This window comes from Nycticebus coucang, chromosome 19 (genome assembly GCF_027406575.1).
Source record: "Nycticebus coucang isolate mNycCou1 chromosome 19, mNycCou1.pri, whole genome shotgun sequence".
NCBI lineage: Eukaryota > Metazoa > Chordata > Mammalia > Primates > Lorisidae > Nycticebus > Nycticebus coucang.
Genome location: NC_069798.1, coordinates 67755012 through 67899190, shown reverse-complemented (window position 1 = coordinate 67899190; position 144179 = coordinate 67755012). Strand labels below are relative to the sequence as shown.

Here is a 144179-nt window from a genome sequence, read left to right as displayed (position 1 = left end):
ATGACAATTCTGAGCAAAGCAGAAAGTGGAAAAATTCAACGCCATTAAAAGCAGCCACCAATGCTATGCCATTTGAGAAAGGTTGTTTTATTTTCAATGAACTAATCACAATGAAACCAGCTCATACAACTAAAGACATTATAATGAATTTTCTTTACAGCTTCAGAGAAATGGGATTTGCTGTTTTACATCAAATAGAATAGGCTATATAAATTCTTCCTCCTATTTATTGTAAAATATAATTTCATCTATAAAATCAGTCATGAAATATTAAAACTGAAACAACAGAATTTATATCCTTCACTTAATTTAGTTTAAACGGTCTATTCACTAAAAAGGGGAGGGGTTACACGTGATAAGAGCCCCTCCTTTCTCATTAAGTGTTTCCATTAGACCCTTTATTTTTAAGAATTTATAAAGCAGTCATAAAAAAGGCATTCCATGATAAAAGTTAGTACATGTTCCTTAAATTTTCCCTTCATCTTTTTCAAAAGGCAAGAGAATAAAGCACATAAAGTATGAACACTGAGGAAAGTGGAGAGAATTGGGAGAATAAAACTAAAGAAATGCATAATATATTTACACTGAAATTTTTAAACACTAGTGAAAAAGGACATGAAGCTACTAGTAAGGAGGCCTTAGCTTTAATCCCAAGCTGTAGGACATATTGCAAGTCAAAGTACTTTTCTGAGCCTCTGTCCCCTTGTTTGTAAAGCCAGAGACCAGGATTCCTAAATTCAATGATAAAATCTCTCTACTAATATTAAGGAGCATTTGAACATGCAAACAGTAAAAAGAAGTTCTCTCTCTTTTTTTTTTTGGAGACAGAGCCTCAAGCTGTCACCCTGGGTAGAGTACCCTGGCATCACAGCTCACAACAACCTCCAACTCCTGGGCTCAAGCGATTCTCCTGCCTCCGCCTCCCAAGTAGCTGGGACTACAGGCGCCCGCCATAACGCCTGACTATTTTTTGGTTGCAGCCATCATTGTTGTTTGGCGGGCCAGGGCTGGATTCAAACCGGCCATCTCAGGTCTATGTGGCTGGCACCTTAGCCACTTGAGCCATAGGCACCGAGCCAAAAGAAGGAGTTCTTAATAATAAAGTTGTTTTTCACTCCAGCAATAGATATAAGAAAAAGAGAACTTCCAAAATATAAATATGGGGAAAATAAAACTTAAAAAAAAACTAAAGACACGTTCCACACTGGTCTTGCTTAGCCAGATCCTCAGGTGCAGGGGAAAGACTAACAAACATTACTACTACTTTGGGATGAAATCTGCAAATTCTAAATGCCAATAAGCTGACAGAAAACTACAGACTCTCAAGACATTTGGAATATAAATGATTAGGTATCAAAGAAGTGTTAAGTATATTTAGAAGGGAGAAAAACTTCAGTTTAAAATTTTTAAATGGCTATAGTTCTACCCAAGTCCATTTATATAATAAGGTTAATAGTTTTTTTCCTCTGGGTGGTAAAATTAGAGATAATTTTTTTCTCTTCTCCTGGCATTTTTCTATACTTTCCAAAATATATTACTTTGAGGGGAGAGGTGACTGAAGAGGAAGCTTAAAAATAATCTCAACACATTATTGAAGTAATGGAAAATGGTGACAACTCTCAATTTTAAAAAAAAAGAGAGAGAGAGGCCTTTACTTGGAAATATATCTATGATTGAGGTCCTTGGACTAAACTCAGAATTGAAATGAAAGTCAGGAGGTGACTTATTACACTCAGAGATACTTGAGGTCTAATTTTGGTCAACCACTCAGGGACGCCAAAAAAGTGACTTGTGGCTCATCAGACCTCACATTAAATACTCAAGAATGGGTGTTGGAGAAAGGGTGACCAATGACAAAGAGCACCCCTGTCATGTTGACCCCGGTCTGTGACGCACATGCCATTCCCCACTACAAGCCCACTGGGCTCCTTGAGAAATGGCTGACTCCAGGGCTGGAGCAAGGTAGGTACAAGAGGATCCTGGAACATCTTAATGTCAGAAAGCAGGGAAATACTTTTTAAAAAATAAAGTCATAAAGACACAGGAGCCAGCTTGAAGGGACTCTCACTGGCCAAATATGGACAAATCTGAGCACTAAAATAATTCAGTGCCAGTTGACTGTTAAAAGTAGGAGTGAATAAGACCATGGGAGGGGGGAGGGAGGAAAGGGATAGCTCTCTTTATAGTAGAATGCTGGGGGCCAACTGGTAATGTATAAGGAGTGCTGACAGAGCAGCATACCGGCAAAGGTTGTACTAGGCAGGAATCGTCAGGGGCTGCTAACCCTAAGTGGATGTTTTTGACTTGTAGCAGAATGTTTGCATGGTGTTAAAAGCATCTCCCCGCAAACTGCTAATTAGTCACAAGAGAAAAAGAAAAAACAATTCATGGATAAACTGACAACACCCTGTCTGGATGATCAAAACCAACTTCCTCAATGATGGGTAGACAGACATGGTGTGTCCCCACATGTGGCACCCTGAAAGGTACACTACTCCATCCATGCATTAGTGAAGCGAAGAAAGCAAAATCTCCAGCTAATCAAGAGGAAAAAGTAGACAAACACAACAAAAAGAATGTCTTATTTTTTTATTTTTTTGTAGAGACAGAGTCTCACTCTATCGCCCTCGGTAGAGTGCCATGGCGTCACACAGCTCACAGCAACCTCCAACTCCTGGGCTTAGGCCATTCTCTTGCCTCAGCCTCCTGAGTAGCTGGGACTACAGGCGCCAGCCCGGCTATTTTTTTGTTTTTGCAGTTCACTAGGGCCACGTTTGAACCCGCCGCCCTCGGTATATGGGGCCAGTGCCCTACTGGCTGAGCCACAGGCGCCGCCCACAAGGAATGTCTTATTTAAAGAAAGAAGTACAAAGGTGGGAGAACTGCATTCTTCAAAAGTACCAAATGTCATAAAAGGCTAAGAAAGGCTGTGGATACATTCCAGATTAAAGGAGGCTAAAGAGATTTGACAATGAATGCAGAACCTGCTCTCAGACTGGACTCTGTGCCAGCAGGGGAAGAAGAAATGCTCTTGGGAAGTTTTAGTTCAATTGACAAAAAGTACCAGTGTAAATTTATAAAACTGCAGACAGTATAATGATCAGGTAAGAGAAAAATCCCCATTCTTAGTATACATAAACTGAGTGTTTATGGGTAAAAGGTCACAGTGTATTTAATTTACTCTCAAATGATTCAGGTAAATTGCAAAGTGGATGTGGGGGTGCAGACGTCTGGGGGGGTGTGTGTGTAGAAGTGTATAGGGGGTATATAGGCGTGTGGGGCCTGTGTGTTTAACAGGTGTGTATAGGAGAAAGCAAGAGAGAAAACTCACAATGGATGAATCAGGCTGAAGATTATACAGATGTTCTAGAAAAATTCCTGGGTTTGTTTACAAATAGTTTAATATAATTGAAATTATTTCCAAATTGTAAAAAGGACTTTACCTAACAAATGCAATCAGTGTAACCTGGCTTCATGTATCCTCAATGAATCCCCAACAATAAAAAATAAAAATAAAATTATTTTCAAATAAAAAGTAAAGGAAATAAAGGAAAAGAAGCAGCAGAAGAGGTGGGTTGATTTTGTACATATCCTTACAAAGACCTTTACAACATCTCTACTATCAGAAGGACCAAAGAATATAAAGCTCCCCAACAATGATAAAGGTTCTCTTAGACCTGACAAAGCCCTACTCCACGTAACAGTTATTAGTCCCAGTCTAGACTGCCAGGGACCCAAAAAGCTTTATCTCCAGCTGAGGTTCTACTGAAAATTCTGTCTTTTCTAGTAGAGCTGTGTCCTATGTGGCTATACTAGGAAGTTTCAAACTCCTTCGCCACTTAAAAATGCCTGTTGGATTATACCTACAGTGCATCATATAAGGGTACTTGTGAAACTTAGTAAATGTAGAATATAAATGTCTTAACACAATAACTAAGAAAATGCCAGGAAGGCTATGTTAACCAGTGTGATGAAAATATGTCAAATGGTCTCCAGTGTATGGTGCCCCATGATCGCATTAATGTACACAGCTATGATTTAATAATAAAAATAAATAAATTAAATAAATGCCTGATGGAATCTTTTCTGTCAAATCCTGTCCACGATAGTTTCCACACCAGCCTTAAAACAGAGTCCAGGGTGACACCAACGAAAAAGAACATCACACACGAAAGGACTGTGTGGGGTTTTTTCCTATTACTGGCAAAGCTGGTTAAAGTATGCTGAAATATAGAAACTCAACGGTATCAATCAGCCATCTACAAAAGATAAATGTTTTTCCTGTCCAAAGAAGATGGTAGGTAGGCTGTAAATGCCTAGCAAAGACACAGATGATAAAATGTCAGCAGGACATGCTTTGTCACAACTCTTGCTAAGTCCCTATCAGCACTGGTCCCACCTTCTCTACTCCTGACACCTGAACTTTGCTGAAGACTGTCAGCATCTAGTTGAATTCTCTACTACTAAAAGCAGTTTTACAATCTGACACATCTCTATAAATACCGTGCCACTCACTAGATAATACTACCATTTTTCTACATTAACTGTTCCTAGTCCCCTTCCCTTAATGTGGACCTAGCAAAGCTACATAGCCATTTTCAAGTTTGTCCTCTGAATTTTCCTTCTGAATTCCATTTCCCTGCTTTTTACTAAGCCTGTCAGTGTTTCTCACACCTCCCAATGGTTAAAAATGAGAAAAGGATAGATAATCTTCAGACCTTACTTACGTCAACATTCTTTGACTATTTAACATACTTCTATTTTACCTTATCTGGTAAAATGACAGGAAAACTCATCTGAAAGTCTACCATCTACTGCCTTTCCTTTATTTAACTCACCTGATTTTAAATCCTGCCAGATGGTATAGGGTATTAATGAACTTTTTAAAATAATAAAATATGGGTAAAAACAGAAGAAGAAACAGGATGAAATATAAACTCCAAAAAGAAAATCAAAAATCCTAAATTTTAATGTACTCAATGTCTACAGTATATAAGACTCTCCTACAAAATTCTGTAACACTTGAAATAAGAACGTCCCTTTTCAGCTTAAAAAACAAAACAAATATAAAGGATCAATTTATACATTAAGAGGCAAACTTACCAAAATGATGGAAGAGATTGAAACCAAAATTATATACAAGTCCAATGTCTGATGTACATTCTAGAACTTTAAAACTACTTGAGAAGGAAAAAGCGCTTGTACACCTCTCAGCTATCAAGGATTGCTCTGACTTCCCTCCATCACAGCTCTTCTGCTGACACTGACAAAGAATGCCCCCTATATAGCATCTTCTGTATTCTTTTCCTTTTTTTCTTTTTTGAGACAGAGTCTCACTTTGTCACCCTCAGTAGAGTGCCATAGTGTCACAGCTCACAGCAACCTCCAACTCTAGGGCTCAAGCGATTCTCTTGCCTCAGCCTCTCAAGTAGCTGGGACTACAGGCGCCCTCTACAATGCCCAGATATTTTTAGAGACAGGGTCTCGCTCTTGCTCAGGTTGGTCTCAAACATGTGACCTCAGGGCAATCCACCCACCTCGGCCTCCCAACTGCTGGGATTAGAAGCATGAGTCACTGCGCCAGGCCCATTTTGGGGATTAAGAGACAAGGTCTTTCTCTTAGCCCAAGCTAACAGGGCAGTAGCAAGATCATAAGCTGACTACAGCCTCAAGCTCCAGGGTGCAAGTGATCCTGGTCTTGGCTAGGATAGCTAGGACTACAGGTGCAAGCCATCATGCTCAGCTAACTTTATTTTTTGTAGAGATGGGGGCAGGGGAATCTCACTATATTCCCCAGCCTGGTCTTGAACTCCTGGCCTCATGTGATCTTCCCCCTCAGCCTCCTAAAGGGCTGGGATTACAGGCATGAGACAACATGTCCTGCTTATCGTCCATATTCCTAAGTGACAAAAGAATAGAAATAACTGGAAAAAAGTGGTAGATGTATCTACTGAATCTTCTCTCCTCAAAAACAAATCTAAATCAGTAAACTAGCAGTGTGTTCTGCTCCTTTCAAGCCTGGCTGTCTTCCCCCAGGGTTATCATCACCAAGCTCTATTTCTACCTCCAACATTAGTATTTACCAAGATTTTTATTTTCAATTTCATTTCATGTCACGTTCTTAGCACATTTTTAGGCCCAATATTCATTAAATTTAGAAAAAGATCCTGCTTAACAGAGTTTGGTAATTTTTTAGATATGCTATTTGTGCTGTCCCTCACAACAAGCAAATGCAGACATTAACCTACCAAGAGAATACCAAGAGAAATGCAGACATTAACCTACCAAGAGAATACCTACCAATCACTGCAACAGGAGAGGCCATAGCCAATGCCCCATTAGACAGAGTCAGTCTGCCAAGTTTCCAGGTGACTGTATTTATTTCTATTAAAATTTTATAGCTTAAGCTCTAAAGATACTGTTCACATGAAGAATACAAGTTTTTAGTCTTTCCCAAAGTTTGACAGAAATACCACTAGCACCACTTAAAGTTATTACAAGTAAGGAGTTTTAAATAACTATATATTATTCAAGCGTACATTTTTAAAAAACTCACCAATATCTGTGAGTTCACAGATATTATTATAACCAGGCTAAGTTAGAAAAAAAATATGGTGGTATGGAATAAAAACAGAAAGGAGGGGAATGACTAAAGTCTGGGTTTGGAAAACCACATCACCTTATAGGTTATCCATCTATTAATTTTTAAATCATTTATAAATTCTTAAAAATCAATAAGAATAATTCTCAGTTCTAAGTTCATTACCCAATAAGAGCGTTCTGAAAACCTGTCCTTTCTTCACTGCTGGGATCCTTTCATACATGGTACCACAAGTCTGATTTACTTATTTTCACACATGCATAGTGGCCACCTGCGGGTTATACCTCTAAGACAGCAGTTCTTAGCCTGTGGATCTAGACCCTTTGTTCCATTGGTAATTAGGAAGGTTGAGAACCACTGCTCTAAGCAAACACTGCGGTCTAATAAAATGAGGCAATTAGGAAGGTTGAGAACCACTGCTCTAAGCAAACACTGCAGTCTAATAAAATGTCCTGACTCCGTAATATTTCTCTTCTACACAAAAACAAAAATTTTATATGGGTAGACAGAAAAAAAGACTGCAGAATTCTAATTTTCCACATAATCTGCCACAGCATTTAGATTTACATACAGTGGCTATAAAAGCAACCTAAAAAAATGAATGCCCTTATTATAACTGCTATGATAAAGTAACTTAAAAATGGTTCAAACACAATACTAGCTTATATTCTACTCTTGTAAACTTCCAAAGCAGGTCAGCAAGTGTTCTGCTCCAGGCTGTGATTCAGGGATCCTGACTCCTTCCACTCTGAGGCTCTGCCTTTGAGCCTCCTCATTCCCTGAATCTAGCTGACAGAAAAAAGTGTGCATGAAAAGGGAAGCTGGTTCACTGCCTCTTTTTAATCACTATTACAATATTTCTGTGTATTCTGGGGATACATACGGAGTTTTGTCACATGGATATACTGTATGGTAGTATTTCATCCATCACATAGTCCCATCCTTCCCCTTTTTGAGTCTCCAATGTCCAGTATTTTATTCTGTATGAGTATACCCATAGCTTAGCTTAGCTTGTAAGTGAGAACAAACATACAGTATTTGGTTTTCTATTCTTGGTTACTTTACTTAGGACAATGGCCTTCAGTTCCATCCAAGTTGCTGTAAAAGATATCTCATTCTTGTTATGGTTGAGTAGTATTCCACGGGGTGGGGGTGGGGGACTGTGCAGGTGCATATCACATTTTCTTTATCCACTCATTAATTGATAGGCACCTAGGTTGATACCATACCTTTGCAACTATGAATTGTGTTGCTATAATGACAAAAGTATAAATATCTTTTTAACATACAAATTTCTTTTCCTTTGGCTGGATACCCAGTAGTGGAACTGCTGGATTGAATGGTAGAATTACTTTTAGTTCTTTGCAAAGCCTCCATGCTGTTTCCCACAGAGGGTGTACTAATTTACATTCCCACCAACACTGAGCATTCCCTTTTCACCTCATCAGCATCAATACCTACTATTTTTTGACTTTTTAGTAATGGACATTCTGACTGGGATAAGATAGTATCTCACAGTGGTTTCAATTTGTATTTCTCTGATGATTAGTGATATTGAACATTTTTTCATGTTTCTTGATCATTTGTCAACTTCCTTTGAAAAATGCCTGTTCATGCCATTTGCCCACTTTTTAATGGGGTTATCTGTTTTCCTTCTTGCAGATTTGAGTTCCTTGTAGATCCTGGATATTAGTGCTTTGTCAAATGAACAGTTCGCAAATACGTCCTCCCATTTTTGAGGTTGTCTATATACTCTGTTGATTATTTCTTTTTCTTTGCAAAAGCTTGAATTACATCTCATTTGTTTATTCTTGGTTTTATCCCATTTGCTTTTGGGATCTTAGTCACAATTCTTTGCCTTGGCCAATGTCCATAAGAGTCTTCCCTAAGTTTTCTTCCAGAATTTTTATGGTTTCAGGTGGTACACTTAAGTCTTTAATCTACTTTGAGTTAATTTTTATATATGGTGAGTATATGGTCATTCTTCTGCATATAGTTATTTGTCTTGACTCACAGGTGGTATCTCTCACTTCCACCCATACCTGCTTAGCTGCAAGGGAGCCTAAAAAATGTAAATGAAGTTGTGCAAGAACTGATATGGGTGAACGGTGAGCCATATCTGTCATACAACAACCCAAAAATCATCATGTTGCTTGTATTCTGCCATGGAAGGCTTTTAGACTTTATAAGATTTACACAAACTATTTTTCAGTATAGTTTTCTGAACTACTGCAACTGTAAAAGCATCTCTGAAGTTATTACTTTCATATTTATAAACATGAGAATTACAGACAGTACCGATCAGTTACAAATTTAGCTAATGGGGTGGTGCCTCTGGCTCAGTGGGCAAGGCAGGGTGCCAGCCCCATATACCAAGGGCAGCAGGTTCAAACCCAGCCCTGGCCAAACTGCAACAAAAAAATAGCCAGGCGTTGTGGCCGGCGCCTTAGTCCCAGCTACTCGGGAGGCTGAGGCAAGAGAATCACATAAGTCCAGGAATTGGAGGTTGCTGTGAGCTGTGTGACACCACGGCACTCTACTGTGGGCGATAAAGTAAAACCGTCTCTACAAAATAAATAAATAAATAAACAAATTTAGCTAATCATCAAAAACATGAATCCCTCAGTCTTACCTATACAAGTATTCTAATTAGGCCAGGCACGGTGGCTCATGCCTATAGTTCTAGCACTCTGGAAGGCCAAGGCAAGTAGATTACTTGAGCTCAGGAGTTTAAGACCCAACCTGAGCAAGAGTAAGACCCCATCTCTATTGAACATAGAAAAACTAGCTGGACGTGGTGGTGTATGCCTGTAGTCCCAGCTACTTAGGGGGTTGAAGCAAGAGGATTGCTCAAGCCTAAGGGTTTGAGGTTGCTGTGAGCTATGATGCCATGGCACTCTACCCAGGGAGACAGAAACAGACTCTGTAAAAACAAGAAAGGAAAGGTGGAAAGAAGAGAGGGAGGGAAGGAGGAAGAGACGATTCTGATTAAGAAAGTCTGAGGTAGGTACAAAAATCTACACTTTTTTTTTTTATTAAATCATAGCTGTGTACATTAATGCAATCATAGGGTACAATGTGCTGGTTTTATACACAATTTGAAATGTTTTCATCAAATTGGTTAACATAGCCTTCACAGCATTTTCTTAGTTATTGTGTTAAGACATTTATATTCTACACCTAGTACAATAGGCGATGATGCACCGTAGGTGTGGTCCCACCGATTACTCTCCCTCCACTCCCTCTCCCCTTTCCCCTTAAAGAGTTCCCTAGGTGATTCTGATAAGCCAGATTTGGGAACCACTGGATTAGAATCCATTCTTACCATTCAAACAATTAGTATACAGTTTGTATATTTACCAAAGAACTGAGATGCAGAAGAGAAGAGTGGGGGGAAAAACATGTGTGTGTGTTTGTGAGGGTAGAGGGGACAATGAGTGACTTGGGAGGAATAATGTACCATACCAAATAGGAGTCCAAGGACATATGCCTACATCACAATTTGTCACAAAAAATTACTCTGAATGTCAATGCCCTAATCTACATCTTGAAATCCTAGTGTTACAGTGAAATATAAAACATTACCACCCTCTCAGATTTTATACCCAGAAAATTAATGAAAACCATTTGATCACCTTTTTGTAAGACTATAATTTCTGCTTCCTTTCCTTCAATGATCTAAATTTTCTAAGCTATTTTTAAAACTACATTACCACCTTAGTTTAAATTATAATGGTTTTAAAATTATATTTTAAGTTAACATGCACTCCTATAACTGCTATTTCTCATTTTATAATGACTGATATAATTATATATCAAATTCCGATCCATAATTCACCATCAATAGAAATTACAAGTGAATTGTACACTTCCAAAGAAGTATTCCATTGTTTATTCTAGGTTTAAAACACATAGTTTCTATTATATTTAATAACTGAAATATTATTGGTTACATTTGATGATTAGAAGGGTATTTCTCGGCTCGGCGCCTATAACTCAGCGGTTAGGGTGCTGGCCACATACACCAGGGCTGGGGAGTTTGAACCCGGCCCAGGCCTGCCAAACAACAATGACAACTACAAAAAAAAAAAAAAAAATAGCCAGGCATTGTGGCAGAGCCTGTAGTCCCAGCTATTTGGGAGACTGAGGCAAGAGAACTGCTTAAGCCCAAGAGTTGGAGATTGTTGTGAGCTGTGATGCCACAGCACTCTACCGAGGGTGACATAATGAGACTCTGTCTCAAAAAAAAGAAAGAAAGAAAGAAAAGAAAGGTATTACTCCAACTGTATTAATGTCTTTTCCCTGTCAGGCTTCTTTTTATACCTTGTTTTATTTAAAATAAGTTTTTAATGGAAGAGAAAAGCACAGCATACCTGTATACGAGGCACTAAGTTAAAACTGAGGTTCTCTAGCTTTAACAAAACATAGCTAAAACTAGAAGAGCTAATGTACCTGAAATCTCTTCTAAGAAGCCTGTGTTCTACATTTGTCCTTAAGGATCTCCTACAATTACTACATGTGTGGAAATGCAGGCCTCCTTGTCACAGAAGGTCCCTCATGGGCTATCAACTTCTTGGTAAGGGCTGATTCTGCTAGAAAGTATGACATTACACAATTACAAATACTTGAGAGTACTTATGGTTTACACAATTTTAGCACTCAATATCAAATAAAAATAGTAATAGGACATGTAATATGACTTCTAAAAATCATGTTTATTTTTCCTATACTTGTTAATTTCAAGGAATGACTATAATAACATGATGGCTTAAGATGAGTTTACATATAAGCAGTGTTGATTTAAGAAAATGCTCCCATAAATATGGGATAAATATGACAAAAAAAAAAACTATCAAAGGTTAGAAAAAATAAGCGAACGCCAACTTCCCAAAAGTGTCTTTTTTTTTTAGCAACAAATTATCTGAGCAAAGAAGTATGATCTCCTCAATCTTAATTCTTAATGATGCCACTTTTTTTTTTTTTTTTGAGACAGTCTCACGTTATCGCCCTGGGTAGAGTGCCATGGCATCATCATAGCTCACAGCAACCTCCAACTCTTAGGTTCAAGTGATCCTCTTACCTCAGTTTTTCTATTTTTAATAGAGATGGGGTTTCGCTCGTGCTCAGGCTGGTCTCAAATTCATGAGTTCAAGCCATTCACCCACCTCGGCCTCTCAGAGCACTAGGATTACAGGCCTGAGCCACTGCGCCCAGCCAACACTACTATTTTCTAACAAATTAGAAGACACAATCCTTAGAAGTCACTTCAACTCAACCTTTAAGAACTAAAATTAAAAAATAATTAATTACTTCTGCTTTAAGGACTTGTTAGCTGCTAGAATATAAGCCATGCATGCTGGCTTGAAAACAAACCTAGTAAGACAAAGAGTAACTTCAAAAAAGGGTATGAGTACACCTTTTCGCAGGCTTCCTCTACTCCCATTCCCATCACGACTTTTCTTTTTCTCCCCTCCAGCTCTCTCAAGCTATGCCTGTCTTCCTCTGACCCTGCATGACAATCATTAAGTCACACCAACTTTACCTCCTCTATCTGTATTGTACAACAAACAGGGACAGTAAGAATGCCTGCAGAGTCACCCTGAAGCCCAGTCCTCATTTCCTTAATGCGGGATAAACTCAGCCTGTAATGTGCTCAGATCAATGCTGGCACACAGTAAGCTCTCAGTTTTTTTTGTTTTTTTTTTTCTTTTTGAGATACAGCCTTAAGCTATCACCCTGGGTAGAGTGCCGTGGCATCACAGCTCACAGCAACTCCCAACTCCTGGGCTCAAGCGATTGTCCTGCCTCCGCCTCCCAAGTAGCTGGGACTACAGGCGCCCTACAGCAACACCTGGTTATTTTTTGGTTGTAGTTGTCACTGTTGTTTGGCAGGCCCGGTCTGAATTCGAACCTACCAGCTCTGGTGTATATGGCTGGCGCTTTAGCCGCTTGAGCTACAGGCGCCAAGCCAGTCTCTCAGTATTAACAAACATTATCACAATCTTCTTTCTGGTATCTCTACTCCTGAAAGTATGTATAAGAGGGTTGATATAGGAATAATTTCTACCATACACCTCCAATAATATATCATCACCTCATCATTCACCTCATCAAATCTTTTTCATATAAATTGAACAGTCCTTATACAGACAGACTGCAAAATAAAAAAACAAACACAAATGATTGCTTTTAGAATATTTGGTAGATATGAAAAATAACTTTTAACCTATGTAACGTTTTAGCAATAATATAACAAAACCCTAAGTGCAGATAACAGTTTAAGAAAAATAAACTATCTCTGAGTTGCTCTATGTGCCCCCATCACCAACTTGAACCTTGTGTTCGTAATTTCCCACCTTCATTAATTTACCACATCCATATTCCTAACACTATGCAATTTTGTTTTGGACATTTCTAAACTTAAAAAAAAAAGGAAAAATACCATATGCTTTCTTCTACGAGTGGCTTTGTTCCCCCTCGAGATTATATTCCTAACGCTCATTATCCCCAGTGATAAACACAGCTAGCACTCACGCAGTCTCAGTGCTGAAAGGTGCTTCATCACAGGAATATGATACAACAGATTCATCCATTCTCCTGCAATGGCATTGCTTCCAGTCTTTCCTTCTATAAAGAGGGTGACTATAAGTATCTCCTGCACGCGTCTCAGGACATTTACGTAAGTGAGTTTCTCTAGGGCAGTGGTTTTCTTACCTGTAAGCCTTACTAAGTTAGAAACCTGGCCCATCCCCAAAGTTAGTGATTCAGTATATCTATCCAATATATCTAGAGCCAGGGCAAAAGTTATGTATTTTGAACAAGTTCCCAGGGGATGCTGGGAAACAATTTAGAACACTGCTCTAAGATAAAGACTGAGTGTAATTAATGGGTCAAAAGGTACACACAGATCAACTGTATTACATTACTCCCAAAGTTACTGTACCAATTTACACTCCCACCAGCTGTATATAAGCATTCCATCTGTTCCCTGTCCTCCCAACACTAATAGAAGACTTTTCACATTGTTGCCAGACTAATGTGCATGAAACTATATACCATTTTGGTCCTAATTTGCACTTCCCTAATTACTAATAAAGCTGGGCATTTTTGCATTCAGGTTTCCTCTTCTGTAAGATGCCTACCAGGTCATTGGTCCATTTTTCTACGTTATTTTTGATTTATAGTTGCTTACTTCCAGATACATCTTTTATCAGTACTACGTACTGAATGTATCTACTCTCCCTTGCGACCTGTCCATTTTCTTGATGGTTTTTATTAATATATACAAGTTGTTAATATTAATGTATTGATCTTTTCCCTTTTTGGTTTATAGTTTCTGTGATTTTTTTAAGAACCTCTTCCCTATACCATATTCATACAAGTACTGTCCTAGATGGTCTTCTAAAAATTTCCAAGTTGTGCCTTCTTATATTTAAGTTTTTACTTGACCTCTACTTGATTTTTGTGAGCGATGGTGAATAAAAAACACATTTCACCCTTAGGGAGTTTCCTGTTTGGTAAGGACCATATCCATAACCAACTAGAACTTTAAGTAGAATATACAAAGTATACCAAATGAAATGCTGCTTCAGTGTTAACCATTACTTTATTGAGGTCTAGTCTATTGGGAGACTGAGGCAAGAGAATCGCCTATGCCCAGGAGTTGGAGGATGCTGTGAGCTGTCACACCATGGCACTCTACTGAGGGTGACATAATGAGACTCTGTCTCAAAAAAAAAAGACAGAAAGAAAAGGGCTAGTATGCCCTGTCATTGCAGCAAACAAAAAATAGAAAATTGCAATATGAAAATTTTGAAAGTTATAGCAAACTATAGTCAGACTATGATACCCACCCCATCACACTTCACAAATAATCACTGAAAATGCCCCCCCCACAAACAAAAAATCTCATTTAAGGGTTCTTCTAAAAAAAAGTAAAGAGTTAATTAAGGATTGGGGATGGGAAAGTGGGCATCTTCAAATATTACTAGTTGAGAAATTACCCTTTCTGGGGGGTAATTCTACAATAAAGCCTTACAATATCTATGTTCATTAACTCATCAGTTACTCTTTGCAGACTGTATCTTAAGGAAATAACTGGACAAAATATGTGTTCATGTGAAAGGATGTTTTTAATATTCTGGTAACTTACAAATGCAAGTGACAAAAAGCATGTATATATTCATTTATTCATCAAAGTATTTGTAAATGCCTTGCATGCTGCAGATACCACGCCTAGTTTCTAATAAATAAAAACAGATTAATTCCCTGCCTCCAGCAAGCTTATAAGTTCTCGAAGGAGACAGCCAGATATTCTTCTTCCAATGTGCTCTGATTAGAACAAAGTTATGTGCATTTTGAGACCAGAGGTGATTTACATGCACATATACATGATGTACACAGCAATGTCATCCACACGGTCCTCACAGATGACTGCCCAGCTCTGTGAACCACCAAATGCATAAGAACAGATGCTCAGAGCAGCTACCTTGTGATGAAGGGAAGTACAGCCATGCAAAGCACAATGTCTCAGTCACAGATGATGAATGGCATAGGTGATGATAATAGAGCTGGAAAATTCCCATCCCTAGTGATGTCGTAGCTGTTGTTAACACCAAAACTACTGCAATGTCATGTATTTGTGGTGATACTGGTGTAAACAAACCTCCCACAATGCCAGTTGTTTCAAAGTGCATAGTAATGTCCAAGGCCTTCACATTCACTCACTTCTCACCCACAGACTCAGCCAGAGCACTTTCCAGCTCTGCAAGTTTCATTCACAGTAAGTGGTTCTAAACAGGTGTACCATTTTTTATCTTTGATACTATATTTTTACTGTTCCTTTTCTATGTTTAGATAGAATGAGACAGATACTTACCATTTTGTTACAACTGCCCACAGTATTCAGTAAGTAGCATGATGCACGGGTTTTCAGGCTAGGTACAGCAGGCTTTATCACGAGCCTAGGAGTGCAGTAGGCTATACTGTATAGGTCTGTATTCTATGATGTTCCCAGGATGACAAAATCACCTAAAAGATTTCAAATGTGATCCAATCCTCATTGTTAAGTGACGTGCGACTACAGACCCACCCATTTTCTAAATAAATGACTGAGACTTCTAAGAAACACAACACAGGGTGGCGCCTGTGGCTCAGTGAGTAGGGCACCAGCCCCACATACTGAGGGTGGCGGGTTCAAACCTGGCCCCGGCCAAACTACAACAACAAAAAATAGCCGGACGTTGTGGTGGGCGCCTGTAGTCCCAGGTACTCGGGAGGCTGAGGCAAGAGAATCGCCTAAGCCCAAGAGCTGGAGGTTGCTGTGAGCTGTGAAGCCAAAGCACTCTACCGAGGGCAACAAAGTGAGACTCTGTCTCTTAAAGGAAAAAAAAGAAAGAAAGGCAGCACAGTTATACACATAGAAAGTCATATAGTGAAAGACAGATGTGAGACCAATTGCAGAACCACAGCAAAAGAATTGGGCCAAACTGTTTCCACAGGTGCCAATTCCATGTCAATGATGTACTGACATCATGGACAAGTTTTGGAAGAAATAGTTACTCTTCCAACACAGCCTATACCAGGGGTATCCAACCTTTTGGTTTCTCAGGGTCACAGTGGAAGAAGAGTTGTCTTGGCCCACACATTAAACACACAAACCCTAACAACAACAACAAAAGTCTGTGCATAATTTTTGTGATTTCCACCACCACAGATTAACAAAAAACTCCTCGCATAATAATTCCTAATCATGCAGCAGCCCAGAGAGTTTTTTAAAATTGTTGAGCAGGTCCCAAGTTTGCAAACACAAATATAGAAAATGTACATATCTAAGTAATAAAACGTCTTTTCTTTGATATTTATTACAAAAACAAAAGAAAAGTGGGCAGCATTAAGCCAGTGGGAGTTGACTTTGTATCTGAGAAGCTAATGCATCAGTATCTGGTTCGATAGAAGCAGTTCCAATTCTCAGTGAGTTCTCACAGTGCTTATCAGATATTTTGGTTCTAATTTTACCTTTAATGAGCTTCATTCTTGAGAACAATTGCTTGCAAATGTAAATACTGCCAAACACAAGACATGAACAAAGCATGTTCGTAAAGCTAGGGATATTTGTCTCTAGGAAGACAGAACCTATGAAAGTACAGTAAAGGGACACGATCAAATTTTTCTTTAAGTTGAAGGTCAGGTTGCAACTCTCTGCATTCCATTTGAAAATTGGGAGGTAACGTGTTTATGTCAACTGAAAATGGAGTCGCAATGGACCAAAATATTATTTTCCCAGAAATCTTAAAATTGGTTTTCAAATTCTTGTACAAAATCAAAATATGCATGGCTGCATATTTTTCAGGACTGTGTTTAGGCAATGTATCAAAATGTATAAAATTGTTTGCCTTAATTGAGCTCACCATCATTTCATTTGGAACACTGTTACGGTTTCAAGCACTATATGGCTAAGCTGGTTTTCACCTTGTAGACACATTTAACTCATTTACACTAGCATTTAAATCCACTAAAAATGCTAACTCTGTAAGCCAGGTTTCATCATCAAGTTCTGGCACAAATTTGGTTTTTGATACCATAGACGCTTGATAACACATCGCAAATCACAAAGTCTTTTCATCATTTTGTCTCAACTCGGCCATTTTCTGAAAAGTAAATAATGTCACCAAAGTCAGCATCTAAGGAATTCCTGGAATTGGCAATGATTCAATTCCTTAGCCCTTATGAAATTCACAGTCTTGATGATGATTTGCCAACAAACATAACCCAGTTTTAAAGCTTTTGCGCATGAATGTTTTTGATATAGTATGCAATGATATTTCATCAAACATGAGTTTGGGGCGGCAACTGCATCATCTTCTATTAATTTTACAAGTCCCTCTCTTTGACCTGCCATCACCAGGGCACTGTCAGTAACTATACCAGATATGTTGACAATGTACAAAGAAAATCACATTAACATATTTTTTTACTGCTTTGTAGAAATCTCTTGACTTAGATATCTTTTAAAGGCACTAAAGAAGCCATTTCTTAATGACAGTATATTAGTCATTATATCCCTACTAAAAATGGCAAATTGAGCTATGTTTGTAGCATCAGTGTTGTCATTCATCTCCAAAGCACAAAATAAAATTAGCAGCTTTACTCTCCAATCTTTTTATAGAATTTCTAATTTCTTCAATTCGCTGGCCATCGTCTGGTGAGATCAACTAATTTTAGAAATATCCCCCTTTTTGTTCAGCATAAATTATATCTGCCATGTTTTCCATACATTGCTTGATAAACTCACCATATGCAAATAGTTTTGATTTTTTTGCTATTAAATGTGCTACCACATAACTAAATTTTACAATGGAATCTGAGTGGTAACTTTTTAAAAAAGATTTGTTGAGAAGAATTTTTTCAGTTCCACTGTTTTGTCCTTACAACACAATTCCTCATATGCATCAAATATGGCAGCATTTTTTTCATATAATGCCTTTTCAAATTATAAACTTCAGAAATTTGCACAACTTCCCTACAAATTAAGCAGAGTACCTTACTATTTGCCTTAACAAACCAGTGTCATCTATTTTTCATTGAACAATCTTCCTTCATCTGTTATTTTTCTTTTTTGAGATGTTGGAGAAGCCATTCTGTGATTAAAAACATAGTAACAGATAAGGGACTATATTTACTTATTATGAAAATTAACTGACAGAAAAATAGAAAGCAAGGTTTGGGCACTTCCACATCTCGGCTGCCAATACAGGGCAAAGCAAAGGGCCAACTGTAAAGTGTGGTGTGTGAGGCACTGCCAACGTGCGGAAGTACCTTAATAATCAAATAAGAATGGTTATCTGACCCTAAATAACACTGAACACCTAACGTTATAATGGCAAGCTGAAATATTTTTGATAATCGCTGCCTCGCCAAGTCACCACTAGCAAATGTAATGTCTAATGGTGTCAGTTCAACTGTCTGCAATTGGGAGTAACACACTGGAAGGAGCACCCTGCTGAAAAACTGAAGCCACATGTGTTCAAATAGCAAAAGTCCATGTGTTCATTTTATGTGTTCATTATATTGCGACATGATGTCGTCTACAAAATCCACACTCAAGACATGTGCAATGGAGTTCTAACCAAAAAAAGCACAAAAAAAATCTCAAAATGTTTTAAGTAAGTGGACAATTTTTTTGTTGGGCCATATCAATAGCCATCCAGGGCTATACCCAGCCTGCAGGCCACAGATTGGACACCCCTCAGCCTACACCATTGCTCCCTTTGGTTCTAACAAATAATAAAGAAACTTCCCATGAGATAAGAAATGTCTCACAGTTAAGGTCAGTCTCAAAAGATTTTGATGTTGAGGCAGCACATGTGGCTCAGTGGGTAGTGTGTCCGGCCCATATACCAAGGGTGGCAGGTTCAAACCTTCAGCCAAACTGTAAAAACAACAACAAAATAGTGAGGCTTTGTGGCAGGTGCCTATAGTCCCAGCTACTTGGGAGGCTGAGGCAGGGAATCGCCTAAGCCAAAGAGCTGGAGGTTGCTGTGAGCTGTGACGCTACAGCACTCTATCAAGGGCAATAAAGTGAGACTCTGTCTCTTAAAAAAAAAAAAGATTTTGATGTTATGTTCTTTTAAACGTTTGTACCAAAATGAGTTGTAAGAATCATTAATTACAAAGGGAAAGTTTTTCACTTTAGACAGAATATAAAAACCTGACACACGGCCGGTGCCTGTGGCTCAAAGAGTAGGGTGTTGTCCCCACATGCCAGAGATGGCGGGTTCAAACCCAGCCCCAGCCAAAAACTGCAAAAAAAAAACCTAAAAAATCTGACACACTATCTCAACCAAAAGATCAAAGTTTTTTGGTTTTTTTTTTTTTTTTTGCAATTTTTGGCCAGGGCTGGGTTTGAACCTACCGCCTCTGGCATATGGGGCCAGTGCCCTACTCCTTTGAGCCACAGGCACCACCCTATCTCAACCAAGAGATCAAAGTTCACATTCATCAGTAATACGATACATCTCTATCATGTACCCCCAGGTGTGATGTACTCTGAGATGAGTGTGATTTCACCTCTGTGATATTCTTAACAAAGGTGCTTCACTCTCAATTAACCAATAAAGAACATCAGACAAATCCAGACTGAGGGACATTATACAAAATAATTGGCCAGTGTTCTTCAAAAGTATTAAGGCAATGAAAGACAAAAATCTAAAAGGAACTACCCTGTTTCCCTGAAAATAAGACCTACTTACAGGAAAGATAAGACATCCCCTGAAAATAAGACCTAGCACATCTTTGGGAGTACACCTTAAAATAAGACACTGTCTTATTTTTGGGGAAAACAGGGTATCACAGATTGGAAGGAAAAGACTGAGGGGATGTGATGAATGCAACACGATACTGGATTGGATCCTGGACCCACAGAAAGGACACAAATGGAACAATTGGTGAAATAGGAATAAAGTCTTTATTCATATAGACTTCATATGAATATAAACTGTCTGCTTTCACAACTGCCTTATGGATCCAGAAGATAGTAACAAAAGGGGATGCTGGCTAACTGTATATACATAGGAACTCTGTATTATTAATGCACTTTTTTAAATTCTGAAATTATTTCAAAGTAAAAAGTTTTTACAAGTCATTTTAGACTTTTTTTACTCAGGTAAAAAAACAGGGGAAAGACCATTCATTGACTCTAACAGAAAAACATACTACCTCCTCTGACAATTATGCTAAGAAACTCAATAATTTAAAGAATTAAATAAATAAAAATAAAAATAATAGCAAATAAGGATTAAACCAGAATAAAAAAAGATAACTGTCCAGTAAGAGCCTGTGTGTGAGAAACTCTAGAGAATAATTCTCTAAGGCACTGAAGTCACTCCAGATCAATGATTTATCTTCCCCTTGCTCATTTTTAATTGTCTCAACTTACACTTATTTAACATCTACATTTTGACATGTAAGAAGGAAACACTTAAGTACACTAAATAAGAGAGGAAACCACAGAGAAACAAAACTGGAAGTTTTGACTCCTATACACTTCAGCTATCACTCTAGAATAAATGAGCGTAAGACTCAAGCTCATGCCCTTCAGTGGTTCTGACGAACAGAATTAGCTCCAAAATTATAGTTGAAAACTCAAACATGACTCTATGAAATTATTCTATTTCTTCTCTTTTTTCCTCCACCTTTTTTTAAAAAAACAAAATTGAAGAACTTGATTCTCTGAGTGCCAGGGAAAAGCAGGGGCTGCTATAAACCCATAGAGATTTGCTTAATCTCCTTATAGGAGATAAGAGATCAAAGCCTGTGAACTTTCAGGCGTCCTCAAACTGCAGCCCTCAGGCCACATGAAGTAGTGTGAATTGTATTTGTTCCCGTTTTGTTTTTCACTTCAAAATAAGATATGTGCAGTGTGCATAGGAATTTGTTCATAGTTGTTTTTTTTTAAACTATAGTCCGGCCCTCCAACAGTCTGAGGGACAGTGAATTGGCCCCCTGTTTAAAAAGTTTGAGGATGTCTGACTTAGACCATCAGCTTCAACATCACCTGGGAACTTCTCAGATATGCAAATTCTTGAGCCCTACTCTGACCTACTGAAGCAGGGTCTCTAATGATGCCCAGCAAGCTGGTTTCACAAACTCTCCAGGTGACTCCAATGCACATTAAGTTTGAGAAACACTGAGGGAAGAGCAAATGAGTGGCCTGTAAATCAAAAAGCCTGAGTTCCAATTATCCTGCCACTAATCTCTGAGACTGACTGATTACTTGCCTTGTGTCAGAATCAGCTTCCTTATTAGGCAAGAGCTGCAACAGATAACTGCCACAATCCTCATATCCTCTAAAAGTTGATAACTGACACAAAGAAGCAGGCACAGTAAGAGATTTTTCAGTGGCAGGAAAGAATCAACAGCCCAACAACAAAAGTTGCAGTTTCTCCAGAGGCAATGTCACCAGCAGCAAAATGCTGACCAGATTATTTATGTGACATGACCTTGGCCATGGCCTCAGCCACTCAGCCTCTTTTGGTTCTGTCTTGCTTTTTAAACCCAGTTCTCCAGCTTTCCCATCAATTCTGAAACCTCTCCATAGTCCCAATAAATCCTTTCATTTCACTTTAGTGCAACGGCTTGCATAAAACAAGTGTGCAATAAATGTTTCCTGAATGAATTAATTCCAGTAATAATCAGACTTGGAAAGCAAGGAAAACTAAAAGAGGGACACGCTGAATTCCTAAAAAAAAGTCAACTATGCTCAAAAGTGGCACAATTACCACTTAGAATGATACAGCTTAATTTATTCTCCTACTCATGAATCTATAAATTAGGCTTCTTCTCACCACCTGGGATTCAAACTGCCTCCTTAAAGGAGATGAGAGAGAATTAAATTCAGAGGCTATTTTATTAAGACTGGAGAGAGTTCTACTCTAACAAAACTAATTATAACAAATGTTGAAAAAAAAGTCCTCTCAACCAAGCGAATACCCACTAGTCCTTGAGACATAACTCAAATACTATATCCTGTAAGCTTTCACCACTCCCTGCCAGTCAGCCATAACGTCCTCTGTGCTCCCATATTTCTATTTTAGCACTTTAGAAAAGGTTATATTTATTTATGTAACCTCCTCAACCAGATCTCAAAATCCTCTAGAGAACCTAGACTGATGTTGGGCATAAAGCAGGAGCCAATGTCTCTGAAGTGGTGTCACTTTGCTATACTTAAAAGATACCACTGGCTTTCACTAATGCAAAGGTCTACAAAAAAAAAACCAAAAACACAAAATACTGAAAATGGGTACCAGTGGAACTGTTTGTCCTATCTTGCAACTTTTCTGTAAATCTGAACTTACTCCAAAATTAACAGTAAAGCGGGGGCGGGGGGGACACATCAGTAGCAACTGTGCTATCTGCAATTACCACACCTGCCTTCCAGGCCATTCAAGAAGGCAGCTACTGGAGAGCTGTGCCTTGTGCCGGGAGCAGTCAGTAATTTCACGTATTGCAAACGTGAAAAAGAACGAATAACAAATGAACAAACACTTGAGACCTGAATGCTTTCATTAATTTTGATCGAGTTATTAAATCTTAGTCTCAATTTTTAAAAAGGGGAGTAATAATGTCTGTAAAACGTTCCTATACCAAATGAAGTATATACAAAGTATGTCAAATGACCTATGAGCTGTTCTAATGACATTATAATCAAGATCTCAGTGAGCCTCCCTACAGTATTCCAGCTGGACTAACACCTCATCACAAAACATACTGTAACTAGTTCCACCAGGCCAACACTGCACAGTTAAATCACTATCAAAACTATAACTACCTATAAAATAAAGAAATTCTACATGTGGGTCCACGGATGCCAACCCTGTCAAGTCTTATTCCAGAAGTCCCCAGTGAAATAAACGGAACCCAGCCGACAGGGGTCTGCAGATACTGCCACCCACTTCCACCAACTTAAACTCCAGAGAGAAGGCAAGCGCACTCAGGGGTGCCGGCTTCCTATCTACAGAGACAAAAGCCCGCTGCAGCAAACTGCGGTGCCAGGAGGCCCAGGGTCTCCCTCCAGTCGCGCAGAACCGGCTGAAATCCCGAGCGGCTAAGACCCTTCGCTGGCAAGCGCGGTGCCGTCGGTCACCAGGCTAGCGTGGCCGCCCGCCCGCCCGCCCACAGCAGCGTCGCTTAACGGAAGGAGGCGCGAGTGGCAGCGGCGCAGTCGGGGCATCTCGGGGGGTGACTCGAGAGTGGGCAGGCAGCCGCGAAAGCTACTGCTGGAGAGAAGGGCTGCGAACTAAAACCTCGGCAGGTCTGCAGTTGGGGAAGCCTTTGCTTTTCATTGGGGAGAACCCCGGGGCAGGCAAGACCGGCCCCGTTTCCGGTGCAGGGAGCGTGCGGAGGCAGCCGGGGCGGTCTCTGCGCTGACGGGCCGGCCCGGCAGGCGAAGCCCAGGGCCCGCTGGCTCCGCAACCCCTGGGGGCCACCAGAGCCCCAGCCAGCTGGACGGCGGGCGCGCGCCTGCCGGCGGGACCGGCTGCACAGGGAGCGGTGACAGGGCAGCGGGAGGGCGGGCGGCGAGACAGCGCGCGCGAGCGAGCGCGGGTGTGTGTCCGGGCGTGAGGCTGGGCGGGCGTCGGGAGCGAAAGGCGAGCAGGGAGGGGCGGAGGCGGGGGGAGGGGGGAGGAGAAAGAGCGAAGGGCCCTGACGGGGCTCGGGGCGCGGATCCTCCCGGCCCTGGGCCCTCAAGCCACCGCCCCCAGGCACAGCGCTGACGCCGGACGGTCCCCGCCTCCAAAGCCCCCGCCCCAGCCAGAGAATAACTTACCTGTTTGCCGACGGAATCGCTCCTGCTCGCCCCTCTGACTGACTCCTCCGGCTCACCGTCTTCCCTTTGGGAGGAAGAGGAGGGACTTCCTGTCTCTCCTCTGAGTGACTTCCGGCTGTGCCCAGGGCGACTGACTGTCGTGGATGGAGCGCCAGGCACTAAAACCAAAAACTAAGATCGTGGAACTTGTTTGGTAAAATCACGTGGTGTTCTATCTTCTTGACCTTAGCGGCTGGCGGTCTTGTATACCGTCTTACTTTTCATCCATCAACTCATACCGGAAGTCACTGGGAGATAAAACCGGAAGTCCCGTCCCTGCACAAAATAAGGAAACGGAAAGCCAGAGGAGTCAATCTAAATGAGCGGTCGCGTCGGTCTTGAGGGTGGGTGGTGTCAGCTCCAGCGGCTCTCCGGGATGGCTGCCTGGGACTTCTAGGGGATCCGGGAGTGGGTTCCTCCCGGGACGATCCCGCCTCCTTCCGGCCCAGCCCTCCTCTCCACTCTCGGCCGCTCTACAAAAAGGATTTCGAGGGCGGCTCCGGAAACCCGGAGAGGGCCTTGGGCTGGTGCGGGGGTGGCCGAAGCCAGTGCAGGGTGGACGGTCCCAGACCGGCGTCGGCGGACCGCTGCCCTCGGCCCCAAGCGACTCCAGTCGTTTCTGGGGCTCTGACTTAAAGAAACGAGATTTTTTTAGTTGTGCAAAGAACCTTTGCTCCTCCAGGTTATAAGAAAAAAAGCCTCAAATGACCCCATTTTGGTTCAGAGGCCCTAGGAAGCCACCGGCCAAATGCAAATATTAACGAGGAGGTTAACAAGCTGAGTGTGGTTTGTTGACCAGTTTGGCAATAAAAGTTGAAACGCCTTGGTCATTTAAAACGTTCTGTGTGGACCTTTTTTTATGAACGTTAACGGCACAGCACAAGGGATTGTTAGGAAGAAAAGGCGCAACTCCAGTCTACAGCAGTTAACAACCCCTCCCGTCCCCATGCAAGTCCATTCATGAATTCCAAGTTTAGAGCCCTTTCTTCTGAAACTCAGAATCTAGCAGGAAAAAACGTGGGTAGACGAATACATCACGACTTGATAGGTGCTGTGACAAAGGCATGTGTAGAAATAGGCAGTGCTATCCTACTTGAAGCTGAGATTATGCCTTGTTTAGGAGTTTTGACTTTGTTGTTGGCATAGGGAAACAGACTCTGTTATGGGATGTTATCAAATTTATATTTTAGATAATAGTATTAATTGTAAAAGAAATTAAAGATAATTGTAAGTAAATGGAATTTTAAATGTCCTGCTGGAGATAGGATTCCTAGATCTATCTTCTAGGTCTCAAGGATAATTCCAGCATGATTGAATTCAAGTTAGAATACTTTCAGTTGATAATCCCTTACCTTTTAAAATACCGCTTATGCAGAACTTTACATAGACATCCTGTTGAATTCTCATTTTAATCCACATGAATTCTCATATCAGCCACAATAGGGAACTGCAGTTCAGAAGAAATTAACTTCAAGATCACACAGTAAAAGTGTAACTCCAAACTCCAGAGCCACTCTACCATGCTGACTCAGTTTAGTGATAATTAATTAAAAGTTCTAGAGAGGATGTGGAAAACAACTTCCTAGGAACAGGCAACCAGCCTGTCAATGTTATATAAAAGATAAGTAAAACTAGATTTTGTCTTCCAAGAGTTCACTTGAAATGTACTTAAAATTTTTTTGAAAATGTCATACTTTATACACAGTCTTTTTTTTTTTTTTTTTATAGAGACAGAGTTTCACTTTATTGCCCTCGGTAGAGTGCCGGGGCGTCACATAGCTCACAGCAACCTCCAACTCCTGGGCTTAGGCGATTCTCCTGCCTCAGCCTCCGGAGTAGCTGGGACTACAGGCCCCCTCCACAACGCCCGGCTATTTTTTTGTTGCAGTTTGGCCGGGGCGGGGTTTGAATCCGCCACCCTCAGTATATGGGGCCGGCGCCCTGCTCACTGAGCCACAGGCGCTACCCTATACACAGTCTTTTAATAGCTATTTCAACAGTGTTATTCTCATATGTCAAAGTGATAAATTTCTAGACAATAACAATAGCTACCGCAATTGTCCATAGAGATTAGGCATTTTGTTGGTCTTTGGGAAATTTATCTTGCTTCATTTCTTACCTTGGAGGTTTACTTAATATTTCGTCTTCTTCCTTTAAGCAGTGAAGTAAAATCTGGATTTATTTTTCAGTTCCATTTTGAGATTTTTGAGTTGAGTTATGTATCTTAGAGTTGCCAAGACAGGACCTTCACATCATACATAATGTTGCTGCCCAACCAAGTCTCTTGCCTACCACCTAGATAAAGACCAATATACTGACACAGCAAGAGTTGTAGTAGAGAAAAGGTTTACTGCTACAAGGTGCCAGGTGAGGAGATGAGAATAATTTCTCAAATCCATCTCCCGGAGGACTTGGGTGCTAAGATATTTAAAGGTGGTTTGACAAACAAAGGACTAGGAAATTGGATCTGCCAATTGGCTGAGGATGAACTCAGGCATTAGTGAATGTCTCTACAGAAAAACAAAAACAGACTAGGGAATTAAATAGACATGATTTTCAGTTTCATTATTTTATTATTTTTTTTCTTTTTTTGTACAGACAGTCTCACCTTGTGGCCCTTGGTAGAGTGCTGTGGCGTCACAGCTCACAGCAACCTCCAATTCCTGGGCTCAGGCAACTCTCCTGCCTCAGCCTCCTGAGTAGATGGGACTACAGGCGCCAGCCACAGCGCCCGGCTATTTTTTTGTGCAGCTTGGCCTGGGCCAGGCTTAAACCTGCCACCTCCGGCATATGGGGCCGGCGCCCTACCCACTGAGCCACAGGCACCGCCCCAAGTTTCATTATTTAGTAGTATGTTGCCTAACCTTTCTGAGCCTGTGTTTCTTCTTAGTAAACTGGAAATGATGATGATGATGATGGTGATACCCACTTCAAAGCCTTCATGAATGTTAATAGGATTACTAGTGTAAAAACAGTGTTTAAAAGAACTGTAGAAAGTTATACAATTTAGAAACATGAAGGGAAGTCACTGTTGCCAGAGTCAGTGATAACCAGGTCCCCAAGCTATATCATTGAGAAGACTGTCCAGCAGCCCCACACTTTAGAGCAAAGAGCAGAAAATGTCCAGATGTCCTGCATATGCAAGAGTAGCATCCTGGTGATAAGAGAACAATAGAAGGCTGAGAGGCAGCGTCCTGTCCTGGATAACACCTAGTTACTTGTACCTGACCACATCAACATGAGTGAGTTCATCCAGGTAATTAGAAGTCACTTACTAGTCAATGCTAATCAAGCCTTCCTCCTACTGGTGAAGGGAAATAGCATTGTGAACATCTCCACATCGACCCTGAAGGTGTATGAAAGTGAAAAGAACGAAGACAGATTTGGATGTATATATATATATATATATACACACACACACGATATACGCCTCCCAGAAGATGTTTGGAACGAAATTGTCATTATAGACTAGAAAAATGCATCTGTTCAGATTTTTTAAGCTCTTACTAAGACAAAAAAGGGATATTACCAACTGAGACTGATCAGTTTATATAATCACAAATGATGTAACTTTCTTGTAACTACTATGTGATCAGTAAGATTGCTATAAGAAATATTTCTTTAGGGTGGTGCCTGTGGCTCAGTGGGCTGGGTGCCGGCCCCATATATTGAGGGTGGCAGGTTCAAACCTGGCTCCAGCCAAACTGCAACAAAAAAATATAGCCAGGCGTTGTGGTGGGTGCCTGTAGTCCCAGCTGCTTGGGAGGCTGAGGCAAAGGAATCGTTTAAGCCCAGGAGTTGGAGGTTGCTGTGAGCCGTGTGATGCCACAGCACTCTACCATGGGTGATAAAGTGAAACTCTGTCTCTACAAAAAAAAAAAAAGAAAGAAAGAAATATTGCTTTAAAAAAAAATACCATTCTGGGGTGAGGAAGCCACAGCAGACCACTATAGTCCAGTCAGTGGTGGGGGGTCACTTTATTTATAAGATCTTTAAAACAAGCACGTTACAAGGAAGGTAAAGGGAGGGGGGAGGTTGGGGGGAGGGAGGGTAATGGGTGGGGCCACATCTGTGGTGCATCTTAGAATGGGTACAGGCAAAACTTACTAAATGCGGAATACAAATGCCTACATACAGTAACTAAGAAAATGCCATGAAGGCTACGTTGAACAGTTTGATGAGAATATTTCATCAAATATTGTATATGAAACCAGCACCTTGTACCCCTTGATTGCACTAATGTACACAGCTATGATTTAACAATAAAAATAAATTAATTTAAAAAAAGCACGTTATTAGTGAACTAAGGCAAATAAAGGCACAATTTTAAGAGGTCCAAAGAAAGTATCGCAACTTTGAAAATGATGGTGAAATACAGAATACTTTAAAAGATAACTCAGAACACTTCTACTAGGAGGCTTTCAGCTGCAGAGACTAGAAATGAAACTCCACTGCTTAAATCAATAGAACAGTGTGTTAGCTCACAAAATATATAGTCCAGAGGTAAAGGAGCCTTCAGATTTGGCTGATTCAGGATCTGAATGTTGGTATCGGGGACCTAGATTTTTCCTTCTCTCTGTTCTTCACTTCTCAATGTCAGATTCAACTTCAGGCTAATAGTAAAATCCCAGGATGTCAGGGATCATATCTGGAGAGAAAAAGATCCCAATAAGAAAAGAGGAATCCTTTTTTAATTATTTTGTTCTTAAGAGAGAAAGAAAACTTGCCCAAAGCCCACAGCAGGCGTGCCCTCCCACCTCCTGGCCAGAATCAGCTCATATGTGCATCCAAAACTGGGAACAGGGAGAGGATCGCCTGCAGAATCCAGAGGCTCACCTGGACTTGGAGAAGGCAGCATCTTTGCCTATGGCACTCACGAGGAGGAGGAATGGATGCTGGGTAGGAAGCCAATAGCTTAATTATCTCAACAGAGCATAATTGGTTTTATCTTTATAAATTTGATTACAGGCAGAGTATCTCTTATGAACGAGATATGTTCTCTAGGTTTGTTCTCAAGTTGAATTTGCATGTAACTTGGAACAGGTACATTTACCTATAACCAGCAGTAGCCTCCATTCATAAGTGCGAGTTGTCCGTAAGTCAGATGTTTGTAACTCAGCAACTGCCTGTACCAAATTTTAATTCATTCAATCCATGAGATAAAAGAAAATCAGGGACAACATGACATCTGGCACTCTCTGTGCAAATGTAAGATGTGATAGTACCAACCTAGGACACATTATGACCTCTGTCCTCTCTGGCAGGAGATTTCATAACTGAACATTTCCTAGGAAGAGACGCCAACTTCAAAACACAGAGGACCCCCGACTTGCAGCTGTGTTGTATATACCTCAGCAGCACAAATGCATTGATTTCTAATTATTCTTCTTAAAGAAACAATTTGTAGAATATTTCTCTCCTATTTATAAATAGTTATAAAACTAAAATATCAGAAATCAGTTCTACTATATACTGTTTCCTGTGTGCTAGGCTCTGTGCTGCCAACAACCCTGCAGTAGAGAAGTCCTCACTCCTACTTTACAGCTGAGGAACTAATTCTGAGAGAGATGTTATCTTTGCCCAAGATCATTTAACCAGTAAGACCCGGCATCTGAATTTGAACCAGGGTCCATTTGACACGCCACAAATCTCCACCAGTGCTCTCCAAGTTTGCTCCACATCAGAATCATCTCAGGAACTTGGAAAAAATCCCAACGCCCGGGTTATAAACATACCAAGTACTTTAGAAAGTTGGGGGGATAAAAAAAAGAGAAGGTTGGGGGTGGGCCAGAAAGAAACCAAGGCATCAGTACTTTGTAAAGACCCCCAGGTGACTCCAATGTGGAGGGCAGTTTGGGAATCACTGGGCTATGTCATGTTGCCTCTTCAAGCAGAAAGTGAAACCAGAATCTTCTCCCCCAAGGCAAGATATTTTGTGGTGTATACGCTCATTGCCGGGTGATCACCTTCTATAAGAGTTCACATCAATGATGTGTTTCTTCTAAATAGGAACAAATGCTAGAAGAATATTAGCATTTAATTTCTGATCTCACTTATCTTTGTTTTATAATATTTTATTTATTTTTTATTTTATTTCTTTTTTTGAGAGACAGAGTCTCACTTTATCACCCTGGGTAGAGTGCTGTGGCGTCACAGCTCACAGCAACCTCCAGCTCTTGGGCTGAGGCCATACTCTTGCTGAGTAGCTGGGACCACAGGTTCCCACCACAATGCCCGGCTATATTTTTTTGTTGCAGTTTGGCCAGGGCCAGGTTTGAACCCACCACCCTCAGTATATGGGGCCGGCGCCCTACTCACTGAGCCACAGGCGCCACCCAATAATATTTTATTTTAAAATAATTTCAGACTTACAATAAAATTTAGAGATACAAAAAATTCCCATATATCCTGCACCCAGATTTTGTCATTGTCTGCATTTTACCACATTTAAGTTATGGTTTTATACATATTTTTTCTGAATCCATTAAAAATACTCTGCAGACATGATGCCGTTTTACTCTTACATATGTCAATGTCCATCTTGGGGTTTTCATTGATTATCTCTTTTCTTTTGAATATGACTCATGTTTTCTTATTTCTTAAATGTCTATTGCTGGGAGAATGGGGACTAAAGACTCCATTCTTGGTAAAGGAAAGCACCCCCAGAAAAAGAGGAAAGCTAAAAAGTAAGCTGAGTGAGTCAGAACAAAGAAAAGTCAGCTGGTTTATGTTTCAGCCAGCCATTGTTAGCAAGCTTCTTGCCTTTTCTGAAATTCTAGCCTGTTGGGCATACAGCTTACAAACATCCTGCTGGGTCTGTGAGCACTCTGAGGAGAATAGTGGTCATAGAAGAGGCTATGACAAGTCCTAAGAAAAGATGCATCTTCTGGGGTGTTTCCTGCCCATTGAACAAGCAAAGCAGACACCCCTTGTGGAGATTTGCATTTGCCTGGGGCAGAGACCAAGGGGGTAGCTCGAGCTCTGAGATATGAGCAGAAGAGCTTATATCCCTTAGAGCAGAGGAAGATCCTCTGTGGTGGTGATGGGAGGAGTATGCCTCCCTCCCACCCATCCCTCAGAGGAGATTAACGCTCGTGGTGGTTTTTCTCCACAGAGAACTAGCGGAGCTTAACACCTCCCTAGAAATCTGTGTGTGTGACCTCCAGCAGGGGGCTCTCCCAATCCAAGGCTCAGATTTCAGATTACTAAAGGCAATAGAAGCTGATATGATCAATCTGAGAAACTGCTGATGTCTTTGTTCCCTCCCTCATCTTATTTATCTTAAATAGACTTCAATGAAATCAGAGTGGAGCAAACACTCTGGGCCATTGCCAGAATCCCACAATAGGCAATGGACCCCTGAGCTCCCACTTTTAATTCTGCTCTATGCCTCTGTCTTTCTTTACCGTTGCTTCTAACTCTATATTTCTTCAGTTGATGGTCACCAGTTTCCACGGGTCTCAGCAGACGCTGCTCTTGGGGCAGGACCCAACACTAGTAACTTTAGATTGTATCCTAGACATTTGAGAAATACAATGTAGACATTCCCAATTCTGTTCAATTCATCTGGCAAGCATTGAGGTTTTCCTGTTCCTTTGTTTTGTTTTAACAAGCAGTTTTTTTGGCTGAATTCATACGCCAACTTCGTCTCTCAGGTCACGGGCAGCAACCAAAATCTTGCTTAGTTTCTTTAGTCTTAGGCTGGGAGGATTGACCCCTCGTCACACTTGTGTAACTCGAAGGTCACCCAGTGATTTGAGCAGAGCAGGCAGAATTCAATGCCTCCCTTCTGTGGCTCTCTCCTTTCCAAAGCCGCCTCCCCCTTACTTTTACCTGCTGTAAAGTATCCCCTGAAATCTGCATTCTGGTTCTGCAAATGGTGTTTTTAAATAAACTTTAGATTGCTTCCTTTACTTGATTATAATTATTTAAACTTTGAAAGGAAGCATTGGTCATTTTTGGTGACTAGTTATTTTTGATGACTAATTTAACAGTGTCATTTTAAACATCTAATTTCCTTTAAATTAACATTTTTTTTGTCATTCCATTCAAATGTCTACCTACAGTAACAGTGATAATGTGCTATGAACACTTAGCCACCCACACTAGAATTTTAAATCTATGTTCTTTTCGAATGCTGTTTTGGCGAGTTTCAGTGTGGGAGGTGAGATGACTTAAAACTTCAAATTTTCTATTATAGTCAAAGGCATAATTTCTCTGACATCTTTTTTCATTCTGAATAAGGAATTATACTAGAATAATGTTTTTAAATAAAATTTGTCCACATAATGACAATTTTTTCCATTTCAATTCTAACCAAACTAAAATAACTCAGAAGCATTTATTTACTTATCTTAACTGTTGAGAAATTACAGTCATTACACCTACCCGCACTTCTCTCCCACATTATGCTGGAAGGAAAGAATGCACTGTTTTCTTGCTCCAGAAAATCTTCTGTAGTCCTGTTTTTGTACTCCATCGATTGATTGAACCTTTGGACAGTTGAGCAAAGCACAGGACATCCCAACCTGATCTCTCTGCTTCCAAGATCTTACTTCCTAAAGAAGAACTTTTTTTTTCCCTTGGCACAGTAAAGAGGAAGATTATCTCTCTTACTTGTTGATGCTTCCGTGTGGATGTTATAGAGCTGGTCTGTGGAAGAGCAGGATGAATTTGTGCTAGCATAAGGCCTTCGCTTAGTTTTCCTTCTTGCATGGAAGGTAAGTGTATTACAGATAGAAAACATGGACATGCTGCATCCAACCAATGTGCATTGTCACAGAAATGTCAGGGTCCATTCGCGGATGCCACTTATCAGGGCCCGGGACTGGCCAGGTCTCCGGCCTCCTGCTTGTCCAGGTTCTGGATGCAGACTGCTATGCTACCTTGCTCAGGAACAGGTGCTCTTAGGTGCCCGAGGACTATTTACTTTAGCAGAAAGAGAGAGAGAGAGTCTTTGAGGGTGAAGTAGTCTTAGAAGAATAGAGCTTTAGCAGTCTATAACAGAGCTTAGTAATCTTTAGCAGAGCGACGCCATGCTGGTGTTCTGCAAGCGGGAGAGGAGACAGAGTCAGAGTAAGCAGGCCGATGATAGAATGAGCTCACACTCCCGACTGTCTTCTCCTCCAGCCTAATATAAGGCTGATCTCTTGCCGCTCAACACCGCAGGTGCAGAGACGGCCAATTCACCAATGCTCTCATCTCACGAGCTCTCTCACGCTTCTTAGGAGAGCTAAATCCCTCTCCATGCCCTTTCCACCAAGGTGTTCCATTGTTGAGCTACAAGTGTTTCTTATAACTCTCACTCCTCCTAGCCATAGGCTGTAGAGGCTGCTACACTGAAACAAGTATTTTATTTTGTCCTGTATCATCAAATCGTGATTTAATTCATTAGTCATTACATGTTCTATTAATATTCAAACACGATTTGAAAAATAGCATTAAAAAAAAGCTAACATGGAATTCCCTTAAAATTAGACATTTAAAATAGCATGGTATGCTTTCAAACTAAAACAGTGTTTAAAGTCATTTGGCCCCATCATAAAACAGAGTGTGAAGGTTGATGTTTAAGTGAAAGTATCTGTCAGTGGAAGCGAGATGCCAGATAGAATAGCATTTTTTTTCTTTTGTGAGCTTTCTTCTTATTCCACTTCTTCTAAGGAATTTGTCAAGCCTGTGCTCTGGGTCAGGCACTACAGGAGGTAAGCTCTCCTCAGTTCACTGTCACCGTGCAGGAGGACCAGGTCAGGGTTACCCAGTCTTCTGACTGCTCAAGAGAAATCTTTTTGTGTGTGTGAAATTGGCCAATTTTGCTACCCTGTATACAATAATATATGTATGTTACGTGTGTAATGTATTTATGTAATGGAGTAGAACCTCTGTAAGTTGACCACTCAAGAGACTATAACAAAGTGCATAGTGAGGGGGTCAACATAGGCACCAGGCCTGCTGTACTGACATGCACATTGGTATGCGGGCAGTCTATGAAAGTTAGGTCAAATTGAGGAGGTGGTCAACTATGGAGGTTCTACTATATATAGGGTGGCTATATTATATTTAGAACTGGAGAGAAGACATTCATTTTTAAAGTTGAGATCACACTGTATGTATTATTTTGTATCTTTGTTACCTTTAATGGTATAATACAAATAAGTATACTATATTATTTTTCCATAAGGTTAAGCATCCCTAATCTGAATATCCAAAATCTAAAATGCTCCAAAATCTGAAACGTTTTGAGCACTGACATGATGCCATAAATGGAAAATTCACTTCCTCACGATGTGTCAGGTCAAAGCCAAACTCAGTCAAAACTTTGTTTTATGTACGCAATTTTTAAAAATGTGGTATAAAATTACCTTTAGGTTATGTAAATGAGGTAGATGTGAAGTACTTATGAATTTCATGTTTAGACTTGGTCACATGTTCCAAAATCTTAAAAAACAATCCAAAATCTCAAATACTTTTGATCCCAAGCATTTCAGATAAGGGATACTCAATGTGAAATTAGTCTTCAAACTATGGGTGTCATATGGCTATATCATATGTCTGTGTTAGACAGACTTTTATTTTGTGCCGAATTTATAAATTATTTAATTTTTATTTAAAATAAAACTATACTAAATATCATGTAGATAAAAAAAAAAGAAATTGGCCAATTTTGAAATATTGCCATACATTCAAAAGTGTCTAGGTCATTGTGACGGCCACATCCAAGATGGGACAGGGACTGAAAGCTATTGGCTCCCAGCCTCTGAATGATGCTTGCCCGAGACTCAAGCACTGCCTGGGGGGACAGTTCACCGAGCAGCTGGTAGTCGCGGACACCTCAGGGAGGCTTGTCTGATGCACTTGTCCCAGTCTTAGCTGCTCCGAAGGTTTCCAACTAGAAACAGCGTGACGTGGCAAGGATAATGATAGAAGCCCAGGAAGACCGCAGTAGGCCTGTGGGGAAGGCTGCACAAGTTGCAGATGCAGGCTGGGTGTGATGGTTCACACCTGTAATCCCAGCACTCTAGGAGGCTGAGGCCAGTAGATTGCTTGAGCTCAGGAGTTCAAGATCAGCTTGAACCAGAGTGAGACCTTGTTTCTAAAAATAGCCAGGTGTTGTGGTGGGCACCTGTGGTCTCTGTTACTTGGGAGGCTGAGGCAGGTAGATTGCTTGAGCTCAGGAGTTCAAGACCAGCTTGAACCAGAGTGAGACCTTGTTTCAAAAAATAGCTGGGTGTTGTGGTGGGCACCTGTGGTCTCTGTTACTTGGGAGGCTGAGGCAGGTAGATTGCTTGAGCTCAGGAGTTCAAGACCAGCCTGAACCAGAGTGAGACCTTGTTTCTAAAAATAGCCAGGCATTGTGGTGGGCACCTGTGGTCTCAGCTACTTGAGAGGCTGAGGCAAGAGAATCACTTGAGCCCAAGAGTTTGAGGTTGCTGGGAGCTGTGACAGCACAGCGCTCTACAGAGGGTGAAGTGCAAACAAAACATAACCAATTGCAGCTGTAAATTAACAATAAATACTGAGCACCTACTGTACGCAGCATGCCCTGCGGGATGCTTGAAGCACAGAGATTAGTCAGGCATGGTCTCTGGTGTTGCAGAGCTTACAGGTTAGCAGGGGAGAGGCAGATTACTGATCATGAGCCTGGTGGCAGTAGGAGGAGAGATCACACAAGAGCTAAAACCCCCATTTGTTTCCACACATAAATATTTCCCAGAGACTTACAATCTGCCTGGAAGTTTAGGGACACTACAGTAAACAAAGCAGACATGGTCCGTGACCTCAAAGGTTTCACCGTCTAGCAAGAGAGGTGACAGGTTTTTAATTGTATAAATATAGTCACGCTAACGACGGGGATACTGTTCTGAGATATGTGTCCATAGGCGTCTTTGCCATCATGTCAACATCCTAACAGACCTGGATGATGTAGCCAGCTACACGCCCAGGCTATGTGGCACAACCCAGGGCTGCTGGGCTGCAAACCTGTACAGCACGTGGCCCTACTGAAAATGGTATCTGCACATCTAAACACAGCAAAGGTGCGGTGAAACCGTGCAATCACAGTCTGACGAGCCCACTGTCATCTATGTGGTTTATTGTTGACTGAAACATCACACAAGGCACGATCGTGTGTCCTCACCTACAATGATCATAGTGCCACAAAGGAACTAGGGAGGCTGGGAGCCCATAATTACTCAGGGGGGAGCAGGAAAAGCTTCCCTGAAAAACTATAGCTATGCTGAAATTTGAAGAAGAATGTGGAGGGTGGGTGTGAGGAATGAGTCAGATGGAGGGGGAAGTAAGAGTTCTGTAGGAAGGAGAGAGAACGCTGGAAGGCTCCGAGGCAGGCAAGCTCCTGGTTGCTGGACACTTGGGAGGACTGGAAGGACGGGGCTACTGGGGTGACCTAGTAGGGACACAGCAAGGCCAGAGAGTGAGCAGAGAGCAGGCCTTGCAGGACTTGTAGGCCTGTGATGTCAGCCGTCTTCCTAAGCAGGGTGAGGGACATACTGGCTGCAATGTCTTACAGTAGAGAGGGGCCATTGTGTAAGCAAAAAGACCTCTTAGGAGCTTTTGCAACAACCCAGCAAAAGTTGTAGAGGTTTTGGGTGATGAGCTATGGCAAGTGCCCGTGGAAATAAAAGGACGTGGTAGCTCACGAGAAATGGAGTGGACTGGTCTTGACACTGAGTTGGATTTGAAAGAGAGGGAATGTTGAAGGAGACTCAGGGATCTGCTCTCGACCAGCCAATGACTCATTCACGAGGTGAGGACCACTGGTGGCGAAGCCTGTTTGGAGGATGCACGGATGTCCTCATGTGGATGAGTAGAATTTTCCATGTGAAACAGGTGGGGCTGGGCTGGGAGTCGTGGCCATCTGGCAACCAAAACCATGGATGTTCCCAAGGTGGGTGTGGGCGGTGAGAAGGAACGACCCTCCTGTCTTGTGAGTCCCTCTTCTTGAACACCAACAAAAAGAAATGGTGTCACTGTCCAAGGCTCTCGTACCGTCCAGAGTACTCTCGTGCTATCTCCAAGCCAGTACAGTTTATGAACACACAACCGGGAACATTCCCAGCCCTTACTAATGATGTTCATAACCCCCAATCTTCATCACGGCAACTGCAATTCCACAGGCCACGTCCACTAATGACTGATAATTTGGCAGATTTCTCTTACCCCTCTTGGGGTAAGACCTTGGAAGGTTCTCCTCTGGACCCCTCATCATGCAGAATCTGGGTAAGCACAGGGCTCAGAGCCAGGAGACCTGACCTGACCCTGCAGGACAGAGACATGTGGACTCTATACTCTGATATTCCGGGACTGGAATCTCTCAGGTTCAACAACCTCAACTACCCCCTCCTTGTCTCCCAGTGGCAGTTGAATAATTAACCGAGACAATGTTGCGCTTAGAGAGATTCATCAGGAATGAAGCTCAATGAGTGCAACTTATTGTTTAGCAACATCTTTAAACATTACCTTACTCGGAAATGGTCACAATATATTTTATAAAAAATACTTAATTGATGAATAGAAAGACTCTTTTCAACATATAAAATGACATCAGCGTCGATTGCAGTGGGAATAATGCCATGTACCCCAGGCAGGTCCAGCAGAATTTTAAAATGCTACAAAGTCCTGCATGACCCAGTGAACACGACTGTGCTTTAGAGAAAATAATGCCAACGTTCAGTAACAAGGACTTGATATTCTTGCAGCGTCAGGAAGAACGTGCTGGCTTGACGTCTCCTGTTTCCAAAGCAAACACCAAATAGAACCTGTTACAAATGCCCATAACTAGGCCAATTCCTCCGTTGGGCCCATTTCTGTGACTTGAATCAGGGTAAACTGAGTCACCCACTGCAGGGTCCAATCATTCAAATGTGGTGCAGCAAGCTGTTAAAACTGACTTTTCAGGCTTGGCGCCTGTGGCTTAAGCGGCTAAGGCGCCAGCCACATACACCTGAGCTGGCAGGTTCGAATCCAGCCCAGGCCTGCCAAACAACAATGACGGCTACAACCAAAAAAAAAAAAAAATAGCTGGGCATTGTGGCGGGCGCCTGTAGTCCCAGATACTTGGGAGGCAGAGAGAGGAGAATTGAGCCCAGGAGTTGGAGGTTGCTGTGAGCTGTGATGTCACAGCACTCTACCCAGGGTGATAGCTTGAGGCTCTGTCTCAAAAAAACAACCCTGACATTTCAAGAACCAAGAAAGAGATGGGAAAAAAGTGAACGCAAATATGCTTTGTTTTTATTTGGAAACATAGGAGGAACATTTTTAATAAACCCTCAAATACTTCTCTATTAATGTGATTTAAATAATGAATTTATAAAGATTGGATTGATTTGTTTACATACACCCAACTGTAGAAAAATGACTTTTTTTTGTTTACACCATCAAATCCAATCAAGGCAAACAAGATGTTTAACTAAAATGATTAATGAATGCAGCATTAGCTGATGGCTTTAAATTTAGAATGTGTTACTAATGTCAGGGTTGATTAGTTCTCTATCTAAAACTGATGCTATTAAAAGCTTTGAGCAATTTAGATGTTGTCATTGAGTAAAATTCCAAAGGGGTGAGAGAAATTCCATCAGGATTGATTCTGCTGTGGTGCACATGAGCACAGAAGTTGCAGAGAGAGAAAGGGGGCCTTCCTGCTGGGAGAGGAGAAAAAAACTTGAGACTGTGAGTGGGCTGATTGGGCGGCATCCATCATAACAGAGGTGAAGAAGCTTGGAATGAAAAAAAAATACTCATCATTGCACATGGAATCCCAAATGGCATAAGAGTATGAATATTGATCATTTCAGCTTCAGAACTTTTTAAGAAGTGAGAGAAAATAAATGAATGGGAGACAAGAGTTTTACACAGTACTGTGCTTTAGTAACCCCTCTGAAAATGAAGCCACAGGGAAATCATTGTAGTCGGTGGTGGAGACCAACGTTTTTATTAATCAGATAAAAGGAAAGAGTGGTAAAGCAAAGGTGATCATCGGATGGAATGATTAGGTGTCAGGGACCAAGAAAGCAAACTGGAATGAGGATGTCAATCAAATTGCAAGGTCAGAGTCTAAACTAATTGAAGAATCACCCTACTCATGCTTAAAGGCTAGGATGAGCCCCATCCTGGGGGCCATTGCACAGGACTTGGGGAACTCAAGTTGCTGCAGGTAGCTGTGACTTTCGGACGGTGTACAATAGGAGGCTGCAAGCCATTTCCAATGTCTGTGCCTTTGAAATATTTTATTATTAGTCCAAATGTCCCAAGACATTTTAAATGGAAGAGAAAATGCACTTCTCTGGACCCCAATTGTCCGGCTATTTAGATTCCATCACTGTCTGGGGCCCAGGGAACGGAACCTGTCAGGGAGGCAGAGGAAGGCCCCGCAGTCACCCGTGTAGCTTGGCTATCTCTAGGAAAAAGGCCGCAAATAATTTGGACCCCTGTATGTAGTTCCACCTAACAAAGGAAAAGCAAAGGAAGACTTTGTTATAATTCCCATTCAAATGAAGGAGGAAAAATGTTCTCACATTTTTGCAGTAAGATTGATGTTATAAATTCAATCTAAAGTACTTAAAATACTTCTGAGATCCCAGTATAGAACTGTCTCACCCTTGCTATGACAGGGACATCAAACATTTTATTGTTTCTCACTAGTCTGGGAGGCATAGGAGGCTTATACAATCTGTCAACAGCATCTACATCAAATATTCCTAAATATCCTTTGTTATGGACTGAATTTTTCCCCCATATCCATATGTTGAAGCTCTAATCCCCAATGTGCCTGTATTTGGAGTTGGGTCTGGAGGAGATGGAAAGATTAAATAGGGGCAGAATGGTGGGACAAAATCCAATAAGGCCCAATAAATGTCTGCTGTTCACAAACCCAGTCTGCAGTATTTTCCATTCTGACATAAAGTGAATGGGAAACCCACAGGTAGCCCCCGGATTTGTGCAGTGAGGACCCCACCCCAGGCAGCCGTCAGCTGACCTGTTGATCTTCTCTTTCTGAGAGTGCTCTCCATCATCAACAGCTCCTAGCGGAAGCATCATCACACTCTTACAGATAATCTCCTGGAATAGTCTGGCAATCGGAATGGTTGATCCATCCCGGATCATATCTGGTTCTGTTCCAAACACTGAAACACAGGGAAAGAAGACATTTGTAATGAGACGGCTTCCCCCAGCAATGTCCTCCAATGCAGTGCTTGCTTTATCTTTATCTTCATTTTTCTTCCTTCTTGGTTTTCTTCTTTAGATTTGGTGCCTGGGATAAGTAAGCTCCTTGATATTGTGCAATTTATATTCTAAAATACTCAATAGAGTCCAGAAGGAAACTGTGGATGGCTTCTTTATAATTACCTACCTTAAAAACATTATTTAAAATACAGTTTTATTTTTAACTAACTTTAGAAAAGTTTAGAACTTAGGAAAGTTGCAAAAATAGTACAGAAAAAGTTCCCAGGTATCCCTGACTCTACTTCCCTCTTGTTAACATCTTACATAACTGTGGTACGATGAGAGAGAAGAGAAAATTCACACTGGTACAATATTATTAGCTACACTCCAGACTTTGTTTGGATTTCACCAATCTTTCCCTTTTTCAATTCCAAGATCCAGTACAGCCACCTGCTCTGCCTACGAGGATTGCTTCTTAGTGCAGTGGTTCTCAACCTTCCTAATGCCATGGCCCTTTAATTCAGTTCCTGTGGGTGGCGACCCCCAGGTTGAGAACGGCTGCCTTAGTGTTTTCTATTCTGTGACAGCTGAGTATCTCCTTGTCTTTCATGGCCCTGAGCATCTTGATCATTTGTTCTGTAAAATGTCCCTCGTTTGGGGTTTATCTGAGGTTTTCTTCTGATTGGAAGTGGTTGTGCAATTTTGGCAAGACAACGTACCTACTTTTATGGTTTACTCATGCCATGAAATATTGTAGAAATGGGCCTTTTGGGTAAAAAATACACAAACAAGTAGTGTACTATCCAAGAATGTCACAACATTTCTCTCAACTGTCAAGTATCCAATAATATAGTTTTAACGGTTATCCTAGGTTCTAGAAAGAGATGAGCTCAAGCCTAGCTTCGAGGACAAGTTGCCAGGGATGGAGCAGGAATGAAAAATAAAACAAGGACATGGGAGAACATTCCACCTCTCTTGGTTCACAAAGCAAGCTGTAAATTTGAATATAGGGGATGTACCTCATTAACAGAAGAGTTCAGCGTGCAAACAGACAGAAAGGGCTCTGATGTATCCCTGGGAACGCATTTCAGACCCCTTCATTGTTGGTAGCCTTGACATTTCCAACATACCTCTCTATCAAAAGGCATTATATTTACCTTCTCAACTCCTCTCCTCCTTCCTTCACTCCCAATGTTACTCGTAAAATACCTGCTAAAATTGAGGGGTGATGATGTAGGAAGCTCTCTAATTTTTCGTGTCCAGGACCTTTGTACTGATAACCTAACAGAGTCAGTGCTTCCGATCCCAGCCCTTCCTCTACTGCAGTGTGGGCTCAGGCCTCGGCTGGGATGTGCTGCTTAGGTCCACACAAGCACATGGCACCTGGGCCCACCTAGATGTAGGGAAGACATTTTGCTGTTGTTGGCAGGGTCCCCCTCTTGTTGCAGAAGCTAGAGAGACTGGATGTTCCTGCCTCACAGCCAGTGCCCAAACACATGCCCTCTGCCCGGCTCAGCCCGGAGTCTGCCAGACTTTAAATTTCCAAGTAAAACACTTCCTTCTGGACAAGCGATGTGGCATTATGGAAAAACCACTGGTTTTAGGGTTGGATAGGTCAGAATTGAGTTCCTCATGTGTTTTGTAATTTCATACAGTAAGCTCCTCTCCAGGAATCTCGTTCTGTGGCAATCTTCTGTGGCCCAGCTGAGGTCCATGCCCTCCTGGGCAGTTTGCATCAGCCAAGCAGTTCAGCCACAGATTTGAGGAGAAGTGGGACACACAAAGTAAAACTGAGACCCAAACCCAAGTGAGGATGGTCCATGGTTAAAAATCCTCCAGACAGACGTTGTCTTCATGCAAAGCTCAAGCAAAAACAGTCAAGCTTACACACACACACACACACACACACACACACACACACACACACACACACACACAGAGATGAGCTGGCTGTTCAGGACACCCTGCCTGCAGGTCCTGCATGCCCTGGCCTCTTTGAGACTAGGAAGAGTGGATCCCAGCAGAGCAGCCCAGTGTCTGACTATGCCTCTGGATTTTAGCTTCTCCTCCATTTTTACCCAAGGGATTTTCTTTACTTTCATACAAGTTAATCTCTATTTTGAGGATGCCTGTATATGTTGACCAACATTTCCATGAATTTTGCTTCAAGAGGGCTTGAAGGTTTTCTAGTCCATGATTTCCTCCCGAATTCAGTTTGGACACTGCCTTTGCCACTCATGGTTGGGTGCCCGTCAGCAAATTGCTTCATTTCTTTAAAGCCTTAGATTTTTGCTCTACATGGGGAAGAATGTTGGGAAGATTCCATGAGATGGCAGGTATGAAGTGCCCTGCACACGATGTGGATTCAAAATACGCCCTTTATAAAGGTTGATATTTGAGTTTTTAAAGGATCTGCTTTACCAAGTATCCCACAGGCCTCAGTGCAAACTGGAAAATCAAAATATCTTAAGATCCCACCTGTTCTGATCGCTCTTCTTGCTGCAAGATACTGACTATCATTAATATTTGCAATCCACGGGTGCAGTCCTAGTACCATAGAAACAGTCATCTGGTTGGAGCTATTTCTTTTGGAGAAAACATCTTCAAGATGGTGCTTCACCTAAAAGAAGACATTTCAACATTAAGAGAGATTTTTATGTCATCATGTCCAGTGGTTAATACAACCTTTTATCAAGAAAATGATTGAAATCTGAGTGTTAGAGCTTATTTGTTTTGCCAGAGGGCTTGACATAGAGCAAGAGCCCTCTTCCAGCTCAGTAAAGGAAGCCCCTGGCTTTGCCCCATGGAAGAAACCTTCTCTTACCTGCCCTCTGCCCTCTGCCCTCTGCCCTGCAATCCCCAATCCCACCCCCAGCCCTTCTCACTAGTGTCTCACAGATGGAGCTGTTTGTGTAATGTTTGCTGAAAATTATGACTCAAAATTACAAGGAGGACATCTCAATTGGAATACATTAGGGTAATGGATATTTTGGGAACATGAAGCATTTGGGAAATTTCCAGGAAGTAGGAGCAATTCTAAGCTACGCTGTGGAGGAGATTTGTTTTAGCATCATCCCCTATACATTTTTCCTTCCCAATTGCTACTGTAGAAACCCTCTAGGGGAAGGCTCCATACTCAACTATTTCTCCCATTCATTTCTCCAACCAGCATTTATGGAACATCTGTCATATTCCAGGGACTGTGCTAGGAGCTCCAGATACAGCCGTAAATAAGGCAAAGAAGTTATTGCCTTTATGGAATGGATATGATGTGGGGAAGAGGGGTAACACGTTGAAAAAGAAGGAAAGATGGAAGGAATGAAGGAAAGAAGGAAGGCAGGAAGGAAGGAAAGAAGGAAGGAAGGGAAGAAGGATAGAAGGGAGAGGAGGAGGGAGGGAGGGAAGGAGGGAAGGAAGAAAGGAAGGAAGGAGGGAGGGAGGGAGAAAGATTATTTTAGGGCGAAATCAATGAAAGGGGATGTTGGAATCAGAAATGACTGTTGGAATGAGGTGTGTCTTAGATAATTTATTCAAGAGTCTACTTTCTGTTAAACTAACTGGAGATGCATTGATGACAGGTTGGCAATTTAGACATACAAACTCATTCCAGATTAACACTTTCATTAAAAATGACTGCTTTCAAAGTGCTATCTGGAAAAACTATCGGGGCCTGAGATTTCCTGGCTCCACCCAAGTGTGGGCTATCCCCTCTCCATCTACACATAAACCTACCTTGCTTTCTCTCTACCACCTAATTTTTAAAAATTTCGTATCCACTCCAGCTCCAAATGTTTATTTACCTGACTATGGTAATGGCACCTAATTGGGGAAAGAGATTTTTACTGCACAAAAACAATATTGCTTTTTGACATTGTCCCAATCTTTTTGTATTAGAAGAAAAGACCCTTCAATAGCTGCTGAACTGTGATGTGTGGAGCTCAGAAAATGTGCTGCCAGGAAGGAGGGTGAGGGACATTTGTTACCTGTTCTTCCACCACAGACATATTCATGTGAGGGACGAGCCGGATTGAAAATTTTCCTGTAACTCGGCCAGGTATGACTGTCTTAGTTCCAGACTCATGAAATGCACCCTCGATCCCATGAATGGAAAGAGATGGGTACCCCCACAGGTGCATTAGAATTTCTTCCTGAATTAAAATAAAATTGTCCAAAGAATCTGTAATTAAAACTGGGTTGAATTGTTCAACTTGTATTAACCAGCTTCTGTCCATCTGATTCACTGTCATGACAAGTTAATTATCACCTTCCTTAGCTATATCTGGACAGAGGGGAGCAGGTGGACTTTTCCCCAGGATGAGAATGTTCCCTGGTCCACCTACACTGGCGCCCACCCACACTGCTCCCCACTCAGAAGCTCCCTCTTTGTCTGAGCTGCAGAATTTGAAGTCTTCTACTAACTGAATTTTATTATTCAGAAATCTTCAAAGAACTCTTTGGATATTTGAGGAGGTTTTCTTCCTTCTTACTTCACAGGCCTAGTCTGAGGGAAGAGATACTCCTCATAATAATAAACTCTGCCAGTTCCTGTCAGCACGAGTTTCCCTCTCCCGCAGCTCCTGCAGAAATCAGCCAGAGCTGCCAACTGCCTTGATATCAGGCAATCATTTTATAGAGAAGGAAGAGGAGGAAAGAAAAAAAAAATCTAAATTTTCCAGTAAGAAATGCTTTGGCTTTGTGTTTACTTGGCACGGTGAAGCAACAGTGTACCAATTTACAGATGGGTCCTGAGAGGGGTCTTGATTTTGTCTGGAAAAGGCAATAGGTGGAGATTTTGGAGCTGGAACAATCTCATTCTCCTCCGTCTGTGAACAGGTCACTGGCTGAAGAATGGCATGGGACTTCAGTTAACCAACTGCTTTGGAAAAGCACAGCTATGAAATTGCCATGCTTAGACCCCTGAAGCCATGAACTGGACCCCAGAAAAGGGACTGGTTGATCTAGCCGATAGGGAGGAGCTGTGAAGCGACCATATCTGCCTAGGAATTAGGTGACATCTGCTTTGGCTTCTAAGACATGCAGATTAGCACCAGACAATAAATGAGACATTTATTATCATCTTTCCTCTGATTATCCATCAATTTGCAACCATACCTTTGTATCAAACAGAAATTTCTTAACCTGGCTGCTATTCTTGTATTCTTCTAGGTCCAGATCGATGGATTTGTATATATTTCTTTCCTTTTCTGTAAGAGGAGCCACGTGGTCATAGATTCCAGGGATCAGGATACGACCAGAAGAGTCTACAAGGCTACCTACAGAACACACATGGGACACAAAGCCAGGCAGCAGCTGCCCGGGTGCTGACGTCATGGGCCCAGGGACAGCCCTTGGGTGACTCTTCTGGGTCACAGCAGGCCCTAGTCCCCTGGGTTCAGACTTACTTTGTACTCACCTTTTCAAGGAAGAGCTGAAAACACATGAGGCTGAAATAAATGAAGTCAGAGTGACTAACCTGGACCACGTACCAGGTACAACTCTGTATTATGGACAAGGTTTGTTTTGCAGATTTATCTTATGCTGAGTTAAAAGGTAATATGTATTCATTATAAAAAAATTTTAAATATGTATGTAATATGGGGCAGCACCTGTGGCTCACAGGAGTAGGGCGCTGGCCCCATATACTGAAGGTGGCGGGTTCAAACCCAGCCCCGGCCAAAAGAAAAAAAAAAAAGAAAAGGGAAAATATGCCATGATTATATCAATGTACATAGCTATGATTTAATAAAACAAAAGGGAAAATATGTATGTATAAGTATATATGTGTGTATATATACATACATGCATACCTGGAAAACTAAAACTTTCCATCACCCTTCCCAACTGCTTTCCCCTTATAAAAACACCCGACAATAATATAACAAATACTCATTTTTCATCAAAAGCATAATATCCTTGAGGTTTCATCTATAGGATCCCATCATGACTACAAAAATCTTTTATAGTGAGAGGTGGAGCAAGATGGCGGCCGAGTAACAGCTTCCCTGCAACTGGGCATGGTGAGTCTGGGGATATAAGACTCCAGGCATCTCTGGCTGGTGGGATCTGGCTATAATCATCCCTTTGAGGATACAGGGAGTCAGCAAGGGACTTCTGGACCCCAAGAGGAGGACAAAAACAGTGGAAAACTGGCAAGTGGTTGCGTGTGTCTGATCGACCTAATCCTGCCGGCAGCCATAAGTACAAGCAGCACTGAGACTGCAAACTGGAAAGGCCTTAACCTGTGAACTGTTTCGGTGTTTTTGGACTTGGCACTCAGTTGAACTGCCTTGGGAAGAGCTTGAGCAGGACTGCAGAGAACTTTGGGCATTGTCTAGGGCCCCAGACTGAGTCGCTGAGCAGGATGGAGCTAATAGTCTTCAGCTGTGGGCCGCAAGGAGCCATTGTGAGAGAACTGCCCCCACAAGCTCCGCCCTCAGGGTCGCAGAGCAAGGATGGGGCAGGAGCTAATAACCTAGTGACTGAGCAGACTAAAGGTGGGAACTGAGATGCCTTACAGCCTTAACCCTCTGGGGCAGAGTGAGACCAGTTTTGGCACACTGGAGCCTCAGGCTGTTGCCCTGGGTAGAATGCCATGGTGTCACAGCTCATAGCAACCCCAAACTCCTGAGCTTGGCACCACCTGGACCTCCATAAGAGCTGCACCGCAACCCCTGAACCGTGACCCCGGGCCTCCACATGCCCTGACCAGGAACTGCAGGAGCCGCACAACCTGCGTCCTCCCTCCTCTACCCTTCCTGCCTCCACACTGGCCCGCTTGTCTGGCCAGGAAGCCGCAGGCCCTCCGGAGCCCTCTCTACCTCTGCACAGAGCCCTTCTCCTGGCTAGAGACTGCTGGAGCCTTGGGCTTTCTGTGCCAAAGTCACTGGGTGTCAGGTACTCCCAGAACCGTGCGCACCACCTCCCACCCTGTTGCTGGATCTGGGTGTGTCACACTCCGGAGCTGCTACCACAACCAGAACTCCCTGGCTGGGGAAGCCCCAGAGGAACTACACAGGGTCACTCTCTACAAAGATCCAGCAACAATAGAGTGATCCCGCTAGGATCTAATCTCGGAGAGACACCTTCCCAACTCTGAGGATGGCCAGAGGCAATAGTGGAAAACAATCAAGAGGTGAAATCAACAGAAAAACTCTGGCAATATGAATAATCAGAGTAGATCAACTCCCCCAAGGATCAATGGGGCAGACCCAGCACAAGATCCCATGCACAAACAAATAGCTGAGATGTCAGAAATCGAATTCAAAACCTGGATAGCAAATAAGATCGAATTAGAATTCCAAGCAGTGGCTTGGCGCCTGTGGCTCAAGAGGCTAAGGCACCAGACACATACACCTGAGTTGGCGGGTTCGAATCCAGCCCAGGCCCACCAACAACAATGATGGCTGCAACCAAAACAAAAAAAAAAAGAATTCCAAGCAGTAACCCAAAAGATATCTCAAGAATTCAATGAATTCAAAGACCAAATGACCAAAGATTTTGACACATTGAGACAAGAAGTTGCAGCCCTCAAAGATCTGAGAAACACAGTAGAATCCCTCAGTAACAGAATGGAACAAGCAGAAGTAAGGATTTCTGACATTGAAGACAAAGCTTTAGAACGCTCCAAAACTCATAAAGGGGAAGAGAAATGGAGGACAAAAACAGATTACTCTCTCAGAGAGCTCTGGGATAATTCAAAGAAAATCAATATTCGTCTTATAGCGATCCCTGAAAGCGACAAAGTGGCTTCACAAGGCACAGAGTCTCCTCTCCATGAGATTATGAAGGAGAACATTCCAGACATGCCAAGAGATCCTGAACTTCAGATATCAGACAGTTTCAGAACTCCAGCATGACTCAAAAAGACATCCCCCAGACATATCATAATCAATTTCACTAAAGTTAATATGAAGGAGGAAATTCTGAAAGCAGCCAGACGAAAGAAAACCATCACCTACAAGGGGAAAAATACTAGAATAAATGCAGATCTCTCTGATGAAACCTTTCAAGCTAGAAGAGGATGGTCATTGACTTTTAATCTCCTAAAACAAAATAACTTTCAACTCAGAATCCTGTACCCAGCAAAACTGAGATTCATTTATAAAGGAGAAATTAAATACTTCTATGACATTCACATGTTGAAGTAATTTGCCATAACTAAACCAGCTCTCCAGGATAATCTCAGACCTATCCTCCATAAAGACCAGCATAATCCTCCACCACAAAAGTAAACCCACCCAGAAAATTTTGATCAAATTCTAACTTCCACAGTCGCAAAAGGATTAAAAATGTCCACCAGACTCTCGAAAGGCTTATCAATTTCTCAATTAATGTGAATGGTCTAAATTGTCCTCTAAAGAGGCACAGATTGGCTGACTGGATACAAAAACTCAAGCCAGATATCTGCTGCATACAAGAATCGCATCTTATATTAAAAGACAAATACAGACTCAAGGTGAAGGGATAGTCATCTATACTCCAGGCAAATGGAGAGCAGAAAAAAGCAGGTGTTGCAATCCTATTCGCAGACACAATAGGCTTTAAACCAACTGAAATAAGGAAGGACAAGGATGGACACTTCATATTTGTTAAAGGTAATACTCAATATGATGAGATTTCAATAATTAATATTTATGCACCCAACCAGAACACATCTCAGTTTATAAGAGAAACTCTAACAGACATGAGCAACTTGATTTCCAGTAGTTGGAGATTTTAACACCCCTTTAGCAGTGCTGGATAGATCCTCCAAAACAAAGCTAAGCAAAGAAATTTTAGATTTAAACTTAACCATTCAAGATCTGGACTTAACAGACATCTACAGAACATTTCATCCCAACAAAACTGAATACACATTCTTCTCATCAGCCCACGGAACATACTTCAAAATCGATCACATCTTAGGCCACAAATCTAACCTCAGCAAACTTAATAAAATAGAAATGATTCGTTGCATCTTCTCAGACCTTCATGGAATAAAAGTTGAACTCAATAACAACATGAACCTGCATACCCATACAAAAACATGGAAGCTAGACAACCTTATCTGAAGGATAGATGGGTTATAGACGAGATTAAGAAGGAAATCACCAAATTTTTGGAACAAAACAACAATCAAGACATGAATTATCAGAACCTCTGGGATATTACAAAGGCAGTCCTAAGAGGGAAATTTATAGCACTGGAAGCCTTCCTCAAGAAAATGGAAAGTGAGGAAGTTAATAACTTAATGGGACATCTCAAGGAACTGGAGAAGGAAGAACACTCTAACGCCAAACACAGCAGAAGAAAAGAAATAACCAAAATCAGAGCAGAACTAAATGAAATTGAAAAAAAAAAGAATTATACAACAGATCAATAAATCCAAAAGTTGGTTTTTTAAAAGATCGATAAAATAGATAAATCTTTGGCCAACCTAACCAGGAAAAAAATGAGTAAAATCTCTAATTGCATCAATCAGAAATGGTAATGATGAAATAACAACAGACCCCTCAGAAATTCAAAAAATCCTTAACAAATACTACAAGAAACTCTACTCTCAGAAATATGAAAAGCTGAAAGAAATCGACCAATACCTGGAAGTACGCCACCTACCAAGACTTAGCCAGAACGAAGTGGAAATGTTGAACAGGCCTATATCACGTTCTGAAATAGCATCAACTATACAAAATCTCCCTAAAAAGAAAAGCCCAGGACCAGATGGCTTTACATCAGAATTCTACCAAACCTTTAAAGAAGAACTAGTACCTATATTACTAAACCTCTTCCAAAACATAGAAAAAGAAGGAATACTACCCAACACATTCTACAAAGCAAACATCACCTTGATCCCTAAACCAGGGAAAGACCCAACAAGAAAAGAAAATTATAGACCAATATCACTAATGAATATTGATGCAAAAATACTCAATAAGATCCTAATGAACCGAATCCAACAACACATCAAAAAAATTATACACCATGACCAAGTCGGATTTTTCCCAGGTTCTCAAGGCTGGTTCAATATACATAAATCTACAAATGTAATTCAGCACATAAAAAAACTAAAAAATAAAGACCACATGATTCTCTCAATTGATGCAGAAAAAGCTTTTGATAATATACAGCATCCCTTCATGATCAGAACACTTCAGAAAATTGGAATAGAAGAGACATTTCTTAAACTAATAGAGGTCATCTACAGCAAACCCACAGCCAATATCGTGTTGAATGGAGATAAATTGAAATCATTTCCACTTAGATCAGGAACCAGGCAAGGTTGCCCATTGTCTCCATTGCTCTTTAACATTGGGTAATGGAAGTGTTAGCCATTGCAATTAGGGAAGAAAAGGCAATCAAGGGTATCCACATAGGGTCAGAAGAGATCAAACTTTTACTGTTCACAGATGATATGATCGTATATCTGGAAAACACTAGGGATTCTACTACAAAACTTTTAGAAGTGATCAAGGAATACAGCAATGTCTCAGGCTACAAAATCAACACCCATAAATTTGTAGCCTTTATATATACCAACAATAACCAAGCCGAAAAACAGTCAAGAACTCTATTCCTTTCACATTAGTGCAAAGAAGATGAAATATTTGGGAGTATATCTGAAAGGATGTGAAACATCTCTACAAAGAGAACTATGAAACTTTAAGAAAAGAAATAGCTGAAGACATTACCAAATGGAAAAACATACCATGCTCATGGCTGGGAAGAATCAACATTGTTAAAATGTCTATACTACCCAAAGCAATATATAATTTTAATGCAATTCCTATTAAAGCTCCATTGTCATATTTTAAAGATCTTGAAAAAATAATACTTGGTTTTATATGGAATCAGAAAAAACCTTGAATAGCCAAAACATTACTCAGCAATAAAAACACAGCAGGAGGAATCATGCTACCAGACCTGAGACTGTACTAGAAATCCATAATGATCAAAACAGCATGGTATTGGCACAAAAACAGAGAAGTAGATGTCTGGAACAGAATAGAGAACCAAGAGATGAATCCAGCTACTTACCGTTATCTGATCTTTGACAAGCCAATTAAAAGCATTCAGTGGGGAAAAGATTCCCTATTTAACAAATGGTGCTGGGTGAACTGGCTGGCGGTCTGTAAAAGACTGAAACTGGACCCACACTTTTCACCATTAACTAAGATAGACTCTCACTGGATAAAAGATTCAAACTTAAGACACAAAACTATAAAAATACTAGAAGAATGTGCAGGGAAAACTCTTGAAGGAATCGGCCTGGATGAATATTTTATGAGGAGGACTCCCCAGGCAATTGAAGTAGTATCAAAAATACACTACTGGGACCTGATCAAACTAAAAAGCTTCTGCACAGCCAAGAACACAGTAGGTAAAGCAAGCAGACAGCCCTCAGAATGGGAGAAAATATTTGCAGGTTATACCTCCGATAAAGGTCTAATAACCAGAATCCACAGAGAACTCAAATGTATTAGCAAGAAAAGAACACGTGATTGCATCTCAGGGTGGGCAAGGGACTTGACAAGAAACTTCTCTAAAGAAGACAGATGTGGGCGGTGCTTGTGGCTCAGTCACTAAGGTGCCGGCCCCATATACCGAGGGTGGCAGGTTCAAACCCGGCCCCGGCTGAACTGCAACCAAAAAAAATAGCCGGGTGTTGTGGCAGGCGCCTGTAGTCCCAGCTACTCGGGAGGCTGAGGCAAGAGAATTGCTTAAGCCCAGGAGTTGGAGGTTACTGTGAGCTGTGTGATGCCATGGCACTCTACCAAGGGCCATAAAGTGAGACTCTGTCTCTACCAAAAAAAAAAAAGAAGAAGACAGATGCACGATCTACAAACACATGGAAAAAAGCTCATCATCCTTAATCATCAGAGAAATGCAAATCAGAACTACTTTGAGATATCACCTAACCCCAGTGAGAGTAGCCCACAGAACAAAATTCCAAATCCAGAGATGTTGGAGTGGATGTGGAGAAAGGGTACACTTCTACACTGCTGGTGGGAATGCACACTAATACGTTCCTTCTGGAAGGATGTTTGGAGAATACTTAGAGATCTAAAAATAGACCTGCCATTTGATCCTATAATTCCTTCACTAGGTTTATACCCAGAAGACCAAAAATCACAATATAACAAAGACATCTGTACCAGAATGTTTATTGCAGCCCAATTCATAATTGCTAAGTCATGGAAGAAGTCCAAGTGCCCATCGACCCATGAATGGACTAGCAAATTGTGGTACATGTATACCATGGAATATTATGCAGCCTTAAAGAAAGATGGAGACTTTACCTCTTTCATGTTTACATGGATGGAGCTGGAACATACTCTTCTTAGCAAAGTATCTCAGGAATGGAAGAAAAAGTATCCAATGTACTCAGCCCTACTATGAAGCTAATTTATAGCTTTCATATGAAGGCTATAACCCAACTTTAGCACAAGACTATGGGGAAAGGGCCAAGGAAGGGGAAGGGAGTGGGGAAGTTTGAGTGGAGGGAGGATAATGGGTGGGGCCACACCTATGGTGCATCTTAGAATAGGTACAGGCGAAACTTACTAAAGGCAGAATACAAATGTCTACATACAATAACTAAGAAAATGCCAAGAAGGCTGCGTTGAACAGTTTGATGAGAATATTTCAGATTGTATATGAAACCAGCACATTGTACCCCTTGATTGCACTAATATACACAGCTATGATTTAACAATAAAAAAGTCCTTTATAGTGAATAAATATATACGCAAGTCTGCTCTTCACAAAAGGACTTGAGGATCAATAGGAAAGGGGAAAAAGTCATCAATGAACATATAGTTTATAAAATAAACAGATGTTGAGATTTAGCAAATACTGCTCACTATCTGGAGAAAATACTTAGCAAAGACAAAACGCAACCAGGAAATCAGCTCATGCAAATGACACAAAAATGTCTCCAGGGCCGATCAATTAATCCTCATCAATATCACAGTCATGAAATCTTCCCTGCAGTCCCTGAGCTTTCGCTGACAGTCTTCTATGAACAGACAAGAGGAGGACATACTCATAACGGCTGGAAAGACATGTGCAGAGAAACACCACGGGCCAGCAGGAGAACCCTCAGGGGCCTCGGGAGGCAGGTGGGCCCGAGAGGTCGTAGGGACCATGAGGTTAGAATAGTTATATAATTCAGTAAGACAATTAGTTTTTTTCACAAATAGATTTGAGCAACACAGCCACCAAAATCAGAGTGCCCATGGCAGCCAAGAGGAAACCGGACGGTGACATTTTGGCTGGTGCTGCCAGAGCTGCCGATTGTGGGCAGTGGTGATCTCCCGTCAGCAGGAAGGGGACCTGCTGGGCACTCAGCGGACTTTCCTAGTGAGACAGCCCAGGCCTTGATTCTCGGGTCATTTGAAATTATGATCTCATCTTCTCAGGGTGCAGGGTGGGAAAATGCCAGGGTACACACATCCTGACAGAAGAGAAAGTGGACTTGCTCATTTTCCCCTCCTGTGAATTCACTCTCAGAGGAGCCCGGTTAGACAGAGAGGGCTGAGGAGTATGGCTCCGTCATTGGCTCTGCAGGAATTGGGAACAGGAAAGTGGATGTCGGAGCTCTTCAGGAATTATTCTGCTGTCTATAGCCTATGTTCCATATTCTTTCACTCTGGTTCTGTCATACTGAGAGCATTTGCATGAAAGCTGGATGTGTAAGTCCCCACCCCTCCCTTCCTGGTCATTTTCAGTTTGAAATCTTTATCCTCTAAATGTGACCTCTTTTTAAGAAAGAACATCAAATTAAGAATATGAAACTCTGAGTGTCCCTGCCAGGACAGAAGGTGCTCCTATAAGTGAGCCTTCCTTAGATACCCAGGGAAGCCTTCCTTAGATGCCCAGACAGAAGGTGCTCCTATAAGTGAGCCTTCCTTAGATACCCTGGGCAGCCCTGATGCAGAGAAGAGGTGAGTCAAGCCCGGGTTATGGGCTAAGAAGCACTCAACCCTCCCCCTGCACACCAGGCAGTGCTCAGGACATCAGGACCAGTGATGTGGCATTGGCTCCCTCAGGGGACTCACTGGGGTCTCTGGGCTCCTCAGGGCCATAGCTACCTTGAGAAATGAAGCCAAGTGGAGCTGACACATTGGACACCATCTCTGGACATTCTGGTAAGAGCTTCCCTCTCAGTCTGGAGGGACTGTGAGTTGTGATAGGCACACAGTGTTCCAGCTGCCATGGGAAGTTCGATGCTTATCCTCGGACTGCGTCCTACAGGGCGGGGCTCTGAGAAAACTGAGAACTAGAGAACTTGGGCAACTTGCCCAAGGTCTTGCAGCTGGTCTGTGGCAGAGCAAGGACAACCCGAGTCACTGTCACCCAGAGCCCACGTGCTGGGAGACACAGCCTCTGTGTGCCAGGACAGGTCTGCGGAAGGGCCTGTCTATCGAGTAACACGAGGGGCCCTTGTAGGCAGAGGGCCTCACTTGGGGTGTGTTTTGTTCCTCTCCCTTTCGGGGATCCCTTGGTTGATTTATCTGGGTCTGCTGAAGCTGTGGTCCAGCTGGCTTGCAAATGCGTTCTAGGAGCACCAGTGAGGCAGCCTGAGGTGGCCTCTCGGTCCTGTGTGTCCTGCGGGTCCCTTCCTCTTGTCCTTGTGTACAGCGGATGTGTCACAATCGCCAATAAGAGAAAAGGGTGGACTGAAGAAGAGTCTTGTCCAGGAAGGGGAATGAGGGGGACTGAACCGCAAGTCCAGGGACAGTTAGCAGAGGCGAGGGAGAGCTAAGAAGGTGGTTTTTCTTCTACGACATCCTATTCAGAGCTGACTCACAAGCTGAAGGAGGCGAGACAGAGTGCCACACAGGACCATCCTTAGTAGAACCCAGGATGGTTAAAAAGTGAAATAAAATGAGGCCTTACCAAGAAGAGCAACCAAATCCGCCATTGGCTCATTCAGGATGCCACCAAAGGTCCCTGAATGGAAGTCCTGGTCTCTGCATTTCACCTGTGAAGCAGGTAAAAGGGAAGAGACACACTTACTGTCTCAGTTCCCTCGGGGTGGCGATTTGCACAGTGGAAGACTTGCCCGCTGCGTCCCCTAGACCTCGGGCCTGACTTCCCCTCCTGTGTTTCTCAAATGCAGGACTCGGGGCCTCGACCCCTCTCTACGCCCTCACTCCCTCTGTGCCCCGAATCCCCTGAAACCCACCGTATTCTCCAGCTATTTCGCCACAATACCCCACCCGAGAGCGCCAGGCCCTCCTTGGCGAAGGGGTTGGCATTTACATTGTGGCCTTCCCTTGGTTCTGTCACCCCTCTTTCTGGAACAATTGCCTTCCTTTGCTTTCTGAGAAATCTCCTTTCTTCTTCTCTTGCCTGCAGGGGGTTCTCTTCTGTCTCCTCTGACAACATCTTTCCTTCCTCCCTCCTCTACAGTTTCATCCCCCATCTGCGTGCGGAGCTTCTGGAACTCACGATGTCCTTCACTATCTCCACGCCCCTCAGAGTTTACCCCTGTCACCTGGACCCTAAAACTGCAGGGTGCCAACCGTGTGCTCCACGAGAGCGCCTGTCCAGTTTCTGAAGTCAGTAGATCTAGAGCTGAACTTGACCTGGTCTCCTGAAATTCCTTCCCTACCAGCCCGATCTCTCCCACATAAACTACATTCAACCAGTTACCAATTTCCAATCAACTGAGTTATTTTAAAATTTGTCTCTGCAGTTCATTCCCTCCCGTCTTTCCTTCCCAATGTACCTCCAAGTGGATCTTGTGTTTGGCCACCTGAGCTTGAGGCCTTTATTTTATTAGGCCATCACACCATCTAAGCACGTCAGTGTGTAGGTTCTCCCTTTGGGACCTTAAGCCACCGGTCTCGTCTTCTGATCACCATCCTCTCCTCCTCCTCTCTGGTCACTTTTCTACCCCACCTGCCCTTGGTCCTCATCAAGATGTGTCCCCCGCTTGATCCTTCCAAAATGTCCACCCCTTGATCCTCTATGATCAACACCTTCACTTGCTCCCTTCTTGATCCATCATCCCACCAACAATGACCTCAATCCTGGCTCAACCCTCTCCTGGGGGCCTTTGCTGCCCCTGACTGCTGAGCACAGTGGCACAGTTACCTGTCATGTGGACAGGTGGTGCCACAGCCTTGAGACTGCCTGGCCCCTCTTCATCCTCTAGTCCGTTCCCTTCCCCATTCCCTGTGGTCACCACTTCAGAGCGTCACCTCTCCACAGATGAATTCTCTTAATACTCATCAGGAAAAACAGAGGCCAACAGGAGGGAAGAAGCGCCATCCATGACTTTTCTCTCTCTTCCTACCCAATGCCTTTGCAGAGAGATTGATTCCTCCCCTGGCTGAGGACCTCATCCCTCCACCTCCTCAGCACCTTCCTGCCCCCTGTTTCTCCTCCCCCATCTTTACCCTTCCCCCGGCCCCTCCCATCCCGGGCTCTGCCTTTTCACAGCCAGGTTTCTCTAGAGCAGTTTCTACATGCTTGTATCATTTCTCTGTATCTCACTAGGAGTAAACTTCTTTTTCTTTCTTTTTTTTTTTTTTTTTTGAGACAGAGTCTCACTTTCTTGCCCTCGGTAGAGTGCTATGGCATCACAGCTCACAGCAACCTCCAGCTCTTGGGCTTAGGCGATTCTCTTGCCTCAGTCTCCCGAGTAGCTGGGATTACAGGTGCCTGCCTCAATACCCGGCTGTTTGGTTTTTGTTGTTGTTGTTGTTGCAGTTTGGCTGGGGCAGGGTTTGAACCTGCCATGCTTGGTATATGGTTCCGGTGCCCTATTCACCAAGCCACAGGCGTGCCACCCAAGTAGACTTCTTTTTTTTTTTAAGACAGAGTCTCACTATGTCATCCTCAATAGAATGCCATGCTGTCACAGCTCACAGCAACCTCAAACTCTTAGGCTTAAGCAATTCTCTTGCCTCAGCCTCCCAAGGAGCTGGGACTACAGGCGCCCGCCACAATGCCCAGCTATTTGTTGTTGTAGTTGTAGTTGTAATTACTGTTTGGCAGGCCCAGGCTGGGTTTGAACCTACCAGCTCCGGTGTATATGGCTGGCACCCTAGCCACTGAGCTATAGGCACTGAGCCAGGAGTAAACTTCTTGGTGGCAGAGACCGTCATATTCAGTCCTGCACCCACCCCTGGGATGGAGTGCTGTCATATGTGGCAAATAAAAGGTACACACTATTTCCCAAATGCGTAAGAGCATACGAGTGCTTTCAGCTCGTTCATCATGTTGGAGTCTCAAGACTGCCCAGTGACTGAACAGCACATGGACTATTAGCCTATATCCTTGTCACACAAGGGAACAGACTGAAGAGGCTAAACCCTAATTATTTATTAGAGAGGGAATTTCTAGGCAGTTTGCTGCTATCACAGGTTGCCTGTATTACTAGAAACAGAAAGAGAGAAGGAAACTGACTAAGCTTCACACCTGAACACCACGTACTCACGGCAGCTGTAGGGTGGGCGTTACTGGGCCAGCTTTCCAGACAGGAAGCTAAGGCCTGAGGATAATGTGCCTACACAAGGCTGTGCAGAACCCAGACTGGCCCCTTGAGAAGCCAGTGCCCCTCCATTTGTGCTGGACCATGTCACCTGGGCTCCTGCTCCTCCACTCACAGGCACCGCCCTGTATCTGATCGGCCAGTCTCCTTTCCTGCCTGGGTGGGCGGCCACTCCCCCTCCACAGTCCAGAGCCAGAGTTTCTACGCCTTTTGCTTTGTGACTCACAAACCCAATGAATAGTGTTTCCAGAAACATGCCTAAAATACAACCACTCCAAGTTTTGGAGGGTTCCTGGTCTCCCCACGCCCCGAGGCCTCCGTGTCCCCGATAAGGACTCTGCTCTCAGAAGAGCTTTTTTTTTTTTTTTTTTTGAGACAGAGCCTCAAGCTGTCGCCCTGGGTAGAGTGCTGTCGCATCCCAGCTCACAGCAACCTCCAACTCCTGGGCTCAAGCAATTCTCCTGCCTCTGCCTCACAAGTAGCTGGGACTACAGGCACCCGCCACAATGCCTGGCTATTTTTTGGTTGCAGCCGTCGTTGTTTGGTGGGCCAGGGCTGGATTCGAACCCGCCAGCTCAGGTGTATGTGGCTGGCACCTTAGCCGCTTGAGCCACAGGCACTGAGCCATCAGAAGAGCTTTCTCTCCTCCTCTCCAAGGTCCCGGATGGGGACCTCACTCTGTCCACAGCCCCAGCTTCCCCCAGCACGCCCTGCTGTTTGCAGATACCTCCACTGTGAAGTAGCTGTTCCCTCGGGTCCCGTAGGTGAGTGCAGGCTTCCTCCGGCTGAGCCACAGATTATCTGAAATTACCACGTAGTCCACGTCAGAGAAGAACCGGTTCTTTTCTTTTTGAACAAGTTCTTCCAGGGCAATGGAACCGGCCTCTTCCATCCCTTCAAGGATGAATTTGATATTCACAGGGAGATCCTGAATTAAAAACAGAATAAAACAAAAATTACACAACTTGCTTGTTCACATTTTAAGATCCAGGATTTGTTTGTACATAACATAAATATGTTAAATATTATTTACACCCAGTGTATGGATTTGTTTACATTCCCAACAGTTCTGCTTACGACAATGGAGTTTAAGCTAAGACTGCAAAGGAAAATTCAGTGTTACATCCCACACCTGCCAACATGGCCCATCAATTTAATGTTATAATAAAGAGCTGGGGGAAGAAATTCCTACAGGAAAGGCAAGGTCGACCCTCAGAACCTTACTGTGCTGCTACACACCCAGGCATTTCCCTCTCCTCCCCAAAAGGAATTTGTCAAGAAAGGTTACTCAGTTACAAATCGCTTTTCTGTTCTCATAATTCTGAGCGTGTTGAGGGAGAACTTTTCCTTTGAAAGATTGCTTTAAGCCTCAGGATAACTTTTCCATCAAGTATCTGTTATTTTTTAGCGATGATTTCAATCTGCCTTTTAACTTGTTCAAAGGCTTTGATCTTGCAGCAAAATGGGACTTGAGTTTTTCTCTAGTTAATATTAGGGCTTGAAATAGCTCCTTTAAAATTTTTACAACATGCCTCTTTTCCCATTTGGTTTTGATCTTTTGTATCTATAATTTATAACTTCGTATCTTCCAGAGCTACATAAAGAGGAGAGAGGTCGAAGCTGTTCCTAGAGCTTAGCGCAGGGGCGGGAGAGGTCAGGCAGTGACCAGATGCAGATGAATGGAAGGTCCAGATGGGATTGTTGGCTCTGAGGAGTGGCTTCACTCACTGCAGATTAACAAATGCAAAATGAGCACAGGACTGTGTATTAGAAAACAATTGATGTAATAATTTAAATTTGAAGCCGGTCACCCAGTTGATAAGGGTATTTGGGGATTATGATTTGCTCAGATTACTTGCATATCTGTGTTTTAGGAAGTTGGGCTAAAGTTCTGAAAACTTAATATTCAGAAGTTCTGTATTAACATTTAACTAGCAAACGATTGGTGAGAATTGGGAAATCTTGAGAATTCCCTGAGAACTCATTTAATAAAATATAAACCAATAGCTACAAAGTGGCGGAGGATGACTGTACAAGCAGCCAGATGTGCACTTCTGCCTCCCCGGTTCCTCCACACCCAAAGGACCGGGGTGAGCCGAGGCACCTCTGGGAAGCTCGCTTCTCTATGAAACACGGATATTAGGAAAATAATCCAGGGAGGTGATGTGTGCCAAGTGCTCTCCAGGCAAGACAGGGAGAAAGGGAAGAATAACTCGGGAGGGACCAGAGGCCACTAGAGCGCCTTTGTGATATTCCATTTAATCTCAACAGACTTTTGAGGTAGAAATTATTATTCCCAGTTCACAGAGGAGGAACACAAGGCTCACATTAACTGATTTGTCCAAGGGCAGTAAGCGTTTCTTGAGTTTTGTTTGTGATTATAGCATCAGAGTTTAAATTAAAATGCAAAGCAGATTTTGGACTTTATATAGGAACGATCTTATAAATACATGCTCTGCACTGCTGAAATAAAGAGAGAAGGAAAGAAACAGAAAAAGAAAGGGAGGGAGAAAAGAAGGGAAGAAAGGATAGAAAAAAAGAGTAGGGAGAGAGAAAGAAACCAAGGTCACCTTGAATGTTCGGGGCATCCGTGGTGCAAGTATCTCGCGGAAGAAGATAACCCTAAAGCGACAAGAAGGACGCACCCAGAACCCAGTCGGATTTCTGGCACCTGCCTTTCTCAGTGAGACGAATGAGTTAGTTCAGAGTGGTTAAATTCCCTCTCCTCTGCTCATGTCTCAGGAGAAAAACTCCTGAGCGAAAAGCTGCTGGGCTCTGATGAAATAGCCACCAGGAAGAGACACCCCCAGAGCTCAGGGCTGCTCTGAAGGACAAGATTTGGGAGAGGCAACCCCAAAGATCCAAGCTGTGAAGCGCTGGGCTCGGCGGCACCACTTTGTTGGGTGACCTCAGGAGGATGTTAGGGACACCTACACCCCTGCTTTCCTGGCCCCAGGACAGGCTGAGCTTGGGTCTGGAGTGTCACCTGCCTCCCAAGGGGAGTGAGTGTCCAGAGGGGGCATTTGCTCTGGGGATGGCGCCGCCATTCTCCTTTTTGCCCTTGAATGGCCCCTATTTCCTCCTTCAACATCCAGTATTCAAAGTGCTTTATTCAATTCGGTCACAAGAGTAAGATGAAGAGGAAGGACGGCATCTAGAGACACTTTCAAGCTTCACCCCCTAGAATCCTTCTGCGCCCCAAGGCTGGGACATTGAGGGTCGGGTTTGGAGCTGGCCCTGAGTACCGTGATTTTCCCCACCCCCTGCAAAGCCAACATGACCCATTGTTACTGTGATGCCACGTGGAGCAATGTTGATATTAGCTGCCTCTAAATACCTGCGCAATGTATCAATCCTATGACTTAAACATTGCCCACATTAGACTGCTTATCCAAATTGCATTTTGAGCAATGCTTAACAACAAACACCCATAAGTTGGGTTTCAGCAGAAGAAAACAGGGCCCTGAGGAGCCTTTAGCTGAGGCCATGTCAGTGTGGCCCAGGAGGTCCTGGGGCCAGGAACCTGGCCCTGCACCAAGGAGATGTGCGCTTCCAGCCCCTGTCATGCCTGGTATATGGCAGGAGCATCCCCAGGAAGAGCCTCGGAGTTGGAATGTGGGGATTGTCTTTCCTTTCTCATGCCGCTCCCAGCCCAGAAGCTGCCGCCTCTAACTACAAGTTTCTCTGAACATGGAGCTGGCCCACTGGTGGTGGGGGAGGGGGTCTCCCTAACCAGCAAGTTTCTCTGAACATGGGACTGGCCCACTGGTGGTGGGGGAGGGGGTCTCCCTAACCAGCAAGTTTCTCTGAACATGGGACTGGCCCACTGGTGGCGGGGGAGGGGGGTCTCCCTAACCAGCAAGTTTCTCTGAACATGGAGCTGGCCCACTGGTGGTGGGGAGGGGGTCTCCCTAACCAGCAAGTTTCTCTGAACATGGAGCTGGCCCACTGGTGGTGGGGAGGGGGTCTCCCTAACCAGCAAGTTTCTCTGAACATGGGACTGGCCCACTGGTGGCGGGGGAGGAGGGTCTCCCTAACCAGCGAGTTTCTCTGAACATGGGACTGGCCCACTGGTGGTGGGGGAGGGGGTCTCCCTAACCAACAGGTCTTAATGTCCCGAGTTGGGGGCTGGAGGGGTGACAGGTGAGGGTCAGCCTCTCCCACTTCAAGGTCCTTAGGATCCAGACGGGCCCAAATGGAAGCAGGCGGGAGTAAGCACACCCTGTCACAGAGTGGGCCATTTTTACAGGAGAGGATCTGAGGCCCAGAGAGATTGAATCACTTGCCCGCAGCCACACAGGTAGATTCACTTCTCTGCTGGAGTCTACACACACTCATCATAAGGGAAGAAGTAATTTGAGATGAAACCATCCTCATAAGAACACAATATGAACAGGACCCTAACCCTGACCCCCCAGCACTGTCCTCTGGTGGCTGGAAAGGGCAGGCCCCCGCCCTCCAGGTCGCACCCTGGCCTCCCCTCCACGCCCCTTGTTTGGACATTCTGGGTCCAGGCAGAATGTCCTGGGAGTGCTGTCTTTATCATTGGCCAAGTAGCTGAAACAGTTTTAGAAATGTACGTGTCTCTGTTAACAAAATCATAGTCTGTGATAAGAAGGGAGGGAAGATTTTTAAAAAGATGAGATAAAAATACCAATTAAAAAAGAAAGGACAAATCCCTGTAGTCAGTGACTTAGCCCCAGGCACGTTTGTTTTTATTTCTTAGAGACCGGGCCTCACTTTGTGGCTCAGGCTGGAGTGTAGTGATTCAGTCAGCTCACTTGAAATTTTCAAATTCTTGGTCTGAAGCTACCCTTCCACCTCTGCCTTTCAGGAAGCTGGGACTATGGGTGCACACACTCTTGGCTAATTTTTAAAACTCTTTTTAGAGATGGGGTCAGGCTATGTTGCCCAGACTGGTCTTAAACTGCTGACCTTGGGCGGCGCCTATGGCTCAAAGGAGTAGGGCATGGCCCCATATACTGGAGGTGGCTGGTTCAAACCCAGCCCCAGCCAAAAACTGGAAAAAAAAAAAAAAAAACCTCCTGGCCTCAAGTGATCCTCCGAAAGTGGTGGGATTATAGACAAGAACCATTGCCCGTAGGCCTCTTCATGTGTTTTGCTGTTTTGTTTTTTAATGTTAACAGTGCAGGCTCAAATCTGTCCTCCAAGTATTAGCCTTGGGGCTACCTGGGTCACTCTGGGTAAGCACATCAACCTCCCAGCCTTCCTCTTCTCATCTGCAGAACGGATGTAATTGAAGCACACCTCCAGAGAGTGTGGAGAAGAGGGAACACGTGCAGTTTGCTTGGGGCACAGTGAGCAGCTCAAAACACATTGCAGTGCTCCTCCCCCAGCCCCTAAACACAACTACCTGTCACCTACTTGCTCCAGGGCTTGGAAAGTGCTCACAGCATTGATCCAGGCTAAAACCGGGCCTTTGTTGTCTGTGGCTCCTCTTCCGTAAAGTTTTCCTTTAAAAATGAGAGAATTTTCAGAAAACCATGGTCACATCTGCCAAGTTAAGTGAGTTAAAAACAAAAGTGGTGTTATGAGTGATAATTTTAACATTGCTTTCTGATATTCCAAGCACAAGTCTTCCTATGAAGTTGCAGAGTATGATTTCTTTTTTTTTTTTGAGACAGAGCCTCAAGCTGTCGCCCTGGGTAGAGTGCTGTGGCATCACAGCTCACAGCAACCTCCAACTCCTGGGCCCAAGCGATTCTCCTGCCTCCACCTCCCAAGTAGCTGGGACTACAGGCACCCGCCACAACGCCCGACTATTTTTTGGTTGCTGCCGTCATTGTTGTTTGGCAGCCTGGACTGGATTTGAACCCACCAGCTCAGATGTATGTGGCTGGCGCCTTAGCTGCTTGAGCCACAGGCGCGGAGCCAAGTGTAATTTCTTACATGCACGTGGTATAGTCATCATCTGGTCAGATAAAATCAGCTGATATAAATAGACAGATTCCATCGGCCTTAACACATTGCCGATTGTTCACACATTACCCGGTAATGTAGTTTCCGCATAAAATTGCCAGTCAACAATGTGTTGCGATGTTAGAAGCGCTAAGTGATTCTACATTAGAAGCAGCTGAGAGATAAGGCAAGGCGAGAGAATCAAATAGCGGGGTTTGGGACAACTGGGGATGGAGACGGGAAACAACGCACCAGGGAACAGTCACTATGTTAACGCATTGTTGACCAGCAATCTGATGCAGAGACTATCCACGTTACTGAGTAACTCATGACCCATCAGCAATGTGATAATAGACATCAGCTGTCGTATCCAAAGTTCATCAAAAGGACCCACAGATTTCTTACAGAATGTCATGCACCATATCCTCTCATTTTGAGATTTTACAATTAGCAAAAGAATGGAAAAAAAGATGTGTATATCTTTATTAACCTTTCTTCTTATTTTTTTATAAAATGTGAATGACATTTGCTATTCCTGAAAAGTAAAATACGTGACTATTCGCTTAAGCCCAGGAGTTGGAGGTTGCTGTGAGCTGTGACACCACGGCACTTTACCCAGTACTATAGCTTGAGGCTCTTTCTCAAAAATAAATAAATAAAAATAAAAATAAAAAATACGTGACTCTTCCCTCACAACCCAGGAACACCCATCCAGGGGCAGAAAGGTTCATAGTTTCTCTCACAAGTGAAAGAAAATCAGCCTCGTTGAACCAATCAGTAGACTGCGAGAATAGCATTTCTGTTCGTTCTTTGTTCTTTTTTCAACAGAGTCTCACTCTGTCACCCCGGCTAGAATACAGTGGCATTATTATAGCTCACTGCACTCCAACTCCTGGGCTCAAGTGATCCTCCTGCCTCAGCCTCCCTAGTAGTTGGGATTACAGGAGTGTGACACCACGCCCGGCTAATGTTTCTATCTTTTGGTAGAGATGCAGTTTTGCTCTTGCTCATACTAATCTTAAACTCCTGGCCTTAAGTGATCCACCTGCCTTGACCCCCCAGAGTGCTGGGATGATAGGTGTGAGCCACTGTGCCTGGCCCTCCCTCTATTTTTAGTGATAGAACAAGACCTGGAGCCTGAAAACATTATCCTGTCCTAAATTCATAAGCTTGGAAGCAAGCCAGCCCCATCCCCGACAGACACGGAGCTGCCACACTGGCACCTCACTGACCGTCCACCTCCGTCAGTGTATAAGGGTCCGTGAGCCACCCGTCCTCCTGGGCAGCAGGCTGCACATCTAGGTGGCCATAGAAGCACACTGTGGCTTTCTTTGGGTCGTTCCCCAGTTCAGCCAGGATGATGGGAGGTATTGGAAGGCTCTGACCATCAGGCAGCTGCAGAAAGATAAAGGTCACAAAATGCCATATTGTTTTTCCAGGAAGTTCAGATGTGGCATTAGGAATCCTGTCCATTCTGAGTCATTCCTGGGTCTTCAGAGAGCCCATGCACTTTCTTCCTCTCTAAAAAGAGTGTCAGGAGACACTTTTAACTAACATATAAAACATCATTAATGTAAAGTACTTCCTTAGATACGATTGACAAAGAGCAGAGTTAATTGTGCTCGTCAATAAAACTCAGATCTCAGCTGGCTTAAACTAGGTGGACAGAATACTGGCAAGTGAGGCTGGTCCTGATCTTGGTCAGGGCCAAGGTAGCCTGCACCGGAGCTTTGATGACACTGTCACTTCCGGTTCAGTGACAGCCTGGGTGCAGTGCTTTCTACGGGCCCTTTGGGGAAGAGGCATGGGAATCAAGGGAAAGGCCCATCTGAGAGAGCTTTGAACCATGTGTGCAGGGATGAGCAGTGCAATCTCCAACTCCTGGGTTCAAGTGATCCTCCTGCCTCAGCAGCTTCTTCAGTAAGCTGACCCCCACTCACCCCCACTGGCTTCATGCTCCCGGCCCCCAGAGTCCCGGAGTGACTAGTCAGTGACACAGTCTCCTTTGAGACCTGGCGTGATGTTCTATCCTCACGGGGAAGCAGGAGGTGGGGGTCTGGCTGGGGACCAGGGTGAGCCCCTCTCTTGCCACCACCAAAGGACAGCCTGTCTAATGTCCAGAGGTGGCTGCTCCTTGGGGTGAAGGGAGCCTGCCCAGCACCTGCTGAAAACCCAGGTCCACAGAATCCACGCTGGCTCCCAGGCGTTGGAGCTTGTCTGCGGCCAGGGCCATCATTCTGAAGAGCTCTTTTCTGAACCGAGGCAGGGGTTGGACAGAGTCGCTCTCAATGGCCACCCATTCCTTAAGCGTCTGGGAAGAAAAGCAAGGCAAGGATTAGTACTAGGGGCCCCACAGCCACTCCGGGCAGGAGGCAACAAGCGCCCAGACACTGCCCAGTGGCACACAGCCGGAGGTTTAATCAAGAACTTGGAGGTCAGGGACAGCCGGTCAGCACAGAAGACCAGGTGGGGCAGGTTGAAGAAAGGGTCTCCTCAAAGACCTGGGCCTGTACTCCTCCTGGGTCCATGAGGGTTACACAGAAAGGCAACTGTCCACTTGCTGTTTTTTGTTTTATATATATACACTGTAATTGTTTGTTTGTTTTTTGTAGTTTTTGGCCGGGGCTGGGTTTGAACCCTCCACCTCCAGCATATGGGGCTGGTGCCCTACTCCTTTGAGCCACAGGCACCGCCCTGTTTTTTTTTTTTTTATTTCAAATTAATATGAGGGCACACATTTTTAGATTACATTGTTCTCACTTCCAAGGTAAAGTTCCAGTTGTAAAAGAGCCCCTCCCCTACTGTTTCTAATTATTGAGCACAGAGGGACAGCAGCTGGACTCCCAACTGGGTAATGCTTTCTCTGGGACTCCTGGCTTCCCACAAACACCCCTGGAGGTCTCCCGGCCATTGCAAGTCACACCAATTTAACCCCACAGTGGCCTCAGCGGGGCTGCAGGCTCCCTTGACCTGCTCTGCTCTTACACCTCCTGGCTGGGCCTCCCTGCGCCTCTGGGCTTGACCTCAGCACTGTGCAGGGACACCCTTGGTTTCGCTCCTGTTCTGCTCATTACGGCTGCATGACCTTGAGTGTATTCCTTAACCCCCCTTAGCTGAGTTTCCTCATCTTTACAAGAGAGTGACACTCACTAACTATAGGGTTATGGTAAAAATGAACTGAGATAATGTGTGTACAACACTTAGTACCATGCTTGGCGCCCAGCAGATGGGTCTCCATGAGTACTGGCTGGTACCACATCATTCATAGTCCCATGTTAGAACCCAAGCTGCTCATAGGTTTAAACTCTTTCTAACTCACTTGAGTTGGACCTCTCTACCCTGGTTGTAGTACTTTTATGTTTATTATAAAGGAATTCATTTAACCTTAAGGAATATTGTGCTTTACAGAGCAGACGCTACAGAATTCTCCCCAGGAATGGATTTAGGCCTGTTTGATGGAGTTAGAAAAAGGAGACATTTTGGCTAAGAGACCCCATGGTGGCCACTGTTATCTGAAATGACCATCACATATTGGACACTGCTGGATAGGCCCTGGCAGGGCCAGATGAGCCATGTGTCACCATCTGGAGTTGTTTATTCACATACGAGGCCTTCTGTTATAAAGTTAGGAAACTGGATGCTCTCAAGACCATGGTGCCAGTCAAAGACTCTGTGTATGAAGTACACTTAGTAATGAACTTAGTAAAGTAGTGACTGTGAATTTGGTTCAGAATAAAAATGTTTTAAAAATATAACCACTTTAAGGAGATATTGTGTAACTTTGTAACCTATAAGAAAGAATCTGTTTAACATATACTATGATGATTAATAACATTGCTGATACTTGCTTTTACTGTAGGAGTATAAAAGTTAAAAAAGGAAAAGGAGAGGCTGGGCACAGGGGCTCATGCCTGTAATCCTAGCACTCTGGGAAGCAGAGGCCGGTGGATTGCTTGAGTTCACCAGTTCAAAATCAGCCTGAGCAGAAGCGAGACTCCGTCTCTATGAAAAATAGAAAAACTGAGGCAAGAGGATTGCTTGAGTCCAAATTGGAGGTTGCCATGGACTATGACGCCACAGCACTCTACCCAAGGTGATAGCTTGAGACTTTGTCTCAAAAAGAAAAAATAAAAAAGAAAGAAAGAAGAAGGAGAGAAGAACAGCTGTTTGAAGAGATATCCTTGCTTATTCTTTGGAACTGCTGGCTTTCTGTAAATGAAAGTAAATTCTTGATGTCTTATATGCTTCTCTATTGATTGGCTTGAAGGACAAGTGATGGACTTCTTGGTCCAGCAGCATATTTAGCACTCAGCCCCCCAACCTGCACCATTCCTCCACCCCCTACTAATTCCAGCCTATTCTGTAAACTCCTCTCAGGTTTCAAAAATCCCTTATGTCAAGTTTTGTACCTTTAACGGGAAACATGAAGGTTTACATCTAAATGCTTGCACAATAATATTGCTAAGATTGGTCAGTTGATCCAATACATTATATATTAAATGCCCAAATGTGCCAGGCAGCATGTGGGGGGAGCTCAGGATACAAAAGCCCAGTGAGACCCCTGAGAGGTCCCTGGCTGTGAGCACACACACCCCATCAATGTGGTGGGGGTTGGGGTGATGGCCAGATGCCCAGGAGTGGACGAGAGCCAAATTGGGGGCAGCAGCTGCAAGAATGTGGAAGGATGAGCTCCTGCCTCCTCCCTCTCCCCCTTCCCGCCCCTCCACGTGCACAGGTGAATCATGAAGTGTTAAGGATTATAAAGGAGGAGAACAATGTCTCCACTGAACTCTGTACAGAGCTCTTTGGCTTCCAGTTCTGCCAAGACCTCACCTGGAGCCAGGTGGCATTGTTCACAGGTGACCTGAAGGGCCGGAGTAGATGCAGCTCAACAGAGTTTGCTGATGTAAATGAACATCCCTAGAGCTAATGTGCTGGGAGTTCAGAGAGCACCTTTCCAGGCCGCATGGCTGAAGGAGTCCCTTCAAACATCTAAAGACTTTTGCTGATTTAAATCCAATGAGGAGTCAGGGGTATTTTAAAGGGATTAAGTTGTCAGGCAAAAAAAAAAGAAAAATCCCCATTTCCAAGCAAATAATCATTTCCCCCATACCCAGGGGCATAAGGCAAGCCCTGCGCGTGCAGCTCCTCCTACCTGGACAAACTCGTCCTGATGGTCATGGATGTGTTGAAAGACTTTCTCTAGCAGCCCCCCAGGCCGGGAGGCCGAGAACATCCCTCCCTCCAGCAACAGCAGCAAAGCCAGGACAGAGGAAGCCTGTGAATGGGTGACATTGGGGGGAAAGTTTCAAATACACTCCAGTTTTTAGACTTTGTACCTTTTGCATACTTGAAAAAAGTCTCCCCGTGGGCTGTTTCATCTAGGGGTCTTAAGTCTAGAGGATTACACACGGCTGGCAGTTGGTAGGTGGAAATGAGTGTATTAACAAATGAATGAATGTCGTTCCTCCTTCACCAGGGCAGGTGATCAGGTCTCAGTCTTTGTCCCTGAGAGGGAATTACGGTGTGTGCTCCTACCCAAGGTGGAACCACCCAAAAAACCATCCAAGGCTGCTTTGTTCATGATCTTATCAGAGCCCAGAGGGTGTGTCCCAAAAAAGGCAGTCTGCTTGTGGCTGGAAATGGGGGTCTGACTTCTGAGCTTACCTGGGCCTAGAGAATGGGGGGCTCCCTGTCTAGCCTGTCTAGCCCTGGGTGATGGAATCCTGTATCATTACCATGGGTAGAGTGCTGTGACGTCCTAGCTCACAGTAACGGCCAACTCTTCAGCTCAAGGGATCCTCCTGCCTCAGTCTCCCAAGTAGCAGGGACTACAGGTGCCCACCACAATTACCCCAAAGGTTTTCTGCTATTTTTAGGAGAGACAGGTCTCGATTTTGCCCAGGTTGATCTTGAACTCCTGAGCTCCAGCAATCCACCCGCCTCAGCCTCCCAGAGTGCTGGGATTACAGGCGTGAACCACCGCGCCCAGCTGAAACCAAGTCTTTTCTTTTTGTAGTTTTTGGCTGGGGCTGAGTTTGAACCCGCCACCTCCGGCATATGGAGCCAGGGCCCTACTCCTTTGAGCCACAGGCGCCACCCAAGTCTTTCTTTTTTTTTAAGAGACAGAGCCTCACTTTGTCACCCTCGGTAGAGTGCTGTAGTGTCATAGCTCACAGCAACCTCCAGCTCCTGGGTTTGGGTGATTCCCTTGTCTCAGCCTCCCGAGTCGCTGGGACTACAGGAGTCCTCCATAACGCCTGGCTGTTTTTTGTCGCAGTTTGTCCGTATACCGCCACCCTCCGTATACAGGCTGGCGCCCTGCCCACTGAGCCACAGGCGCCACCCTGAAACCAAGTCTTCGATGCACTGCAGTTGCATGCCCAGTGTCCTCCTGGGCCACTCCGGCCAGGGCATCCCAGGTGTGCAGGGCAATGTTTGGAAGAGAGAATTGTGAAGTGAAACCAGAAGCAAACAAACAGAGACTTCTATGTAGGATTAAGCACTTTATCAGGAAAGGCCATCTGAGGGCAGTGTGTGGGGTTTCTTCCCACCAGCTCTTGACATTTGAGTACTTTAAGAAGAAATAAGGAAAAGGAACCTTGCACACCACACTGTGTGCAAGATGAGGGAGAGACCGAAAGTATCTGGAGCCCCTGGCGACGTCCAGCACCGGCGTACCCTGCCCCTCTCCGGGTTCCCTGCCGCCTCGCTGGCCACCAGCATCTGCGATTGGGCCTCCCCACCCTGGGCTTGCTCTCCGTGACTCCTGCAGCCCTGTCCCCTCGTCGGCGCTCTTCTTCTGACCCCCGGCCTGTGCTCCCCGGACCAGTGACGAGGTGCCAAGTACAGACCCTGCAGCAAAGTGAGCAAGAGACGCGGCAGCCAGGGGCGACCAGGGACGTGAAAGTTTACAGGGACAGGAAGTAGGCTGCTGATCACAAGGGGGAGACGGGAGCCACTGCTAATGAGTTTCTTCTGGGGGATGGAAATGTTCTAAAACTGTACTAAAAACCAAATCATAAACCATTGCTATCCTTGGGAACCTTCTGGCCATGTGGCCACCAAGTAGAGCAAGCCCCTTTCTCTTCCTCATCACATGGCTGTGGTGGATGGCTTTCATTTCAGGAGAAGGGTGATTAATACTTTTGACAGTATTTTGTTTCTGTACTCTTTGTGACATTTGCAGCACAGGTATTCAATCTCACAGGGATGTTAAAACCCACACTAGGTGCATGTCCAGTATGTTTAGGTTCTAAACTTTAGGAGATATGGCTATGGGCCTAGACACCCTTTTAAGCATTGTCTTATAAAACCTCCAGCTGGCAGCAAAACTGTTGTAATTTTGAAGCTTTAGCTATCCTTGATGGTGGGCGACAAGGTCGGTAGGTGAAGGGAAGGATGGCTTCCGGCCTCTGCAGCCTGGTGGGATAGCACCTCAGGCTCCTTTTGACGGGAGCCAAAGTTCAACCAGTGGAAATTCAAGCAGAAGGGCCGTGTCCAGGAGTGGGCGGGACTTTTCTATCCCTTTATGTCAGTTTCCCAAGGCTGCTGGAACCAAGCACGGTAAACCCCATAGAAGTTTATTCTCTGATGGTTCTGGAGGCTGGAGGTCCTGTATCAGGGTGTTGCAGGGCTGTGCTCCCTCTGAAGGGCTCCCAGCTGCCTCCGGGCTGATGGGCTGCTCTTGTTTCCGACTTCTCTACAGGAGCCTCCCTCCCCGCCGAGGCTTACTTCAGACTCGGAGTCCAGGGAGGCTTTGGGCTTGGCTCACTTCACTTGTGTGGTTTTGTTTTCTGGGATATTTATTATGTTTTAGAGCCAGTGTCTTTGTGATTAAAATTCTGAACTATGCATAATTTCTTTGTTTGAAGTGGATGGGGAGTTTTAAGAGTGAACTGATGCTGACCCTACAATCATTCACCTCCTGGAAGGCAATGTCCTCACAGCCTGGCCCAGTGCCAGGCTCCACAGAAAATGCCACCTGGTGCGAACGTCCCCAAACAGCATGGGAGCGGGGTTGGGGTGAAGATGCGCAGAGCTCGCTTAAAGCTTGCACGCACTGTTCACTGCACCTTAAAAGGAACCGGTGTCCGTATGCAGGATAGCCTCAGCCTCTGGGACCAGGGTGAGGGAGTGTCGATCACAGTGGCCCTGACACGAGCCCTAGACCCGAACCCTGCACTGTCAGCAGGGACTTGGCCCCGGGTGAGTGCCCCAGTGCAGTGCAGCCATATGAGCCTGTGACCTGCAGTGTAAGGTGCCAGGTTGGGTAACTCATCTGCCCTGAGCACTCTGTGAAACTGGGAAGTGTAAACACAGGGCTCCTGTGAGCACCACCAACTCTGGGGTCCCAAGGGCATTGGAGCAAGGGTTATCCCCCAACCTACCATCTTTGGGGACCCCCATTTGTGTATATTTCCTCTTAATGCTGTTTCTCTCCTCTTCACAGTGTGCCCCAATTCCCCTGGGGCAGTCTGAATCCCACTCCTTCCAGGGGCCAACAGGAGACAGTGTCCCCAAGTTCATGTGTGGCTGGCTGCTAGAAGCTGACTGTGCATCCTCTCTGGGCTGTGTGCACCATGAAAGGCGCCTCTATTCCGTCCAAGGCGCTTGGGAGGGGGGACTGTAACTACTTGAAAGAGCAATTGAGGCCCTGGACACTGGAGCATTGTGGGGCAGGGGAGAGGTGCTTTGGGGACAGAGTGGGCAGGGGAGAGTGGGCAGAGGTCCCTTGCCTCCTCTTGTGTGGAAGCTACCAACGGTTCTGTGTTCAGGGCTGCGACAGGCCAGAGAGGGCTTTAGGGTTCAAGTCCCCTGCTCCACTGTTTCTCCTATCTGCACAGAAACAGTGAAACTAAACATACAGATCCGGGCTCCATCCTTAGAGAACACACCTCATTCCCTTCTGGGGCAGGAGCTCTGTGCTGAGACTGGGATGATGGAGGCTGATCCACCCTCATGACCCCTTCTCCCTCCCCCCGAGGACTCTCGAGGAGCCAGACTCTCAGCACCAGCCAAGAAATGCCCCCTCAGGCTCGGCGCCTGTGGCTCAAGCGGCTAAGGCGCCAGCCACATACACCTGAGCTGGCAGGTTCAATCCAGCCCGGGCCGCCAAACAACACTGATGGCTGCAACCAAAAAATAGCCAGGCATTGTGGCGGGCACCTGTGGTCCCAGCTACTTGGGATGCGGAGGCAGGAGAATCACTTGAGCCCAGGAGTTGGAGGTTGCTGTGAGCTGCGATGCCACAGCACTCTACCCAGGGCAACAGCTTGAGGCTCTGTCTCAAAAAAAAAAGAAATGCCCCCTCAGCAAGCCATGGGCTCCTGGTAGTATCTGGGTATTGGAATACAGGTATGTCCTGTAAGAGCCAGGATGCCACAGGAGAATCTTCTGAGCTTGGCTGCAGGGAAGCAGGGCTGGCCAAGGAAGGGTCAGTTACCTTATGCACAGGGTGACCTGTTTCAGCATCACTGGCACTGTCAGTGTCCTCAGATCCCCTGTGAGATGATGGGCAAGACCAGCTCCAGGGAGAGAAAGCCAGCCCAGGCCTACTAGGGGAAGCCAAGCTCTGGCCAAAGCCTACATCCCCTTATAGTGAGTAGGAAGTCTATTAATACAAAGAACTATATGCTGGTAGGAATAAACAGCTATGGACCTCCTTAGCCAAGTCCCCGCTGAATGGGGAAGGGGGAAAATCTGCCTTCTTGTTGTGCCTTTTCTCCGCTAATGTCGGTGTGTTTTCTGGTCACAATCTGTCACTTGTTTAGCTTTGATAGCCTGCTTGGGAAACCCAGATCCTGTCTTGTGCAAATCCATGTAGGAACTGATTAGTTAGGAACAAGCTGAGCCCTAAATGAAATAAGGGCCAGGCTTAGGTTCAGAATCTTGGAGCAAGAGACACATCCTGGATAAGCCAAGAAAACTCCAGGGGGACTTTTCATGGTTGAACTTGGAAATGCTTTGCAAGAGTGATGGGTGGAACCCACCTGCCAGAATTCCTTGAGTAGGGGTGGGACAGAGGGTCATTGTTAACAATGTAGACTCCTTGGCCAATGAGCACATGAAAAAGTGCTCAACAATATTAGCCATCAGGGAAAACAAGTCAAAGCACAACAAGATCCCACTTCCCACCCACTCAGGTGGCTACAATCACAGAGTCGGGTGACCAGTGCTGGCGAGGATGTGGAGAAAGGGGAAGCTCATCACTGCCGGTGGGAAGGTGCAGTGGTATAGCCGCTGTGGAAAACAGGCTGGCGGCTACTCAAACAGTTGAACGTGGAGTTACCACACTGCCCAGCAAGGACACGTCTAGGCATGTACCCAAGGGAAATGAAACATGTGTTTCTGCCCCCAAACGGGGCATTACTCATTATAGCCAAATGATGGAAACAATCCAGTGTCCATCAACAGACAAGGGAACTAACAAGACGTACTGTATCCACGGCACAAAATGTCACTTGGCCATGAGAATGGCTGACATGCTGACACCTGCCACGACATGAACAGACCTTTAAAACATCGTTAAGCTGAAGAAGCCAGGTACAAAAGGCCACCTCTCGTATGACACATTCGCATAGAAGCCCAGAGTAGGGAAATCTAGGGAGACACAAAATGGGCCGGTTCCTGCATGGGGATGATGTGGGGAAGGGTGGAGGAGAGTTACAGCTAACAGGTGTGGCATTTCCAGGAGGTGATCAAAAAGGTCAAACATGGATTGTGGTGACAGTTGTACATATCTGCAAATATACAAAAAAAAAATTGAATTTTGCACTTGAAAATCGCAAATTCCTGGGTTTCTTCCCAAAACTATTTACACGAAAGACTGAAGGAAACAGACCAAGTGTGGTGTTTTATGAGAAAGGGAGCAAACGGCAGCTGGGGAGACAGGAGTCTCCTCACCTCCCTGTCAATGGTCCTTTGCCTTTTGTATTCAGTCACTAGAAGTTCTGCTCTTTTTAATAAGAATTTTTTTTTTTTTTTTTTTTTTGCAGTTTCTGGCTGAGGCTGGGTTTGAACCCGCCACCTCTGGCATATAGGGCTGGCACCCTACTCCCTTGAGCCACAGGCACTGCCCAAGAATGTTTCTTTTGGGCTTGGCACCTGAAATACAGTGGTTACAGCACTGGCCACATACACCCTGGCTGGCAGGTTTGAACCCGGCCTGGGCCTGCTAAATATCAACGACCACTGCAAAAAAAAAAAAAAAAAGCTGGGCATTGTGGCAAATGCCTATAGTTCCAGCTACTTGGGAGGCCGAGGCAAGAGAATAACTTAAGGCCAAGAGTTTGAGGTTGCTGTGACCTGTGATGCCACAGCACTCTACAGAGGTTGACATAGTGAGACTGTCTCAAAAAAAAAAAAAAAAAAAGAAAGAAAGAAAAAAGAAGAAGAAGAAGAATGCTTTTGGTAAGAATTAAAAAAAAAAATGTGGGGAAAATATGATGATGTCCAAGTTCATTCCCCCCGAGAGACTTCCCTGTCCTCAAGGGCACATCCAGGTGTTGCCTTTGACTCAGCACACAGGAGGCACATGGCTGCGCCCACGCTGCAAGAATGCTGGCCATGCATGCCTTGCTAGGACAGTGAGTGCCAAGGACACAGCACCCACCCGTTCCCACAGACTAGACCCTGAACCTCACCCAGTTCTGCTGGGCTGTAACCAGGATCCACTCTAGCTGTTGTTATCTAATACGTAACATATTAAAAAAAAAACAGTTTGTGCCAGTTGGGGTTCAAGGTCCCATGAATAGACTTTGATTCTTTTTTCTCTCTTTGCATTAGATAAAAGGCAATGGAATTAACGTATCAACAGAAAGTGTGGCCAGGCAGTGGGCTGGGAGCTTTTTCTCTCAGAGTGGCAAATTCACGCCATGAAGGAGAAACCTCAGGGTCTGCAAGGTGAGTTCGCCTCACTCTACAACCTGACGTCTACTCTCTTACTGTGTTTCCACCCTTGAATCTGGCATGTACTTCTTTTTTTTTTTTTTTGTAGAGACAGAGTCTCACTGTACCGCCCTCGGGTAGAGTGCCATGACGTCACACAGCTCACAGCAACCTCTAACTCTTGGGCTTATGTGATTCTCTTGCCTCAGCCTCCCAAGCAGCTGGGACTACAGGCGCCCACCACAACGCCTGGCTATTTTTTTGTTGCACTTTGGCCGGGGCTGGGTTTGAACCCTCGGCATATGGGGCCGGCGCCCTACTCACTGAGCCACAGGCGCCACTCCACATGTACTTCTTTTAATACTTCCTTTTAGGGTCTTCTAAGTATCAACCACCTACAAAATCCTGAAAATTTCTCTTTTGCATGTGTGTGTTCATAATAGAAATAGACAGTTCAAGAATTTTACTTCCCAAGCATTCCGGGGATAGGCAAAAACACAGCAGCACAGCCAAATGTCACTGCCTGTTTGTTGGCAGGAGCAGAGGCAGCAGCTGGGCGGAGTAGAGGCCTGGGGGATTTGTCCAGGTGGCCCTCCCAAGCTCATCAAACCCAGAGACCTGTGCCCAGGACTAACATCACGCTGTCTGTGGTCACCATTATTGGGGCAGAATCTTCTGGGATGCAAGCTCATTTTTTTTTTTTTTTTGTAGAGACAGAGTCTCACTGTACCACCCTCGGGTAGAGTGCCATGACTTCACATGGCTCACAGCAACCTCTAACTCTTGGGCTTACGCAATTCTCTTGCCTCAGCCTCCCAAGCAGCTGGGACTACAGGCACCTGCCACAACGCCCGGCTATTTTTTTGTTGCAGTTTGGCCGGAGCTGGGTTTGAACCTGCCACCCTTGGCATATGGGGCCGGCACCCTACTCACTGAGCCACAGGCGCCGCCCACAAGCTCATTTTTTTAAAAGAGAAAAATAATCGAAAAAAATTTTAATATGACAGAGCTCATGAAAAATGCCATTATTTAATTGTTTTTAAGCACAACCACCCAAAAGCCCTTCCTGATAAAGTCATTCAAAAGACCACATCCCTAGGGCTGAACCAATGAGCAGGTAAGAACATGCTAAGTGGTAGTCACGCTGGGCACGTGGCTGGCTGCCTCAGCACAGGCAATCACCGAGTCCAGCTCTCAGACCCAGGGACTCTAAACATTGAAGGTCTTACTCACCATCCTGCCGAGTTTGGGATCCATTGGGCTGGAGTTCCGAAGCCTCTAGCAACTGTTCAACTTCCAAAATCCTGTGGCAGGAAGTCTCATCAAGGGTGAGACCCAGCCATGTTGAGCATCTGCTGTGCCCCAGCCTACCCGGTGCCGCAGAAGGAAGATGAGGCAAGACAGTGAGTCTATTCACACAGAAAACAAAGATGCTTCAGAGCCAACCATTCCATTTGACTGTGAAGGAAGAAACGGGGCATGCAGATAAGGGATGAGGCAGTGGCCTGGAAGTCATATGATGTCACCAAAGGCCAGTGGCTGGCCTGGCTTGGCTGCAACTCCCTGGGCACTTCATGGTGCTCGTGTGCGGATGTCACCACTGAGAGGAAGCTGGCAGAGCAGGGTGGAACAGGCACGGCTCACCTCGGGCCACACGCCCCCACGTAGGCTGTCACCCTGGGCTCTTGTGAGGGACATCATGGATGGGGTGTTGGCTTCTTGGGGCTGCTGTAATGAAGTATCTCAAACTTGGAAGCTTAAACAACACAGATTTATTGTCTCACTAGAAGTCTGAGATCAAGGGGTCGCAGGGCTGGTTCCTTCGGAGGCTCAGGCCTCTCCCCTAGCTTTGGTGGTTGTGAGTCATCTTTGGCCTTCCGTGGCATGTGGAAACATCTCTATGTCCTTTGCCTCCAACTCCCCCTCCACATTGTGTTTTCCCTGCATGCGTGTGTTTGTGTGTGTGTCTAGATTTTCCCCTCTTGTAAGGACACATGCATGCCGGATTAGGAGCCCACCCAATTCCCATAGGACTATCCTTATTTAAGTGATCACATATGCAGGGACCTTATCTCCAAATAAGGCAACATTCTGATATCCTAAGGTTAAGGATGGCAACACATGAATTTTGGTGGCAGGGGTGGGAGATACATTTCAACCTGTAACAGGCTGTGAGCCTCCTAGTCACTTAGAGATCTTTCAAAGCACAGCTGGACAGAAATCTGTATCCCTGGACATGAGTCCCAGCAGGGTCTTCCGGCAAATCCTCCCTGGGGGACACTGACCTTCCTCCTATCAGCCTGCCCAAGGCCTCCAGCCACAAAGTCTGACCTTCTGCAGGGCAGTGCCCGAGTCTCTATCTACTGCAGTTGGAGGGAAGAAAGGGGGTTTGAGTATAGTCAGGATTGAAAATCTGTTACATTGCAACTTTCTCTTCTTACAGATAGGGAAAGTGGGGCTTATCCCACTTCACATGTACCCCAGCATTCCAGCTGGGACTTGGGCCTTTGGACATGGCCCCGAGTATCCTGGGGAGAGCAGAAGGGTGCCAGGGCATGTGTCAGAGCCTTGTGATGAAGAGGCTGGGGGCTCTCCTGTGGTGCCTTGGATTCCAGTGGGGAGCTGGGGTCAGGCCTGAGGGTGCAACTGTGAAGCCAGCCCCTCACCTGTATAAGACAGACAGGTGCCACAGCCCACAGAGAACATCTGTACCAGGTTGCACTGTGAGCCCAGAGACAGTCCACAGTGGCATTTTGATTGCAAAATAGTGCAGAGGTGAAAGACAGCTGTGAATGCCAACTGACCAGCTTTGCTTGCTAAAGCTTCAGGACAGGTGGTGAAATATTTTCTGAAAAAGAAGTAAACAGAGTATGTTCTGAGTCTTTCTTATACCTTTCACATATTCTTTTTAAAAAGTATTTGCCAAATAAAAACTGCATGTTCAATTTGTAAAATGTGATAATGGAATCAATGAGAACATATGTTATTACATCAAATCAATTAAAACATCTTCATCACCTGTGCTATACGTTAAATTCCAAGAACTTATCTTGTAACTGAAAGTTTGTGCGCTTTGATGAACATCTCATCTCCCACTACTACCTCCAAACAGGCTCTAGCGATCACTGTTTTACTGTCTATGTGAGTTTGATATTAGATCCCAGACCAGAGTGAGATTTAATGGTATTTGTCTTTCTGCATCTAGCTCAATTTCACTTACCATATTGTCCTCCACAATCATTTCTGATCTCTCCAGTGACAGAATTTCCCTCTTTATGTGGCTAAATAATATTTTACTGTTTTTTCTATTTCTATGAAAAATGCCATTGGAATTTTGATAGGGATTGCATTAAATCTATAGATCATTTTGGGTAGTACGGACAGTGTAACAATATTAATTCTTCTAATCCATGAACACGCGATAGATTTCCATTTATTTGTATCTTCAACTACATTCATCAAAGTTATATAATTTTTTTGTACATGGAATCATTTTGCATACAGATTCTTTTACCTTGTTAAATTTATTCCTGAGTATTTTATTATTTTAATGCTAGTGTAAATGGAATCATTTTTCTATTTGGGGGGGGGATAGTTTTTTTTTTGAGACAGAGCATCAAGCTGTCGTCCTGGCTAGAGTGCCATAGCATCACAGCTCACAGCAATCTCTGACTCCTGGGCTCAAGCGATTCTCCTGCCTCTGCCTCCCAAGTAGCTGGGACTACAGGCACCTGCCACAAAGCCCAGTTATTTTTTGGTTGCAGCCATCATTGTTTGGCAGGCCCAGGCTGGATTTCAACCCACCAGCTCAGGTGTATGTGGCTGGTGCCTTAGCTGCTTGAGCCACAGGCGCCAAGCCAGGGGGGATAGTTTTTACTGTATGGAAATGCAACTGAATTGTGTATGTTGCTTTGTATCCTGCAACTTTACTGAATTTGTTTATTAATTCTAAGAGTTTCTTGGTAGTTTTTTTATAGTTTTCTATACATAAGATCATGTCATCTGTTAACAGAGACAATTTTACTTTTTGCTTTCCTAATTTGGATGCCTTTTGTTTCTTAAAAATTTTTTTCTATTCAGTTTTCTTGGGACATATGTCATGGTATAACTGGGGTGTAATAGGGGATCTTAAAAGTGGAATTCCAATTTGGGAAAAGCTAACTATTGTCCTCTATTATCTGTTCTCCCTTTCCTACATAGGATCTTTAGCTGGGCACATTCTTATCCTCTCCTACAGTGGGGTGGCCAGGTGACTGCTGTCTAGATAGCAGGAGACAAGACTTTGAATTCTGGATCGTGTCCTTAAAGGGAAGGACCATGCTTTGCCCTCCCTAACCTCCTTCCCACTGGCTGCTTCAGCAGGAGCTGGTGCATAGACCATGGGATGAACCTGAGGACAGAAGATCTGCATGGTAGAAGCAGCCTGGGTCCCAAATGATGGAGGAGCACCTACATCAGCTCTGCACTTCCTGCACAGACTTAGACATCTGTATGCAGGACAAACACATAAACCCATTCTGTGGAAGCCGCTGTCATTTGGTTACAGCAGCTTAGCCTATATTCTCATAATTAATAATACTGTGTCATTGAAGGATCCTGAACATTTCCAGCATGACTTTTTCTAACCCACATATCATAAAAGTGACAAGAACAGAATGTACTTGACTTTCCCTAAGGAACATGGAAATGGAAAGCTAAATGTTCTTTCAGGTCAGAATAGCTCACTGAGACCAGGTGTAGTGGCTCACAGCTTTAATCCTAGCACTTTGGGAGGTTGAGGCAGGAGGATTGCTTGAGTCCAGGAGTTCAAGGTTGCAGTGAGCTATGATGGCACCACTGCACTCCAGCCTGAGTAGGGGAGACACAGCCTCCGACCAAATTGAAAAAAAAAAAAAAAAAAAAGGAAGAAACACTGTATTGGCTCATTCTCTTTAGCTAAGGAGTGCCGCATGGTAAGTTCTGCCTTTTCTAAATCAGACAAGGTTCTAGTGTTTTTCTCAGAACAGCTTCCTGCTGTGAAGTAAATGCAGCAGGGCAGGATGGGCTTCTGATTTGGGCAGTAAGGGGAAGGCTTCCATGTGCAAAGTGCTCCTCCTGGAACTGATTGCCCAGTGAATGCCATTTCATTAGTGTCCAATAAAGCAAGCTTTTATTCCTAGCTAGAAACAAGAGTTAAGTGCAAAGATCACTTGAAAGAAATAGTAGAAAGCGTTGGGTCACAAAAGAGTGAGAAATTATTGGTATTAGCGTTATTTGATCTTTGATAAGCCAATGTAAAAACATCAGTGGAGGAAAAGATTCCTTATTTAACAAATGGTGCTGGGTGAACTGGCTGGGAACCTGTAAAAGACTGAAACTGAACCAACACCTCTCACCATTAACTAAGATAGACCCTCGCTGGATTAAAGATTTAAACTTAAGACATGAAACTATAAAAATACTAGAAGAAAGTGCAGTGAAAACACCTGAAGAAATCGGCCTAGGAGGATATTTTATGAGGAGGACTCCCCGGGCAATTGAAGCAACACCAAAAATACATTACTGGGATACGATCAAACTAAAAAGCTTCTGCACAGCCAAGAACACAGTAAGTAAAGCAAGCAGACAAGCCTCAGAATGAGAGAAGATGTTTGCAGGTTGTGTCTCTAACAAAGGTTTAGTTACCAGAATCCACAGAGAACTCAAATGTATTAGCAAGAAAAGAACAAATGATCCCATCTCAGGGTGGGCAAGGGACTTGAAGAGAAATTTCTCCAAAGACGACAGGTGTGTGGCCTACAGACACATGAAAAAATGCTCGTAGGGCGGCACCTGTGGCTCAGTGAGTAGGGCGCTGGCCCCATATGCCGAGGGTGGCGGGTTCAAACCCAGCCCCGGCCAAACTGCAACAAAAAAATAGCCGGGCGTTGTGGCAGGCGCCTGTAGTCCCAGCTACTCGGGAGGCTGAGGCAAGAGAATTGCGTAAGCCCAAGAGTTAGAGGTTGCTGTGAGCCATGTAACGCCACGGCACTCTACCGAGGGCAGTACAGTGAGACTCTGTCTCTACAAAAAAAAAAAAAAGAAAAAGAAAAAATGCTCGTAATCCTTAATCAGAGAAATGCAAATCAAAATCATTTTGAGAGGTTAATCCAAGATGATGGTTGAGTAACAGCCTCCCTGCAACAGGGCATGGTGAGTCTGGGGAGATAAGACTCCAGGCATCTCTGGCTGGTGGGATCTGCCTACAATCATCCCTTTGAGGATACAGGGAGTCAGCAAGGGACTTCTGGACCCCAGGATGAGGACAAAAACAGTGGAAAACTGGCAAGTGCTTGTGTGTGTCAGATTGACCTAATCCCGCCGGCAGCCATAAGTACAAGCAGCACTGAGACTGCAAACCAGAAAGGCCTTAACCTGTGAACTGTTTTGGTGTTTTTGGACTTGGCACTCAGTTGAACGGCCTTTGGGGAGAGCTTGAGCAGGTGGGTAGAGAACTTTGGGCATTGTCTAGGGCCCCAGACTGAGCCGCTGAGCTGGACGGAGTTAATAGTCTTTGGCTGTGGGCTGCAGGGAGCCACTGTGGAGAAATGCCCTGGCAAGCTCTGCCCTCAGGGTCACAGAGCAAGGATCAGGCAGGAGCTAGTAACCTAATGACTGAGCAGCCTAAAGGTGAGGACTGAGATGCCTTACAGCCTTAACCATCAGGGGCAGAGTGAGACCAGTTTTGGCACACTGGAGCCTCGGGCTGTTGCCCTGGGTAGAGTGCCGTGGTGTCACAGCTCATAGCAACCTCAAACTCCTGGGCTTGGTGCCACCCAGACCACCATAAGAGCTGCGCCATGACCCCGACCTGCGACCGGTGCCCGCCGGGCCTCTGCATACCCTGACCAGGAACTATGGGAGTGACGCAAACCTGCATTCTCCCTCCTGTACCCTCCCTGCCTCAACACCGGCCTGCTTGTGTGGCCAGGAACTCTGGTAGCCGTGTGCCCTCTGGGGCCCTCCCTGCCCCTGTGCAGAGCCCTTCTCCTGGCCAGAGACTGCTAGAGCCTTGGGCTCACTGTGCCAAAGTCACTGGGCACAAGGCACTCCCAGAACTGTGCACACCACCTCCTGCCCTGTAGCTGGATCTGGGTGTGTCACACTCTGGAGCTGCTTCCACAACCAGAACTCCCTGGCTGGGGCAGCCCCAGAGGAACTACACAGGGTCACTCCCTACAAAGATCCAGCAACAACAGAGTAATCCTGCTGGTGGAGAAACACCTCCCCAACTCTGAGGATGGCCAGAGGCAATGGTGAGAAACAATCATGAGGCAAAATCAACAGAAAAACTCTGGCAATATGAATAGTCAGAGTAGATCAACTCCCCCAAGGATCAATGGGGCAGACACAGTACAAGATCCCATGTACAAACAAATAGCAGAGATGTCAGAAATCGAATTCAAAACCTGGATAGCAAATAAGATCGAATTAGAATTCCAAGCAATAACCCAAAAGTATCTCAAGAATTCAATGAATTCAAAGACCAAATGACCAAAGATTTTGACACATTGAGACAACAAGTTTTAGCCCTCAAAGATCTGACAAACACAGTAGAATCCCTCAGTAACAGAATGGAGCAAGCAGAAGAAAGGATTTCTGACATTGAAGACAAAGCTTTTGAATGCTCCAAAACTCTCAAAGAGGAAGAGAAATGGAGGACAAAAGCAGATCACTCTCTGAGAGAGCTCTGGGATAATTCAAAGAAAACCAATATTCGTCTTATAGGGATACCCGAAAGCGATGAAGTAGCTTCACAAGGCACAGAGTCTCTTCTCCATGAGATTATGAATGAGAACTTTCCAGACATGCCAAGAGATTCTGAAATTCAGATAGCAGTTTTAGAACTCCAGCACGACTCAACACAAATAAGACATCCCCCAGACACATCATAATCAATTTCATTGAAGTTAATATGAAGGAGAAAATTTTGAAAGCAGCCAGATGAAAGAAAGCCATCACCTACAAGGGCAAGAATATTAGAATAACTGCAGATCTCTCTGCTGAAACCTTTTAAGCTAGAAGAGGATGGTCATCGACTTTTAATCTCCTAAAACAAAATAACTTTCAACCCAGGATCCTGTATCCAGCTAAACTGAGTTTCATTTATGACGGAGAAATTAAATACTTCAATGACATTCACATATTGAAGAAATTTGCCATAACTAAACCAGCTCTCCAGGATATTCTCAGACCTATCTTCCATAAAGACTAGTGTAATCCTCCACCACAAAAGTAAACCCACCCAGAAAATTTTGATCAAATTCCAACTTCCACAGTCGCAAAAGGATTAAAAATGTCCACCAGACTCTCAAAAGGCTTATCAATATTCTCAATTAATGTGAATGGTTTAAATTGTCCTCTGAAGAGGCACAGGTTGGCTGACTAGATACAAAAACTCAAGCCAGATATCTGCTGCATACAAGAATCGCATCTTACATTAAAAGACAAATTTAGACTCAAGGTGAAAGGATGGTCATCTATACTCCAGGCAAATGGAAAGCAGAAAAAAGCAGGCGTTGCAATCCTATTCGCAGACGCAATAGGCTTTAAACCAACCGAAATAAGGAAGGATAAGGATGGACACTTCATATGTGTTAAAGGTAATAATATGATGAGATCTCAATTATTAATATTTATGCACCCAAAGAGAATGCCCCTCCATTTATAAGAGAAACTCTAACAGACATGAGCAACTTGATTTCCTCTAGTTCCATAGTAGTTTGAGATTTTAACACCCCATTAGCAGTGCTGGATAGATCCTCCAAAAAGAAGTTAAGCAGGGCGGCATCTGTGGCTCAGTGGGTAGGGCGCCGGCCCCATATACCGAGGGTGGCGGGTTCAAACCCGGCCCCGGCCAAACTGCAACTAAAAAATAGCCAGGCGTTGTAGCGGGTGCCTGTAGTCCCAGCTACTCGGGAGGCTGAGGCAAGAGAATCGCTTAAGCCCAGGAGTTGGAGGTTGCTGTGAGCTGTGTGAGGCCATGGCACTCTACCCAGGGCCATAAAGTGAGACTCTGTCTCTACAAAAAAAAAAAAAAAAAAAAAAAAAGAAGTTAAGCAAAGAAATCTTAGATTTAAACTTAACCATTCAACATCTGGACTTAACAGACATATACAGAAGATTTCATCCCAACAAAACTGAATACACATTCTTCTCATCAGCCCATGGAACATACTCCAAAATTGACCACATCCTAGGCCACAAATCTAACCTCAGTAAATTTAAATAATAGAAATTACTCCTTGCATCTTCTCAGACCATCATGGAACAAAAGTTGAACTCAATAACAACAGGAACCTGCATACCTATACAAAAACATGGAAGCTAAACAACCTTATGCTGAAGGATAGGTGGGTTATAGACGAGATTAAGAAAGAAATCACCAAATTTTTGGAACAAAACAACAATGAAGACACAAATTACCAGAACCTCTGGGATACTGCAAAGGCAGTCCTAAGAGCAAAACTTATAGCACTGCTAGCCTTCCTCAAGAAAATGGAAAGAGAGGAAGTTAATAACTTAATGGGACATCTCAAGCAACTGGAGAAGGAAAAACACTCCAACACCAAACCCAGCAGAAGAAAAGAAATAACCAAAATCAGAACAGAATTAAATGAAATTGAAAACAAAAGAATTATACAACAGATCAATAAATCCAAAAGTTTGTTTTTTGAAAAGATCAATAAAATAGATAAACCTTTGGCCAACCTAACCAGGAAAAAATGAGTAAAATCTCTAATTGCATCAATCAGAAATGGTAATGATGAAACAACAGACCCCTCAGAAATTCAAAAAATCCTTAATGAATACTATAAGAAACTCTAGTCTCAGAAATATGAAAATCAGAAAGAAATTGACCAATACCTGGAAGTATGCCACCTACCAAGACTTAGCAATACGAAGTGGAAATGTTGAACAGGCCTATATCACGTTCTGAAATAGCATCAACTATACAAAATCTCCCTAAAAGAAAAGCCCAGGACCAGATGCCTTTACATCAGAATTCTACCAAACCTTTAAAGAAGAACTAGTACCTATATTACTAAACCTCTTCCAAAATATAGAAAAAGAAGGAACACTACCCAACATATTCTACAAAGCAAACATAACCTTGATCCCTAAACCAGGGAAAGCCCCGACAAGAAAAGTAAATATCACCAATATCACTAATGAATATTGATGCAAAAATACTCAATCCTAACGAACAGAATCCAACAACACATCAAAAAAATTATACACCATGACCAAGTGAGATTTATCCCAGGGTCTCAAAGCTGGTTCAATATACACAAATCTATAAGTGTAATTCAGCACACAAACAAACTAAAAAATAAAGACCATATGATTCTCTCAATTGATGCAGTAAAAGCTTTTGATAATATCCAGCATCCTTTCATGATCAGAACACTTTAGAATATTGGTATAGAAGGGACATTTCTTAAACTAACAGAGGCCATCTACAGCAAACCCACAGCCAATATCGTATTGAATGGAGTTAAATTGAAATCATTTCCACTTAGATCAGGAACCAGGCAAGGTTGCCCATTGTCTCCATTGCTATTTAACATTGTAATGGAAGTTTTAGCCATTGCAATTAGGGAAGAAAAGGCGTTCAAGTGTATCCACATAGGGTTAGAAGAGATCAAACTTTCACTCTTCACAGATTATATGATCGTATATCTGAAAAACACTAGGGATTCTACTATAAAACTTTCAGAAGTGATCAAGGAATACAGCAATGTCTCAGGCTACAAAATCAACACCCACAAATCTGTAGCCTTTATACATACCAACAATAACCAAGCTGAAAACACAGTCAAGGACTCTATTCCTTTCACATTAGTGCCAAAGAAGATGAAATATTTGGGAGTATACCTAACAAAGGACATGAAAGATCTCTACAAAGAGAACTATGAAACTTTAAGAAAAGAAATAGCTGAAGATGTTAACAAATGGAAAAACATACCATGCTCTTGGCTGGGAAGAATCAGCATTGTTGAAATTTCTATACTACCCAAAGCAATATATAATTTTAATTCAATTCCTATTAAAGCTCCATTGTCATATTTTAAAGATCTTGAAAAAATAATACTTCATTTTATATGGAATCAGAAAAAAACCTCGAATAGCCAAAACATTACTCAGCAATAAAAACAAAGCAGGAAGAATCATGCTACCAGACCAGAGACTGTACTATAAATCAATAGTGATCAAAACAGCATGGTATTGGCACAAAAACAGAGAAGTAGATGTCTGGAACAGAATAGAGAATCAAGAGATGAATCCAGCTACTTACCATTATCTGATCTTTGACAAGCCAATTAAAAGCATTCAGTGGGGAAAAGATTCCCTATTTAACAAATGGCATTGGGTGAACGGGCTGGCGATCTGTAAAAGACTGAAACTGGACCCACACCTTTCACCATTAACTAAGATAGACTCTCACTGGATAAAAGATTCATACTTAAGACACAAAACTATAAAAATACTTGAAGAAAGTTCAGGGAAAACTCTTGAAGGAATCAGCCTGGATTAATATTTTATGAGGAGGACTCCCCAGGCAATTGAAGCAGTATCAAAAGTACACTACTGGAACCTGATCAAACTAAAAAGCTTCTGCACAGCCAAGAATGTAGTAAGTAAAGCAAGCAGACAGCCCTCAGAATGGGAGAAAATATTTGCAGGTTATACCTCCGATAAAGGTCTAATAATCAGAATCCACAGAGTACGCAAACGTATTAGCAAGAAAAGAACACGTGATTGCATCTCAGGGTGGGCAAGGGACTTGAAGAGAAACTTCTCTAAAGAAGACAGATGCACGATCTACAAACACATGAAAAAAAGCTCATCATCCTTAATCATCAGAGAAATGCAAATCAAAACTACTTTGAGATATCACCTAACCCCAGTAAGAGAAGCCCACAGAACAAAATCCCAAAACCAGAGATGCTGGTGTGGCTGTGGAGAAAAGGGCACACTTCAACACTGCTGGAGGGAATGCACACTAATACGTTCCTTCTGGAAGGATGTTTGGAGAATACTTAGAGACCTAAAAATAGCCCTGCCATTCGATCCTATAATTCCTCTACTAGGTTTATACCCAGAAGACCAAAAATCACAATATAACAAAGACATCTGTACCAGAATGTTTATTGCAGCCCAATTCATAATTGCTAAGTCATGGAAGAAGCCCAAGTACCCATCGACCCACGAATGGACTAGCAAATTGTGGTACATGTATACCATGGAATATTATGCAGCCTTAAAGAAAGATGGAGACTTTACCTCTTTCATGTTTACATGGATGGAGCTGGTACATATTCCTCTTAGCAAAGTATCTCAGGAATGGAAGAAAAAGTATCCAATGTACTCAGCCCTACTATGAAGCTAAATTGTAGCTTTCCCATGAAGGCTATAACCCAACTATAGCACAAGACTATGAGGAAAGGGCCAAGGAAGGGGAAGAGAGAGGCGGTGAAGGGAGGGTAATGGGTGGGGCCACACCTACGGTGCATCTTAGAATGGGTACAGGTGAAACTTACTAAAGGCAGAATACAAATGTCTACATACAATAACGAAGAAAATGCCATGAAGGCTACGTTGAACAATTTGATGAGAATATTTCAGATTGTATATGAAACCAGAACATTGTACCCCTTGATTGCACTAATGTACTCAGTTATGATTTAACAATAAAAAAAAATTAAAAAAAAAAAAAAGAAAAAAGGGCAACGCCTGTGGCTCAGTCGGTAGGGCGCCGGCCCCATATACCAAGGGTGGTGGGTTCAAACCCGGCCCCAGCTGAACTGCAAACCAAAAAATAGCTGGGCGTTGTGGCGAGCGCCTGTAGTCCCAGCTACTTGGGAGGCTGAGGCAAGAGAATCACTTAAGCCCAGGAGTTGGAGGTTACTGTGAGCTGTGTGATGCCATGGCACTCTACTGAGGGTGATAAAGTGAGACTCTGTCTCTACAAAAAAAAAAAAAAAAAAAATTATTTTGAGATATCATATAACCCCAGTAAGATCAGCTCACATCACAAAATCTCCAAACCAGAGATGTTGGCGTGGATGTGGAGAAAAGGGAACACTTCTGCACTGCTTGTGGGAATGCAAACTAATACGTTCCTTTTGGAAAGATGTTTGGAGATCTCTTAGGAATCTAAAAATAGAACTGCCATTGAATCCTACAATTCTTCTATTAGGTATATATCCAGAAGACCAAAAATCACATTGTAACAAAGATATTTGCACCAGAATGTTTATTGCAGCCCAATTCATAATTGGTAAGTCATGGAAGAAGCCCAAGTGCCCATAGACCCATAAATGGATCGATAATTTGTGGTATATGTACACCATGGAATATTATGCAGCCTTAAAGAAAGATGGAGACTTTACCTCTTTCATGTTTACATGGATGGAGCTAGAACATATTCCTCTTAGCAAAGTATCTCAAGAATGGAGGAAAAAGTATCCAATGTACTCAGTTCTACTATGAAACCAATTTATAGCTTTTATATGAAAGCTATAACCCAACTATAGCCCAAGAAGAAGGGGAAAGTGGAGAGGGAGGAGTGGGGGGAGGATGGGTGGAGGGAGGGTAATTGGGGGACCACACCTATAGTTACATGTTAAAATTTATTTATTTTTTATAAGAGGAAGGGCTTAATTCACCACCCGGGAGCTTACGGCATAGAAGAATTCCAAATGGCCGTGCTCCCCAACTGGTTTGGTCTTTCCCTTTTTATTCACAGTCAAAAAGTTTCACCCCACAGGTACCCTTCTCATTGGCCAGTTTGAATCAAGTGGGAGATGCTATTCCAGACCCCACAGAACTACAGGATTTCACAGAACTTTGAAATTTCCAAGTTCCAGAAAGTTTACAAATTCCCAAGAGCTGAGTTGACAGGGAGAGGACCCTGCAGGTATATCCTTGTGGTCTCCTTGAGAAGACCTGTTCTCCTGGATCACAACCTTTTTGAGTATCCTCTCTCATTCCCCCCTTTTGAGACTCCAGTATATTTTAATTTGGGGTCTCAATATCAGCTTGTTTCTGCAGGTGCTGATAGTAACCACTTTTTAGCCACTGAGGTTTTAGGGACTGTGAGTCTTCTTGGGTCCTCTACTCATAGTACCGTGGTGGTGGGCTAATATAAATATGAGTTTTTACTTTCCCTGTGACATTTTTCGCCCCTTTTCCCAAAGTCCAAAGTCCAATTAAGACAACTCCCTCGAGGAGTTTCCTCAGGCTTCAGCCATGCATTGACCAGCCAGCTCCCAGTATGTGGCTGGAGCAGGACATACTGACTGTCTTAAAAGTTACCTTTACTTTCCAAAGGGCAGTGAAGCCCTATTCAGCCAGCTGTGATGACTCCAGGTGAGGATTCCTGGGGGTACTGTCAGTCCTTGGCACACTTTGAACTGGCTATAGGTGACACACTGTAGACTGACAGTTTTGGCCAGGGATGCCAGGTGGGACATGTAGCAGTCCTGGCCCAGCAACTTCATCAAATATTCTTGTCACCATGATGGCTCCTAGAACCTGGGAGACTGCTACTTGTTCATCTGGCAACTTTATCCATTCTCCCTCCATTTCCTGGCTCCTCTCCACTGACAACTGTTCATCTTCTGGGGAGTAGATAGGTGATAGCTCCAGGGATGAGGGGAGCCACTCACGACACCTGGTACAATTTGGATACAGCCCTTTTTGCCTCAGTATCAACCCTAGCGTTCTCTTTAGTGAGGGTGGAAGCATCTCCTTGATGTCCACAACAGTACATCACTGACACCTTCTGGGGTTTCCATACTGCCTCTAGCAACTGAAGTATCTTCTGCTGATACTTAATGTCCTTTTTCCCAGAATTTAATAGTCCCTTCTCCTTGTACAATGCCCCAGCATACTTGGATAGTCAGAAAAGCATTTGCATTTTTCCCTTGACTTAGTTCTAAGGCTTGAGTCCAGGCAATCAACTCAGCCTTCTGAGCCAATGTTCCTTGGGGTAGGGGCTTAGCCTCTACAGTCTCTGTTAAGGTAACCACTGCATACCCAGCCCACTGCTCACCTTGCATCATCATGTAACTGCTTCAGTCTAAATGCAAGTCCCAGTTTGCAACTGTCCAAAGATGGTCACACAAGTCAACTCTGCTAGAATACACATTATCTATAATTTCTGTACCATCATGCTCAGTCTTTCTTCCACTGACTGGAAGGAGCATGACTTGGTTCAGAGTGTTCTTGCATTAGAGATCCAAAAATTCCCTTAGTGTCCATTAATGTGACCACAGAGTGGGGTACTTTCACTCTGAGATGCTGCTCTAGAGTCAGCTTATCAGCCTCTTGCACAAGGAGAGCAGTAGCGGCTAGAGCCTGTAATCAGGGTGGCCATCCTTTTACCACTCCATCCAACTGCTTAGAGAGGTAAGCTATAGGTCTTGGCCAGGACCCAACCAGCTGGGTTAACATACTCTACAGACATCTTTCCTCTCTCTGAGATATACAGAGTGAAGGGTTTGGCCAAGTCTGGTAGCCCCAATGCAGGTGCATTTAACAGCCTCATTTTTAGCTGGGAGAAGGCATGTTCCTGTTTTCCTCCCCATTCTAAGGGCTCTCCTTCCTCTCCTTTAGGTGCCCATACAAGGGCTTAGCCAAGATGGCAGAGTTGGGGATCCAAAGATGACAAAAGCCAACTGCACTTAAGAATTCCTAAGGGCTCGTGGGGGTGGGGAGGCAATTAATGACCTTCCTGTGTTCCATGCCTAGATTCCTCTACTCCTGCTGGATAGTAAATCCTAGATAACGTACTTGCCACTGGCAAATCTGGGCCTTTCGTTTAGACACTTTATAGTCACATACCTCTAGATGTCATAAAGGACATGCCTTGGGAACAGCCCTCTGGGGTAGGGTGCCCTAAAGGAGGTCATCGACATATTGGAGCAGTACACATTCTAATTCCTCAGCTGGGAATTTCTGGAGGTCATGAGCCAACGTTTCTCAAAAAATCGTGGCTGTTTTGAACCCCTGTGGCAACCTGGTCCATGTGTACTGGATCTCAGTTTCCATGTCTGGCCTCTCCCACTGGAAAGCAAACAGCCTCTGGCTTCCCAGAGCCAGCCTTTACTGAAAAAGGCATCTTTTAAGTCCAGGCAAGTGAGCCATTTGGCTTCTGCTGGCAGCAGCCTCAGCAGGGTATACGGATTAGGCACAGTAGAATGCAGTGTTACAGTTAAACCATTTACTGGGAAATTCTCATTTTAGGTTTTAATTTTTCCTGAGATATCTATATAGACACAGTATATGACATTTAATACTGCACAAATTTTTCCAGTGTAGCCAACAGGCGACCTTTTAAGGCTTCAGAGTAAATATAACTACTGTACGTAATTCTATACTCTTTAACCAGTCTCTTAGTCCTATTTAACAAATCAATTTAGGAAAATAGTTATGTCTCATTTTATGAGTTGACAGTGCAGATAAGACTGGTATTTAATACAGTGGACAACGGCCTCTTCTTTTTGAATCATTTTTCTCTCTCCCATTTCTCTCTTTACTAAAGACAAAGTATAGCAGAACTAACTTACTTGCCAAAATAAACTGTACCTTCAGTATACTGGGTCTGATTATTTGCATAAAGTGCAATAAGAATAATTATTAGCCATCTAGGCTCTTCTTTCCTTTAAAATTGGCTTTGCTGTAACCTTTTATAAGGAATCTCAGGCTGGACTTCCTTGAAAGCCTTTCAGAGCCCAGGTTTCATCTGTGCCATTAGATACCCGTATGTGTTGGGTAAATCCCTCTTCTCTTGAGGTTCCCAAGTACATTTCGATTCCCAGACCCGTCAGCAAGCAACCTTCGTTACTTACCACAGATCAGGAAATGCTACTGATGGGTATCTGGCCAGTTTTCCAAAGGGCTTTTTCTATTGGCTTTATAAAGTCAACCTTAATTCCTTAACACAGACTGGACACCTCTAGAAGTGCTATTCCAGCCAAAGGCTTGGTAAAATAACCAGTGCCTTCATCATGTCCTATAGAACAAAACAGATTCTTATTGAACTTATACAAATAACTGTATTATCAGAAATTATGAATACTTACAAATGGATTTCAAATTCTAGAGAAATCAAGGAGAGAGAAAAAAATACATGTTTCAAACTCTGCTCATAAGTACATACATTGCTTGAAAAGCTACAAATAGCTCAAAAGACAGAAAATTATTTTCTTGACTTCTGGAAAACAGAACGCAGAAAGAATCAACAATATTTCAAACAAAAAGCCATTACAAACTAGCCCAGTTCCACATACCTGATTTCTATTCTGTTTGAAGTTAGGTTAGCAATACTCATAGACATGTTAACTTTCCAATGAAAGTTCTAAATATCTTTTAGTCTGAAGGTATTCAATTTCCAAAGACATCAGAAATTTGAATTTGATAGAATTTGTTAGCCTCTCTTAATATTTCTTTCTCTTTTTAGGATAAACTTTGGGCTCAGCCAGTTACATAAAAATACTCTTTTTTAGATGAATTAAAATTATCACTGACAATATGTGTTAGGACAGACCAACATCTTATATGTTAGGACAGATCAATGTTTTACACATTAGGACCAATGTTTTATAGGTGAGGACAGACCAATGCTTTATACATTAGGACAGACCAAATGCTTTATAACATTGAGACATGTAAATATCCATAACCCATACAAAATTAATCACCATTTCATATTTGACAATGTTTCCTGTATATTTTTAATAAATCAAATAAGTTTAATTTGTTTTCCTATGACTTTCAGTGGTCTTAATATTTTAAGAAGACCAAATTTAGAGTTGTGTTTTTTTTTTTGGCCGGGCTGAGTTCAAACCCACCAGTCTCGGTGCATGTGGCCAGCGTTGCAACTACAGCCCTACAGGCACCAAGCCCCAAATTCAAAGTTTTGATTTTGGAAGGTTTGTCAAATATCAAAGGCCTAAAACATTGGTTCAAATAAGATCACATGCCAAAAGATTTTAAAGGAAATACATAGTCAACTGGATCACATGTAAATTATTTCACAAATTCTCTTTTGTGAGCTTCAGTTAACCTGCACGGACAATCTACAAACATTCTAAACTTTAACTTTTGCCCTGCCTTTCACTTTTTTTTTTTTTTTTGAGACAGAGCCTCAAGCTGTCACCCTGGGTAGGGTACTGTGACATCACAGCTCACAGCAACCTCCAACTCCTGGGCTCAAGCGATTCTCCTGCCTCCGCCTCCCAAGTAGCTGGGACCACAGGCACCTGCCACAATGCCCGGCTATTTTTTGGTTGCAGCCATCATTGTTGTTTGGTGGCCCGGGTTGGATCTGAACCCACCAGCTCAGGTGTATGTGGCTGGCACCTTAGCCACTTGAGCCACAGGCGCCGAGCCTGCCTTTCACTTTCTTACACAACCATTCTGTTTCAGGACAAAATTTATCACACAAGATTCTTTCTTTACACAATGCCATTCTCCTTTCTAATTTCTCTCTCAAAAACTTACTTCCCACAAAACAGGATCCCAGTTTACTATGAAGTCACCCATTCACTCAGTCAAACTGATAGAGGTTTAAAAGGCAAGAATCTTATTCTTTGACAAAGACTCAGTTTCCCCAACAATTTAAATAACCGAATTATTACATTTTACAAATGAGAGATGTTTTATGAGAAATAACATTGATACAGAATTTTCCCACTCAGGGCTTGACAGGGAACCCCATTTTTCAGGCTCAGGTGAGCTCAGATATCAGACTCCCATCTCCAGGTACAAACCCTCTGAACCCCAGCAAGGTCACGAACAAAGCAGCCTGAAACCTTTTGGATGGCTCTACCCTCACTAAGGAGCACACACCCTAATCCCCCTGCCAGACAAAAACCGCAGCAAAGACCTAATAACCTTGTCCAAGGTGAGGCACTGCATTCATTCATTTGCTAGAACACCCCTTCAGTTTGTAAAGGTATTTTTCCATCTACCAAGTCCTGGCCAAAATATGTCTCAGGGTCAATCATTTACCCCTAGACAAAGGACTCATGCAGGAAACCTCCGACCTGGGCCTCCTCTCCTCTTCCAGAGGCTGTTCACCTTGGAGACCTGTTGCGGATATGCATACAGCCCCGTCCAGTATGAGATTTACACTCTCTGCCCCAGATTTTCAAGGGCCATCCAGAGCTCACCAGACTGCCCAAACTGCAACACTTTCCAAGGCATGGCCCCTCTGCCAATACCTCTGGCACTCTCCACTCTCTCTGCATGCCCCTCAGTCCAACAAAATCCCATTTTATCACTGATCTGTGACCCATGGGCTCAATTTCAAATTCCTGAGACCAAAGACTCAGTGAAGAAATTCTAGTAACAAAACTACAACAACATCCTTTCTAATGTCTTTTCATTTCCCTCAAGTCCCACATGGCTGCCATTAAAGACAGAAATCGCAAAAACTGGAAATTCTAGTTTCTCTCAGAATAGCCAGAGGGCAAAGTTGGGGCACACATTCGTTTCACCCCATGAATGGGGGTGGGGGGTCGAAACCCCACCTATTGTGAGGGTGTATGAATGACCCATCTCAGTCATTCTCAAAGCCCTCACATGCACACAATTCCAATTCACTTCTTAACCTGGGCAGCCTCGATTTCCCACTCAAGCTGCCACTTAGCCATAGAAGGCAAACCAACACTCCCCTAGGCCCTATGAAGGGAGGTCCACCTCCACCCTCGAGTTCTCTCAGTCACACCACATCCACACACTCTCACACACCTCTCAACAGACCTGCTGGCAATCTAATGCCCAAGGAGTTGATCAGGCTCCTCTTCCACTAAAACTGTAGTGGGATCCCAGATCGATCATACCTTGCCTTAGACATCTCCCTGTGTAGGCACCTGTTCCCACATGCCAGTTTCTCCTCGTATTTGACTCCTTGAGACCCGCCAAGGGGGTCCTTTCTCTGCCAGCTGAGGCATCCACACAGGGAGGCCAAATTGCCTTCCCGACTCACTTAGTGGTTCATGTCGCCCAGGCCGATCAGGGGCCCCCACGTGATGTCCAGAGGATTGGCGGCAACTACCAGGTGCATATTCTCTCCAAGGGTGATCTCGCTTCCTGGCCAGGGAACCAAAAAATGTTGCAGGAAGACGAGGCCCAACAGAGAGAAAGAGCACCCAAACACCACGTTTATAAGAGGAAGGGCTTTATTCACCAGCCAGGAGCTTACGGCATAGAATTCCAAATGGCCATGCTCCTAAATTCATTAAGTGTAGAATATAAATGTTTTAACACAAAAACTAAGAAAATGCGGTGAAGGCTATGTTAACCAGTTTGATGAAAATATTTCAAATGGTTTATAAAACCAGCACATTGTACCCCATGATTACATTAATGTACACAGCTATGATTTAATAAAACAATAAATTATTGGTATTAGATATCCTCTCAGGATAAGCCTCCCAGAGGGGGAAAGAATATGTGCTTCCAAAGACACCCCTAGGGCAGTGATTCTCAACCTTCCTAATGCTGTGACCCTTTAATACAGTTCCTGTGGGTCGTGACCCACAGGTTGAGAACCACTGCCCTAGGGAGACCCTAGGTTAGCGGGTACCTGAGGAGTGGAGGGATTGAGAAAAGAAACCACAGGAGGGGAAAGTGACTTAATTTCATCATTCAGTTCTAATAAGTGTTGCGCACGAGAGAGGCTGCAACAAATAATGCCTCTTTCCCACCCGAGTGCTAACACAGGAGTCAAAATAGTCAAGTGGACAAAGTGTCAACTTTATAATGAATAAAGCCGATGTTTTAAAGTGTGGACTCTCATCCTATCCTGATTTCCAGAGTTAGGCAGCCACTCCCACTGGCAGCTGGGGAGGAGAAAAGCAGAACAAGCTCCCTGGACAGCACCCAGGAAGCCTCACTCACGTTGCCTTCAGCAAGGCACTTCCCTGTACACATCTTCCTGGCACCCAGAGGGCAGGTTTTTAGCAACTTTTGTCCCTGCTCACAGAGCCATCTCTATGAGCACCGGGCCACAGACACATCCTCTCCAGTGAGCTCTGGACTCCAGCTCTGCAGACAGGCTTTTCCTCGGATGCTCAACCTCAGCAATAGTCACTGCTCGCTCTATCTGCCCCTGCAACTGTTGGATTCTACACATACATGACTACAGATCCTATTTCTAATCATCAGTGTCTGGAAATGGCATCATTCTTGTATTTATTTGATCTGAGAAGAAATGCTGAAATATTACTTGACATCCACCAGAATGCCAAAATTGAAAAGCCCTGCTGGGGGGAACATACAGGCTAGTGGCTCCTCACACAGTTAAACGTGGTGTCACCACATCATCCAGCAGTTTCACTCCTGGGGATGGACCCAAGAGAAATGAAATGTGTCCACACAAAACTGGGACATGAATGTTTGTAGCCGTATTATTCATAATAGCCAAAAGGTACACGATGGAAGGTAGACAAGGGCCACCAGCTGTGAGTGGATAAATAAGACGTAGTTTATCCTAAGAGGTCATGTGCTTCCCATAGAAGGGGATGCTGCCCTGATAGCTGTTAGGAGGGTACCTGATACAGGGATGAATCTGGACATTATTCTAAGTGAAGGAGGTTGCACATGAAGGCCATCTGTTGTGTCAATCCCCTTGCAGGAGAGTCCACAAAGTAGATCGGTGGTTGCTCAGGCCCGAGGGAGACGAGGTATTTGTGTGTGAAAGGTGACAGCTTATGGTCACGGGGCTTCTTCTGGGGCCGATGAAAATGTTCGGAAATCAGTTGTGGTGACAGCTGTGCAACTCCGTGAAGACACAGGAAGCCACTGGATTGTGCATGTTAAATAAGTGGGTGAATTGCATCTCAATGGAGGTGTCAAAAATACATCACCCTGGGGACAAAAGGAAGGTGTGCTGAGAACTCAGCAGCAAGGGGGAGAGTCCAAGTGCCCCCAGCACCAGCTGGCCCCCTGGGGGAGGGGAGGGCACAAGCCATCCATCAGCAGGGGCAGGGATGTTCTGAGTCCCACGTTCGCCTCTCAGAGTGAGCTACCACAGACCACCACACCACCTCTGCCAGGCTGTCCCCTCCGTCTGTGACTTTGGAACAATGGCTCCCATTTCTCTGGGATGTAATGAAGCAAAGGATTTTAAAGCCCTGTGTAGTGTGAATTCCTTAAATGTTAACAAATGAGTCCTGCTGGAACTCTCACCTAGAGGTATTGTCAATCATTTTTCGAAGGGAAGCAACACACACACTTTGGCAGCTCCTGACATGGGTGACACAGAGGCCATTTCCCTGGTCCACCTGAGGGACCAGACATTTCATTTGCTCACATTTTTACGCTTTAAGAGAACTTCTTGTAACTATCTGGCTGGTAGTAGTAAGGATACCCATCTACAGTTGCTTTTTTGGAAATATTCAAATAATTCATATGTGATTCTCCAGGCCACCAGCAGATTCATGAAAACATTTCAAAGCATTTTGTCTTTAAGTAAATAAAATACTTTGACAATACAATGTTTAAAGGGCCAGGTGACTGCAGTTTTTCTGATTTATGGACGCCTTTCTTTTCAGGACCTCGAATGTGTCTTTTTTGAATAAAACGAGAACACTTTGAGAAGTCTGTTTCTTTTTAATACCATTTCTAACATGTACCACATTTGGTGTTCTGAAAAAAAGTTTTAAACTTGTTTTTAAAAATTTAATAAAATAAAAATTTAATACATGCTGAAACCACTGTAGCTATTCACCACACCTGTCTGCTGCAGGGGAGGAGGCAGCTCCAGGTGAGAGAGGGCAGCTCCGCAGGCTACAGGGCTCTCTGTCTCCCCGACTGTCCTGTGGAAAGGGGTCTGTGCTGCTAGGACCTAGGAGGGCGCTGAGGCTCAGGGAAGTTAGTGACGGTGCAGCAGAACTGGCAGTTAGTCATACCTGTTCAGTCCAGGGTTTTATAAATGCCACTCACATTGGTTGTTGAGTCTGTTTTGCACATCAGAGCCAGCTGGCAGCAACGAAGCAGGCTGGAGAGGAAGTGTGGATGTTGGCGCCCGCCGCCACCCGCAGTGTGCATTCACTTGGTAACAGGCCACACTTGGCAGCGCCAGGAACACCATGCGGCCCAGACAGGTCATGGGCTCGGGCATCCACCTGGGACTGTGTGGCTTGCAGATGACCCAGGTGAGCCCTCGCTCTGTATCGGGCAGCCCTTGCCCTTCCAGCTGAATACCACTTCGCTGTCCTCCAGGGTCTCCCTCCCCCAGGACCCACAGAGGGGCTGTCCCCATACTCTGGTCCAGGGATACAACTCTGGCCTGAGCCGTCAGGTGTTGCATGCCCCAGCACAAGGACTGCCATCATCGCCCGTCTTACGCTGCTGTGACATGACACTTGAGACTGGGAAACCAGATGCTGAGTTGATGCCACTGGGACCCTGTGCCCCACAGGCCAAGGGCTCTACTCACCTTTCTCTCTGCCACCGAGGCACCTGTGACAATGCTGTGGTGAAGGCAGTCAAGAAAGAGCAGGTTCTGAAGTTCACTCTGGATCGCACCCACACGGTAGCAGATGGAGTCACAGATGCTGCCAATTTTGAGCAGTTTTTACAAGAGAGAATCAAAGTGAATGGAAAAGCCAGGAATCTCGGTAGAGGGGGTTGTGACCATCCAGAGGGGCAGAAGCAAGATCACTGTCACTGCCGAGATGTCTTTTGCTAAAGGGCATTTGAAATATCTTACCAAAAATATTTGAAGAGGAACCATCTACGCGATTGGTTGCTAACAGCAAAGAGTTATGAATCACATTACTTCCAAATTAACCAGGACAAAGAAGCAGAGGAAGCTGAGGATTAAAACTCACTTATCTGGAATACTTCGTATGAGTTCTTGAATAAACCTTGGGAACCAAAATTGTGGTTTATCCTTGTATCCCCGTAGTATGGATTGAGCAGAAAAATGGAAACCAGAGTAAAAGGGCTTCACCTGGGCTCTCACTTTCTGCTTGAAAATTTCAGTGATAGCAATACCAAAATAGAAGGTGACTTTAAGGGAATGTCCAAACAGCAGGGAGATGACAGAGTGGAGACATGAGCTTTTATTAGTCACTGTTACATTTTAAAAGGCCAGGCAGTCAATTGTAGCTGATGCTTTTCTCAAAGATTTGAGAATCCAAGTGGGCTCATCTCATACGATGAGAGCAAAACAGGTGATTTCGAAGAGTCTCTTGTGGAGACAACGGTGGTGTCAGTAAAATGCAGGTTTCTGGGCCACTTGTCTTACTTTCATGTTTTGGTTATAAGTTACTCCACACACAATTATTTATACACATCCTTTTCTCCCTGTAGAAATAAAATGTGCTCCTTTAGCATTGCTGCATAGCCAACTACCTTGCATAAAAGGGTTTGGAGAGCGATTGTCAAAGTCCCGGGTTCTTGATTAAGTAAATACATACACAAATGAATTACTAAATCATCATTGTTTCTACCAAGTCTTTGCAACACACTGTCACCTTCTCTAGCAGAGGGAGCAGAGCTTCCATATGTGGCCTCCTGTGCGTGTCCCAGCCGTGGGAGGCTCGATGCTGAGGGTTCTGGGGGCCTTGGTGAAGAGCGAGGTGTAGTGCCAGCGGTTGAGGCCAAGGAAGTTCACACGGGGTTCCCACAGAGGAAGAAAAACCAAGGAGCCCAAGGTACCTGTGACATGTCCTTTATTCAGCTCGTGGCAGCCAGTGAATAAGGCTGAGGACACCTGCCTTCCTCCAGCTCATGGGGGTAGGAGAGCTAGCATAAGAAGCTTTCCCCACCCCGCATGGGAAGTCCATTTGGAAAGTTCCTGCAGGTGCAAAGCCTCGGGGCCTTATATAGTAGCCAGAACAACTATGCTAGCGGTTAGGAATCAAGCACCTGTTGGCTTAATCATGATTACTCAAAACCATCTGGCACTTCAGGGCTTTCAGGTGAGAAAGCCTAATTGATGCATCTTCCCCCACAGGAGGGCACCAATGAGTAGCGATGGGGAAACTGCTCCCAGAGATGGGAGATGCCGGGAAACAGCGGCTTCCATGCCGGGTAGGCCATGGCTGGCCGTAACATCAGAAATCATTCTTCAAAGCAGTGCACCTGAAAGATTTTGTGCCCGTGTGTGCAGAGGCTAGAGAACTGGAGGAGGTTAGTGAGGCTGGGAAGATGTAAATGTTGTTGGGAGTGATTCTGATGCATCCCGGTGCTCTCTGGAAGCCAAACAATGTGGAAATGTCGCCCTTGTCTTACTACCACGGTGGGTGAAACTCATGGCTTAGGGAGCTTGTCTGCAGCTGGTCTCCACACCTGAAGTTGTGCTCGCTCTACAAGTCAGCTGGAAATGCAACGTGTGAGCCCTGTCTCAGCTCTAGTTTAAATATTTGGTGCATTTTGGATTCAGTTGAACACGCAGAGAGGCTTCACAATTTCAGTTGTGGTAAAGGCTCCAGCAATTTCGATTTCTAGGCAAATTTCTTAAAGCAGAATTGCATACATATTTCTTCTCTGCCCTCACAGAAGGCAGAATTTCTTCGAAACTTAACTGAGGCATCTTTTGCTCTTGGTTATGTCCCTTACCATGATTCTTAACTATCGGTCCATGACTTGGATTTGAAAATTTTAACTTTACTGTGCAAACTAAAATAAAATCTGAAGTCCTCCAGCTGACTGAATGGACCCTTCTTGGTCAAGAGGAACACCCCCTAAAAAAATCCCTTAAAGCTGAGTTGCCATGAGGAGAAGGGTTCAGACATGTCTAGTTATGTCCAGTCCCTTTTGAAGTTATGTAATGACAACATTCAAAATCATTAACAAGCCTAAGACCATGTAAGACAGAGGCTAAATCATAACTGCAGGTTGTCAATTTACTTAACAGATTACGGTGTCTGGGTATGTGTCCGGTGTACGGCCCATGGCTTGCCTCCGTTTAACAGAATTCTGTCCCTTTTGAAGTTATGTAATGACAACATTCAAAATCATTAACAAGCCTAATCATTAACAAGACCATGTAAGACAGAGGCTAAATCATAACTGCAGGTTGTCAATTTACTTAACAGATTACGGTGTCTGGGTATGTGTCCGGTGTACGGCCCATGGCTTGCCTCCGTTTAACAGAATTCCATCTCTTAACAAAATATGCCAAGCCTTTAGACAGAACTTCATTTCTTTAACCAATTACAAATCAATGATTCTTTAAACCCACCTGTAACCTGTAACCCTCTGCTTCCAGATGTCCCGCCTTTTCAGGCCCAGACCAATCAATGCATGCCTTCCGCATATAGATTCACGACTTTGTGTGTAATTCTTGTCTTCCTGAAATACATAAACCCAAACTGTAACCCAACCATGGTGAGACCACTTGATCGAGGATTCTTGGGTGTAGCTCTGGGCCATAGTGACACATATTCAGGTTAGAATAGGACTAGTTTAATTATTTCACAGAGTTTGGATTATTTTCTGTTGACATTGGCAATGCTGTTTCCATGTGGCAATTGTTTAGTTTGGTTGTGAAAAATAACCCTGGGCTGAAATCAGCATATAAAGTTTCTTTTTCTTTTTTTTTTTTGAAACTAGTTCCAAATTTTAGAACTTAGAATAAAACTCATTGAATTTTCTTTTCTTTCTTTTTTTTTTTTTGTAGAGACAGAGTCTCACTTTACCACCTTCAGTAGAGTGCCATGATGTCACAGGACTCCCAGCAACCTCTAGCTCTTGGGCTTCAGCGATTCTCCTGCCTCAGCCTCCCGAGCAGCTGGGACTACAGGCGCCTGCCACAACGCCCGGCTATTTTTTGGTTGCAGTTCAGCAGGGGCTGGGTTTGAACCCGCCACCCTCGGTATATGGGGCTGGAGCCCTATTCACTGAGCCATAGGTGCCACCCAAAACTCATTGAATTTTCTATCCCTTTTTGTACGCTTATAATTGAGTTCTGATCACGCTGTATATGAAGTGGCTAACAGCTAAGAAAAGGGGCAGACGTTTATCAGTTGATGGTTCTGGAGGCAGCAGGTGGGTGTGGAAGTGCTGAAAGGCTGAGAGCGAGCAGGAGCTGCCCAGCACTGTCTCTGTCCAGCATTAGTCCATTCACGAGAGTGGAGCCCCTGTGGCTTAACCATGGCTCAAAGGTCCCACCTCAATACTGTTATAAGGGCAGTTAAATTTCAGCATGAAGCTGGGAGAGAAGAAACATCAGACTCATAGTTCAGCTTGCGTTCATGACCAACAGGAGCCCACGTGAGCTCACGGGCATGAAACATATGCAGCTACGCTGTGCTGAGGTGGGAAGACCCTGCCGTCCTCTCTGCAGGCCCTGAAGCTGAGAGAATCCATTTCTCAGTCGTCATGGGGGAGTCAAGAGGTGGCAAAATTGGTCCCAATAACACAATGCTGGGTCCAGCCATACCTGAAGCCACCCACCTTGTCTTTTTCAAAGTTTTTACTTTGAAATGATACTAGACTTAGAGAAAAGTTGTAGAATAGTTGAGTCTGTATAAATGTCATCCAGCTAACAGCTTACACATCCATAGCACACTCATCAAAACTAAGCCATTGACATCAGCAGAATGCCAACTAGAGACTTTATTCAGATTTTTTCAATTTGAGTTTGTTTTTCACAGTGAGCATGATGGATATGATTGATGGGTGGTGATACTGAACTACTGATTACTGCTGAGGCTCATTTTGACCACCTGGTTAGGACAGCATCTGCCAGTTTTCTCTACCACAAGGTCAGTTTTCCCTGGGGGTCAACATCTTCTAAGCCAGGGAAATGTCTTATTCCTTAAACCTTTGCCCATCAATTTTGGTGTGCAGGCAGTTCCCAAGTTACAAACATCTGACTTACATACCGCTTGCACTTACAAACCAAGGCTATTACAGTAACAGTAAATGTACCTGTTCCAACATACGTGCAAATTCAACTTAAGAACACATCTGCAGCACTGGTCTGGCTCATGACCAGGGACGGTCTGAACATTAGGGGGTCTTGCCTACAGTGACTGTGGCGCTCTAGTGGTGATCTTCCTGTCCTTCCCTGTGCACTGACCAGGTTTGTCACAAGGCAGCTCAGTCCCCATCCACCCACTCACCCAGTCTCCTGGGGCCTGCATTTCCATGGGTCTCCATCTGGTAGGGTTGTTATTTTACCCCCGCTCAAATTGCCCCCTTTGGCCACTGCAAGCTCCTCCCACCTGCCCCTGCACAGCCCTGCTCCCTGCCTCGAGGTGACCCAGGCTCACCTGGGGTTTTCCCAGCCCCTGCCCGGGAATCAGCCACAACCAGGCAGCCTGGTGCCTTCTGCTGAGTCTGTTCTTTCCTATCGGTGTTCTTTCCTTAGTTTTGTTTAAACCAGCTGGCCTTCCAGTGGCTCAGCAGCATTAAGGAGCAGGGAAGACAGGGATGTTCCTCTGAACCTCAGGGTGCTGAGTGAGCCTCTCCCCATCATTTTGGCTGGGGAAGAAGTACACTCACTTGGAAAGACCCGATTGCCACCCCGCCACTACACACAGATGAGATTAGCCAGAATCCGGCCCCAGTGTGTGCACAGGAATAGGGCAGCTGCAGCAGCTCCCAGGGGCTTCATTTCATTTTTATTCAGCAGCACAGACCTAACCTGCCAGTTAGGTTCTGAGGGATCACAAGAAAGAGAAGAGGGGGAGATGGAGGCATGGTCCTGAGAGGGACAGGACCTCGACAGTGAGGGGGCACGTCTCCTCGTTTCCATTCTGAAGATTCCACATGAGCATCGTGTGAGCCAGGCATCAAGTCCTCTGTCTGCCCAGTGTTGTGACAACCAGCACTTTCCATGGAACAAGGTGTGCTTTTGGACTGTGGCTGATTTCTGGAGGTCAGGTTGTACAGACCATTGTGAGACTCTCTCTGGGTGACTCAGTTGTTGTCAGTGCCCCAGTGACCCCCCAGGCCTCACCACTCCTAACTGCTGGACACACACATGTCCATTCTGGGAAGTAAGCGTGGCCTGACAAGCAGGGAGAAGAGGGAGCGCATGGGCAGGGGTGTCACTCCACGAGGATGGCTCAGTCCTTCAGCTGAGACACCTCGTACAAGTACGTGGCCAGCATCTTGGTCCCTTCTATGTAGTTGTGCCTAGTGGAGAATCACACACCATTGTGTCAGCAGCATGGAATGCACGGTGACCCCCACTAGCCCAGGCACACACCCTGTTCTTTCTGGGGGGCAACACCCAGCCTGGTCTGGTGGCCCTGAGTCCAACCTGCCTTAGAATTTGGTGCATAGCTCTCAAGTGCAAGTTCAATGTGACTGCCCACATCAGGGACCAAGCCTGGCCATGGTCTGAGGGAATGTAAGGGGTCCTTCCCTGGGAGCCCTGATGGTAAGTGTCATGCTGAGGTTGTGGTCCCCTACTGTGTCTGTTCCTGATGACCAGGCCCTCATTCATACCTCTGTCACCAAGCCTGTCCCCCCATCCATACAGGGCTTCTGCCTCTACCTTGGTCCCTGACTGTCTACCTCCATCACCCCACAATGAGTCCTTGTCTTCTGGAGCCAGGTTCCTCCCCCTGAATTGCCTGTGGGTCCCTGGCCTGCCTGGGCCCCTCCCACTGCTGGTGCTCAGATGCTGCTCTGTCCCTGTGGTCACCCAGCAGGAACTAGAAAAGTAGCGATGTGTGCAGTTAGCAATGGCATCAGGATTATTCCAAAAGGGAAGCAGGGAGGGTTTCAGGAGTGGGAGATGAACATAGCACAGAGCTGCGGCTAGACCTCATTCCCCGCAATGGCCCTGCCCGAGCCCTCACGTCCCCCTGCCTGCTGCTCCTGGCAGCAGCACACACAAGGCTCAGAAGAGGCAGGGACTGGCCTGGGTCTCACCTGTTGAGCTTTTCATTCTGGGAGTGAGCGCCATCATCTGCTGATCCTACAGGCAACAGCATGACGTTCTTGCCGGTGGCCTCCTGAAAGGTGAGGGTCACCGGAATACTGCCGCCTTCCCTGGTCAAGTCTGGCTCAACACCAAACACTGGGGAAATGGTACAGAAGAAGCGGTGAACTCTGGGGCCTCAGCCTAGGGAGCCACCACGGAGCCACCCCTCAGTAACTGCGCTCAAGGTCAGGAGTGGCTGGGCCTATCTCACACACTGGCTTAACTGTGTGCCCCTGAAGTACAGCTGGTGTTAGTGATGTAGTCATGAACCCACATGCATATGATTCTACAGGCTGTGGCTGACATAGCTATGTACCCACACAGCAGAATCAGACAGGCTAAGGGCCCTGGCATGTGTCCCCAAGGAGACTGTCCAACCTTTTTTTAAAGCTCTTCTCCCAGCTATGTAATGAGGATGGTTGAAGTCGGATACCCAGGGCTTCCCACCATGGCCCATGTACACCTTGAACTTGTTGGGGCTGTGTAGTTCAGCAAACTTCTTGGTCAGGTAGCTGGTTACCTACAGCACAGAAGAGGGACATTGCATTTTATAAGCTGGCATTTGATCCACTGCTAGTGATCATGACACATCTGCTGTGAGACGTCTACAGCGGGGTTACAAGTCCAAGGTGAATCTGCCACCAGGGGTCCACAGCCAGAAGCCTACAACAGGTCTAGGATGGCACGAGTCTGTAAGGAGGGTTGGGCCTACAATGAGCCTCACTTTTGCTGCATAATACTGATCTGCATAACTCAAATAATGGAAAAAGGGAAGAAATAAAATTTTGTTTTACTCAGAAACAAAATCCAGTTACTAAAGGTAAAAGGCAATGTTTTAACCTCAGGCAATTCATCCTTCACAAAGATATTCCAAATGATAATATTTAAGTTTATTTTCCCTAGATGCCTTTTAAAAGTATAAAAAGAAAAAAAAAAAAGAAAATTTCAAAACATTGTTTCACTGTTTCCTGCCTCACTTTATTAATTAATTAACTAATAATTTATTTATTTATTTATAGAGACAGAGTCTCACTTTATCGCCCTCGGTAGAGTGCCGTGGAGTCATACAGCTCACAGCAACCTCCAACTCCTGGGCCTAAGCGAGTCTCCTGCCTCAGCCTCCAGAGCAGCTGGGACTACAGGGCGCCCGGCTATTTTTTGGTTGCAGTTTGGCAGGAGCCAGGTTTGAACCCGCCACCCTCGGTATATGGGGCCGGCGCCCTACCCACTGAGCCACAGGTGCCGCCCATGCCTCACTTTATGTTAAGGACAGTGTTTGTGTCCCTCCAAAATTCACCCTACACTCAGGGCTTCATCGCTCTACTTGGAGACAGGGCTTAATGGAAGTAATTGAGGCATGAGACAAAGCCACAAAGGTAGCAAGCCTGCTTCTTTCAGCTCAGCAGCATCATTCCACAAGCCCAGCTCTTTGCCAGTACACAGTTCTCCAGAAAGATGCTTTGGGGACAAAACAGGACAGAACACCTGCCTCTGTGTCTCTCATCTGAGTTGCTATAGTCCTTAAGAGTTAAATGAACCTGGTCTTTGCCTTCCCTTCTCTTTAAGTAACATTTGATGGGCCAGTGACTATGTCTCTTGTCATCCTCAACCAGACGTGCCCTCACACCCAAACTCTGATGCAACTCCACTTGCCTGAAGCTTCTGGGTAGGTCTGATGTGACTATAGGGGGGCTAAACGCACCACCTGTAGGTAAGCATGATCTTAAACACTACTCTGGAGAGTCAGAACCCCTTTAGAAAAGGGTATCCCTGGACTGTGTCTATAGTCCTCAGCAAGGCTTCTGAATAAAACTAATTCTTTAAAAGCTTGCCTTTCTTTCTTTAGCCAACAAATGCTAAATAAAGTCATAAGGGTGGGACCCTGAACAGAGAACATTAGTGACCTTATGAGAAGGGACACCAGAGCTTCTGGCTCCCTCTGAGGCCAGGAGAAAAAGGCTCTCACCTGTCAACACCTTGATCTTGGAATTTGCAGCTTCCTAAACTATGGAAAACACATTTCTATCACTTAAGCCACCCAATTTGTAATGTTTATTAAGGTAGCCCAAGATGATTAAGATACTTTGTAAAAATGATCTTAAGCTAAATTTCATCTAGACCTAAGACAGAGCCAGGGCTAACCCAGTGACACCTCATGGCAAGATCTCCATTTCATCTTCCCAGTAGGGAAGACTTGGATTCTGTCACTTCATGAACCATCCCAGACAAGGGGTGATGGCTCAGCAAGGTCAAATGTCCCTCTGTCCCACTTATCACCAATGTCAGGGCCAGCTCCCCTGAACTCTGACCAGTATATAATTTGGTCCCAAATCAGTATTTGACTTGGATCCTTGGGGCAAGGACAGGTCAGATTTTATCAACAGTGACAAAGGTCACTTACATGCCACCCTTGTTTACATGGCTTTATCTCTGATAAAGAAATAAATTCTGAATTGCTTACTCTAGTGATCACTGAGTTGAAAAGAACCAAGCAGTAGGACATGTGACATCTGGGTTTTTGTCCCAGTAAGAGCCTTTTGTCATCTACATCTCCAGGGGTGCACAGCAACCCTTGACCCGCACCCCGAGTTCCCGTGCCCCTACTTGCCTGCTCACTCACGACTTCGGGAGTCATGTCTGGCACGAGCCTGATGGAGAACTTGCCAATCACTTTCCTGGGAATCACGGTCTTGGCCCCTGCCCCAGAGAAGGCGCCTTCGATGCCGTGGAGGGAGAGGGACGGGTACCGCCACCGGTGCATGAGAATGTCTTTCTGCAGGGAAACAGCAGGGGTGTCGGTGGGGAGGGGGTTTCATGCTCTCAGTGCCAGCCCTGTCTGCCTACTGAGATGGGACCAGTGGCAGGGAAATCAGCAATGTGAGACAGGGCCTGTCCCGCAGGGACCTGACAGCCACAGGCAAGACGTACAAACATGGGGAACCACAGCCAGGCAGGACTGGTGAGAGCCCACTGCACAGGTGTGCTGGAGTAGCTATGGCATCGCAGAGGCCTGTGCCCTCAGCAGCTGTAGTCACGGCACCAGAGCCTCTCACTGCAGCCCAGAGAGCTCAGGTCCACCCACTGGAAGAAGGAAAGCTTTGCAATGAGAAGACAGTGGCGAAGGAGCCCTGGGGGCCACAGTCTCAAGAATATCAGTGTTCCAGAGGAGCCAGAGGCTCCTGGAGGAGGGGCCCTGGAATCACCCCCTGGCCTTCAGGATGCTGATGGGGGCTTCTTCCTGCTGGGAGGGAAGAGCCAGGCTGCTATGTGTCCTGGCATGGCCCGGCAGACACTGACAAGCACTGTCCCTCGCCGTGCAGGGACAGGCGGGACTGACACTACAAGCTTTCTACATGTCTACTGCATCCCAGCAGCAGGACGTTTCCCTGGGGACACACCCTACATAGAAGTAAACACAAGCCTGTAGGAAACAGGGCAGGAGGGACAGAAGTTTGCTCAGAACCCAGCTTCCCAGACTGGCTCCTCCCATGACCAACCTGGCCTGGCCCACAATATTACTGTCCAGTCACACCCACAGGGACCTTCTCTTCCTATTCCGGAGGACCCTCCCTGAGGTGTCCTGAGTCCCAGGTACCCCCACTTCCTACAACAGCCTCGGTGGTGTCCCCACTGCACCACTTCAGCTCAACACCCCTGCCTGTGAACATCCTTAGTGTGGCATCCCAGAGCTCACAACCTCACCACAGTTCCCACTGCTGTCACCTGGCACTGAGGTCTCACGTCCAGGCCTCATCCTGCGGCCCCGCAGGCCTGTCACCACACAGTGGCCACGGCTGTGTTCCGGCCAATGCTCACACTCGCCTTGCCGTGCACTTCTGCCAGCCCCGGGCTGCCTTTTGCACTGTCCCGTTAAGGCTCAGCTGTGCCCAGGCTGTGACTGTTCCCTTGTGCACCCACAGCCCTCTGTGGTGTCCGTGTGGCCCTTGGCATATCCTCTGTGGTCTGAGAGACCACTGGCCCTTACCTCTCTTGCACTTGCAGAACTTACATAGGCTCTTGCTGTACTCGATTATGGTGGCTAAATCACAGGTGCAGAACTTACGGCACAGCTCAGAGACCCAGAACCCATTAAGACAAGACACGGTTTTCCCCAACAATTAAGTAAACACTGAGCAAACAGTCTCCACCTTAGCACCTGGTTCTGGTGTGGCTTCCAGGATCTTGGGGCCCAGTGGTGACGAGGTCACCCTACAAACACATGGCAATGCTCCCCATGGCAGGAGGCGGACCCATACTTCCTGCAGCTCTGATGCGTCAAAAGTGTATTCTGACACTTTTAAAAACCTAACACCTCGCAGTCTGGTCACGTCCTGTTTTCTGGATGTCTGTACCATCTGGTGACTCGGGTGTGTTTGATACTGCAGCTCCCTCAGGGGCCCCGGGACATGGGACAGGTGATATGGGCCTGGCAGATGCACACAGGACATCCCGAGCCAGCACCTTGCAGTCATGCAGGAGGGTCTTGGCCCCTACGTCCTTGGCAAACTCCTCCATGTCAAAGTCGATGTGGTCGTAGAGCTTGTGCTCCTCCTCCGTCAAGGTAGCCACAGCCTCGTTAATGCCAGGGATGAGGATGTGCCCCTTCTTGTCCACCAGGGAGCCTGAGGAGAGAGGCAGAGGGTCCTAGCATGCAAAGGCCGTGGCTCCTTTCTTTTTTTTTTTGTAGAGACAGAGTCTCACTTTATGGCCCTCGGTAGAGTGCCGTGGCCTCACACAGCTCACAGCAACCTCCAACTCCTGGGCTTAAGCGATTCTCTTGCCTCAGCCTCCCGAGTAGCTGGGACTACAGGCACCCGCCACAACGCCCGGCTATTTTTTGGTTGCAGTTTGGCCGGGGCCGGGTTTGAACCCGCCACCCTCGGTATATGGGGCCGGCGCCTTACCGACTGAGCCACAGGCGCCGCCCCGTGGCTCCTTTCTGATGGGAGAGTCAGGTTTAGGAAAGATGCCACCGCCCAGACCCTCACAGCTGAGCACCCGTGACCAGTCCCATCCTGGGTATGGGACATCCCTCAGGCCCTGTCTGGTGCCTTATGCTCATTTAACCCCCATAAACAGCCAAAGAGGGGGCCAGGCATCTGTGCCCTCCCTCAGACACAGAGACAAGGGAATGGGCAGGGTCTGTTAGCTGTCCTTGGTCATAGACCAGGACACACTCAGGAACACTGGCTCCACACAGGTTTACTCAGACCATCACCTGCACCCTGTCATGGTTTCGACAAGTGGATCCCAAGCCCCAGAGGGAGAACCTTAAGTGGGATAGAGTAGACCCCAATCTCAGACACTGTGCTGCCCTCACAGGAGGACATGGGGAATGGGAGGGGGTGGTTCTGACTAAGCAGAGGGGCCCAGACAAAAGCAAATGACCCCAAGAGGAGTAGAGGATGACAGAGCCCAAGAAAGGACAGGGTCCTATAATGGGAGGGAACCAGACACTCTCCCTCTTAGGGAGGGCCTGCCAAGATGCAGCCTGGGGTCAGAGAGGGCTGGTGTGGGTGGGTCTTAGAGGGATAACCAAGTGGGGGTGGCACGGTCAGAGATGAGCCAAAGCAGCTCATGTAGAGGCTGACACACACCCAGGGCTGGCAACAGACAGCCTGGAGGGGACTAACGGGCATGGGATGGATGCCAAGCCCAGGCTTACCCATCAGTGAAATGAGGTCGGTCATGGCCTCGTGCACCGAGCCCCCATACACCCCAGAGTGGAGGTCCTTGTCGCTGCATTCCACCTGGATGACAACAAAGGCCACTTTATCGGGCTGCTTGGAGGGAGCTTATTTTTATCATGTGACAATAAATTGAACAAAGAGCATTTTTTAAAACCTAAGAATTTTCCACAACCAAATTTGCTCCCTCAAGGAGCAAAGCAAGGCATTTCCCAAATTAAAAACTTTAGGCAGGAACAAAGCATACTCTTTGATATGCCAACCGTGGGGAAACTGGATATAGTCACCACAGGTAAAAGCACGCTGCAGGGCAAGCTCTCTGTCACTCAGAGCCTCTTCTAGAAGTTTCACAAAGCCCCTGCACCTGTCTGCTGAGTGGGCAACACTCAGCATGAATAATGGAGCTGGGGACCTGGGCTCAGGTCTCACCTGGCACCTCCTGTACACAGGTGAGGTAGCCAACGGCTCCTTTCCCTCACCTGGGAGGGTACCGGCACTGCCCAGCAGCACCAGGGCATCGGGCAAGGTCACCGCAAAGCCCAGAGTGAGTGCGCAGGGCAGCTACTGTCAACATTTCCAGCTCTGTGCAGGTCAAGGCCCTCCACAGTCAGGATCCACCTTAACCATAGCCCCAGGGTTCAGGGACCCCGCCCTCATCGGGGAGGTGACCACCGGCCTGCAGGTGGCAGAGTCCAGCCCAACCCTTCTTGTGCTCTGTCTGCCTCGGTTTCTCTTTATCCACTGCAGTGTCTTGGAACCCTCAGGTGCTCTCAACCAGTGGCCCCTGCCCTTAAAAGAGGAGTTTCTCAAATCCTTTGTGTTTGTTAGTGTCTTCCTAAATGGACTAGGAATTTAGGACTAGGAATTGACTCTCTTCTCGGATCCTCCAAGGCAACAGCACAGCTAGCGCTGTCCCACCCTGAGGCTGCTACGAAGCTGACTCACCGTCACAGCGCCACTGCCCATGTCTGGGCCTCTACCACACTTACGGCTGCCGAGAGTTGGGCACTGTGCAAGCTCTGGGTGTCCCCTTCATGTCGGCGGTCCCAGGGGACCTGCCTGCGTGGGGGTGAGGAACAAGGAGACCTGGGGGCCAGTGACACGTGGCACCTCACCTCGATGAAAAAGTAGCAGATGCCCCTGAGCCCGTAGGTGATGCAAGGCTTCTTCTTCCCCAGCCAGTAGTTATCGGAGATGCAGACGTAGTCCACGTCTTTAAAGAATTTGTCTTTCTGCGCAAAAATCAGCTCATCCAGACCCTCGGAGCCGGACTCTTCCATGCCCTCCAGGCAGAAGCGGATGTTGACGGGAATCTCCTGCGAGAAGGAGATGGCATGAGTCGGTGCTCAGCTTTGCCGCACTTTCCTTCTAAAAGCAACATACAGGATTACAGATTTCAAATCCCCGACCTCCTCCGGGTGGACCACTGGGCTCACCCTGTGCAACTGGTGGTGGCCCTGCCCTGGAAAGGGTGCTCCACATGTCACTCCTGCCACATTCCTGGGTCCAGGGATGGGAACTTGCAGCCTGGCAGGGGTCTGGGGCACATGCTGTGCTTTTAGGGGCATGTCCCCAACCCTGGGGCCCCCAAACAGAGAACAAGCCTGTACACAGAGCTGGGTGGCTCCCTGAAGGCCACATAGGTTAAAGAATGGGCAGGGCCTAAATTCAGACTCTGGTCTACCGAGTCATCAGACAGCCCAGGCCATGTGCAGAGGGAGCTGTTCCCCAGATGTGCCCCCTCCCTCACTTCTGCCCCTCCTGTGAAATCTTCTACGGGACCTTCACCTGTGGATAGGTCTGAGCGAAGCTGCTCTGAGAGGCTCTGCCTTGTACACAGTCACCCCTGGGCCACCAAGGGGTTCCCTGGGCCCCACTGTGCCTCCACTGTGGCTGAGGCTGAGGGCTTCCTAGTTCCCACACTGGCTCACAGAGCTGGCCACAGGTCCGGGCAAGTGGTTCTGGATATCACTTTCCTACTATGAAAAATGCTCTCCTGGATTGGGGGGATCTGGGACTCTTTTCAGATCTGACATTCCACACTTTGACAAAAATGCTCATCTTATTATTTTATCATGATAAAAGCAAGATGCAAAAACGTCTATATACCGTAATCACAATTAAGCTAATAGCAATTGAAAATCTTGATAAATAACAAAACCCTAATGGTCTTTGAGTGTTAGGATTTAGGCAAGATTTGTCTCCACTCTTCCATATTTTGGCAATTTTTAATGATGAGCAGATATTTCATAGTTAAGGAAATACATTTTTAAAAATAAAATTTATTTCTAGAAAGCTGTAAAGCAAGACGTCCAATGTCCAATGTCACAAAGCCTAGGTCACAGACTGGCAGGGGACAGGCAAGTGACTGAAAATTCACATTTTACGTGCTGGCAAAAACCTCGTTGAGTTGTCAACATTATGACCTTTGAGTATCTGTAAAGCAGTTGAACTTTTAGTTTAACTTTTGTTTCCTAAAGCTGGAAAACAAACCTATACTCTTCAATCCGAGTGGCTGTGATGATAAGGGCTGGGGGGAGGGGGAGCTTTCTCTCGAGCAGCAACCTTTACAAGCTGCTGCATGAACAGAGCACATCTTTGTGTGGCTCAGACAGAACCCGGTGACTCGGGCAGAGCTCTCGTGGGCATACCTGGCCTGTCTCCTGATAAGCCTCCAGGGCATTCATCCAGCCGGCCACTGGACCCTTGTCGTCAGTGGAGCCTCTCCCGTACAACTTGCCTAGAACAGCAATCAGCAAGTTCATAAAGTTACAATTACAATGAAACTGGAAGGGCCATATCTCCAGTGAGCGGCTAATGACGCCTGAGAACAGGCCACTGCCCCTTGGGAGACCTTCCCTTCCAGGCAGGTGTCCCCATGCAAGGCCATTGCTAGGATTTACCACAGAATTCACCATAATTGCAGAGCAAGTCCTGTGCACACCCCTCCGTCCCCCACTATGGTGATGGTGGCAGTAAGCCAGGGCTTGCCCCCCTGCTGAGCCAGGGCAGGAGCTCACAACCCGATCCCAGGAACCACTGCCAGTTAGTTAGTTCGTTAAAACCTACTGACTGTAAGCACCATGGCTCAGAAGGCCCAGCTGTAAGTAGGAACACAATGCACCATTATTACATCCATTATCAAAAAAGAATGATGAATCTTACCCCCATTCTCAATTTTGACAACTAATATGATAAATAATAGAATTTACATATTTATTATTATTCCCTTTCCTTCATCAACACTTTGAAAACTACGGGATCTGACCTCACATCTAATGAGCATAGTCAGTCACAGTAACTCCCCCTCCACACTTGCTACTAGGACTGTTGCAGAGGTAAGCACTTGGAAGACGAGCTTGAACTCTCCTCCTCCCTCTGCCACATGACCCAGGGGTTGGCCTAGGGGCAGCCAGGCAGAGGAAGGACCCCATGCCGTCCTAGCCAGTCTTCTGCTTCCTCACACTCAGACTGCTTTAAAGGTCGGGCAGCTTCAGCACAGCCCACCCCAGATTAGGATGAGGCTGAAAGCTACCACTACCTTAGCAATTTCCTTTTATAAACTGTATTCAGCTTTTCACAAAAGATGAAGGTCAAATACAAGCTCTCCTATGAAAGATCCTCATCATGGCTTGGTGCCTATCACTCAAGCGGCTAAGGCACCCGCCACATACACCTGAGCTGGCGGGTTTGAATCCAGCTCAGGCCCGCCAAACAACAATGACAGCTGCAACCAAAAAATAGCCAAGCATTGTGGCAGGTGCCTGTAGTTCCAGCTACTTGGGAGGCGGAGGCAGGAGAATCGCTTGAGCCCAGGAATTGGAGGTTGCTGTGAGCTGTGATGTCACAGCACTCTACCCAGGGTGACAACTTGAGGCTCTGTCTCAAAAAAAAGAAAGAAAGATCCTCATCCCTGCAAGTAACTGTGATGGTAGGCACAGGGCTGGCTTGGGATGTGCCACAGCCAGAGACAAGCTCAGCCTGCCGCCCCTCCCCCATCTAAGGGCTCCCCTGACAAGGAGAGGGGGCAACACACAGCTTCTCCAGCAGAGGACATTCAGGGGCAAGCCACAGAGGACCAGTGCTGATGCCCACAGGTGCACAGGGGAGCCTGGGTGCTGCTCAGGGTACATGTGATCCCTTGGAGCTGGGTGCAGATGAGAGGTGCAGAGATGAGGGATTCTGCTCCAGACAGAGTGAGTCCTGTGTTGGGACAGCAAACTGACACTTGAGAGGGGCCTGAGTGCCCACAGGAAGCTGATCCCACAGTTCCCTAGTCACTAATCACCCTGGGATGAGGACAGTGGTACAGAATTTAACTCCATAAGACGCTGCTCTGAGTAGTCACTTCCCAGTTCTGCACAGTGACGAAAGCAAATGGGCTAAGTCAGGAACGGCGATCCTGGTGATCCAGTAGGAAGGGGTTTAATGAAGGAGAGGTGGGAACTCAGCCCAAAGGGGCAGGACACAGAGGGGGGTCAAAGATCATCATGTACAGAAACCTGACGACTCAGAGATAGAAGCAGAAGACCTTTATACCGGGCGGGGCAGGAAGGAAAGGGCTTCAGCAAGCACAGCCGGCAGGAGGCCACGGGCACCCTGGGCGAGGAAGCACTCGGCAAGCCTGGATGTCGCCACCTGGACCCGGAGGGTTGGGAGGGATGACTGCTGCCCTGAGAGGCCCCACATCTCAGGGGTGTGGTGGCTGTCAGTGGGGCTGAGCCTGGAGTACAGGCTTTTTTATTTATTTATTTATTTTGTATCTTTGGCCGGGGCTGGGCTTGAACCAGCCATCCCAGGTATATGGGGCCGGCACCCTACCCCTAGAGCCACAGGCACCGCCCTGGATTACAGGCTTTTGGGGACTGTCCTGCCTGAAGTCAGAATATGCCCTGAGAGAAAGTGTCACTGATGAAGGAAAGCCCAGTGACCCCAGGCCTCAAGGACTCGTTTTCACAAGGGTAGGCGGGCTTTCTGAAGTTTCAGCCCCCCAAGGCACATGTGAGAAATTTCTGGAATCCACTTTCTAGATCATGTTAGAAACAACCTGTACTGAGAAAACACCAAGATGATCAGTGACTTTCCAACAGTAAAACTGTGGAGCCCTTCCCGGGGTGGCCCTCACCATCCCGCTCCACCAAGGTGAAGGGCTCGCTGTCCCAGCCGTCCTCCAGCGCTGCGGGCTGCACGTCCAGGTGGCCATAGACACACACTGTCTTCTTCTTTGGATCAGAACCCAGTTTGCCGAGCAGAATGGGAGGAAGCGGGATCTCGGACCCATCAGGGAGCTGCCAGTGGAGCAGAAAGAGGTCATGAACAGCCTTCGTTTAGCAGACGTGGCGTTCCTGGCAGATGCTACCGGAATACCTGGAGCTTTCTCATCCATTCTCATCAATCAACCTCTACTGCAGAGTTTAAGATCTCATTGTTCAATGGAGTCATTAATTATAAGAATTTACTTCCCTGTAATTCTTAACTCAGTGCTCTGAAGTCAGAATGTATGCCCTGAGAGAAAGCGTCCCTGACCAAGGAGAGCAGTTACCAACCACAGACAGTTTGCAAAGTTTTTAAAGACTGATTTTTCTTTTTTTTTTTTTTTTTTTTGTAGAGACAGAGTTTCACTTTATGGCCCTCGGTAGAGTGCCATGGCATCACACAGCTCACAGCAACCTCCAACTCCTGGGCTTAAGTGATTCTCTTGCCTCAGCCTCCCGAGTAGCTGGGACTACAGGCGCCCGCCACAACACCCAGCTATTTAAAGACTGATTTTTCTTTAGCTTTAATGAAGCATGCAGGCTGAGCAAGGGATGCAACTTAGTTATTTTCTGGAAAGATGGTTAAGAATGACAGTCTGAAATCAGAAGACATATTTTTGAAATTCAGTATGTAAACTAGGACCAGGCAGAGGGCTAAGCACCAAGACACAGACGGATGCAGCCCACACGCAGCCACACTAAAGGGAGGGGTGGGGGCTGGTGCTACTCCTAAGCTGGAGCCTCTGGGCCTCCAGCCTATGAGAAGAGTGAAGCCCCAAACAGTCTCTGCCCCTTGGCAAAGGCAAAATAATCTGAGATCATTTCTAACTTTCACCTTGGATAGACCATGGCCTCCACCTTTTACTTAGACCATGGACCACTCTCGCTGTGCAGAAACCCTCCAGCCCACACAGGTCCCTACCAGTGCCTATGATCTAGCAGAAAAAATCTGGGACTGTTATAAGGTATCAGGAGCAGAGGCAGGGGAGGGTGGAAGCGCACACACAGGAGGAAGGAACATCATCCACCTGTGCATTGGTCTAGTTCAGGGGTCCTCAAACTGCAGCCCGCGGGCCACATGAGGCGGTGTGATTGCATTTGTTCCCATTTTATTTTTTTACTTCAAAATAAGATATGTGCAGTGTGCATAGAAATTTGTTCATAGTTTTTTTTTTTAAACTATAGTCCGGCCCTCTAACGGTCTGAGGGACAGTGAACTGGCCCCCTGTTTAAAAAGTTTGAGGACGCCTGGTCTAGTTGCTAGAAAATACCATTCATAGCAACAGGCATTAATAACCAGAACACACAAGCTAAGCTGATAATGAAGTTAAATTAATGATTTACAACTAAGAGGTAAAATGAGCAGCAAACTGAAAATGATGACCAGACCAGGACGCCGCTGGTGCCAAAGGGTCCTCCCCATAACTCCAGGCTCCCAAGCTCCAAGTGTGTAAGCACATTACGGAACTTGGCAAGTGGCTGGAATTCTTGTAGGCTATAGGATGTGTTCCCATTAACTCCCGTAACCTGACAGCTACCAGTGCGCAGCCTATGGACTTAATGTCCCTCACCCACGTGAACTGCCCTCGGGCTGGGTTTGAGCACCAGGACAGCCTGCAGCCACCAGGGGCAAATATCGTTCCTTAAACAACCCTGCCCTGGTCACAGCCTTGGTGGTCACAGCTGGCCCTCAGCTTGTCTGATCAAGAAGTTGACTTTTAAACAATAACAGAGTTTCTCTAAATAAATTTCTTTTCCATAGAGCTCCTCTGAAATAGGAGGAGCCATTTTGGGCCCATAGGTAAAATTCTCCTGAAATTCACTAGGACCTCAAACTCGCAACCCCATCTTTGCTCCATAAGCCTGAAAACACTTCAGTTTCTGCACTTCCCTGTGAAGACAGCCAGCTCTACCAGCACCCTGCCTGAAGTCATCATCACTTGATTCTCTGAACAATGGCATGCTGTCCCCAAATGCTCAGAAGATAAGAGGTGTTGCAACTTCTCACTGCAAGCTCTCTGCAGAACTTTTCTACCAGTGATAAAATCTTTCAATTCCCTAATACGAGTATTATGTATTTCACAATTATATTATAGTTATTATAGTCTTTTATGGAAGGCCCTTTCTTAAGAATTGCACCAAAACATCAGTGGTAAGTGGGAAAAAAATCTATCTACTGTGATGAAACAACTCTTAAAAATTATTTATCTCACCTAGATTATATGGAAAAAGGGGACGTCATGTACGCTCCTCAAAGGAAACAATACGAAGACACTTGGTTTGTTCTCCAAAGTGCCTTGGGGGAGTTGCTGGGAAGCTGTGGTACATCTTAAGCCAACTATTAAATTTGGTTTCAGAAGAAAATTTTGAATGAACAACACTGGATTGGGAATTGAATCCAGGCTTTGCAAGGAACACTGTGGGCTCCCAGGGGATGCAAAGCCCACTGGGCCTCGTATTTCCTGTGCTGGTGACATAAGCACACTGAACTGGATGTCCATATCCCAAATTCCAAGACTGTGATTTCAACTGGATGCTTAAATCATTAGACAAAAGAACCGAGATAAGCCCAAACTTGGCACACTCTGCAATATAAAAGGATATTACAAACTTTGAAAATATGTGGCATAAAACATGTAATTAAATATGGGTTAATATCATCTGAAATAAAAATGGTGGAGTAATAGACCACAAAGTGAAACTGTTCATTTAGATTAGGAAGAAAAAAAGCCATTCTTACCTGCCAGAATCCCACCTTGAAATGCAACTGACCAAAGCAAACTCCCACCCCTCAAATATTTCTTATGAAAAAGTGCTATTCTACCAATTGTGAAGCTTGGAATTCCTGCGTATGGGGGCAGAGTCTTTATTATTTTTAAGTAGACATGAGCAGAGTGTAACTTCCTGGTTTGAAAGCTTGCTGACTCCTGGGAAGGGAATCTCAGCCATTCTCTGAGAAGGACAGTTACGTTATCTTCTTCTTGAGCAACCATCAGCAGTTCTCCTTCCTAGAGAAAAATGCTGAGCAGCACAAAACCTTTGCCCCAGTCCAGCGAAGCAACCATACAGTGAACTTAACATCCAAAATAACTAAGAAAATGCCACGAAAGCTATGTTAACTAGTCTGATGAAAATGTGTCAAACGATCTATGAACCAAGTGTATGGTGCCCCATGATCATACTAATGTACACAGCTATGATTTAATAAAAAAAAAAAAAGAAAGAAGAAGAAACAAACAAACAAAAAAAAAAAAAATTAGGCCTTTTTTCTATCTTCAAGATGAGCAGGATATTTGTAGCAAAGGCTCTTCTAAGAACTTGTGGAGTCCTATCAACCCTGTGGCTCTATAATGTGAAGGATGCCGGGTTCATACCTTTTGTTTTCCGATATCCACCAGTTCCACAGAGCCGCCCAGCTGCTGGATGTCTGCAGCGGCCACTTCCATCATCCTTCGGATTTCACCTCTCTTCTCGGGCCATGCAGACACACTCTGGATGGCCACCCATTTTGCAAGTTTCTGTTTGTGAACAAAAAGCAAAAAGGGATTCTAGAAAGGTGTTCCTTAAGGCAGGAAAGGTTTCATAATTTTGCCATGTTTCAGGAACACAAACTTAATTTACCACCTGTGGCTGCTCCATTTGGAACAGAGATAAAGAACACACCTGTCACATGTGCTTTTTGCTCAAGATTTGAAAAACTGTTCGTACTGACCCTGTACCCAGAACTAACACATGAAAGAAAAATGTCAGAATAGTCATTTTTAACCATTAAGGATGAAGAGAATGTAAAATGCACAAAGTTGGATAATTAATTTTATATCTGAATCCAAAGCAATTACAAGTGAAAGATACAGAAAAAACCCTATGTCACCATGCCCATATTTGCTTATTTATCATCCTGACAAGGGACACATTTTCTGAAGCATAACTTTTAGGACGAGAATTCCAAAGGTTTCATCTGAAATGTGTCTACTATAAATGACCCAAAGCATAATTGCTTAAGTTAACATCAAGAAAAGATCAGTATTTATAAATATTAGTATATCACTTATAAACATGCTAAAGGAAAACTAGTTTTGTTATTATTATTTTTTTTTTGTAGACACAGAGTCTCACTTTATCGCCCTTGGTAAAGTGCCGTGGCGTCACACAGCTCACAGCAACCTCCAACTCCTGGGCTTAGGTGATTCTCTTGCTTCAGCCTCCTGAGTAGCTGGACTACAGCTATTTTTTTGTTGCAGTTTGGCTGGGGCTGGGTTTGAACCCACCACCCTCAGCATATGGGGCTGGCACCCTACCCACTGAGCCACAGGCGCCGCCCGGAAAACTAGTTTTTTAATGTATAATAACTATCGTAAGAAATTGTAGATGGAGATTAAACAAAAATCTTGGATTAGCTTTGCTAGTCTTAGAATCATACATTAACACTTTCTATAAAAAGGTAAAATTATAACTTACGCTGTAATGAGCAGCCAGAGGAATGGCTCTCTCGGCAATGCTTTTAATACTTGATTTAAATGTCATCATTCACATTCGCTTCTTGAAATTTTTTCTGAGCCCCATGGGATTAAACCAAAATTCAATGTTTACTAGAGTGAAATATTCTCTTACCTTAATGTAGCGATCCTGATTATCATTGATGTACTTAAACAGGCTGGTGAGGGCCGACATCTTTCAACCAGAACCCAGACTCAGATCTTCAAGACCCTTAGAAGGAAGAGCAGCAGGTGAGTCCTGCCTCTACAAGATGCGGCTGGCTGTAAAGTGCCAAGTGCCACTCTACCTCCCGGGCATTGCGACACCCTCATCACGGGGCTCTCCAGGAAGTGACTCTGGCTTCAGAGACAAAAGCCTTAAGAACCTGGAGACTCAGATTGATCTTCCCTTCTTTTCTTAGGAGAAAAATCCACACAAAATTGTGTGTCAAATGGCAGGTAACTGGAGGAAGGGCCTGAGCTGCACACAATCCAATGAAACTAAAAGTGGAGACTTTCAATTTTACTGGCACTTTAAAAAATTGTTTTAAACTTTTAAAGCACACAGAGAACTTTCCCCTAGGACCACAAAGCATATAGTCACTTCAGGGATCCCAGCAAAAAGGTCACATCTGCTTCCACCACAAAATCCTCATCCCAGACAGCAGAGGCCATGGAAAGCCACCTTCAGTTTATGAAAGCTGTGACTATGGGCCAGGATCAGCCCATAGGCAGCAGCTCTCTGAGAACCTACAATAAAGAAACTTCCAGGGACCACTCTGCCGCCTGGCACATTTTCTAACATCCAGTTTCTCATGCTTGAGACCCAACAATTTTTGTTCCACGTTTAACAAAGATGAAAAGAAATCACCTGATTATTCCTAAAAATAGAAGAGAAAATGAAATAAAAATGGTTCTAGTATTGGACTTTCAAAACTGGTTCTTTCTCCTTTTTTCAACTGACAATTAGGATTGTTTCAAGTGACAAGACTCAAATTTCTACAGCTGCATAGAAGAGATCTGCTATATTCAAATTCCAGCAAGTTCGTTACACGGCTGGGGGTGGCGACAAGGCCCTACCACAGTTACATAGTTCTGTTTTTTTTCTTTTTTTTGAGACAAAGCCTCAAGCTGTTGCCCTGGGTAGAGTGCTGTGGCATCACAGCTCACAGCAACCTCCAACTCCTGGGCTTAAGCAATTCTCTTGCCTTAGCCTCCCAAGTAGCTGGGACCACAGGTGCCGCCACAACACCTGGCTATTTTTTTGGTTGCAGCTGTCATTGTTGTTTGGTGGACCTGGGCTGGATTCGAACCCGCCAGCTCAGGTGTATGTGGCTGGTGCCTTAGCCACTTGAGCCACAGGCACTGAGCCAGTTACATAGTTCTGGAGTGGGAGACCGGGCAAATGCCTGTGTACTGATTTTCTGTAGGAAAAGGAGGTCTTTTTCTTGGCATAGGATTCCAAAGTGAATTCTAAACCGAGAGGTGACTTTATCCACCATGACACAAAGTGTGGCAGCTCTTTAGAAGTGACTGGAGCTGTGCAGGGTGATGAAATCAGAGGGTACTGCAAGTAGCAAACAGGAATTCTTACTCCTCAGACTCTAGCAACAGAGTTTGAAATACTTGCAACCCTAAGCCAATTCAGGGAGTCGCAGCTGAGGTAGTCATCTGGAAAAGCCTTGAGTGAGACAGAGTCCATGAATATGTAGAGGCCTTTGGGAGTGTTAATGAAGTTAAACTTTCATTCAGCCCTCACCAAAAATGTACACAGAGAGGCTACTTGCTTACATTAAAAGAAACCTTATTCAGCAGGACAACACGCTACACTGGGCAGTTTTCATCTGGGTTCCTGGTCATGAAATACAACAACCCCCAAGCTCACTGTAGCATATTCTCATTAACACTATGTTCTTTGTAGTCATATTAACCAAGGCCTTCTAGCCAAAGTCATTCAAAAATATACTAGTTATGTGCTGAGTAACAATGTTTCCATTACCAGTAAACAAGGACCTTATTAAGACACAGTCCCATAAGATGTTTAGATACGTTTAGATACAAAAATACCAACCTTTGTGTTACAATTGCCTACAGGATTCCGTACAGTGACATTCTGTACAGGTTTGTAGCCTAGGAACAATACTACTATACCACACAGCCTAGGTGTAGGGGGCTGTACACTTAGGTTTGTATAAGTGCACTTTAAGATATTAGCACAAACAAGAAATCACCTGATGAATTTCTCAGAAAGGATCCAAACCTTATGCAAGGCAAGATTATAATGATCTAAGTTGCACCTTTCACCACACTAGAGCAGAGTGACCACAGTTTGGCTATCTGTGCAAAGCCCCCAGGGCTGGGCTAAAAGCTACTCCTATTAACCCTAACAAGTCAAAACAGGTCAGGCCAGGTTCCTTTTTCCACTCACAGTTCTGGGTTATTCCTGTTTCTCTCCCCCCAGTACCAACAACATTATATGGAACCATTTCTACATGCCTGAAGAACTCATTAAGGTAAACGCAGTATTTTGGATCAAACAAAAGCAAATGTTACCCTTTCACATAAATAACAGCCCCACTCCCCTCTTGAAATCTAAAGTTCATGGTGAGCAACATAATTTAAAAAGTGAGACTAGAGAGCAAGAAAGGAGAAATTACATGTAGCACCTGGAACTAGCAGCAATACACACAAATCATTCTTTTATTTCTTAGTATCTCAATCATTGTCCCTTGCTAGTTCCACATATATGCGTGTTAAATAGCCTCAGGTCTATGTAAAAACCACTAAGACCCCTTTGTCCATGGGAGTCTCCAGCTGGCTCTATATAGGACTTCTCCACTCCAGTCTATAAACATCAGTATCAGGCCCCCAGGTTCTCCCTCATTACACAGAATCTACACTAGGAAGACCTTTGGAATTCACAGTGAAGGGGCAGACTGGTGGCCCTGTCTGCAAGGCCTAAGGTCTCAAGGACCTTCCCGCAGGGGGACCAAGTCTCCTCTGCACTTTACCCATGAGGCCACTGAGATTAATGGAATGTGTGACCTGCGCCACCCAGGCCAGGAAGGTGGCAAAGGGACTTTGTCTCCTCTCACGTGTTTCCTCCCACAGGCAACCTCCCGGCCTCACTGGCGGGGGAGCCAGGAACCCCACCCAAGGCCTGTCTGTCTAGCAACAGCAACATGAAGTCTCCAGGAAAGGGGTCTGCCAGAGGAGGCAAGAATTCTCCGCAGGCCTCCAGGGAGCCCTGCGGACAGACCAGCACTCTTTGTTCCCTGCAATCACACCCACAGCCAGGGTGGCCACCGGGAGGTGCCATGCCGGTCCGACAGATGCGCTGTGGAGCTTGGGTCACCGGCCAGGGACGCCCAGAGCGTCCTGGCACTTCTCGGACCCGGCTGGCCGGGCGCTGCAGCCGAGTAGCCTGGATGCCCACGGCCGCCTGGGGGTGAGCACGTCCCGGGCCTCTGACCCTGACCCTGACCACGGTTAGGCACAGCCGAGCCTGCTTTGTTCCCTCCTGGCTGCGGCCGGTGAACCCCAGGCTCCCCCGCGAACGAGGCGTGATTCCCGCCGCTGCCCCGGGGCCCTCCCCGCCCGGCCTGCTCTCGGCTCGGGCCGCCAGTCGGGGAAGGCCCAGCCGCGGAGGCCGCTTACCCGCAGCTAGTCCCGCGCGGGTTCCGCACCACGTGTCCACGGCCACGCCCCCGGCGAAGGACCGCCCGCCCACCCATCGCGGGCCTCGCTCAGAGGGGTGGTGCCGCCCCGCCCACATTTCGCCCACAAATCTCGGCCTAGGTAGGAGGGCTCCGCCTCCGTCCCGCCCCTTCCACCAATCTTCGGTCTTGACTAGAGGGCTTGTTCGCGTCGCTCCGCCCCTCCGCGGCGCTGGGCGGAGCGAGGGCGGGGCCGGGTTCCCGGGAGGCGGGGCCTGAGAGCACCCCGCCCGCGCTGGGGCTTCGCGCTCTGCCTCCTGCTCGCTTTGGGTGGGATCTGCGAAGCCGCCTTGGGTGTGGCTGTAAAGTACGAAACGGGGGAGCCCACACTCCACCCTCGGGGTGCCCGGGCTTTGGGGATCCCACAGAGCTTCGGCCGCCTGCTGCTGCCGACTCCGAGGAGGACGTTCAGCGGGTCCCAAAGGTTCTGTTCGTGCAGCTTTCGCCGTTGGTTTGCAAAGCGTCCCCAGCACCGTTACCAAGCGTGGAATTAGTTTAGGATTTAAGTCCTCTGATCTAGGCATTAATGAAGAAAGTAGACCCAGCACCGAGTTTGGAGCGTCATCTACTTACCTTTTTAATGCTCACTTCAATCCTTGGGAGAGTAAAACTATTCATCCCAATCTGCTTATTCTCTTTTAGAGTATTAACAAAAGAATTTATCAAAACTTGTACCCCTACCCGATTCTTTAAGTCATGATTACGCTGGGATTGTGTTTTTTTAAAAAAGAAATTTGACAGTTGCAAGGAATGTAATTCCTTACATACTGTAAATGTTTCAAAGGTAAAATTACTCACCTATTTAAGCCACATTCTTTAAGTAGTGATTACTCCGGGATTATGGTTTGTTTTTGTTTTTTTTTTGACAGAGCCTCAAGCTGTGGCCCTGGGTAGAGTGCTGTAGCATCACAGCTCACAGCAATCTCCAACTCCTGGGCTCAAGCGATTCTCCTGCCTCTGCCTCCCAGTAGCTGGGACTACAGGCACCCACCACAACACCCGGCTATTTTTTGGTTGCAGCCGTCATTGTTGTTTTGGCGGGCCCAGGCTGGATTCGAACCCGGCAGCTCAGGTGTATGTGGCTGGCGCCTTAGCCGCTTGAGCCACAGGCGCTGAGCCGGATTGTGTTTTTTTTAAAAAAGAAATTTGACAGCTGCAAGGAATGCAATTTCTCACATACTGTAAATGTTTTAGAAGTCAAATTACCCATTTAAGCTTTATGTGGTTTGTTTTCTCTTTATTCAGATTTCTATTTCCATTCTACATCTCACAGAATTTTGTCAAATGTAACATTTTTATACTTGAGAGTCTGTTATTGATGACCCTGCTACCAAGCTGTTGAACGCCTGGGTTCTTGTCTTCACGCCGTCCAAGAAGGAAATCAAGGGACCGTTTTGAAGCAGCAAGCAGCACAGTTGCTTAAAGAGACGCCTGTGGCTCAGTCGGTAGGGCGCCGGCCCCATATACCGAGGGTGGCGGGTTCAAACCCGGCCCCGGCCAAACTGCAAACAAAAAATAGCCGGGCGTTGTGGCGGGCGCCTGTAGTCCCAGCTACTCGGGAGGCTGAGGCAAGAGAATCACCTAAGCCCAGGAGTTGGAGGTTGCTGTGAGCTGTGTGAGATCACGGCACTCTACAGAGGGTCATAAAGTGAGATTCTGTCTCTACAAAAAAAAAAAAAAAATAGAGACAGTTCATTCCGCAGGGGGTTAGGGGCAGGATGGCGTCCCAGCGGACGGTGGCCAGGTCTGTGCACCGCCCGGGTTCCTCTGGTTGAACTCTCCTCCTTGGTGAAGGAAGATGTCTCTTCCTCTTTTTTCTTAACTAACAGGAATGTTACCCCCTTCTGGTTGGGAGTGGGAGGACAGCTTTTCACTGAAGCATACTTAAACCCAGATGTGTTGTGAGGTCCAAAGCTAAGGGGTGGGGGGATTGTACTGGGTAATGTGCCGAGTTTGTTTCTGCTATATTTCTTGTGGGATGATTGTAGTTACCTATATCTTGTCCTCGTTGCTGGGTTCTCTTGCTCCGTGTGCCTATTTGTTTACACGGCTTGTTTTCCTATTTCTCTGCTCGTGTCTCCTCTGTCTTATACCAACGGTTACCCTTATCTTGCAGCTGTTTCCTTGCACAGCATCCCATTTGCTTACCTGGCCTGATCTGAACCTCATGGGCTCAACGTCTTGCTTTCCGACCTATGCTAACAAACCCATCATATTTTTCTACCACAGAGTATGTATAAACATTTACATTAATACTTTCCTATAATCAAAAAGGTCTAAGTGTTAAATTTTTTCTTCTGTATCAAATTCTTACTGCATTTATTATTGGTACAGGAATTATTTTAAAAACATCTAAATGTATTCTACATTTTGGTAAACAATTTTTACATATTAAAAATAAAAATTATTAGAACTACATCTTCAATCCTATCTGCTGGGTTTAAAAAAATTAGTTCAGATATCCACAGAAGAGATTATTGCTGGAATGAAACGGGATTTGGTGAAAAGTAGAAAAAAAGAAGTCATTTAGAGTAAAATCCGTAAGAAGCTACTGTCAGTTTGTCAAAACTTATTAAGAACAGGCTGGGAATAAATAAATGAGGAAAGAAGATGTTGAGAAATAAGAGCAAGCAGGTGCTTTGGACCAAAGCAAACAAGTGAATATCCACTTGCAATACTTAATCATGGTTTGACAGAAGCTAGTGAAAATGTTTCTCCAGTGAATTTGAATAAATGTTAGGAAAAACAAAATTTGCCCTTAATTTAGAGCCCTTTTACCAGATATTTGTTGATTGTCAGAAGGTAGAACTTTCTAGGTCCTGCCTATTGAAATAATGTGAAATATTTCACCTGACCAGAGTCCTTGACCACAGAGGTACCCTCCAGGGACACAGTGTGGTGTTTAGAGTTGGCCCTTTGTTTGAGCATGTGCAGCTTATAGAGTTAATAGACTGCAGCTTTGAGAACAACACTTGGCACGAGCTGGTGCCTGTGTCAATTACTCACCCTTGTGCAAGAGGCAGAATTCCTGGGAACAGGAAGGCCCGACTGAGGTCCCAGGCCAGAGCTCTGCCAGCATGTTCTAGCAGAGGGTCCCAGTGGAATTTGAGCAGCTGGAAACTGATCCCCTTAAAACTCTCTGAGTCCTCCTTAAAAAGTCTCCTCATGCCCTCAGGGGTCTCAGTCTGAAGACCACAACTTCGCAAGACCATTACCATATTTTGCTGTGTATAATGCACACATTTTTTGCTCATTTTTTTGAGAGAAAAATAAGGATGCCCATTATACATGGGTAGAACTAATTCTATATCTATCTATATTTTTTTTAATTCTTTATACTTATTCATTAAAGGTGTGACCTTTTCTGTACCATGTTAAAAATAAATGCTAAAATTCATTTATAGTACAAGTGGCTAAATATAAAAAAAGTTTAATTAAAAAACTAAACCAATTTCTTTTTCTTAAAAGTTTTGCCCAGAAAACATGGTTCACATTATACATGGGAATGCATTATACACAGCAAAGTACAGGGTAAGTAAATGCTAACGCTTGAGCCTGCACAGCTCTGCGTCTCCAGCAGGTGGCCCTATGCATCCATTGCTTCTTGGGTAAAGAGTGCATTGCAGGTGGCTTGGTAGAAAAAAATCTGATCTTAGCTTAAAGATCTGCATAAATATCTTCCTATTCTTCTCCAGTTGTGGCAATTTTTAGTTCTCAACCTGAGACAAGAGTTTAGTCTCCAGAATCCCAGTCAATTCTGCTTAACCAAACTTAACTAAACAGTCAGTGGGAGCACACATGCTCTGGAAGACAATTTTCCTGGAATTAGAGACCACTTTGGAGAGAATAATTACTCTCCAGAAACCCAGATGCAGAGAAACAGTTATTAACTATTTTAAAGAATTGCTGTGAAATAGGATGACATACAGAAGAAAAGAGAGTGTAAGGAAATCAGGAAGGGCCAACTACATGTGGGCACCAGATTTTGTCAGCCTTACACAATTGATAAACTCTATCCCACTCCTTAGTTGATTTCTAGGAGTCCCTCTGGCCCTGAGTTCATTCTCATGGCACCAATCAATCAAATTCTCCTATTTCCTCTGACCCAGGAGGACTTCAATACCCCGGGCCCTTCAGTACCCAAAATTCAGTATCCTAGGCCAGACTAACAATTTTGTTTACCTCTAATTGCCCCTGTCTGTGTGGGCAGGACTATCAAAATCCCTAGAGCATGAATGGGCCTTACCTAATCAGGTGAGCTCTCTGGACGAGGGTTTAGAGGTCAGAGGGGAGAGGAGTCAGAGAGGCCTGCAGCTGTTCTCCTGCCAGCCTAAGGACCAACTGTCATGTTGTGTGAAGGGCCATGTGGCAGAAAATGGTGGGGAGCTGCTGGGGGCTGAGACCTCAGTCATATGAGTTCTGTCGACAACCTGCATTAGCTTAGAAGCAGGTTCTGCCCCCACCAGTTCTCCAGCTGAGAACACAGCACAGCACACGCTCTCACTGCAGCCTCCAGAGACCCTGCACAGAGGGCCTGGCTTTGCCCAGATGCCTGACCCACAGAAACTGGGTGAGAGGAACACGATGTTGTCTGAAGCTGCTAGGTGTGTGGTAATTTGTTACACAGCAACAGAAAACTAATACAGTCCCATATTTCAAAGAAAGATGTTATGTCATTATTTTCTTTTGTAAAAGTACAGAATACTTAATGGCTGTGTCTCTAGAAATTTATGAGTATGTGTGTGTTCTGATATTTTATAACAAGCTGATAAAAGGTAACTATCTGGTCAATACATTTTAGCTTGACTTTCTTAGTAAGTTTATTGCTTCATGCTATAGACTAAATGTTCGTGTTTCTCAAAATTCACTGGGTCTCCATCCAACATCCTTCCAGTGAGTTAGAGACCTGATGGCTTTTAGTTCCGAGGTGGTCCCCATGAGCTCTCTCCCTCCATCCTCACGGACTTGCTCAGATTTGTGCCTTTGGCTTTGCCCACTTCTGCTTGTCAGTGGCTGCCAGGACCCCAGACAATGTGCAAACATCCTCCCATGGCATCACAGGGCCTCTGTATCCACCCAGACCCACTTCCATCCTCACCTTCTGGAAAGCTCCCTCTTCATTCTGAAGCAGAGCCTGAGAAGGCTTCTGTGTTTTCTTTCTGGACTTTGCTTGCCCTGTGAATGCGAGAGTGTCTCAGGCACAAGTCAGATTTTAACTTAGTGTTGGGAATTACTGAGTACCTAAGGGAATCATGTATCAGTTGTAATTTACTTCAAACCTCACCCATGTGGGCAAACTTTCTAAAATTTTTATGACAGTCAACGTGTCTCACCTTGGACATATTGAATCCAGAATTTTCGAAATTTAGAAATTCAAAAATTTGAAATCTCTCTGCTGTAACCTTTCAACAGAGGTTCTCAGGCCAAGAAAATGTGTAATTTAAGGCTTATCTTATTCAGATGATCAGGGACGTAGACAGTTACTCCCATAAATCATGCCAGTGCATATGTATTTTAAGCCCCCAGAAAGGCTTGTCTCCTTGGTTGAATGACAAATCTAGTATTCAGATTACGATTTGAGAGCTGATTAACCTGGATGGATAGAACTCTATGTCTTGTACAGCAATTGTAACATGCAGGCAGCTCAAACCATAAAGGCATGGTAACTGCCATAGTTTAGAGACCGTTTCCCACTTGGGAGTCTCTCAGAAGAAACAGCAGGGACTGTTCCTGCACACACTCTCAGGGAAGGGGGGAAAAATGAAAGAAAGCTTTGATTTCATTAATAATGCAGAAGAAATTTCCTTTTCTAAAATGCATCATCTTAATGTTTCTTTGTAGGAGCTAAGTTTTCAGGGAAAGATGTTATTTTATCACTTTATAAAAGTATAGAATATTTAATGGCTTAGTTTCTGGAGGGCTGTGTTTTTTCTCACTTTTTTAACAAGCTGATAAAAGTAGCTACCAGGCCAATAAGTATTAATCCTGCTATGCCTCCAGAAATGACTTAGTAAATTTTTCTGCTTCACACCATGAACTAAATGTCTGTGTCCCCACAAAATTCCTATGTTGAAATTGTAATCCCCTATCTATTAGTATTTGGAGGTAAGGGAGGGAAGTCGTTAGGTGTAGATGAGATTGTGTGGGCAGAGACTCTGAAGACAGCAGAGCCCCCCCACACCAACACTGTCCCATGGCACACAGAGAGAAGACAGCCAGCTGTCTGTATACCAGGAAGCCCCCACCACACATGCAATCTGATGGCATCTTGATCTTGGACTTCCCAGGCTCCAGAACCATGAGAAACAAATGTCTGTAGTTTAAGACACCCAGTCTGCAGTATTTCATATGGCAGCTTAGCTAAAACATCTCAGTTTATAACTTCAGTTTCTTGGCTGAGTACTTAATTCTCGTATTAAACCTCAAATAGCAAGTGGTGATGGGAAACTGGAGTTGTGCAGAGCTGGAGAGGAGAAGCCTGATGTCCAGGTGCATTCCAAGTTGGCTCCTTTTGGGTCCAGGGGCTCTGAGGGAGCATCTGTTTTGCAATTTTTTCTCCAGTTTCTAGTGGGTGCTGGCAGTCCTTGGCACCCCTTGGTTTGTGGCTGCATCACTCTGGCTTCTGCCTCCTTTCTGACATAGCCTCTTCCCTCCGTGATATCTGTGTCCCTATAAAAGGTCTCCAGTCATTGGATCAGGGTCTATCCTAATCCAGCCTGACCTCATCTTAAGTTGGTGATCTCTGCAAAGACCCAACCTCCAGGTGAGTCACATTCACAGAGTCCAGGTGGACAGGACTCTGTTCAACCCACTACAAACGCACACGTGCCCTTACTTATATATGACATGGCAATTTTCCATGTTCAGACATTCTCTCACTTCCACACCTGCCATCCTCCTCCTGGTCTTTATTTCCCTGCAGCTCAGCTGTGACCCTCAGTGGCCCTTTCAACTCTCCCCAGGTGGTTCTATCCCCCTGCAGTTCCTTGCATTGTATTTAAAGAAGTGAAGCCCAAGGCTTCAAGTGCAAAAGTGCAACTTAATTTTTTTTGTAACTGAACTTGGTTTTTATCTCAAGGACCCAGGTCTGTCTGACATAGGAATGAACCAAATCCTTTCCAGAGCTGGAAGGAAGCAAAGAGCCGGGGTCTGACGTTCCCTGTGCCTTCTTTCTCCATGGTTTGAGGGGTCAGGCTGGGATTCTATCCCTGAATTTGTAAAAATGGAACTAATTTATCCTCAAGGTAAAAGCTGCTCCTGGATTTAGTACATTCTTCTTGATTTAATGGCCTCCAGGTATCATTTTCATCTAAGAATTAGGGATGCCAACCTGGGCAGAGAAGTTCAAGTATGCAGTTAAGACAGGTGGAAATGAGCCTGTAGAATTAAGCCCTTCAAGTCTCTTAAACCACGACTTTGAAGCAAATGCCAATTATTCCCATGACTACCCTCTGCTGAAAATATCAGCAGCAACAAAACCTAAGTCCTAACTTTTTTTTTCAGAGCACTTCCTGCTTCCGGGTTTAGAACAATTATTTGACACCTAAACTCTAGGTATGTTAAAGAAAGTCATTCTAATGAGTTCATAAAGCTGCTGCCATCTTCTCTAATTCAGTGAAACCCACCTTGATGACACCAGAGATTTCTGAGTTCAAAGAGCTTTCAGATGTGAGGCATTGCTGTTTCACCCATATTTATAGGCTTTTTGCAAAGGTCTATGAAAACATCATGGAATTAGGATATCAACATGGCTGCGGTTCATAGCCACATCCTGAAGTCCTGACTTTTTGTCATGTGTTGTCATGTCTGAGCTTTCTGGACAATGTGTTCCTCTTTGACTGCAGTTATTTTTAGCTATATTTTTTACTAGAGACAGAATTTGGCTGCCATGTGTCTGAAAAGAAGCCTTGCTATTAGTTTAACACTGAGTTTTAAATTTTTTTAGCATTTGGCTTTTTAAAGGTACATTATTGCTGATGTGTTAGCATGCCACACAGATTTTCATAAGATGACACGTTTGGAAAGAATATTCTGAAAATCACTGTTTTATCTGCCAACGCAAAGTTCTAACTAGAACACTGAACTTTGATCTCAAGTACTGAATTAGTCCTAGTTCAAAAAGAGTTTGAAGAGTGAATAAATAAATGAAGGTGTGGATAAAGCTATTCTTTCTTGAGATCTTTCCTTGCTTGCCTCAGATCCTCTACCCAAACAGGTTTGTAGCTGCAGTGATTTGGAAGAAAAGTTAAAATGCTTTCCTTTCCCTATTCCTACTGCATGAACAAGCAAAATTTTATATGTAGATTACACATAAAATATAGATTATATTCTGATAAAATATAGATTGTATGTGCAAACATATACATGTACATGTATGTATGTATATATATATTTATGTAAGATGCAGCTGAGTATTATGCACCTGTAGTCCCAGCTACTGGAGAAGCTATGGTGGGAGGATCACATGAGGCCAGAAGTTCAAGTCCAGCCTGGCCAACATAGAAAGACCCTATCTATTAAAAAAATATATATGTGTGTGTGTATATATATATGTACACATTTTTTACATACATAGTCTGAAAAGTTCGAGACTTAAAGTTATATTAATAGTTAATTATTCATAATCTGGGACTGGGCCTCTGAATAAATGCACAAAATTCTCTCTTGCTCATAGGCAATCCAATTCCATGGAAGGCAAAAAAAAAAAAAAAAAGACAACAAAATTTCAGCACAATTCAAAATTTCTGCCATATATATAATTCTTGAACAATAGGGAAAAAAGCACTTTCCCCAGTTCGTTTATAGGCGTTGAAACTTTATAACCAGCTCCCAGTTGAGGGGTGGCAACTGTTTACACAGCCTCCAAAGGGTTTTATGTATTCAGGTATCCTTGAATTAAATCCTCAGATTTCATCTGAAATGAAATTGCAGTAATCTCTCTTCAGGTTTCTTGCATTAATTAAATCTAGGAAACACCATTTCTACGACTTCTAACATTGCACAGTTCACAAAGCACTTTTCATTCCCTATTTTGTCTGATACTCAGAGCAAATTAAACCTGCTACCTCACTGCTTGTCTTTATTCATCCTGTACCAGGTGCCAAGCTGAGGGTGGGGTGGGATGGCTGCGAGGAGCCATCTTTTGTCTATAGGGGTGGAAATGTCATCTTCAAGCTTATCAAAACCCTGAAACACAATTGAACTCATGAAAAATTTTTGTCTTTTTTTTAAAGTATGACTCTTACTAGTGGCTGGAATAGCCCCAACCAAGCCCATGACTTCTTTCCATCTGTTTTAAGCCCTGCTGCTCTGAAAAGATGGAACCAGAAAGACCAGGGGCTTGGGCCTTTAGCTGAAGGGGAAAGGGTTGAAACTGCCAGCTCAGAGCCACTGGGTGCTGGTGATAGCAGCTGTGAGGGGAGCACGTGTAGCTCCCTATCCTCATCCACCTACAGCTTTGCGTGTTTCCCAGTCCCTCCAACACACACACACAGGCTTCTGGCTGTGGAGCAGGGATGATGTCAAGATCATGTGTTGGACTTTGCCCCTCAGACTGATCAGCCCTGAAATTGTAACAGATAACAAGGGACAGGCCTCCACTAAGCACCAAACACTGCCCACGCTGTGTAGCACACACACACGGCTAACTGATGACCAAAGAGCTTGCAATATCCCCACCCTCATGTGGAGTCTAGGTGGGAGTCCAGCCCAGAGCCCTCCCCTTAGCTCCCAGGCCTGATGTGTGAGGAGCAGGGCGGTGGTCCCTACAGTGGCTCCCACCAGCCACACACACCTCCACATCCTGTGTGGGTCTGTGTTTTTGTGTCAGGGACACTGGCTGGGTCAGGGTCAAAGAGGACAAAGTGGACCACGAATAAAGTGCATACTGGACCTAACAGGTAAAAAAAAAAAAAAAAAAGTATGACTCTTACTTAACATACAAGAAAGTTAACTTTGGCAGAATTTCCAAAACATCGTTCAATTCCCATGTGGTGTTTTTAAGCACAGCTTCACAAAGTCCTTCGTTCTTTATAATTAAAAGAGAAAAGTGTTAACTTCTTGGTCAAGGGAGAGCAACAGTGGCCCTTCATTTGTAGTTAGTTACAGGCAATATCTGAATACATGAGAAGAGAACGCGAGTCCCCTGTGTGTGGCCCATCACAGGAAAGGACCTTTCAGGGAAACTTAGAGATCTGAGGGAGGTGGCCTCAGCAGGTGGCACATGAGGCTGGGAGAATCCCTGGCTTAGGCAGGTCTGTGGTCAAGTTTGCCTCCGGGCTCTCTTTTCACCTGTACACCTTTTACTGTGGCGATAGCTTGGATACAAATGATTTTTTTTCATAGCAGTCACCTGTGTCCCCTCCACTCACATGTTTGGATGGCCAGGCTGTTGTCAGAATTTCAAACTCATTTTGGAATCTCACAACCAATCATAGTAGTTGAGATCTGTCACCTTTTATAAGGTGACAAACTGTCAGGATTCACCTGTGAGCTTAGGGTGAGACTTCTGAGTGTATATGGTTCCTTGATGCTCCAAGAATGCCACTGTTCATTTCTCATTTATATTGAAAAATATCCAAACACTTGAGGTTTACATTTACTAATTAATCAAGAAAAGAAATTTTTTTATGATGAATACTGCTTCTTTTCATTCTTATCTCGCATGGATTATCTTGAACTAAATGCTGAATTTAATTATGAACATAAAACACTTCTTGCAGCTTACTCCAGATGTAAAAGGAATCAAACATGATAGACATGTGTGCTTACCAAAAATAATGCTCATTAGCCAGTAACTCACAGTAGATCTCTGCCAAAACAAGTCTCCCATGTTGCTTTTAGGGTTTCACAATTTTTTACATTGTGTTCTAAGCCAGTGCGGTTTATTCTCATGCAAGTGAGGACAGTTAGGAGACGAGGGTTTCAATTTCCTTTTTTTGATGACTGACTGCTTACCTTCCCCTTGCTAATTTGAGGAGAGAAGAGTAGATTTGGGAATTAAAAAAAAAATTATTCTTTTGTATGCCATTTATTGTCAGTTTGAAGCTATTTTTCCAGCATGTGAGAGAGAGAGAGAGAATACACTATTGTGTTTCAGAACTTAAACAGGTTTAAAATCCTTGATAAGCAAAGGGAAATTGAAACCATCTAACGTTTCTGCAAATATCAAAAGTTGTGTGTGTTTTAGGCGATAGCAATCTCTCCAGGGCTGGAGGAATAGAAGAACCCGGGGGAAGAAAGCCAAGCAGACAGCCCACGTCTGCGCATTGGGTATCTACCACACAGAATCTGCAAGTAGAGTTGGAAAATTTCTTCTTTGGGCATAGAAAAATAACCAAATGCATAGAGAAAGTTTCAGTTACATGACTGGATTTTCTGTTTGCATTTAAATATTTGGCACCGTCAATACCCTTCAAGATGCAGATTGGATGCAGACTGCCATTTACAGTTAGTCTAAGAGAAACAACGTATCACCTCTGCAAAATCCATTTGCTTTTAGGTCTTACCTTTAATTAGGAAACAAAGGCCATCCTGAAAAAGTCAGGCATTCACAGTCACATGAAGGGGTCTTTCCTCCTCTGTACTTTACAGTCACTCACTCACTTGAGACTTTTTTCAAACCACAGTGGAACCCCTGTGAGTTGACCTCCCCAAGGACTGTAGCAAGCTGCTCAACATGCGGAGGTGGTCACCATAAGGAACTAGGCCCACTGTAAAGACACGCACATGTGGTGCATGTCCGTCTATAAAAATCAGGCCAACGTAAGGAGGTGGCCAGTGTAGGGAGGTGGTCAGCTGTGCAGGTTCTACTGGAATTGACTAACATGTATTTAGGTTCCTAGGGCTGCTCTAACAAATCACCAATTGGATGGCTTACAAAAAATGGAAATGAATTGTCTCATAATTTTGGAGGCCAGAAGTCTGAATTCAAGGTGTTGGCAGGGCCATCCTCTTTCTGAAGATGCCAGGGAAGAATCTTCCTCACCTCTCTTAGTTTCTGGGGCCCTCAGCAGTCCCGCTTGTGGCTCTTCTCCCGTCTTGGCCTCCACCTTCACGTGGCCTTCTGTGTGTCTCTGTGTGTCCTCTCCTCTCTTTTTTTTTTTTATAAGGACCCACTCTCACAGGGTGTGGTGGCTCATGCCCGTAATCCCAGCACTTGGGAGGCCAAGGTGGGTGCATTGCCTGAGCTCACAGATTCGAGACTAGTCTAAGCCAGAGGACCTCCTCTCTAAAAAATAGCCGGGTGTTATGGTGGGCACCTGTAGTCCCAGGTACTTGGGAGGCTGAGGCAAAAGAATTGCTTAAGCCTGGTGGGGATGTTGGTGTCCTCAGATACTAGAGCCAAGGGAAGGGTCAGGAGACCAGAGTCAGTGTGAGGCCCTGGGTCACCCCACAGGGGACACCGAGATGTACAGGGGGACCCATGTGGTAAGCAAATCAATAGCTTCAAGCAGACTGAGGTGTTGTGCCTCTCAAGATGTAGGCACAGAGAGGAACAGTGTCCTTACTAACTTTGCAGTCATGTTCTGCTAGGACCTGGAACCTGTGGGTAACTGTTGTGGTCTGAAAGTTTGTGACCCATCCTCTTAATTCATGTGGTAAAGCCTAATTCCCCAGTGTGATGGTATTTAAAAGTGGGATGTAGGGAGGTATTTAGGTCATGAAGGTGGAATAGTGTCCTTGTAAGAAAATGGAGACCAGAGCATTTTCTTTCCTCTGGGTCAGAGAAAAAAGGAAGGTGATAGTCTGCACACTGGGAAGAGAGCCCTCCTTAGAGCCAGACCACACTGGCACCCTGATCTCTGACTTCCAGCCCCAGAACTGTGAAAAATAAACATTTGTTGTTTAATCCCCTTGACTTGTGGTATTGTGTTATATCTGTGTGAACTGACTGTGACAGAAATAGTGATATAAACTTCTCTTTCAGTGTGGTGGATTAAAAAATTTCCTCAATGCAACTGAAGACAAACTCTCTTTTTTTTTTTTTGGTTTTTGGCCGGGGCTAGGTTTGAACCTGCCACCTCCGGCATGTGGGACCAACACCCTACTCCTTGAGCCACAGGCGCTGCCCTGAAGACAAACTCTTAATTAAAGACTTTATCAAATAGATGAGGTCCTGTTGTTAAATGATCTTTGGAATCCTGAGCAAAGTTTTTTTTTTAATTTTTTAATTTTTTTTATTATTAAATCATAGCTGTGTACATTAATGCGATCATAGGGCACCACACACTGGTTTTATAGACTGTTTGACACATTTTCATCACACTGGTTAACATAGCCTTCCTGGCATTTTCTTAGTTATTGTGTTAAGACATTTACATTCTACATTTACTAAGTTTCACATGTACCCTTGTAAGATGCACCACAGGTGTAATCCCACCAATCACCTTCCCTCCACCCACTTCCCCCCTCCCTCCTCTCCCTCTCCCCCTTCCCCCTATTCTTAGGTTATAACTGGGTTATAGCTTTCATGTGAAAGCCCTAAATTAGTTTCATAGTAGGGCTGAGTACATTGGATACTTTTTCTTCCATTCTTGAGATACTTTACTAAGAAGAATATGTTCCAGCTCCATCCATGTAAACATGAAAGAGGTAAAGTCTCCATCTTTCTTTAAGGCTGCATAATATTCCATGGTGTACATATACCACAATTTATTAATCCATTCGTGGATCGATGGGCACTTGGGCTTTTTCCATGACTTAGCAATTATGAATTGGGCTGCAATAAACATTTTGGTACAAATATCTTTGTTATAATGTGATTTTCAGTCTTCTGGGTATATACCTAGTAGAGGAATTATAGGATTAAATGGCAGATCTATTTTTAGATCTCTAAGTGTTCTCCAAACATCTTTCCAAAAGGAATGTATTAATTTGCATTCCCACCAGCAGTGCAGAAGTGTTCCCTTTTCTCCACATCCACGCTGAGCAAAGTTTTATGACATTTCTTTTTAAAAGACTTTTTCTTGGTAAATGGATTGAATACGGGCAGAATGGATTAAGAATTGAATCAGACAGGTGATCTGGTCATGGGTTATTATGCAGGTTTTTAAACCGTGAACAGTTGTTGTCACTCACCACTCAGTGTCACTATTCATTTGGTTCTAAAAAGAAAAAATAGTCTATGTCCATCCTACCCTGAATGTGTCCCATCTTGTCTCAAAAGAAAAATAAGAGGAATTGAAACTTGGTTTTATGGACATGAGGAACACATTCTTAAATTCCGCTGTTAGCCCACAACAGAATTTCAGCTTAATGTTGAAAATCTTCCAGTATTCTGTCTAAATCTGCTGAAAAGTTACGTAAGACAAATGAAAACTCATTTGCGTTTTGCTCCTGCATTTGTGGAGCATCATAACTGTACATCATGTCCTCTAAATGTCTAGAGTTCCTGGAAAATGTTCCTTCCTTCTTTCAGGCAAGCAAAAAAAGTGTATACGGTGCTCATTTCCTGTGACAACTATAACAAATTAACACAAATTTAGTGACTTAAAACAATAGAAATTCATTCTCTCATGGGCCTGGAGGTCAGCAGTCTAAAATCAAGGTGTCGGCAGGGCAGGGTCTTTCTGGAGGCTTCAGGAAGAATCTGGTTCCTTGCTGCATTCAGCTTCAAGAAGTTTCCCAGATTCCTGGGTCTGTGGCCCCTTCCTTCATTTTCAAAGCGCATCACTCAACCCCTGACTCCATCATCACACCCCCTTTTCCTGACTCTGCCTTCCTTTTATGAAACATCTTGTGTAATCACCCAGATAAACCAGTATAATCTCCCATGGCAAGATCCTAACTTAATCACATCTTCAAAGTTTCCTTTGCCACATAAAGTTATATATCCACAGTTCCAAAGATTAGGACACAGAAATCTTTGGGGAGGAGGGGACATTGTTCAGACTCCCACATCGTGTGAGGTATCAGTGGAAATGTTTCCAGGGAAGGGAACAAACTCAATTCAAAGCCTATCTTGCAGCATCCTGAATGACCACGCGGGGGACTCTTGTTCCTGCGTGGGGGTTTTGCTCAGTTACGGCTATGTTCACTTGGCTCACATTAATAGAAAATGTGGAGTCTTTCCCATTCCTCCCTCCTTTCCTTCTCTTATTAATAACTGTCTTGTTTGTGTGATAGGAGGTTACACGTGACTCATCCTGTGTTTTGAAGTTTTGGCTGAAAGCTCTAAGATGAGGAAAATACAACAGGTACATGAATTCTGACATCCTAGCTTGACAGGCTAGACCAACCAGCAGGACTTACAACAGAGGTGCCCAAAATGGGTGATGCCAAGGTTAGCCGTTCACCTCCACCACTTCCTTAGTCAGGCAAGCTGAGACTATTGTGTGTGTGTGTGGAGGGGGGTTCTGTCTTAATCTATCTGGGCTGCTGTAATGGAGATGCCACAAACTGGATGACTTATAAACAGTAGGAATTGATTGCTGACAGTTTTGGGGGCTGTAAGTCCAAGAACAAATGTTAGCAGATTTGGTGTCTGATCTATTAAGGCCCCAGAGATAATGGTGCTCTGGTTCATAGATGGTACCTCCTCACTGCATCTTCACAGAAGGTGAGTGTTATTAGAGAAGGGAAGGCCAAGGACAGAGCCCCTGGGCACTGCAAGCTTCAGAGGGCAAGGAGTTGAAAACAAATCAGTGAATGGGATGAAGCAGAAAAGAAGGAGGCAAACCACGTAAGATTGTGTCCAGAAGGCACAGGAAATGTACGTGGGAGGAAAGAGTAACCCATGTGGCCAAATCTTGGAGCTCAGTCAAATAAATATGGATCAAGAAAATGTCCATTGAATATAGCAATGTGGAGGTGATTGGAGTAGTATGGGAAAAACCATGAGTGGACTGGGTTCAGGATACTACATTGACAGAGGGTAGATGATTCTTTGGACAATCTTTGGTCTACATGGAAGGAAAAGTAGAGAAATTAGGCAGAAGATGGAGGCAGAGAGTTTTCATTGTTGTTTTGCTTTTCAAAGAGGGTGAAACAAGAGCTAACTTGCATTTGGATGGGGCTGATCCAACAAAGAGGGGAAGTTCATGATGCAGAAGAGAGGGAGTGGATTGCTGAGACAGAGAAGTATTTCTGGAAAGGCAGAGCAGGCCCCTCCAAATCCCAGTCCGCCATAAAAACAATGAGAAAAATGGCCAAAAAAAAAAAGTAGAAATCAACTTATTCACTCTGAACTTTAATCAAAGATTTGCAACAATCCTAAAAGCGTTTATTCAAGTAAAACAACTGAATATCAATACGAATGGTGAACTCTGTAGCATTTTCCCACACACCTTACCCCAAATCTGCAGTGGCTTAAAAATCAGCTCAGCCTGGGATACCAGAGAGAGCAAAACAAAAAGTCAGAGCTAAACAAAAAGGCTCATCCGCAGAGAATTGTCACTTTTGATCTTTCCTGGAAAACCTTCATGTTGTCTAGGTTTGACCCAATGTGTCTTACTTTGACCTGACTCAGTTCATTCTGTGTGAACAGCCCTATCTCCAAAGCACTTGTCATAAACAATCAGTTTAACATCCTATACACCTGAGATGGTGGTAACAGTTGGGACCAACAGGAGGCTGAACAAGACTTTAGCAAAAAAACTAGTGAATAAATTGACCATAAGGGACTTTTAAAAGCTCCAAAATATTCCGGGAACTGAGAAAGCAACATACTCTGTGCATGCCCAGGAAAGACCTGAGAAGACTCTAATCTCTCAACTGATTTTTTTTTTTTTTTTTTTGAGACAAAGTCTTTCTAAACTAGAGTGCCATGGCCTCAGCTTAGCTCACAACAACCTCATAATCCTGGGTCCAAGCAATCTTCCTGCCTCAGCCTTCTGAGTAGTTAGGACTACTATAGGCACACACCATCATGCCTGGCTAATTTTTCTAATTTTAGTAGAGACAAGGTTTTGCTGTTGCTTGGGACTCAAATTCTGGACCTCAAGCAATCTTCCAAGAGTGCTTGGATTACAGCTGTATGCCACCGCACCCAATCCATTCATCTGATCTTGAGGCTCTGCACAATTAGCAAGTGAAGACTAAGGCAGAGTTGTAAGTTGCCTGCTAGAAGACATACCCCAACAAGGGTCATACATGACAGAGTATAGACTTAAAAGAATTAGTCCAATAAATTGATTAAACAAACAAATAACAGTAATAAACAAAGAGGCAATACAACAAACCTTGGGAAAGGGAAACTGATTTGTAGATTTGCCACATTATATTGTTTGAAATGTTCAGCTTTCCCCAAAAGATGCAAAACACACAAAGAAATAGGTAAGTAAGACCCACACACAGCAAGAAAAAGACAATTAATAGAAATGGTCAGTGAAGCCCAGCTGCTGAACTTACTAGACAAAGACTTTAAATTGGCTGTTATAAATATGTTCAAAGAACTTAAGGAAATCACATCTTAAGAACTAAAGGAAAGTGTGAGAATTATATCTCATTATATAGAGAAAATAAATAAAGAGATCAAAACTTTTTTTTTTCTTTTTTTTTTTGTAGAGACAGAGTCTCACTTTATGGCCCTCAGTAGAGTGCCATGGCATCACACAGCTCACAGCAACCTCCAACTCCTGGGCCTAAGGCGATTCTCTTGCCTCAGTCTCCTGAGTAGCTGGAACTACAGGCGCCTGCCCAACATAAGCTGTACATTTTCTTCAGTTATACAAATAAAATATTTGATTTAGTGATAGAAAAAAAGTAAGAACAAGATATGGATGCTTACTACTATACACTAAAAATCCCCCCGCTCCCCAGCAACTGACTAAATGGGCCTCTTCTTGGCCAAGGAGATACCCTAAGACTGAGTTAGTCACTAGCCATGAAGAGGGGTGTCAGACATGCTTAATCATGCCCCCTGCCTTCTTGGAGATGTCCTTTGTAACTCATTAACATGACCTAAACCTATTTAAGACAAACTTGCAGATCTTCAATGTATGCAATGAACCACTTAAGTCTGGGTATCTGTAGGTGGCTTGTCTCTAATTAACAGACTTCTTTATCTTAATTTAAAGCATCTCAAGCCTTTAGACAAAGCTTCATGTCTTTAACTAATTACAAATCAAAGAATCTTTAAACTTACCTATAGCATGTAACCCCCCCATCTCCCCACTGCCCCACCTTTTTGGGTCAAACCAATGTATGCCTTCCATGTATTAATTTATGGTTTTATAAGCAATTCCTGTCTCCCTGAAATGTATAAAACTAAACTGTAACCCAACCACTGCAAGTACACTTGGTCAAGACTTCTTGGTCATAGCTCTGGGCCATGGTCCTCAAAATTGGCTCAGAATAAAACTCTTTAAATTATTTTACTGAGTTTGGTTTCTTTTCTGTTGACTACTTTTTTTCTACTACTGCTCCTAATTCTAAACAACATTGTATTGGAGGTCCAAAATAATTAAAGACACAAGATTAGAAAAATTAAAACATCATTATTTATAAGCAGGGGCGGAAGATAGAGAGGAAACAGGTCACCCCTCCCCTGCCTCAGTGCAGATACTCCAGTCTGAGGCTGACCTGAGCCAAGAGAAAGAATTTGTAATGAATTTTTGAGTTCTAATGTTAAACAGGACTAGATGCCTTACTACACAAAAAAGAGGCTATTGTATAGTACTGAAAATGACTAAGCTATGAGAATTGCCAAAAATGTCAGGAGCCAGGAGTATTAAAAAATAGTAGAAGTTGTGAACAAAAGTCTGCTTTCTGGTTGCGCTGTTACAAGGCAAGGTGATTCAGTACGCTGATGAGACGCTCACCCTCTGATACAATAAAAGCCACCCAGAGCCCTGCCATTTCCTGCCTGCCCTATGCCCTTATCATATCCACGCAAAGAGGAGCAAAAAATGCAGGCAACTTCCCAACTCAAAGTAAATAAAACCAATACCTCCCTGCCCTCTTGGAATTTAGTCTAAGGCAGCTTTGTTATGAAGGGGCCTGCAAGGCTTACAGATAACTGAAGGAGTCTTTCCCATCAAGACTGGACGCTGTTGGAGAAAAAGGGTTAAGTGCAGTGACAGAAGGAGTTAACAAGGGAAAGGATGACTTGATGGGATGAAAAGGACTTGGCAGCAAGGCTGGGAAGGGAGTTAGGCAAACAGTGTGTGTTGAGTTAATTCATCGGCACAGACAAAAGGTAACTTTTTTTTCTTTGCTGGAGTTTCTTGATTACTTGTATTGACTGGCATTTGTTGTATTAGATTTTCTTCCTGAGTAATTCTTACTTTGACAGGTATGTAAAATACAGTCTTGCAACTTAAAAAAAACAACTGTGGCTACGATATGTTAGTTTCAATTACAAGAGCCATAATCCATGCTTTGTAGACAATCCATGCCGATTTCAAAGGCAACCATGCTTTATCAGAAGGCGCATGTTATCCACTGTTTGATGTTGTCTTTTATTTAAAAATAAGTTTTGTAGCAGAGAATCAAATAGGTATTGTGTGCCAATGGCTATAGCAGCACTATTTAAAATAGCCAAAAGGCAGATACAACCAAATGTCCATTGACTGAGGAATGACTAAACAAGATGTGTTTATATGCAATGGAATATTATTCAGCTTACACAGGACGGGGATTCTGACACAATGTGCATAAATATTGAGTGCATGATACTACGTGAAATAAGCCTGTCCATGGCTTGGCGCCTGTAGCTCAAGAGGCTAAGGCACCAGCCACATACA

General features: G+C 44.5%; 3 protein-coding genes and 1 long non-coding RNA gene across 13 annotated transcripts in view; 1 reads left to right on the top strand and 3 right to left on the bottom strand.

Moving 5' to 3' along the window:
- The window catches only part of ZNF407 (zinc finger protein 407), a 459946-nt gene extending 435600 nt beyond the window's left edge, over positions 1-24346 (bottom strand). For 2 of the 4 annotated variants that reach the window (XM_053571862.1, XM_053571865.1), the window contains exon 1: positions 23928-24344. The gene's annotated coding sequence lies outside the window, so the exon portion shown is untranslated. Of the gene's footprint in view, positions 1-15479; positions 15694-23927 lie in introns of those variants that run through there. The other 2 variants (XM_053571866.1, XM_053571864.1) reach the window with 2 other exon arrangements.
- An 8150-nt stretch (positions 24347-32496) lies between these two features.
- On the top strand, positions 32497-45415 carry LOC128571984 (uncharacterized). The gene is made up of 3 exons (XR_008376010.1): positions 32497-32686; positions 44037-44196; positions 45309-45415. It is a non-coding gene; the product is annotated as an uncharacterized LOC128571984 (long non-coding RNA).
- CNDP1 (carnosine dipeptidase 1) lies at positions 38888-101839 on the bottom strand. 4 transcript variants are annotated; one of them, XM_053571868.1, is made up of 12 exons: positions 101663-101839; positions 68699-68821; positions 65705-65854; positions 64776-64938; positions 63010-63098; positions 58352-58552; positions 55020-55104; positions 45282-45415; positions 44126-44290; positions 42621-42762; positions 39955-40102; positions 38888-39422 (listed from the first exon to the last, which is right to left on the bottom strand). In XM_053571868.1, exons 1-12 carry the CDS (start codon positions 101735-101737, stop codon positions 39353-39355), a joined length of 1545 nt encoding a protein of 514 aa, XP_053427843.1. In that variant the 5' UTR covers positions 101738-101839; the 3' UTR covers positions 38888-39352. The 4 variants fall into 4 exon arrangements, with proteins under 4 accessions (XP_053427843.1, XP_053427845.1, XP_053427842.1 ...); XM_053571870.1 differs by having other exon boundaries at positions 45255-45346; XM_053571867.1 differs by having other exon boundaries at positions 45255-45415; positions 101663-101838.
- A 1199-nt stretch (positions 101840-103038) lies between these two features.
- Positions 103039-124516, bottom strand: CNDP2 (carnosine dipeptidase 2). 4 transcript variants are annotated; one of them, XM_053571857.1, is made up of 12 exons: positions 124436-124516; positions 120915-121010; positions 119678-119821; positions 116174-116336; positions 113700-113788; positions 112164-112364; positions 111027-111111; positions 109823-109983; positions 107970-108134; positions 105740-105881; positions 105310-105457; positions 103039-104565 (listed from the first exon to the last, which is right to left on the bottom strand). In XM_053571857.1, the coding sequence occupies exons 2-12, from the start codon at positions 120972-120974 to the stop codon at positions 104496-104498; spliced, it is 1428 nt and encodes a 475-aa protein (XP_053427832.1). In that variant the 5' UTR covers positions 120975-121010; positions 124436-124516; the 3' UTR covers positions 103039-104495. The 4 variants fall into 4 exon arrangements, with proteins under 4 accessions (XP_053427832.1, XP_053427835.1, XP_053427834.1 ...); XM_053571860.1 differs by lacking the exon at positions 124436-124516 and adding an exon at positions 124263-124286; XM_053571859.1 differs by lacking the exon at positions 124436-124516 and adding an exon at positions 124070-124224.
- Positions 124517-144179: the final 19663 nt, after the last annotated feature.

Coding starts and splice junctions, on each gene's coding strand:
- CNDP2 (XM_053571857.1), bottom strand. CDS start 120,974: ATGTCGGCCCTCACCAGCCTGTTTAAGTACATCAATGATAATCAGGAT. Junction 119,822..120,914: donor ATCAGGATCGCTACATTAAG/GTAAGAGAATAT, acceptor GTTCACAAACAG/AAACTTGCAAAATGGGTGGC. Junction 111,112..112,163: donor TCTGCTACTTTTTCATCGAG/GTGAGGTGCCAC, acceptor GTTGTCATCCAG/GTGGAATGCAGCGACAAGGA.
- CNDP1 (XM_053571867.1), bottom strand. CDS start 101,737: ATGCGGAAGGCATGCATTGATTGGTCTGGGCCTGAAAAGGCGGGACAT. Junction 68,822..101,662: donor CAGAGGGTTACAGGTTACAG/GTGGGTTTAAAG, acceptor ACCCATTCACAG/GCTTCCTCTGTCCTGGCTTT. Junction 55,105..58,351: donor ACAGCTACTTCACAGTGGAG/GTATCTGCAAAC, acceptor CCTGCTTCACAG/GTGAAATGCAGAGACCAGGA.